Genomic DNA, 133209 nt, shown 5'->3' on the forward strand with positions numbered 1-133209 from the left:
TTGAAGATTAGAATCCACTGTAAACAAACTAAAAAAAAAAAAGCAAAAATCTTCATCAAAGTGATTTTGCCATCATGGAAAAAAAAGTAAAGCATAACCAATAATTATAATAAAAAATAATAATAAATACTATGCACCCATTTGTAAGGAAGGTTTTAAATTAACTAATTACTCCAGCCAATGTTGTCACGTCACGTGACAAAAGAACGAACAACCCGAAGACCCGAAAGATGAACTAATCAGTTCTCTTTCCGGTTCAGATTGCATTGGGCTTAGCGTATATGGGTCTGTCACGTGATTAAGGAACGAGTCAGAAACCCGATAGACCCGAACTATGAACTAATCAATTCTCTTTCCGGGCTCAGACTGACACAGGTGAATTACTACTAGCAGAGCAGAACCTATAGAAAATTGCGCATGCGCGACTGAACGAATCACTCCCCGAGACGACTCGTTCTTCGCGAGTCACATTAAAGATTCATTCAAAATGAACCACGACACAAACACATCACTAGCTCCCTGATCTTTTGTGATTCGGCTGTAGAAAGGTTTGTTACTTTCTAAGCAATTAAATAGGTTTTTCTAAGCATTTCTGTTTGTTTTACAAGCGATTTAATATTTATTGGATGCAACATTGTAATATTTTGTCTGATGAAAGCGTTCGTCTCCTTTTGCGTTAAATCAGTTTATTGTTAACACTTGAAGGTTGCAAGAAAAGCAAAAATATATATTTTATTTTAAATCGTTTATTTGTCAAACCTTATAACAGATTTCATTGTGTCCATAGTGGTGTTAAAGGCTGTTTTTGGAGAGCCAGCCCCTGCAGAGTTTAGTTATAACATACTTTTGTGGAAGTTCATAGTAATTCAGATTTTAATTTATTTTATTTTATTAATGTTCTTATGTTAAAAATGATAGTGTGTCCAAACACACAGGGAAAAAAACCTACCGGTGAAGCAGCTGAGATCTACATGACATACAGTTATAAAGATGGAGTTTATTAAAGAGGAGAGTGAAGACTTGAGGATTGAAGAAGTGTTCAGTGTCAACAATGAAGAAGATGCTGAAGAAAAAAAAGGTTAGATTTCATTCTCAAAGCTCAAATCAATAACTTGGTCTTTAGTATGTTTTCTTTCATAGTAACTAATAATACTTTTGAAGTATGTCATATGAGTGGCTTAATTAAACCCAATATCAATTTCTGAACTAGAATGCAAACCATTCATTTCCCTTACTTAAAGGGCTCATATGCAAGTTTTCCTTTTTCTTTGGAGTGTTACAAGCTGTTCGTGAACGATGAGCTTCGTAAAAATCAATAATGTAGAGTATATTGACAATAATGTGCTTTTTGAACCTTAAACTATGTAAACATTGCATTACACCATCACTGTTATCTGTAGCATGGTCATATGATGCCTTTAAATATAAAACATTATCTAACAAAATTATTTATTTTGTACAAATAAGACTGGCTGATTGGAAATGCACATTCATTATCTGCCAGTAGTTAACTTCAAATTAATTTGTTGTAATGAAATTGCAGCTCTGTACTGATAGCTAGTTTGAAATTGGCAGCTCTCATATTTATCCAATGAAATTATAATATTCTTTTGAAGTTTAATTGGCACATCACATTGAGCCATATTAAGCATGGTTTCTAGTTTACATCCCTAAATTTAAGACCTCTTGGGAATTTAATCTATACCATTAAAGGTATTTAAGACTTTTTAAGGATCCGCAGAAACCCTGTAGTAAGCACTATCTTTCTGTTGTGCTCCCTCTGTTCCTACACTTAAGTGCTAATGCTCATTCAGAGACTCGCTTGCCGTTAGAATGAGCCTTTATCCAAAAATGAATTTTATTATTTTTATTTTTTGCATATAAAGAAATTGTTAAATGGTTGTGCATTGGGGAAAACATGTTTAAAAAGTATTAAACAACACACACGTGTCTTGACACCTGACAGGAAAGCATAGATCACATTTTATCTTTATTATTTTTTTTGTATAGTATCTTTAATATGATGCAGTTTCGTGTGAAGAGCAGTTTAGGTTGTGCACTTTCTCTACAGAAGTTCACTCCGTCTTTTAAAATGCATTATTCTCTTCTGTAAAGTGACGTGATTGTTGGATGTTTTTTCCATGTGCCAAGTGGACACCATTATTCAATAGCCAAATTGATCATAATTTCTGTCAGTTGTATTGATTAGTTAATGCAGTCCGAACATTAGCAATTCATTTTGCTAAGTTGGTGAAGCTATATGGCTAGTATAGCAAAACCATGGTTAATGTGGTTACTTTAGTTTAACTATCTTGATTTTTTTTTATTGTTTTGTAGTAAAACCATGTTTAATTTATGTAATTAAAACATGAACACGAGTAATCTTACCTGGTGCTGATATTGAAGTAGTCAGTCTTAACAGTTTACAGGTTCTGGCTCTTGATTTTATTATTGTTATTTTTTATTTCTTTGCCGGGAGGCAAACATATCAAACATGCATCTACGGTAGTTCCCGTTGGCCAAAACACACAAGGAAACCCATTGTCAAAAAAATATTGTTGGCAATCAAAGACATTCACATTCGGGCTGGTTTGGGTTTGCCGAAAAACAGTAAGTAATTTGCTCTTGAATTATTACAGAGGTTGTGTGAGAAAAACAGATTCAGACAGGATTTAAATTCGCCAAGTACGTCTGTGAAACACAAATTTCTTGAACAACCCCCTGTAAAACTAGTTCTGTCCAAATAGGACTTTATAGAAATTGTATGGATGTCAGGGCTCTATGAATACATTTCAGTAAATTTACCAGTATTATCATGCAATACAGTTTTGCGTGTGTTGAATGACTCCATATCCACTGAAAAAAATGCAAGTGATCACACTGGCGTCTCTGTCTTGAAGCGTCTTCATACAAACTATTGGATATAGTGCACATTTATCGGGGTCTAACGTTAAAATATTGTTATATGCTTGAACTGTTTTATATCTATAGATTTTATTTTAGGCAGGTTGTGATGATTTGAGAATGCTAATTGATCAAACTTAGGCTCACTGTATTAAACAAACTTATATTTAACAAACAAAAAATGCTCCAAACGTTTTTTTAAATTAATTAAAAAACAAACAAACAACGAAACAAAATATAATCTCTTTGCTATTACATAAAAAACTGAACTATTTTAATAGCTGAAACTGTAGTATAAACTGTTTAGGTACCATTTAGCTGTTCAGATCAGACACTAGAGCATCCCTTCATTCAGACACATTCAGAAGATCTGATAATTTTGCTGCTAGAGAAAGTGTGGCCAGCTGGTTTAGGCAAGGCCAAAGATCAAGAAGGTCAAACTACAGGAGCTGGCCATCCGAGGGGCATGTGACTGCAGTGGAGGATGGTCCATAAGACATTGAGCCATGAGATGTTAAATTTGAAGCCCTTAAAACGCTTAATTTTAGATTTTCTTTTAATGTAATTTATCTTGAGATGTTTTAAGTTTATTTTGAGCTCAGTGAAATACTTTAAGCACCAACACTTTTTCAGTAAGTTATCTTTCTTGCAGAATTTTGCTTCAAATAAGAACTTTGTTGACCAGATTGTTAGTTAATCATTTAGGCTACAAGTCAATATTTCCTGTATGGACAGCGATGGGGAGCACCTAACTTTTGTAAATGCAACAAGTTAGTCTAGAGCCCTGATAATTTTTTTCACAAACATGCAGAACATTCATGTTTAAATGGTCTATTTGCAGTTTAATATTCGTAGACAGTCTATATATACGTGTGTGTGTGTGTGTGTGTGTGTACAGTTGCTGGTCATATAATTAGAATATCATAAAAAAGTGGTTTATTTCGCTAATTCCATTCAAAAAGTGAAATTTGTATATTCATTCATTACACACAGACTGATATATTTCAAATGTTTATTTCTTTTAATTTTGATGTTTATAACTGACAACTAAGGAAAATCCCAAATTCAGTATCTCAGAAAATTTGAATATTGTGAAAAGGTTCAATATTGAAGACACCTGGTGCCACACTCTAATCAGCTAATTAACTCAAAACACCTGCAAATCCTTTAAATGGTCTCTCAGTCTAGTTCTGTAGGCTACACAATCATGGGGAAAACTGTTGTCCAAAAGACGAACATTGATGCCTTGCACAAGGTGGGCAAGGCACAAAAGGTCATTGCAAAAGAGCCTGGCTGTTCACAGAGCTCTGTGTCCAAGCACATTAATAGAGAGGCGAAGGGAAGGAAAGGATGAGGTAGAAAAAGTGTACAAGCAATAGCGATAACCACACCCTGGAGAGGATTGTGAAACAAAACCCATTCAAAAATGTGGGGGAGATTCACAAAGAGTGGACTGCAGCTGGAGTCAGTGCTTCAATAACCACTACACACAGACGTATGCAAGACGTGGGTTTCAGCTGTCGCATTCTTTCTGTCAAGACACTCTTGAACAACAGACGGTGTCAGAAATGTCTAAAGACAAAAAGGACTGGACTGCTGCTGAGTGATCCACAGTTATGTTCTCTGATGAAAGTAAATTTTGCATTTCCTTTGGAAGTCAGGGTCCCAGAGTCTGGAGGAGGAGAGAAGAGGCACATAATCCACGTTGCTTGATGTCCAGTGTAAAGTTGACAGTGATGATTTGGGATTTTCCTTAGTTGTCAGTTTTAATCATCAAAATTAAAACAAATAAACATTTGAAATATATCATTCTGTGTGTAATGAATGAATATGATATACAAGTTTCACTTTTTTAATGGAATTAGTGAAATCAACATTTTTGATTATATTTTAATTATATGACCAGCACCTGTATGTGTGTGTGTATATATATATATATATATATATATATATATATATATATATATAAAAAACGGAAATATAGACCCATTTCCCTGGAGGTGAGGGGTTGGCCTTCTAAAGCTCTTGGTGTCATCTTGGAGATGTAATGCAATACGGAGGGCTTGTTCGGACAGTTTGGTCATAGACACAGTGATATTTTGTTCTCGAAGCTGAAATATACATAAAATGGTAAATATTAAGTAAATTATTATTATTTATTTATATCCAATGTTTCATCAAACCACTGTTGTATTAAACAGAAAAGAAGTGTAGATAAAACAACAACATTGGGACATCTCTCAAAAAATATATATTTCTGAATCGTTTTAGATAAGCAAGAAAAGGGGATACATGAATTCTACAGCTACTGTGCGAACAATAATCAATAATGCTGCCAAATAACATGTTTGTACTATAAAAGTTTGTTGTATCACAGTAAATGTAATGAACTATTAAGAACAAAACACAATTGAATAATTCCATCATTTTGAGTGTCTAGTTGGTGATGGGAGTACAATAGCATGCCTGTTGAGACTGAGACACACAAACACACCACACTCCTTTCTCTCCGTTCCAGATGCTACTTCTATGGCTGTAAAACAAAAACAAAATATTAATTCGCAAATGGATCTTGCTGAGGTACTTTAAATAGCATTGAACATGTATCCCAAGAAAAGAACTTGGAACATAAATGACATTTCACTTCCTCCTTATCTATGACTTCAGTTAAATTAAGCCAAGTGTTTCACTGCATCGCACATTCAGCATTCCTAGCAAACAACCAACTGACCAAATGAGGAATGAAGCAAGAAAGGGTGTAAGGACAGCCTGCATGATAGAAGGACAATCTGCGATGTGTGATAACATTGATATATTGAGATGACGATATGACTTGCCATACATAAACAAACACTAAGGTGTGCATATAAGCTCCGTGGTTGTTTTTAAATTCAGAATAGAACTAGAATTTCATATTTTATTTATAACGTATAAAGTTTACAATAGAAAAGTCACTATACAAACTCTATATCTGACATCACAATACTGGCCAACATTTGCAAAAGGATGAAGAACTCGGGCATCAGTCCTTCCTCCTCCTCTCTCTCTCTGCTGTTATTTCCTGCCTGCAGGTAACATTAGCTGGTCGAGAGCAGCGGCCGGTTTGTCTCAGCCAGCAGCTGCGTTTACAGAGTTGTGCCAAATGTACAAGATTTCAACAGAATAAGACAGTGTGAGTAACAGGAGTTTGTGTAATGACCTTTAAATCTTCAAGGATTCTGGAAGTCACTCGGGTCCGACAGGAATCGAAGCAGTTTTGGTGGAATGTTGTATTGTTTTGTGCCCTTTTTTCTGCTTCAAACCCACATTCTGCAGGCTTCTGTGGCAACACAAAAGATGTATCATGTCACTTTGACATGGCATTGCAAAACTAAGTATACTATAAAATTGGCAAAGAACCTTGTCAAAACATAGGCCTACCTCTGGATATATTCCAGAGTCCGGGTTGCTCCCTTGGGGAACATGATGTTCAGCACGTATAAGACTGATAAGGCTGAACACATAGCTGACAGCAACCAGAGAACAGCTGATGATTTACTGTGACTTCATCCACTGTTATTTTGTTTCCTTCATCTGCAAAAAAAAAAATTAATCAATGAAACAAATAAACAGCACTTTCAAATATTTAAGAGCTGACATGAATATCCTTACCCACAACTATGATGCACTGGTTGCTTAGCAGTTCTGCTAAGGCATCCTAAAAGAGAGGTGAAGACACGGACATATCTGAATCACAAAATGTTGTTTTTCTGTGGAATTTCCCTGCAATGCTCAGGACTCTGTATTGACAGTGGTAACATTGTTATCAGTGTGTCACTACATTCCCTACCTACTAAACCAAATTACAATAAAATGATCAGTTTTCTTATGCTGTGTGCTTACTTCCTAATTTAGCAGCAGCACCTTTGGCTCCTCCTCAAAGTACTCCATCAGGAGGAGTTTTATTGGATCTGTAGTATCTCCTCTGTTTCCCATATATCGTTCTGCAAAATAATCAACAAATATGTATTCTTGAGTCTTAGACCTTTCCAACAATATATAGTTTGCCATGATTAGATTAGGATTTCGCAGTAAAATATTGAAGTAAACTTACAGTTAAACGGTTAAAAGACACACACAGAAAAGACAGACCAGCCTACAGCAAGCAACAGTTAATTTAACCTTACTAACGAACGTGAATGATGGATTAAGTTAGCGTTTTTCGCTCACTCAAAATGGCCCATAATTACATTAAAAAAGAACCTTCATTTAACGTTCAGCCCCCGAAAACACGTTGACTTTTCTGTCTTAACCACGACCAAACATTTAACAGTTAACGTTTGCAGCTTACAATACCAAGAAAACACTAATGTTAACTTCTATGACATTTCAAAATTATCTTTTACACACAAAGTGGAGCCAAAGATGAAGATTTTGCACGTTCACAGCCGGTTTGTTAACACCATAGACATCTAAATACCTAGACGCCTCATTTGCCGCTTTTAGCAGTTGCCGCGATACGTCAACGCATCCGCCATGTTAGTGAGGGCAAGACTGCCTTAAAAACAAATGAAAGTATACGGGGGAGCTGCGTTTTTCTGAATAAAAACACGTTAACGTTTACATTAATCAACCGATTTCAGAGGTTTGTGATCTACGTGGAGGTAAAAAAAAACTTTGCCTCCAGTTATTAAGTTAGGTTTGGAAAATTATAAATTTTCGTAAGGAATTGTGAAAGCTCACATTTGTCTCACTTGTTGATTTCGTAGATTTTTTCGGTATACAATTCTAATGTGAATTTAGTATAACTGTGAAATATGCATGTAATGTAATTTGAATGTACATTAAATTAAATGTAGTTGTTTTATTGCTTTCTCTGTGTTCAATCCCAACATTTTTCTTTCTTTTTTTTCTCTCTTTCTTGTGTCTCAGGTCAGGACACAGCTAATACATCTTTAAACGCTAATAATTTACTATTGTTGAGAAAATTGAATAAAACAAGTAAATACATATCAAAAAGTGACACACTTGTAGTCTGCTTTTCATTTTGATAGCGCTATAGCCTACAGATGAACTCCACAACAAATAATAACACATGTACAGTAACTGATGAGGCTTTATGGATCCAGTGAAATATGCACTGATACAGTGCACAGTAGAAATATAGTAAAAGTGATATGTTATATTAAAAAGTTTATGTAGTATAACTTAAAGTAAAGTGAATAATATGAAAAGCGAGTAAAAGTTTCCTTTAGGACGTCTAACACCCCCCGGTGCTGGCGTTCATAAAGAAGCTCGAAGGGGGAAAACCCCATGGAGGCTTGGGGGACCTCGCGCACAGCAAATAAGAGGGGTTCTAGCCATCGGTCCCAATTTTTCGCGTCTTCTTGTACAAACTTACGAATCATGGTTTTCAATGTGCGATTAAACCGTTCGACCAGTCAGTCCGTTTCTGGGTGATAGATGCTGGTACTTACCACTTTAATGCCCAACAATTCGTACAATTCGCTTAAAACGCTGGCCAGTTGGTTCCCAAAATTAGCGGATTCCCCAAAATTAGCAGATGCCGGAGGCGCAGACTAACGGCCAACTTTTGGCCCCTAAATTGGATGGCTATGGCCTTTATGGGGTATTCCACTATATCCCCGTGCACACAGCTCACCTTAACCATGCAATGAATGGTTAATGCAAGTATGCAATGCCCCAGCTTGTATCAGGCTTTGATGGATGAAGGTCTGAACCACCAAGGCCTGATAGGAACCCCCCCCCCCTAATACTTACAGGTATTTGGTACAACCCGGCTTGATCAGGGGCAGCCTGTGGGTCGTCCCGGATCTGGACCAACATCCCCACCTCCATGACCAGGCACCGATCCACGAGATGGCCCAGATCCCCGCAACGCCAGCAGGCCGCTCTAGTGGCAGGAAGTGGGTTAGGTGATTGGCGTGTGGAAGCAGCAGGAGGATTCTTGAACCCCTTTTGGCTCTGCGATCCCCTTCCCCGGGTCGGGCCTCGTGCCCCAGCTGCTGGCTCCGTCCCGACCTCCAGCAGGGGGCGGCCCTCGGTGGCCCAGCCCAACAGGAGCTAGGGAGAGGGATGGGTTTCGGGGCAGGGGAAGAGGGAGAGACAGGGAAAAAGAGAGAGAGAGAGATAGATGGCAGGGGCTCGCCGACCCCGGAGCTTGCCGCCAGCTGATCCTCTGCCAGTTGGATGGCCAGATCCAGCGATGGCATCGCTCGGCATCGCTTCCTTCAGCCAACAGCCATTTGCGGCAAGAGTCCCGGAGCTGCTGTGCCAAGACAAAGGGTCAGCCTGTTTCAGTCAGTTCCAGCGACCGGAAGCGCTGACGGTGTTGTTCGGGGCTGAGGCCGACCTTCTGGAGAATGGCTCTTTTTAAACCGGCATACACCAGGAGGTTCGGGACGGGCAGTTTTTGGGCAGCCTTCTGGGCCTACCCCGACAGCAATGGGATGACGTGGACCGGCCAGCTGTCTGTCGGCCACCCACATGCCTCAACTGTCTTTTTGAACAGATGGAGGAATGCCTCTGGGTAATCTGTTGGCCCAAACTTCATGAGAGGCACTTAAAAATATTTCTCTACTTCACACTACTGTAGTCTTCATCTCTGGGGTAACTCCCACGAGTCTCCAGCTCTCTCTGATCTTGCCTGTCCCCACGATCTCTGATCTTGCCTGTCCCCACGCCAATCACTTCAACGAGAGCCAGGTGTTAATCGTTTTTCACTTGCCCCATTTACCACTGCTATATATATATATATATATATATATATATATATATATATATATATATATATATATATATATATTTATATATATATATACAGTGCAGACCATAAGTTTGGACACACCTTCTCATTCAAAGATTTTTCTTTATTTTCATGACTATGAAAATTGTAGATTCACACTGAAGGCATCAAAACTATGAATTAACACATGTGGAATTATATACATAACAAAAAAGTGTGAAACAACTGAAAATATGTCATATTGTAGGTTCTTCAAAGTAGCCACCTTTTGCTTTGATTACTGCTTTGCACGCTCTTGGCATTCTCTTGATGAGCTTCAACACGGTGACGAAACTCTCTCAAAACCAACCCACCTTCTTGAGTCTGGAAACTCAAACTAAACACGAACTTGACTGAAACCGGCATCATGCTACAGGCCTCTGATGAGTTTGTGTTGCTATGAACAACGGTTCTTCTTATTTTGGAGCTGGTGCATAGAATTTGAAGTTTAATGTTGTGGTGAGGTTGAATTGTAAATGGATCTTGTTGGATTGTGATACTGGGCTGAATTAACAAAACTGACAATGTCAGGGAATAGGTGTTTCTGCAGTCTGCCACTTTGGGAAAATAAAATGTTTCTCTGAGAACATTTCTTGGATTTTGTGTCCTTTGCCTGTTACATGCCTGATTAAACTGCATTCTTTTTTGTTGATTTTTTTTTCTGAGATGTTATTTTAGAGATCTTTAAACTTTCAACCTTTGTAGCACCAGCGCTATGCAAAAAATGTACAGCCCTGGTCTATGTTATCAAAAGATCTAATATCACTAAAAAAAGAGATTTAACTGTAACAAGCACAGTTTCTATGTTACAATGGGTTTAAAAAATATAGTTTCTCGTACTAAAAAGTTAAATTTAAATCTTGTTTTAGTTTGATAATTGACAAGCAGCCTTTTGGGCTGCAGGTATTTCATTAATTCCTAAAATTAACAATACTGAAAAGTTCTGAGATTTCAGTTTCTTTGAAATGTTGATTTTGATGCTTTATGGTGGTTTTGATGCTTTAGCGCTTATTTGTATTTGTCTTTTTTTTCTTCACTTTAGACTTGATGGCTTTGAAAGAGGAGAGACCAGAATCAAATGAAAAAGAAGAGAAAGACCATTGTGAAAAACAACATGATTCCATAAATGGAGAAAAATCTTTTAGTTGCACACATACATCTTCACAAAAAAAAGTTCAAATGAATAGAAGTAATTTCACCTGCTTCCAGTGTGGAAAAAGTTTCACTCGAAAAGGAAACCTTAAAGCCCACATGAAAATTCACGCCAGTGAGAAGCCATACACATGCTCCCAGTGCGGAAACAGTTTTACATGTAAAGGAACCCTTAATAACCACATGAGAACTCACACTGGAGAGAGACCTTACACCTGCAAACAGTGTGGGAACAGCTTCTCGCGAAAAGGAAGTCTTAATATCCACATGAGACTTCACACTGGAGAAAAACCTTATACATGCCCTCAGTGTGGAAACAGTTTTACATGTAAAGGATCCCTTAAAACCCACATGAGAATTCACACTGGAGAGAAGCCTTACAACTGCAAACTGTGTGGGCACACTTTTTCTCGAAAAGAAAGTCTTAAGACTCACATGAGAATTCACACCAAAGAAAAACCTTATACATGCCCTCAGTGTGGAAAGAGTTTCACACGTAAAGGAACCCTTAATGGCCACATAAGATGTCACACAGGACCTCACTTCTCACAAACGGAAGGTCTTAAGACTCCCATCAAAAATCACACTGGAGAGAAACCAAGGAGTTCAACAAACAGGAAACGCCTTAAGAATCATGTAGAAACTGACACTAGAAAGAAGCCTTTTATCTGCCATCACTGTGGAAAGAGTTTCACACTTAATGGGAACCTCAAGGTTCACATGAGGATTCACACTGGAGAGAAGCCTTACACGTGTGATCAGTGTGGAAAGAGTTTCAGACATAACGTAACGCTTAATTACCACATGAGGATTCACTCGAGAGAGAACAGTTTTCAGTGTCGTCAGTGTGGAAAGAGTTTCACAGACAGTAAAGAACTAAAGACTCATGTAATTGCTCACCATAAAAACCCTGGAGCAGATACTTTCATTTGCAGTTACTGTGGAAAGCCTTGCATAAACACAGCAAACCTTGAGATTCACATCCGAGTTCACACTGGAGAGAAGCCTTTTAAATGCATCCAGTGTGGAAAGTGTTTCTCACTTAAAGGAAACCTTCACACTCACATGAGGGTTCACACTGGAGAGAAACCATTCAAGTGTCTTCAGTGTGAGAAGAGTTTCAGATATCAAAGAGGCTTGAAATGTCATTTGAAAACTCACTCTAGAAAGAAATTGCAGAGTTCTGAGAGTGACAAGAAGTTTCGAAAAAGAAGCGATTTAAAAAATCACCTGCACATTCGCTCTAGAGGAAAGGGATTTAATTCTGCTCAGTGCAACAAAAAAATTCTATTGCCGTCACACTTACTGATGCATCTGAAAAGTCATGCTTATATGAGACCCTATTGGTGTTCTACATGTGGAAAGAGTTTTAAATGGCTCAGCAATTTAAAATGGCACGAGAAAATATGTATTAAGCTATATTTCAAATGTTTCAAACGTCACTCATTCATATGATTGAGTTTAAAACATCCAAAATTTTAATTCTTAGTTTAATTAAATTTATTAACAATTAACATTGTAAAATATCATTCAAAGTTGTAGATTGCTGTGAAATGCCACAGTGTAATGAAAATGATCAATCATAAATGAAAAGACATAAATGGAATGAAATAATACAAATTGTATTATCTGGTTCAATTTGTGTTTTAAACGTTTTCGTTTAACCTGAATTTGGCTACTGTTGGGGTCCCTGTGATGACATCTTGAAGCTGGTCCAAGTCGTGGGTTATCTTACAGCTAAACTCACACAATCTTATGTTGCAGCCTGATGCTAAAGTGATTTAAACCAAAAACTAGAAATACAAAGAAGGTTAACACATTGGCTTGTCCAGCCTGAAAGATAAGCTTTTTAAATTATATTCGAGCATAAGAAACAACATTCATGAGGCAGTTCATTTCCGATTTTGTTGCTGATTTGAAATATGCAAATTCATTGCAATTAATTGCAAATTCAGCGAAGAGTTTTTGAGATTTCAGGATTTTCTCATTCTTTTAGATAGGACTTGGTCTTGTTTGGGCTGCCCAGAGGCGTTGCAAAAATGGCCACAGGGTTAACAGACTTTCCTTGAAAGGGACTTTGTTTAAACAGCACCCCCCATAAAGCATTAAGGGACATGACCACAAACTCATTGTTAACTATTGTAAATAATTAATTCACAAAATTTACCATATGCATTCCATAATTTTTAATCACATTTGTCATTATAATTTTTACTAAAATAAAAATATATTGTCATTATCATTTTTACTAAAATAAAAATATCTTATCAAACGAGTCACTGCTCCGAATGTGTGTTTACAGTGTTGGTGTGTGTGTGTGCACTTTGGATGGGTTAAATGCAGAGCACGAACTTTTTACTTTACCATTCCATAGCACAAAGTCACGTGACTTTTTTGATGCACTTCTCCCGTTATTCGCATTAACCGTTTTTTGCACAAGTCAAAAATCACCTCAAGTGAGCATAAACTTTGGCAAAAGCTGTTTAATAATTTACTTGAGAGCAGATGTGACGGGCAGAGATGAAAATTAAAACATTTTCCTTTATCTTGTAGAGCTAGATAAGGGAACCACATCAGAGGCATTGTGTCAAGCTCTTTAAGTACACCCTTTTGACAGTAGGTTTGGATGAATGAATATTTAAAATCTCACCTGATCAGCATTGCCACAGATGGGGCATCAGTCATGACAGAAAGAGAGAGTGGACTGATTGCAAAGTTGAGAAAAGACTTCCCTTCATTGAAGAGTACTCATTGTCTTGCACACAAACTAGACGATGCATGCAAGTCTGTAACTGGATGTAACCACTTTGTATATATTTTACCACCAATCTCCAAAAAATGCCAGACTGCTCCATGGTGCTACCACTCATGTTATAATCCCACTGCTGAAGATTGGTAAAAAAAATTTATTGGATTATTGAGGAAACTCAGCAGCAAAGTTCTTGTTAATGACCTTGCACTGATGAAATATTTGCTGTGTCAGTTCCAAAACATTTTCCTGAAACTGCAGAATCAAAACACAATCTCTCAATGATGCCAGTCGGTGGACTCATTTGACTATGGAGGTCCTGGAGGCCAGGAAAGGTGTTATTTCCTTACTGGTTAGTTTGAGACAAAAAAAGCTTTAAAATGTCTTAAATTTGCTGTTGTAGGTCTTAAATATTTTTAAACAGGTCTTAGTTTCCGATGTCCATGTAGCGCTACCTCTAATGCTCATTTCTAAGTTTCTCTCTCTTTTTTTTTCAATGGTGTTGTAGTTCTTTCTTCCACTAGTCCAAATATAATTTGCTCTATTACAACTACAAATTTGTACAAAGTTTCTCTTGGAGTGCACCACAGACGTAAAACGGATTTACATTTTTAGCTATGGGGTTAGTTTAGTGTTTAGTCAAGTTTAGTGATACTTGCTTGAAAAAACTGAATTTAAGGGCTTGGTTAAGGCCAGCCAACAACATATTTGAAGTCTACTGCTTAGTATGCAAGAAATTAAACTGGGAACATTGGGTGTATGGGTGAGGGAGTCTCATGCAAAAAGTGAAAAATTATTTGTAGTAATAGTAATGAAGTATTAGGACAATTGTATAACAATTGTATAACAATGTTCAATTGTATTGAACATTATATAGGCTTTTATACATGGTTCATTGGGCATGGTAAAAAGTTTAGACATTGAATATATACACAATTAATAGAAAAAGGAAGGGGGTCATGGTTGGTAAACCATGATCTCTGGGTTTTGCACTTTGTGGTGAAGTCTGTGTGTTTCGCGTCTGTACTGATTAGTTTGTGGGCGTCTCCGTTAATTGTCATCAGCAGCAGCTGCCACTCATTACACACTGCCTATATATTGGCTTGTCTCACGTCTTGTGTTTGTGAGAACGTTGTTCAATGTCAGTACCTCTGTCTATTGCTTCTGTGTCGTTTGCGTTGGATGTCTGTGTTTTTCCCCGGAACCTCATCCACTCTCCGCACTATCACTCAGCATCTAGACTTACCTTCGGCTCTATTCCCCGCAGTTCCTGTGCCATTCTCTCCTGCTGCCTTCTCACCATCACCATCCGGATTCCTCACCGCATCACCGCCATCTTGGATATTCATCTTCCCTGCATTGTTTTTGTACTCTGTTTGTTTGTTTGTTTACTATTAAATTGTTAACTCGCACCTGTTTCCAGCCCCTCCTTCACCCAGTCGTCACAGAAGGTTCTTCCCCCATTGGAAGCAGCGAGCACCAACACTCTTACAGACTTTATGCACCACAGTGTTAAACGCATGGATCAGCAGCAGGAGAGCATCTCTACATTGGATGCGCTGTCCAAGCGCTGGTGGCACAGGTGTCCGAGCTCACCCATTAGATCCATCAGCTCACTTCTCCCACTGCGCCCATCGCACCGCCTGCGCCAGTCGCCTGCTCTTCCTCCGCATCGTCCCTACGACTGTGCCATAGATTTAGTGCCAGGTAAGTCTCCGCCTAAGGGCAAGTTATACTCTCTTTCTATTCCTGAGAGGGAGGCCATGGAGAAATACATTTCTGATTCCTTAACATCTGGGTTCGTCCGTCTTTCCTCTTCTCCAGCGGGGGCGGGACTCTTTTTTGTGGGTAAGAAGGATGGTTCTCTGCGACCTTGCATTGATTACCGAGAGCTGAACAACATTACGATAAAGAACACTTATCCATTACCACTCATGTCTTCAGCTTTTGAGAGGTTACAGGGAGCATCTGTATTCACAAAATTGGATTTACGTAATGCTTATCATTTGGTCTGCATCAGGAAGGGGGATGAATGGAAAACCGCCTTTAATACCCCTAGAGGGCACTTTGAATACTTGGTGATGCCATTCGGGCTCTCCAACTCGCCAGGGGTTTTCCAAGCACCCGTGAATGACGTGTTGAGAGATATGGTAGATCAGTTTATATATGTTTACCTGGATGGCATACTGATTATTTCTTCATCTCTCCAGGAACACGTTCAACACGTCAGACGAGTGCTCCAGAGGTTACTTGAGAATGGGCTTTTTGTCAAGGCGGAGAAATGCGTATTCCATGCACAGTCTGTTCCCTTCCTAGGGTATATCGTCTCGTCCGAAGGAATACGTATGGACCCTGACAAGGTTAAGGCTGTGATAGATTGGCCATCTCAGATTCCCGTAAGGCCCTACAGCAGTTTCTGGGGTTCGCCAATTTCTATCGCCGTTTCATTCGCAAAGTCAGCCAACTAGCCTCACCTCTGACAGCCTTGACCTCTCCCAGTACTCCGTTCAGGTGGTCGGACGCAGCTGAGTCTGCGTTAACTAACCTCAAAAACCGCTTCATTTCGGTTCCCATCCTTGTGGCCCCTGATCCCACATGGCAGTTCGTGGTGTAGGTCGACGCATCAGAGGTGTTGTCCCAATGTGCTGTTTCGGATGATAAGGTACATCCTTGCGCGTTTTTTTCTCATCGATTATCTCCTGCTGAACGCAATTATGACATTGGTAACAGAGAGTTGTTAAATCAAATTAGCTTTAGAGGAGTGGCGTCACTGGCTGGAAGGCTCAGGGGTACCTTTCATTGTTTGGACTGATCATAAAAATTTAGAGTACATTAGAACTGCCAAAAGACTCAATTCCAGGCAGACTCGGTGGTCACTTTGATTTTACTTTATCGTACCGCCCGGGTTCCAAAAATGTCAAACCTGACTCTTTGTCACGTCTTTTTGATCCCTACACCCGTCCGGTGACTCCCGAGTGTATTTTACCTGAGAAATTTGTTGTCTCAGCACTCGTATGGGAGGTCGTGTCGAAGGTTAAGATGGTCACCTAAACGTTTATTTGTGCCGGAGGAGTTAAGGTCCAAAGTCGTCCAGTGGGGTCATTGTTGTAACGTGGCTTGTCACCCAGGGATAAGTCGAACTAATGGGTTGGTTATACAACGATTCTGGTGGCCACGTATGGCTCGTGACATCCTTTTTTTTTTTTTTTGGCTTGTTCAGTTTGCGCCAGTGGTAAGTCATCTAACCGACCTCCTGATGGGCTCCTTCAACCGCTGTCTGTCTCTTCGAGACCCTGATCCCACATCGCACTAGATTTTGTTACCGCCCTCTAATGGCATGACAGTCGTTTTGACCGTAGTGGACCAGTTCTCGAAGGTGGCACATTTCATTCCCTTGCCAAAATTACCAACAGCCAAGGAGACAGTGGTCACTGCCTTAGATCACCTCTTTCGGCTTCATGGCCTCCCGGTAGACGTGGTTTCTGACAGGGGATCTCAATTTATATCCAAATTTTGGAAAGAGTTTTGTAAATTGCTAGGAGTGTCAGTTAGCTTGTCTTCTGGTTATCATCCCCAAAGTAACGGACAATCTGAGCGAGCCAACCAAGATTTAGAGAGGACGTTGCGATGTTTGGTCTCCAAGAATCCTTTTTCCTGGAGTCAACAACTCTCTATGGTGGAGTACACTCACAATTTGTTACCAGTGTCAGCTACGGGCCGTTTCAGTGAAGTTTAGGTTACCAGCCACCAGTCTTTCCCAGTCCGGAATCTGAAGTCGCTGTCCCCTCCGCTCATTTATTTGTACAGAGGTGCCACCGCACCTGGACCAGAGCCCGCGAGACTCTGCTCCAGATGAGGGAGCGCACTAAGGCCAAGGCCGATCGCCACCGGTCAAAGCCTCCTGTTTACGTCGTGGGTCAAAAAGTGTGGCTTTCTACCAGTAACATTCATCTGCGTTCCGTATCTAATAAATTAGCGCCTCAAACTACCTCCAACATACAGGAGGATACACTCCACCTTTTACGTGTCCAAAATTAAACCCGTGTTTTATGCACGTATTACTCCGCCTACTCCGGTTCCCCCGCCGCCGCGTCTCGTAGATGGGGAACCGACTTATTCGGTTAATCATATTCTGGACTTGAGACGGAGGGGACGAGGATTCCAGTACCTGGTGGACTGGGAAGGTTACGGACCGGAGGAGAGGAGTTGGGTACCTGCTTGGGACATACTGGATCACTCCCTTATTGATGGCTACAATCAGCAGGTAGGCCCTTCTGGGAACTCTTACCAACCTGTCACGGTTGGTAAACCGTGATCTCTGGGTTTTGCACTTTGTAGTGAAGTCTGTGTGTTTCGCGTCTGCACTGATTAGTTTGTGGACGTCTCCGTTAATTGTCATCATCAGCAGCTGTCACTCAGCTGTCACTGCCACTCTCCGCACTATCACTCAGCATCTAGACTTACCTTCGGCTCTATTCCCCACAGTTCCTGTGCCATCCTCTCCTGCTGCCTTCTCACCGTCACCATCCGGATTCCTCACCGCATCACCGCCATCTTGGATATTCATCTTCCCTGCATTGTTTTTGTACTCTTGTTTGTTTGTTTGTTTGTTTACTATTACATTGTTAACTCGCACCTGTTTCCAGCCCCTCCTTCACCCAGTCGTCATAAAGGGTGGCAGCATTCACAGTATAATGCATGCTACTTAATTTATTGGTTAATTTTGAACAACACCATAATGTGTGTAAATTAATATGAATTTAAGTGTTATGTTTTTTGTATTTGTTTTTCTTCAGGAGTGTGTAAACCCCCTTGACCTATGGAGACTGTTGTCCATTTCAATGGCTGAGTCCAATGTTCATTTTTTTTTTAATAAAAAAGAAAGAATGGTATGGAGGTTCTCAACTTGTTGGTGTGAGGAGCTGTGGACTCCACACATTTCATAATGCAGTCAAAACTGCCTTTTCCATACAGCAAGTGGAGAACCTGCTGAGAAGCATGCACACATTATGCCATAATGTGCCAACAAGGAGAGAAGACTACACTGCCGTGACCCAAGTGCACCATCTTCCCTTTATCTTTCTATGGTCATCGGTGGCTTGAAAACCAGCCTGTGATAGAGAGGGCTCTGGAAGTTTGCCCATCACTTACACAGTATATGGACAGCATCTTTTGACACAATGGAGGATGCCATGAAAGACACTCTCATCGTAGCAAGTTACACTTCTCCTTGACTGTTGCCAGGCTTTTCAGTCCCTTTTTGAAGAAGTCTACAACAGATGAGCCAGTGATGCCTTTCCTCAGCAATGACCTGGCTGAGCTGATCAAGGTACTGATTTATCAGCACATTACTATTGCCACTAATAATTAGGCTTAATATATTAGAAATGTGAGCACCAGATACTTCCATTTACTTCTGAGATAATTTTTTGCCAGAGTCTCCTGAGAGGCTGCATTAATAGGGAGGACCTCCAGGACATCACCACACTGAAGCTAACCAAACTAGATATAACTCCCACCAAAGGATATTGACATCGGCTTGGGTGCTGAGTCAGTACTCAAGGTAGTGTGCTCATTTAGAAAGCTATTTTTATGATTTTGAAATATGCAACAGTTAGGCAGATGGCATTTTCAGAGACCCAGAGTGCAAGTGGCAGATTAAATTATTTTGTTTAGACATTTCTGCAAAACAAGGAACTGACAGGAGGTGTTTCTGCTGATAGGAATAGTTGCAGAAGAGGCTTTTAACAAAAGTAACAGGTCTGCACAGATAGTGATTCTGATCGTTATAACCATTACATATTGTTGATTTATTGAAATGATTTATCCAATAAAAAATCACTATATTTGTCTTTTTTCACTAATTTTGTCTTACGAGATGTCATTCTCTAACAATGTTGATGCATTCCTGTCTGTTGAGTGCAGAAGTGAGGAGTTTCCCTCCTTCCCACCGATGCACAGAGGCTTGACCTCTTCTTGAGCAGATTCCTCAGTAACTACCAAGAGCTTTTTGTTTTTTGCCACAAGCTTCTGATTTTGTCTCATGGACAGGCCACTGTTGAAAGAGGCTTTTCTGTTAATAAAGAAACATAAACCTGCAACATGCAAGAGGACACCTGAGTAGCACAGAGGCTGGTATGTGACTGTCACTCGACACAGGGGTGTTGCCAAAGTTCCCCTGACAGATGAACTCTTTGAGTTCGGTGGCATCAGCCAGAACCAGGTACCGTCTCAACCTTGAGACAGAGAGAAAGAAAGAAGTAAGAATCTCTTACACAGGGCCAAAGGAGAAAGGCAGCAGGGGATTACAAAAAAAGAGGAACACCATACAAACAGTTACTGAAAGTCTTTCCAGAGATGTGGACACATTTGCAGAGGAGGCTGATGGCAAGGTTGGCAGTAAAATTTCTCATCTAATAACTAAGTCAAATACTTTGAGTAGAGGCAGCAAGGAGAAGTCAGCTGAGCTCAAGAACATTGAGGAGGAGATTTTGACCAAAGGAGAAGAGCTGGGATTATTGTAGCAAACACACATCTCCAAGATTTTTTTTTCTGTAGTTCAATAATTAATCTAACCTTTCTTCAGTACTGTTCAATTTGAATAAATTTACTTTGCCAGTAATTTTGCGGTTCTGCATTTTCCTTTTTGTGTGCGTGTTTTTACTTAATGGCCTTAAAAAGGTCTTACATTTGACTTGGTGAAACCTGCAGAAACCCTGTTACTTAAGTACATAAAAAAACAAGTGCTTTTGTACTTTCTCTCAAGTAAAATTAAAAACTGAGTATATTTACTTTTACTGGAGTAATATTTTATTATACAGATCTGTACTTTTACTCAAGTTCTTGATTTGTGTTCTTCGTCCACCACTATCAATAGTTGCTAAACTCGAGTAAGTAAGGCTGTTAATGGCTATATTATTCACTTAAACATTGGATGAAGTGATTATTTTCGCTTTAATACATACTGCCAATGTATGTTTCAATGAGTCCGCTATGTTATTAATAATAATGTTACTTGCTTGGCAGAAAGGCTTGCCAGGCATTTCGAGGGGAGTTCCCTGATAAAAATCTCACTTTGGGGGCCAAAATACTGTACACATTATTGGGGACGCTTCAACCGGCGGCGCGGACATGAAAAACAGCCTGTCGCATCAGTGAAAATGTAGCCCAGTTTCACAGAAAAAATTTAGACTTGGAAACATTGTGATGGATAGTAATGTCTATATGGACATGAGCTCTGTCATGGTGCGACCACAACAGCTTGACGTTGTCTAATTTGGCACGGTCTCTCTGCTTTACTAATAGTACTACGGCTTTCCTCTGTGTATACATATCCTTACAAGTACAATTTTAGCTGGATTATTTGTGTCCCCTTAAAAAATTGCTTTTGAGAAATTTTGTTTATTGTCCCCTGAACTGTTAGATGAAATTTATGCCCCTGCTTCACCACAATGGCATGAAACTTGGTTGCTGCACTGCTGATCATGGTTACGAGTATCAATACATAGCCCCTTTTAAATCAAACCATGAATGCGCAATTATCCCAGATAACTTAATCCAGCCATACTATTCATCAACAGGAAGTCAAGTCAATTCATCTTTATTTAAATAGCACTTTAAACAAAATACATTGCATCAAAGCAACTGAACAACATTCATTAGGAGAACAGTGTGTCAATAAATCAAATGATAGTTAAAGGCAGTTCATCATTGAATTCAGTGATGTCATCTCTGTTCAGTTTAAATAGTGTCTGTGCATTTAAAAAAAAAAAAAAAAAAGTGTCTGTGCATTTATTTGCAATCAAGTCAACGATATCGCTGTACATGAAGTGACCCCAACTAAGCAAGCCAGAGGCGACAGCAGCAAGGATCCGAAACTCCATCTGTGACAGAATGGAGAGAAAAACCTTGGGAGTATGCTAATATGTATTTTATTTAAAAACCTTGTTTGTTGTGTAATAGTTAAAATGAGATTTTTGCTATTTAAAAAAAAACCAGAATAAAGATTAATAGAAATTGTTATTGAAGAAAACAAAGGCTACAGACACCAGTTATAAATGCTTGCTGCACCCAAACATTTTAGATGTGCTACACACCCTTTATGCACAGTCATTTTCAACACTTGTTTATTTATATACACTTCTATGGACTTTTAGCGCGTAGATAGGATTTTTATTTTGGTGTAGACGTGTGACGTCACCGCTTTGCGCCGCGATCCTTAGTTTGTGATTCGGTTGAGCAAATGTTTTTTTGTTTAATTATTTAGTGATTAATACAATGCTAACTGTTTTGTTCGTTTCATAGAATAAACTGTTATTAAATGTAAGACCAGAATGCCTTAGCTATTAATGAACGTTATATTTGTAAATACAACAACACTTATCATAACAGGTGCGTCTCATTTCAGTTTGTCTGAAGTAAATATTAAGGGTTTCTATATTTTGTGCCCTTCCATTAATTTATAGTTACAGTTTTGAGTGTTTAAGGCTAATCGGGGCCATTGAATAACACTCAACAGGGACCTGATTGAGATAGGGATTTTATCAGTTAATTTTTCTAATTTTATAACGCTAACGTTACATGACAAATTGTCTAAACACAAGGGAAAACTCCTGGAGATGCGACTGAGCTCTCCATGTGACACAGCATTATAAAAATGGCGCTTATTAAAGAGGAGAGTGAAGACGTGAAGATTGAAGCAGCAGTCCGAGTGAAACATGAAGATATCGAGAGACAAACAGGTTAGTTTAACATGATCAACCATCCTAGTTTTTAGTGTTAAGAAATACATAAATTAAAAAAAAATCATACATTTTTAAATGGCATGGATGATTGAGCAACATTTTGTAGTTTCAACATAATTTATTTTTTCAGACAATCTTCCTAAAATACATAAAGTATTAGCTTTATACAAAGTGACCCACATTAATTTTCGTTAAAACATTTTTTTAACCATTAAAATTTTGTAAAATCAAACTTTTTTTTAAATATTTATTTATTTTTTTATACAAAAAATGCAATTCTGCATAATCAGCTTTGTTCATTCAGTAGACAGCGCAAGAATGCTGAATGCAAATAACTTTAATTTGTTTGTTTACGATCTTGGGTACTTTATTTATTGTTGAATATTGTTTTCTCTGTGTACAAAATGTATTGTAGCTTTGTAAAATTACAGTTGAAGCACTGACGTCACATGGACTATTTTACCAATGTCCTTGGTACATTTCTATGCGTTGATCGTGGGGATATCTTGCTCTCTATGGAGGGTCAGATCAGCTCTCAGATTTAATCAAAAATATCTTCATTTGTGTTCTGAAGATGATCGAAGCACTTACGGTTTTGGAACAATATGAGGGTAATGCGATTACAATTTTTACCTTCTCTTTGGATTGTTACAAGTTAGGGTTGTGCCGATAGACGATAGGATCGTGTATCGACGATAGTCAGAGATATCGACATAAGCAGATTTCTCTGTCAATAATCAAGACGATATTAGGCTCATTTTCCTATAAATGTATTGGATTATAATAATAACTATTATTTTTATTTTAATTAGGCTGATTATTATAATTCGGCTATCAAACTGCCCAGCAATTTCACTTCAGCACTGCATTTCTCTCTCACACACCCACACTCAGCGAGCGCAGGGGGATTAGAGCTTGTAGTCGCTTAAATTGTCTGCTTTGACTCGGATAACTCGTTAAATCCATGAAATTAAAGGGATAGAAAACAAGGAGTTGGTGTCCCATGGCTGCTACACGATAACGATAAGATTAACTTATTCATGCCTTACAAATAAAGTAAAGACAAAATAATAACAAAGCGACAGAGCGAACTTTTCATCGTCCTTCTCTTTAAAGACTGATCACTTAACGTATAACGCACACTATGTGGTGGCATAGAAGGACTACGTGAGAACCACTGTGGATAAGTTCGCTCTGCCACCTTTTTATTATTTTCATGCACACCGCACTATAATGTGAAGCATGCAAAATACAGAGTTTTGGCCGTTACAAAGTCTCCATCCACAAACAGATGTACATCGTCTGCAGATAGATATTTCATTGCACTTTAACAAGTAATCCGGTCTATACATGTGCAATATTTTAAACGAGCCCTCACCATCTGATTGTAATGCCACAGTTATGTTAGAATGCATCTCTTTCTTGTTTCTGTGGCGGTGCGTTGGTCTCGTCATGAGGCACGGTCCCGAGTGCTGTATGACAAATGCATCAGTACAATTGAACTTTACTAATAATATATGAACTTAGCTGTTTTGAATACTTTATATTTAACATGTTCGTTTATGTCCAATATTAGTGTTCAACTGCTGGGCTTTAAATGAAATCGACTATTGATTTTCACTGTTGACTGATTTTGCAGAACATTTAGACTGATAACTTCTGTGCGCAGATGCGGCAGATTTGTCACCGGATGCGCGATATGACATTTGCACCCGACAATATATGAACTAGCCATTTAAAATACAGTATTTTTATATTTAACATTAGTTTATCAGTATGTTTGAAAGTATATTTTTTCGATTACTGGTGATTCCATAGGCTCTCTCTCGCGCACCTGCTCGGTTTAAAACACCAAATAGTTATGCTATGACGAGAACAAAGAGTTTTCTTTTGCTCCACCCATGCACGATAATATTGTGTATCGTCAAATCTCATGGGCTGACGATATGACGATCTGAAAAATGACCATATCGCCCAACACTATTACAAGCTCTAGGTGCATAAAGAAGATCTGTAAAGTTGCAAAGACTAAAGTCTCAAATCCAAAGAGATATTCTTTATAAAAGTTAAGACTTGTCTACCCCCCCTAAAACGGCTCATTCTAACACGCCCCCATGTCTACGTCACTATGTGGGAAGATTTGCATAACGTTGCCCAAATGTTCAGGCAAAGAAAGAAGGTGTTACTTTTATTTCTTTCTGTTTCCGCTGCTGCCATGTCGTGGAGTTGCTGTGTGTTTCGTTGTGAAAGTGAAACTACTAGTTTGGTCTTCCAAAAGAGGATACGACTAAAATCAGTGGTTAAGTTGTATTTCAGCACTGTCACAGAACAGTCCAACCCAAATATTCAGATGTGTGCTACTCATTTTATGGAGGATGAGGACTGTTTCCTGAACCAGTAGCCTGCAATGCGTCTGTGGCACAATGACTGTTTCTATAAAGTTGAGCAGTTCAAACATTTCAAGGACAGTCTGGCACTTCTGACTCACAGCCTTTAGGTACAGTACATTATTTATATTTAAAATATTTGTCAATGATGATTCAAGCGCTAAAGCACTGTAGAGTAGACTTGTTTGTTGTTTCTCAGATCACAAATTAGGGCTGTGCGATATGGACAAAAGAAAAAAACTATCGCGATTTCTTTGATCAATTTTGCGATTTCTATTTTAATCATCGAGCTCAATGTAGCGGTGCCTCAGGTGTTGAAATAGATTTGTTATACATTTATAGAGGTTCACATTAGGGCTAGTAGTGTAGGGGAATTTAGTTAAAACCCAACGACCAGATATTTGGCAATGAAGACCAGGAGTCAGAGATTAGTTAAATTAATAATAATAATTTTACTTGTAGAAAATAGTTTGCAGTTTCATCAGCAGAAGTCAGCTTCAATACACTCAACGGAGTTCGTAGGCCGCCCCCTGTACAACTCAAAATCAACCCCAGTTATACCCTGACAGAGGATACTAATTGCGTCAATACATACAAAATTCTGATTGGTTCCAAAACCTAGATAAACTCTCCAAAGACGTAGATCTGATACGCTGGACACTGGCAGTTGATCGTTTGTCCTGGGACTGTCTGAGCTTCTCCCTGTACAGACAGATACTAACACACGTACACAGAGAACTTATCTAAAATTCAGGGCTTTCTAGCACTGGCGAGTGTCTTATCATTACGGTTGGATACACACACATAATATGTGGACATTAATCTTGAGGAAAAGAAATACAGGGTAGAACAGGATTCTTTAATATCTCATAAGCGCACATAAGGTTACAAATTTCACTCTTGCCATAACATGATTAATAGTCAAACAAAAAATTGTGTAATAATATAATATAATATCAGTATGAAGGATATGGCAACTCAGCATCCACTCCTTCAGTAGGTAATGGCATATGCTTAAATAAAAAAATGTATTATGCATTTAGCAGACGCTTTTATCCAAAGCGACTTACAGTGCATTCAGGCTATCAATTTTTACCTATCATGTGTTCCCGGGGAATCGAAAACCCCCAACCTTGATAGCGCATTCATTGCTCTACCAATTGAGCTACAGGAACAGGAATGTCTAATGTTTTCATTGGAAACTCCCCACCAGGTACAACATTCTTATTGCTTGCATTTGTTTTTAAGCCCATAAATAATAATGTACTTGTTATAATAAATTTATATTGTAATGTACTCATATTAATATATAAAAAAAATCTTAACATTGATGGTAGGTTATCATTCCACAAATTAATGCACTCTCTACTTTTTACAAATAAAATAAAGAGTTCTAAACTACTGTGCTGTCTTTCGTATCTTACGCACACACACGTGCACAGTCACTCACACAGATCACCCTTTGCATGCAGTCATACAAATAAACACTTGATGAATTACAATGTTCTGAGAATAGAATATTGAAGTGGAGATAGCTAAACTGCAAGCTAACAGGTGTTTTGGGGATAACCTCTCTTCATATCAGGCAACTCCGGTTTTGTTCCTTTGCGGCCAGATTAAACCTTTTTGTAGTCTATATATTAAGCTCTATTCATTATTTTTAAGAAACCTTGCACTTTTCTACTTGGTTTTAAACTGTGTTCTTGCGTTCAAATTAAGCACTGTCCACTGCTGTGCATGTATCAATACAGGGCCAGCTGTATCGATATTCGTATGATCAAATCTCTGTGACGATATATCGTCGTATCAAAATGTTGAACACAGCCCTAGTTCACTCGTACTCCATCTGCAGTGCGTATACAGTATGTGTATGCAGTGCAGAAGCAGCAGCGAGAGCGCATTATTGTAACGTGAAGGTGCATTAAAATAATGCGCGAGTGTGAATCTTTCCGCTCACACGCAGATTTCCTTTGCTCGGTCACAAAACCAGACATGCTGCTCTCGCCTGGAGAGAGTGCACGCACTTAAAACATGTCTCTCATCTCGCTCAAACTGTATCCTCCTGTGTTAGATATGAATAATTTTAGCACTTTTCTGTTTCTAACCTTCTCCGTTCACATCTTTCACATCTTTTACTGCGTGCAGTGTGAACGCTCTGATCTGTTAACATGGGCTCGGAAAAAAATACGCACCACAGACGGAGTGTGTGAACCTGGAGTAACGTAGGCATATGCCCAGTCTGTTCTGTCCTCATGCTCCATTTTGGCGTGCTGCATTCTTATTGGACCAGATAGGATCATACAGTATTGGATAGCATACTGTGGGAGGTCGGGCAGCGGAAAATCATGCTATAAACCGATTTAGAAATCGCGCACGCTCAAATTGTGATTTTTTTTTTTTGTTGATAATTTTGATTAATCGCACAGCCTTAATGCAAATGCAAACATTGTTTACGCAGCACAATACGCAACGCAGCACGTAAAAGGACAGCAAAAGTCATTATAATCCGTAATTAATCCACAATCCACAAATTACTTAAGTTATTTGGTTTATAAACGTGCCTTACACTCCCTCTGATGCAAGATAAACCAATATCCTGAGATACATTGACTGAACTGCTAAAAGAGAACTGATGATGGGATGTGCACGAGCAGAGCAGCTGTACTAAGTCTCGTGCTGCTGGCCTGAGAGACGGCACATGTTAAGGGGCGTAACATTTTCCCGACACGCTTGAGGCATTCAGCCAATCACAACAGGCCAATCAGAGCACATCTCGCTTTTTCAGATCGATTAACCTTTTAAAAATCTACATGTTTCAGAAGGTATGGAAGCAGCATCATATGAGCCCTTTACAATAAAAAAAAAAGTATCAGCTCAATACAGAATAAGGGTGTGACAAGATACTTATTCCACGAGACGAGACACGAGACAGGATTTATGAGATGAGACAAGATTTTAACACAAAATCCAAAAAATGTAGGAGCAGTTTGAAATTAACTTGTACATTATTAAAATAAACAGCCATTTTAATAAATTTCATGTAGTAATGTAGTAAACAACATGTAAACACTGCAAAATGTTTTGCCACAAACTCAACTGACAGCAACGTCTTCACACCCTTGGACAAGTGTGACGTCATATACCTCTGTAAATAATTACAATTTAAATTCATGTCTCACACACAAATACGTTCACCTCAAACAGAAATCATGACGGAAGATCCTGTGATAGCCACTTTGCAGGGCACTTACGGTCGAATAGAATAAACGTCTGAAGCGATAAGAGAAACATACAAAATGTGCAGAGCAGGGGGCGCGAGGACTGGAATTGAGAACCGCTGCCCTACACTGCTCAAAACTCATGTTTGAATCATCAATGGAAAATCCTTTACATACTGTATGTAAATGTACTTAGACTGTGAGTCAGAACAGTCGGTATTTTATACTTCTTTCCCAGGATCAGAAAACAGTTCTTCATAAAATGTGCTGCACACACTCAAATATTTGGGTTGAACTGTTCTGGAACAGTGCTGTTAATACAAATTAACCACTGATTTCTAGTTATATCCTCTTTTGGAAGGTTAAACAAAGTAGTTTCATTTTCTCAACGAAACAGCGATTCCACAGTATGGCGCTGGCAGCAACAGTGAGGATAAAAGTTTGCCCCTTCTTTTTTTGCGTGAACATTTGGGCCGCGTTATGCAAATCTTCCCACATTGTGACGTAGACACGTAGGTTTTTTTTATTCGAGGTGTTTTAAGAGGGAATGGTCAAGTCTTAACTTGTATTTTTTTAATTTATTTTTTTTATTATGCAAACAGACTATTACAATATTTACAAAAAACTAATTAAATGCAAAAAACAAATTCACAGACCAACATAACATACATATCAGTATGATTTGTGTGTGTGCGTGTGTGTGTGTTAGTGTAAATGGGTGAGGGAGTAGAAATATATGAATAAAGGGGGCTGTAGGGAAGTACAACAGACTTAACCAGAATTTTTTTGTTTTATATATACACACATAACAATAGCAACAGTACTAATAATATAATAATAATAATTATAAATACAATTAATAAGAATAGACAAATGGTAATAATAGTATTAGCAGTCGTAGTAATGATAAAAATATATTAACAAATATTTCTTCCAGAATGAGGGGGAGGTTAAAGGATCAGGAAAAGGACAAATAAAATAGTAGTAGGAGTCTTAACTTTTATAAAGAATATCTGTTTGGGTTTGAGACTTTAGTCTTGGCAACTTTACAGATGATCTTTATGCACCAAGAGCTTGTGGCACTTCAAATAGAAAGGAAAAATTTGAATCCCATCACATGATCCCCTTTAATCAAGCTGTAAAGTGAAACACCAGGCTTTTGGTTCCCTCAGCAGGTCTTTGTTTTAATACATATACCGTATTTTTAGGACTATAAGTCGCACCTGAGTATAAGTCGCGTCAGTCCAAAAGTACATCATGACGAGGAAAAAACATATATAAGTTGCACTGGACTATAAGTTGCATTTATATAGAACCAAGAACCAAGAGAAAACATGACCGTCTACAGCCGCGAGAGGGCAGGAGAACTGAGCAGCATCTCTGGCAGCATAGAGTGCCCGCTCGCGGCTGTAGACGGTCATGTTTTCTCTTGGTTCATTTCTCTCGGTTCATTTCAAATTAATTTTGATAAGTCGCAACTGACTATAAATCGCAGGACCAGCCAAACTATGAAAAAAAGTGCGACTTATAGTCCGGCAAATACGCTACTTTAATTTATGTTCTTTTTAGGTATAGGTATTTTACATTAAGTATTTTAACAGTGTTGTTTAATACAATCGTGTAATTTTTTGGTTTTGATATTTTACAGTTATTATTGCCTCATTGTTAGTTTATATATAAATAGTCATACTTAATGTATACTATTTGTGATCTTCCAGTAAGATGGAAGCATGACAGCAGCTTGCAGAGGCTCTTCCAGACCCAGAAGGTGCTATTTCTGTGTTTTTAGACAGTTCTGTGGACTTTATAGTTATCCTTGGTGTGAATGGGCCTTTAGCCTTGGATTATTGTTAACTTCTTTATGGGCAATGGTTGCTTATAGAATAAAGCTCAAATTAAAACCATTGGAAAAAAAACCTTAAAGCCGCGTTTCCACCACAGGAACTTTACCCAGGAACTAGGGACTTTAGGCCGGTACTCTGTGTGTACCCTCTTAAAGAAAGTGAAGAGTTAACATTGAGAAGAGGTTCTGAGATTGCTGGATGTGTATAGGATCTTGCATACATGCATGTGGTTTTGATTATTATTTTTATGTCTGTTGCTTTGTGTCATAAACTGGTGTTAACTTGTATTTTATTGTCTTTTTTTTTCAATTCAGACCCAATGGCTTTGAAAAAGGAAAGCCAAGAACTGAATAAAATGGAAGAGAATCAGTATGACAGAGATCAGGATTTTATAACTGGAGAAAAATCCACACAAAATGAAAAGACTTCCCCACAAAAAAGAGCTCAAAAGACTGAATCTACCAGTTGTTTCACATGCTGTCATTGTGAAAAGACTTACACTCAAAAACAAAACCTTGAAGTCCACATGAGAATTCACAATGGAGAAAAGCCTTTCACCTGCCAACAGTGTGGAAAGAGTTTCATTCAAAAACAATACCTTAAAATCCACATGAGGGTTCACACTGGTTATAAACCTTATACTTGCACTCAGTGTGAACAGAGTTTTACACAAAAAGGAAACCTTAATGCCCACATGAGAGGTCACACTGGAGAGAGTCCTTACACCTGTGGACTGTGTGAGAAGAGCTTTTCACGAAAAGAACGTCTTAAGACTCACATGCGAATTCACACTGGAGAGAAGCCGTTCATATGTGGTCAGTGTGGAAAGAGTTTCAGATGTAAAGAAAAGCTTAATTGCCACATGAGGATTCACTAGAGAGAGGACCGTTGTATATGTCATCAGTGTGGAAAGAGTTTTCCCGACAGGAACCACCTTAGAAATCATGTACAGTAGGTGGCCAGCCTATCAGGGCCTTACCGCCGCGCATACCGCCAGAGCCGCAGCGGTAACTGTAATTCAGTCGCGTGTTAAAATCATTCGCGAAAATACCGCCAGGTGGCGCAAAGGGACTGATTGCGAAATGACTTTAATTGTAAAATGAGATAAAAGGAAGTAAAACAACAATAACATTATGGTATAACATTGTAACATTTAGAAAAAAAACATAAAAAATTTACAATTTGTTAATTTTTAAAATGTAGGATAGTGTTAGGCTACAGTCTACTAAACCAAAATTAAAAGAAGACCTTTACACAAAGGATCATATGCATGCTATTTTAATAAACAGTACATAAATATAAGGCCTGTGTGTGTGTGTGTGTGTGTGTGTATATATGTATATCTATATATATATATATATATATATATATATATATATATATATATATATATATATATATATTAGCTTAATGTTTTAATTTCATTTTCATTTTGGTTCTTGGTTTTAAAAAAATCTTCAGGTTCCACATGCAGAGCGAAATGGGAACGGTTCAGCATTTAGCAATAGTTAGTATTAACTCTGTTATTATTCTTGATTTTTGAAACTACCAGCATCTTTGAATTATGCCTTATGTGTGACCAAAAATTAAGTATAATTTGTTTCAGCGGTTTGATTGCTGGTGCCTCACGCAAATATTCACTGGAAACAGCAGTCGTTCACCAGACATTCGGCGCAAGCACTTTGACATATTGTTAATTATGTGTTATTTTTTCATCGATACTGAAACACACACAGCCTATTTACCTCATGAAAAATAGTTAAGCTTCAAATGGGCAACATCACAAACATGGAAATGTTTGATTTCTCTCAATTGAGAAAGCCTTAACCTTACCTTATGCTTAGCTTTAAATTATTATAATTATTATTATTATTATTATTTTTATTTTTATTATTATTACTAAGCTTATATTATTATATACTGCAATTATATTTATCCATTAGAATTATATATTTTTAATTATTGTTTTTTTCTGATAAATTTGTTAAATTTAAAGGAATTGTTGTAAAATATTTTCTTATAGCCTATTTTCTTCCTCTCACAAACTGATTTTTTTTTTAGCGTGTTTTAAAAAAAAACATGCAGCAAACGAAAATAAGTAATTGATCCGTTAAAATGAAACATATACACCATTTATTCGGATCATTTTCAAAATATTACTGTTATTGTGTCATGAACTGTAATTTTAAAAGTATTTCAGTCGCGAATGTAGTTGTTTAAAACTCAAATCTGTGGTTTATTTATAAAGACAGAGCTTATTTAAAAATGTGTTTCACCAATTTCGGAGACGGTGAGCTTCACGCGATCAGCAGTAGCTCAGTAATCATGTATCCGCCGAGAGCAGCCTCACCTTGGCTAGACCTTCTGATGTGTGCCGCTGGCAGTGGTACTTGATATCCTATTTCGTTTTATTGTAAATATACAGAGAGGAAAATTGCACTAGTCAAGGCGAGCTGACTGAAGTTATCAAGTAGCTGCTGTTTGCAGAATTACCGGATTTGCGTCGTCGTGGACATCACACTCCTGAGTCGAATGAGCAAAGTCTGAACTACCGAGGATGCATCTCCAAAAACGCGTACTACAGTATTGAGAAACGCGCGCAAACCTACGTCACCAGTCTATTTGCTTAATTTTCCCGGTACTTTAGACCATGGTGGAAACGCAGAAAGTAACAGGTCTGGGGGAAAATAGTTCCTGGTACAAATGTTCCGGTTATTTTGGTGTAAACGCGGCATAAGATAACCTCTAGAAATAAACAAACACGCACACGACTTAAGCATGCAGAATAATGCAAATTAGATTATTTATTTATTTTTTGTAATTGAGACTTTGAACAGTTAGATAATTGTGGCATCCGTAATTGCGATCACGATTAGAAATTTGATTAATTGTGCAAACTTAAGATAATTATTTTTAAGCACAGTATTTCTGCTACAATGGGGCTTAATTTCTAAATGAAAACTAAACTACAAAACTGAACATAGTTGAGAGTATTAACTTTTTCCTATTATTTTAGACCTATCTGGTAGATATGGGATTTGTCTATAATAAAACAATTTTTCAGGGTCCAGTGATAAGGGGTTTGATAGCTGCCAGGTTTTATTTTTTATTTTATTAAAAAAAATTGTCTTTAAGAAAGTGAACAGTTAACATTGAGAAGAGGTTCTGAGATTGCTGGATGTTGTATAGGATCTTGCATGCATGCATGTGGTTTTGATTATTATTTTTATGTCTGTTGCTTTGTGTCATTATCTGGTGTTAACTTGTATTTTATTGTCTTTTTTTTTTCAATTCAGACCCAATGGCTTTGAAAAAGGAAAGCCAAGAACTGAATAAAATGGAAGAGAATCAGTATGACAGAGATCAGGATTTTATAACTGGAGAAAAATCCACACAAAATGAAAAGACTTCCCCACAAAAAAGAGCTCAAAAGACTGAATCTACCAGTTGTTTCACATGCCGTCTTTGTGGAAAGACTTTCAGTCCAAAACAAAACCTTGATGTCCACATGAGAATTCACAATGGAGAAAAGCCTTTCACCTGCCAACAGTGTGGAAAGAGTTTCACTCAAAAACAAAACCTTAAAGTCCACATGAGGGTTCACACTGGTGATAAACCTTATACTTGCACTCAGTGTGGACAGAGTTTTACACAAAAAGGAAACCTTAATACCCACATGAGAGGTCACACTGGAGAGAGTCCTTACACCTGTGGACTGTGTGAGAAGAGCTTGTCACGAAAAGAAAGTCTTAAGACTCACATGCGAATTCACACTGGAGAGAAGCCGTTCATATGTGGTCAGTGTGGAAAGAGTTTCAGATGTAAAGAAAAGCTTAACTGCCACATGAGGATTCACTAGAGAGAGAACAGTTTTATGTCATCAATGAGGAAACATATACACGACTCATATATTTTTTTCCCTCTGACAAACTGAATTTATTTTTTAGCGTGTTTAAAAAATAAAGGAAACATTCAACAAATGAAAATAGGCAAAAATAATTAATCCGTTAAAATTTGTTACTCTTGGTTAAGAGTAATTATAATTATTGTACTTCAGAACAGAGCATGGGACTAATCTAGGTTACCCAGGTTTTTTCTTTTCTTTCTCATTGCATCTGAAAATGACTTTGTTCATTACTTTCACTTCACGTGCTCTGGCGCAGATCAGCCTCCCGCAATGCTCAGCTGTGGACGATTTAAAAATGTTTGATATAAAGCAGTGGTTCTCAACCCGCGGCCCTTCACAAATTCAAATGCGGCCCGCACCACATGCTGAATAAAAAAAAATAAAAAAAACTTTTTTATAAAAAAAAAACAGTTTGTAAATTTGTATTTTTTACATGAATTAAAATAAAATATTATGCTACTAATGAAATATAAGCTATATTCTAATGTTTTTATGTGAATTTGCTTCTTCATATATTATTTTCAGACATGAGCACTGGCATAAGCATTTAACGAACACATACAAGTGCGCACTTTGGCAGAATTCAATTCAAATAGTCATCAACAGCCATTAGGTAAATTGCCTTTAAGGTAAAATTGCGCATCAGAATGGACAAAATAGTTTTTTAAGTGAGAAAAAAATGAAATTTAAAAAATACCAGCAAATGAACATGTACAAACTGTGAATAGTCGCAGTATCAGTATTGAAGGAGAAGTTCTGGATTTTCATTTTTTTTGCCCTGCAACTCGCTTGAAGAAGTTCAGGCAAATAGAAACACCACACACTAGCAATCCTTGATTGAAGAAATGTGGCAAAACATCTCTGGAGAGAACATTCAAAAATGCTTTCCATATTTGGATCAAATCGGCGTGACCGATTATCGGCGCCGATATTAAGCATTTTTATTGTTATCGGCATCGGCCATTTTCGAAACCGATTTGCCAATAAAACCATTTTATTTTGAAATGCGCAATCTGGCAATGATCCAGCCACCTCAGTCAGAGCGCACTGCTCTGTGGCCTAGACTAAGTCCCGCCCATCGTCCGTCCGTCGATTTGTTGGGAGTCACGAGCCTGGCCAATCAATATGGCTGGAGCGGCTGGAAAATGTTCATCTCTCACACCGAAAGCACGGGAGCTGCTTCAGTGATCATCATCACACATCAATAAGTTCTCTCTAAAATCTCTCGAAGGTAAGAATGCAGTAAACGTTCCTGAAGTTGCAATAAATCCCTACACTGAAGTTGCAAAACACCTAAATATCAATTTATGATGACAAGCCCCGTTCAGTTATTATCCTGTGAATTCCCGGTCAATGTCCGTCATTGCAGTGATATGCTTTAACGGATCATCACATCAGTGCTGAGATAGTGAAACTAAAACCTACTTCTCTCACCATTCGGCCAACTTAATGTTATATTGTGAATAGATTATCAACACGAATGAATTCACTCACGTCTGCCGTGTTTTTTTTTTTGTGTGTTGTTCACATAGCTTCACTGAACAGCGTCCGTTCCGTTAGGGCTCTTAGTCAAAACAATTGTGCATATTTGGGGAAATATTGCTTTATTCTAACATGATTGCAAAATAATTTATCATACAGATTCGGAATAACCATTATGCAATTTTGAAGAGCTGAAAGGGCATCAAGCGCGAGCTCTGATGCCCTGACGCGAGGCGAGATCCCTATTCCTGATTTAGTTATCTCTGCGGCCGAGCTCTCTCATTTGACTAATAACCCTATGCTAATAAAGGAAATTGTCAATAATGTCACATTGCACGTTTCTGGATGACGCTGTCCTGTATACTTCCTAGTTTGTATCGCTGTGATAAACAGTCAAACAAACATTTAACACATAAAAAAAAAAAAAAACACTATTACAATATGGGTTGTGTGTAGGGCTGCACGATATTGGGAAAAAACGACATTGCATATTTTATTTTTCTGCGATATATCCCAGACAGCAACATAGTGTTGGCCCAGATCCGGCCCACATCTGGCCCTCATGAAATCCATGTGGGTCAGACCTGGGCCAAAACTGCTTGCTGTCTGGGATATTGCAATATTTTTTCTGACAAACAAAAATTGGGTGAGCACACTTACGTTCTCATTTTAAATGATTTAAACATCGACACCAACTTGTCAATTGATTAATATGCGCGAGGGAGAGAGAACAAGACAGCGCTCGTGTTGTTTGAAGATGGATCGCTCTCTCTCTGTATCTCTCACACGCGCTCTCTATCTGTCTCTCTCTCTCTCTGTCTCGCGCTCTCTCTCTCTCTCTCTCTGCCCTGTTAAACTTGCATGTGTTTTTCAGTCCTGTCAATGATAAACTTTCACTCTATGATGGTTAAGATGTGCAATTAATCCGCGAATCACATTCGGATTAACTAAAAAAGCACACACACACACACACACCCTTACGAAAAATAACCATGGTTTTATTATAGTAAAACTGTAGAAACCCATGGTTTTTTGGCGTGTTGACTACCATTTGTATAACCACAGATTTACTACAAAAACCATGGTTATACTATGGTTAATTTAGCAAAACCATGGTTAATTTGTGGTTACCATGGATTAACTATAGTAACCATGGTTTTTTGGTTTTATTTGTAGTAAAACCATGGTTAATTTTCGTACGTATATATTTTATATATATAAATTTTTCAGAAATGTTGTGCATCAGGTCATGCAAGCCTGCATCTTAAAGCTAGGTAGGCGTGACTTAAAAATCGTCATTGGAGAGTGTGTTCCGAGGCTCTGAGCCATAGACAGTAAAAGAAATGGACACAGCGACCCCATTGGAACTCAATTGAGACAAATGAAGCCCAGTTTTAGCGTTTTTTAGCGCTTCCGTTTCTGACGCGCAGACTCAAACGAAGCTTGACGACATCAGCAACCTGTCTGACAGATGTAAATCTTCTAAGTGGCTGTGCGTGCAAACTGCCATCGTTAATCTTGCAGAGACGGCGAGCTTGAGCGGGGAGTTCTTTGTCGTGAGTGAACAGGAGTAAGTATTCTGATTAATTATTTTGTATAGTATTTTAAAATGTAACGCCAGTACGCCATATTAAGTTAATTGCCTGCGAGCTTCTCCTCCTGTCTGTACGGTAATGCGACAGAGAGACGAGTGGTTATGACGCAATCGTTAGCCTATTTTTTACAAAAACTGTTTATACGGGGCCATAATGTAACATAGAAGGTAATGGAGCCCTTTATACATTGTCGTGTATCTTTAGAAATAAATAATGGACAAACAGAGTCTTTAAACGCCTCAGATGTAAAGTAATCCGCTGTCAAAGTGACGCCAAAATGAATGGGAGTCAATGGGTATGCTAACGCAAGTGAAGTTCTGCTAAAAGATGGCAGCCCCCACCCGACTTCAACTTCCGGTCGAATTCCTTGCCCCTTGCTCTGAGCAGACGACCGCGCGGACAGGTGTGCATGGTCAGTAGGCTTCAAAAGCAAAATTGCACATGTGCAGGCCGAGTGAACAGGCTCATTGCTACTTGAACCTGTGCAATCCGTCAATAAAAGAATATAAAGACAGCGATGTGCAATAATTCTGGGCAATTGCAGAGCGGACCATCAGCCTGTGCATTCAGAAGTATAAATTGAAGAAGTCTGCATCCGCGCTGGCCGTGTACACTTCCGGATTGCTCATGCGGAAAGTATAACACAGGCGTTACAATCGCAACTTCTTTGTGCTGTTACTCCTTTCAAGCTGAATCTCACAAAATAAGCCAGCTCCCGACAGCATCAGGTGTTTTATTTATGGGGAGTAGAATTGTTTATTTCAATGAATGTAATAGATTATATATCATAATAGTTAGGCTATAATATTATAAATCAGGTTGGTTTGTATTGCTGACGTAATATGTAAATTGTATGCAACTTGCTCTTAGACCATAGTGCGGCCCGCTGGAAAAAAAGGTTGAGAACCACTAGGTTGCTGTCCCATTTTATACAGGAATTGTTCATTTAAATATAATCAAATTATATTGTTAACACAAGTTCATTTAGAACTTTTTTTACTTATAAACTCCTTGAGAATTTAAAGTTAGTTTAATAGTATTTAAATAAAATAAAAAATACGTGTTTATTCTTTAAGAAAACAAGGGAAAAAATAAGGGACAATCTGAATATTTGTTTTGCTTTACATATTTATGTAGGCTACAATTATTCAAAAAAATAAAATAAAAAATAATAAAATAATATCATTAAAAAATTGGCCTGAGTAATTTTGACCATTATAGAATTGTGACTTTAAAAATTAGTCACTTAGGTGGTAAAATACTGTGAAATTAATAATGGCACGGATTTTAGAGCATAACAACTGAAGGTTTATGAAACATTAGGCAATAAAGCATTTTTTTAAACAACGGAACTTAAATATTATTTCAACCATACAGCATGTGAATAAATAAAATGCATAGCCTACTTTTCATAACATTTCATTATTCATAAAATGCATAACGTTGGTGTTTGGATTTGTACTTCGATATAATGAGCTCCAAGTTTAAGAATAGCCCTAAACTAGTTTCTCTCTCTCTCTCTCTCTCTCTCTCTCTCTAACAGCATTAGCTCAATAAATTATGTCTTCCTTCAGGTAGAATGAATGTTTTCGTGCTTGCTAAATGTTGGGCTCATGATCAGTGGCGGAGCCAGAGGGCTAGTTGGGGGACGAAGTCCTTGCCACCCCTGTTGCCACCCCGCTGAAAACATTACACTGTTTGATTTTTACGAACATTTCTCAAATCTCCCAGTGGACGTGAATGCATCCTTACGCAGCACGCACAAGCGTGCAGCTGCTGCTACACTTTTCATTGGTTAAGCTGTAGAGCTGTAGTCAAGTCCGGCTTTGTCGAGTCCAAGTCAAGTCCAAGTCCAGGACTAGTCGAGACCGAGTCAAGACCGAGTCCAAAGAGGTTCGAGTCCAAGTCAAGTCCAAGTCCAAAAGTTTCGAGTCCAAGTCCAAGACCGAGTCCAAATGAGTGAAAAAAGGGTCCTATTCAAGACCACATACTTAACTACTGATAATGTTTGTGATGCGAGAGAAAGCATATCTCCTATTCTAAGAAAATCATTTTACATTATTATTTGTAATGATCAAAAAGCATGTGCAAAGTAACAACTCTGTAGGACAGGGGTCTCCAAACTACATCCTGGATGGCCAATGTCCTGAAAAGTTTAGCTCCAACTGGCCTTAAAACACCTGGAAGATTAGTGTGTCTAGTAAGAGCTTGATTGGGTTCAAGTGTGTATAATTAGGGTTAAAGCTAACAGGGGCGTTAAACAAGATCCTGGGCCCTATGCATAGGCAGTCCTGATGGGCCCCCATGCCCCCCACCCATGAAAATATCCAGGAAAAATAAAATATATTTCAGATTCATACTTTTCAAGGGCCCTCTCTTCCTTTGGGGCCTTGCTAATGAGTACTGGTTTTACCCCCAGTCCGACCCTGGGAGCTAAACTTGGATAAACAAACAAAGTTTGGAACTGTAAGGTCAAATAATTTTTATGTACTTTATTTTTTGTTGACATTATATCTGTGGTCAAAAATGTATATGACTATGCCTAATTGGCACAGTGCACAGACACACGCAAAGCTCGGGATATGACAAATGCACGCAGCAAGGCTAGAATGGATACGTTTAGCTCTACTGGACATGCGCACATAAATACAGCAATTTTTGTCATACTGTGCTAGTGTTTGCATATACTAGTCGAGCACTGTCGGAAACAATCGACTAGGCTACTCCAGCATGTATTAACCATAATGCATACAAAGTGTTTGCAAGTACGACGTGAATTTTAGAATTACAATATTGCGTGGAGCTGTTACTATATGACCTTATCTATGTTGCATGTAAAAATAAAATAGGCCTATGTAATGTAATAATTAGGGTTGTGCCTGAAGCCGAATACCTTATTCGGAATGGCACGGATAATGGCTTAAAAAACGAATAACGGACAAGGAATAATTCTGCCTGAATACTCGGCTGAAGCTGACAGAGTCTGGTGTTTGCTAAATAACAGGTGAGCCAGGGCATCAGCGCCAGAAGTCAATGAATGTAAACTTTATGAGTGAAAAGCGCGCAAATCAAACACCGCATTGTTGTCGCCTCTCTGTTTATCTCTCAGAAATCAGAGCGTTGCAAGAGTAATTTTACCTATAATAATACATCATAGCTACACGTTATATTATTTGTATATATTTAAAAGGCAAATATTGAAAGCTTAGGCTACCATGATACGAATGAATGGAATAAGCACAGCACGCTCACTAATCAAACAGCCGCGCTGCGCGTCTCAGTCTCTCAAAAACCAAATCAGTTCTCTCTCAAAAGTAGGCTAATAATCAACATAGATATGGATACATTGTCTACTTGTCCTACATGTTTGCATCTTTCCCAGATAGCAAATGACATGTGGCCCAGTTCTGGCCCACATCTCCCATATTCTTCTGGCCCACATACCGCGCGGAATGACGGCGATGACTCAACCTGAGTCTGGCTGACATATGTCAGCCACAACTGAACCAGATCTGGGCCACATCTCAGAAATGGTGTGGGTGACATCTGGGCCAGATTTGGCCCAGTTTTGTCTGACAGTAGTCAGCCACAACTGTACCAGATCCATGCCGCATCTCACAAATGGCATGGGTGACACCTGGCCCAGATGTCAACCATGCCATTTCTGAGATGTGGCCCAGATCCGTCCCAGTTGTGGCTGACTTCTGGGTTAGATATGGCCCATATTTACCCTTTCTAGACACAAAAGAATATGTAATTCATCCAGAATAAAGAAAACACTCATGTAGTCTAAACTGCTTTATTAAAATATAAAAATTAGACAAATAAATATACATACATGAATACAACTGCATGTATAGATATAAAACAAATACATTTACATTGTTGAAAAGTAAAAAATACAGATAAATATTTATAAATATAGTTAAATACACATTAACATTACATTTACATTTAGCAGACACTTTTATCCAAAGCAACTGACAAATGAGGACAATGGAAGCAATCAAAATCAACAAGAGAGCAATGATATACAGGTGCTGGTCATATAATTAGAATATCATCAAAAAGTTGATTTTTTTCTCTAATTCCATTCAAAAAGTGAAACTTGTATATTATATTTATTCATTACACACAGACTGATATATTTCAAATGTTTATTTCTTTTAATTTTGACGTTTTTAACTGACAGCTAAGGAAAATCCCAAATTCAGACGTGGCAGAGAGGAGTGAGTATGAGAAACATTCAGATACACAGGCTGATTCAGTCTTCTGAATTGGGAGTAGCGAACATGCATTATAAACTTTCAAATTAGAATCTGTTGGGGAGATAAAATGTGCAAGATAACGTATATGTACTAATAAAAACAAACAAAAAGCATCAAACAAAAAAAAAATGTATCTTTTACTCTCCAGTACTGAAAGCAGAACTGATAAGGGAGCCCTTGATACTGTGACACAGCTCTTTCAAATTAACATTACCTTTTTTGCAGTGGTGGTAGTTTGTATGTCCATCTATAGTTGCCATCATCTAAGGTCTTTTGAGTACTGGTATCATCTGAAGTCCTCACAAGTCCTGCAAGTCCTGTGCTGTGCAGTTTCTAATAACCCTGGCATGGACATTTGCAGAAACAGGAAGGCAAAGGGAGAATGATTAGCATAGCTGCTGTTCATATCATTTCAGGCAATGTGCACTTTTTACTATTTCATCAATGGAGTACATTGAGTACTATTTTTAATCTAGTAGCTTTAAACTGAAATATTTTTTCTAGATCCCTTAATAAACATATTATTTGTTGTCTGTTTTTGAGGAACAGACACAGTCTCTACAGAATGGACTGCATATGCCAGAGTTTAATACTTTTTAATAAAATTTAACTGGGAGGAACATCATAACTGTAATTTACACAACCATTCAAGAGTTTGGGGTCTGTAAGATATTTTATGCCTTTATAAAAAATCTCTTATGCTCACCACGGCTCCATTTATTGAATCAAATTACAGTAAAATAGTAACACTGTGACTATTACAATTCAAAAGAACTCTTTTCTATGTGAATATTATGTTAAAATGTCATTTATTCCTTTGATCAAAGCTGTATTTTCAGCATCATTACTCCAGTCTTCAGTGACACATCTTCAGAAATCATTCTAATATGATGATTTACTGCTCAAGAAACATTTCTGATTATGATCAATGTTAAAATACAGACGTGCTGAAATTCGTTGTTACATAGACTCCAAACATTTGAATGTTAGTGTTACACGCATCAAATTGTTCAAAATCATCTGTTTCAAATAAATGCAGGTCTTTTGAACTTTGTATTCATATGTGAATCCTGAAAATTAACGGTTTCCACAAAAAAAATGAAGCAGCACAAATGTTTCAATGCTGATAATAAGTTTCTTGAGCAGCAAATCAGCATTTCTGAGGGATCCATGTGACACTGAAGACTGTAGGAATGATACTGAAAATACAGCTGCACATCACAGGAATAAATTAGTTTATAATGTATTCACATAGAAAACAGCTATTTTGAATTGTACACAGAGCCAACGATATTACGTCTGCAGTTCCAGGTTTATTAGATGGAAACAAGCTGGAGCAGGTGAAATGCAAAAAATAAATAAATAAAATAACAGATTCATTGCGATATATGTTGTGAAAAAAAATGCATAGGTTACTTAACCTTTTCAGCGCTTCCTACATCTCTGTCAGCAGCTCCCTTCAGAAATATTGAAATCTTGGAAACTCCCTTCTGTTGTAGAAGGATTATTTTGTTATTCTTGAAATCGCAGAACAGTTTTATGTTTACCATAAAAGATTAAAACAACTTTAGTTTTCTGCCAATTTTCGCGCTCCTTGATAACGTGACGTCATCGATAAACAGTAAAGTGTAAATGTTAAGGTTAAATAAATTAAGCAATTTCCAATCAGCCATTGAAAGATTACCAACAAAACAGTCAAAAGCTATCATCTACAGATGAAGATTTGATTAAAAGCCCAAACTTTCATAAATAAGAGCACAATAGAGTTATCATACCTGACGATACGTCGTCTGAAAACGGTAGAAATGCTAACGGACTTTTTCGAAGACATTAAACCATTCCTATAAAGTAAATAAACAACAGAAGCGAGTCAAATACAAGTAAGAGAAGTGTCAACAACAGTTATAAGTAATATTTGTGTGATTTTATGGACTTAACTCACCTGAAAACAGTGTAATCAGCGAGAAACGCGGTGTTTCCTCGTGATATTTGCAGTGTTGCGCTCCGTTTCCATGGCAACTCCATCCGGTCCGCGCGCGGCGCACGCCCATGAAAGCACGTCACGAATTAAGTCACACGCTTACGTTACATAAATAAACATATGAATAAACATATGCCCCTTATTTTTTTTTCTGTAAGAGGGGGCGCGGCCATTTGTAAATTTAATGTGTCTGGCTTTCGGTGTCATTCCAGCTATATTAGCTGTACAAACAGCTTGTTTTGCTGTTTACTGTTGCAAACTGCTGTATCTTACCATGTTATTTTTAATGTATTGTGTTAATTATGAACGTACTGGTTTGTAGTGCAAACAGTTTTACCGTTTACTGCACTTTGTTCTTCTTGTTATTTCCCTATAACAATGACCATAAGTCTCACACATGCACACAATTGCTTGGTGGATAAAATTAGATCACTACATAATTCAAAATGTCATTCAATTATGATAGTGCTAATTTAAAATTCATCTTGTAGTTCTATAGCCCAGTGCAAAATGCCAGGCCTGCACATAATAGTGGGACAAAGTGGCACTTTTATAGTTGAAGATTTTGTATTGTTGCTTTTACGAACACTCATATATGTATGTAAGTGTGTGTGAATATATATAAATGTGTGTGTGTGTGTGTGTATAAGGTGCATCTTGAAGAAATGTGAATATCATGAAAACAGTTCATTTTTTGTAACTTTTTTTATTAAAAAGTGAAATTTTTATATATTCTAAAGAATCATAATTTTTTTTTTTTTTTGATGATTAGAGCTTAATTTAATGAATGTAATTATTGCATTTAAAAGTATAAAAAAGGAGTTAAACAAATATTATTTAATTCTTTAAAATGATTTTTAGAGAAACTTTGTCCTGTGGTGTGACAGTACAGGTGTCACAATGGAGGACTTTTTTTTTTTTTTATCACACCAAAGGACGTTTCAGCCTTTTCTGTCAATTAATGACCTTGCTATTCCAAGCTGACCTGTCATTAGTGGCAAGCAAGACACATTTGCAAAATATTCTAGGATTATGTAGCTTAACATGCACTTCTTAATAAAAAAAAAAAAAAAAATCATTTAGGGGTGTCATATTAATGCACAACAAAGCATAAAACATTTGTTGAGGTTCCAAAAAAGTTCAAAGGACATGGTGTCACACCAGAGGACATGGTACAAAAATGTAAAAAAATCAAATAACATTGCAGCTTCATAACAGGTCCGTGTGATCAAATAAATGTGTGTATGTATTTATATTACGTGTCCTGAAATATTATGGGCGTCCAGTACTCAAAATAGTTTTAGAACCACTGACTGGTAAAGTTAGGTGATCTGCCAGGACGTGTCTTCAGAAAATGGCACATCTGGTCACCTGGTATAGGCCATATCTGGCCCACATACAACAAGCCAGAACTCAACCTAAAACCGGTTTTTCACACACGGGCCAGATCTGGCCCACACACGGAAAGCCACGACTCAAAATGAAGCCGGTTTGTCCCACACGGGCCAGATCTGGCCCACACACAGCAAGCCACGACTCAAAATAAAGCCGGTTTGTCCCACACGGGCCAGATCTGGCCCACACACAGCAAGCCACGACTCAAAATAAAGCCGGTTTGTCGCACACGGGCCAGATATGGCCCACACACAGCAAGCCACGACTCAAAATAAAGCCGGTTTGTCCCACACGGGCCAGATCTGGCCCACACACTGCAAGCCACGACTCAAAATAAAGCCGGTTTGTCGCACACGGGCCAGATATGGCCCACACACAGCAAGCCACGACTCAAATTAAAGCCGGTTTGTTGCACACGGGCCAGATCTGGCCCACACACAGCAAGCCACGACTCAAACTAAAGCCAGTTTGTTGCACACGGGCCAGACCTGGCCCATAATCAGCATGCCACAACTCAAACTAAAACCGGCTTGATGTGTGTGGGCCAGAGATGGCCCATATAACCTCTGCCACTGCCAGAACTGAGCCAGATGTGCCATAGTTGGCCCAGATGAGGCCCGGATATGTTTGCTATCTGGGTTATGTTTTGCTGGTTTGCGCGGCACACACACATCTGTTTAGTGAAGTCGACTATACATTATAGACTCGCTCAAAGTGTTCTGCGTAATGAGAATGTGTGCATTGAATGGATTCAGTCGTGTTCAAATGATCACTATGACACGTTTGTCATGACATCTCTCTGCTTGCATGATAAATATTATTTTAGAAATTAATAATTAATTCAGTTTAACACGACATACTTGTTCAGTGATAACTACGAAAAAAAATATAAAAAGTCATAACAGTCTTATCAAGTAACTGTACGATGTTGTATCCGAATGCAGATAGGAAAAATTTTGTGATTGTTACAGATACAAGTACTGGCTGTTACATGAAAATGTAAATATGTAATGTCATATATAAAGTTTTTAAAATGTACATATTTAATTGTTGCATAAGGCTATACATTAATACGCGTTTATTGATTAAAAAAAAAACTGGTCATGCACATCCTTTCCCGGAACAATACTGAAAGCTAAGGCAAGATGGAGAAACAGATGATCATAGTTGTACAAGGATAGCCATTTTTTAAATTAATCTATTAGCAGAGCTACTGCAAGTGATTTTAAGTGTTGGAATTCCATTTATTCTTTGCTGAAACTTCTGCGTCATCATGGAGAGCGGGTCATGGTTGCCCAGCAACAGCAGACGCCACTGGAGCGCAAGCGCAGATTACAGAGAGCTTTGGAAATAAGGAGAGCGGCGCGCCTAGCGTTTTCCACACGTTTTCAGTCGCGACATCATGCAAATGTGGTTTTGTTTTGAAGGAGACATTTTTTTTTTTTTGCTGGACTCGGTCGAGACCAACTAGAAGACTTGGCGAGTCCAATGGCCAAGTCCGAGACAAGTCCGAGTGCAAATTCAACGAGTCCGAGACAAGTCCGAGACGACAGAAAAATGTCTCGAGTCCGGACTCGAGTCCAAGACCGGACTCGAGTACTACAGCCCTATTAAGCTGACACGCAGCTCCTTCGTGTTCCAAACGGCTCCAAAACAACGCAGCAGCACACACGGGATCGTTGAAGAGCGTTTTGCTGGTATGTACGGCTTTTATTGGTATTAAATTAAACGAAGTACTGTTTTAACGAGAAGTAAGGGAGATTAAGGCATTACCGTTACTAGCCTCGTGAAACTGACTGACTAACGTTAATACTGTGACGCCTGTGAAGATGCTTAAAACATGTCGTTAGCAAATGTTCAGCAACAATCACAGACATTAGGTAGGCTTATTCATATTGGCACGTGTAATGCAGCATATTGAACTAATCTTAATAAAACCACCTTGGAGATAAAGGGATGTATCTTTTCGGCGCCTCGCGCTTTTTCACGTCAGTTTGGGTGACTTGGGTCTGAGAGAGTCAGATTATAATTTCACAAAGTCATCTGAAGAAATTCCATAGCTTAATGTGAGGGATAGAAGTCTATTTACATCATTAAATTAAAGTTTACGGAAACTCGTTTTCCCTCCTCTTCGACTGTCAATCATTCAGTATTCAAACAGCGCGCGCACCTCGTCCGGTTACAGTAGGATACACGGTAAAACTGTCCAATATGATATTCACATTATAATGCTTGATCTGTAGATAAAAGGCTGTGGATTTGCATAAAATTACTTTATTGTGTGTATTTGTATTTCATATTTGAACAACACAACAACTGGAATTTAAAACTGTGAAGAAACAAATGATCAATAAAGTGTTGGACAGATATACACTCGGATTTGTGCACTCGACATTTCTTCACTTTGTGCCTTGAACTTCTAAATGCGCATTTGTGCAGCGCAGCACACTGTGACCCCATTTTGCTTTGAGCACATCATTCTGCACCCGCGATGCGCAGACGCGCTTTGTGCGCTCTGTTTTGAAGCGTTTCATATTATCATGGTTTTGCGCACTGAAAGATTATTAAAAGCCTATATTTTTTTAGACCTAGCCTACCCAATACATTTAAAATAAGCTTAATTTAATTGTATATTATTTATGTGTAATGTAGGCTATATAAATAAACTATATACTAATAGTAATTTGTTTTTATTAACATGATTAGATTTTATAAAGTTACTGTGCAGATTTTATCAAGAATTCTTTTTTGCTGCCCATTTATACACTCACTAAGGTTAATAAAAATACATAATACATTTATGTAATATTTAAAGGTGTTAACTGTAATCTTACAATGCAAAATGATAATTTACAAAGGATTAAATTCATCACAATTATGTAAGTATCTGGATATTTGCCACGGGGCGAGGGCTTCTATAACCTCTCTTTTTTTGACCATACATGTGTTTGCATCCCTGATAGTAGATGTGACTGTAGAAATGTACTGAAGTACTGAAGTACTGTGGTACATATTTGAATGTGTACAACTGCCTTGTCCTGCCTTGTTTTGACAGGTCCAAGTTTACCTCAGTTTTTGTTTATTACTGGACTTGATTAGTCCAAGGAGAACTTTGAATACTTGTTCTATTTTTGCTGTATACTTAATACATATATAATTGTGTACATTTTGGAAAATAAACAACTTTAATTTAATCTGTATACATTTTGTGGAAAATAATTTCTTTTTAGTGTAATTGAAAAATAATACCTTCCCACCCCTGTTTTAAAAGTCTAGCACCGCCACTGCTCATGATCAATAAGTTGTATTCGCCTCAATCTGATTGAGTAAAGTCAAACCGCTGACAGGGAAGCCTCAGGCGGGAACAGAGGATTCCGCTTGGTCCTAAAGCCTTCTGCAAGCATCCACGATCACAAATTACAATGATTTTCGTAAAATAATGATTAATTATTAATTGATGATTTGTTGTTATCGTTATTGTGTTGTGAAAATAATAATATGGGCTGCGAGAAAATAATGAATACAAACAGTAGTGCTGCTGAGTACAGGCATGTTTCAGCCCAGTAACACACCGTTCCTGAACACAAAACACAGACCGAATTCTGTTCAGCTGGAGGGGGTTGGGTATTGGATAGTTATTCATGGCTTGTGGGGATCGAGATAAAGGTGTGAATTGCTCTTTCATATGGACAGTGTCTTATGAGGCTTTCACTTGCTGAACCGGTTTATCAGTGGTGTCAAAAGTACACACTTTTGTCACTCAAGTAGAAGTATAGATACTGGTGTTTAAAAAGACTCTGGTAAAAGTGGAAGTATCAACTCAACCTCTTTACTCAAGTTAAAGTGAAAAAGTACAGGCTCTAAAACATACTTAAAGTAAAAAAGTATAAAGTAACCCTAAGAAAAAAAGGTGGGGGAGGGAAAGCTTAACACTTGGACCTCGTATCATTGACACAACTGTTAGAAATAGAAGCTTAATTTAACAACTGATTAGTGCTACATGGATCCCAAGACAGTGAAACCTATCAAACAAAAACGTAATGCTATCAAAGACAACAAACTCGATGGGCATGTTTTCCTCAAACTTTATTGGAATTCAAATAGACTTTCAAACTGAGGTAGTAATATTCAAGACATACCGTGGCCGGAAAAACTATCAGGACATTATTTTAGCAGCACATGACTGTGACTTGAGTGTCTGTGTATTAAGGAGTGTGCTTGTCAGTGCGTGTTAAGCAGAGAAATATACTGCATACATTTGAGTGTGGGTGGACAAAAAGAGAGACATAGACTTCAAACCTATGCAAATGAAACTCCTTCAAAACATGGAGTAACTCATATACTGTATACAGATAAACACTGCCAAAACAAAAGCATAGTTTTGCACATAGCACTAGGAGAGTAGGAGAGTGCAAGAATGTACATTTTTGTATGAGTGTTTTTGTGGCAGTTGTATACATCTTTGTTGTGCATTATTCCCTTAGTCCCATCAAAAACTTGGGAGTAACTTACTAAAGCATAACCTAGGTACATATCAAAACAGTCTCTGAAACCTGAAGTGCTTGACTTTGTGCAAGAACAGAAGTGCATGTCAGTCCATGTGGAACAAAAAGAAAGTGTCTGTTGGTGTGACTGTGTGTGTGATTGTGAGAGAGTGAGTGAGTGAGTGAGTGTGTGTGTGTGTGTGTGAGAGAGAGAGAGAGAGAGAGAGAGAGAAAGAATTATTGTAATTATGCCTGTGTGATGAACATGTCCATAATTCCCTTCAAAAACAGGCTATAAAAGTGGACAAATGCTACATATCAAAACAGTCTCTGTAGTCTGAAGTGCTTGACTTGGGCAAATGTGCATGTCAGTCTGTGTGGAACACAAAAAGAGTGTTTGTGTTGATTTTGTGTGTGTGCGTGTGCATGTGAGTGAGTGAAAGAGAGAGAGAAAAAGGGAGAGGGAGAGAGAAAAAGAGAGGGAGAGAAAGAATGAATGAAAGAAAGAAAGAGAGAGAGACAGAGAGAGAAAGAGAGAGCGAGAGTGTGTGTGTGTATGTCAGTATTCTTGTGTTTGTGTATGACAGAAAGAATACATTGACAAACCCTACACAATCACCAGAACCTTCTGTTTAGTTTCAAAAGAAGCTGGTTTTCAAAGTTCTTAGAATCAATTCGTGCCCTTTTTGGTCCAAAGATCAGTCCTGCTGAACTAAACAGTCTCTCGCAGGCTGCTGAGGCTGGTAGTGCTGTGTTAAGCCTCAACGACAGGTTGCATACTGGAGGGAAAGACTTAAGTATCTCTACTGTATCACCTGGGCATCCAAGGTAAGTCTCCAGCTGTTTAGCATTTTTCTTGGGAACGGGTCTGTTTGATTGCAGAAAAGAAGTCCTCCTCCTCTGAAGAATGGGAGCTCTCACCTTGATTCTCCACAGTTTGGTCTCTCAAGTAACTTTTGATATAGTCAAGGCCTTTGAAATAGAAAAACAAAATTAGGACCAAATTGAACCATAGAATTGGATTACAACAATGAAATTACAACACTGAAAGATGGCACAATGATTTTGATCAACTTCATACGACTTACATAAGGACACAGATTGCTATTTGGATTGTTTGGTATTTTAGAGATACTTCAAATGCAGAACTTTCCTCTGTTAATAGCATAAAGCAAACAGTACAACACTTACCAAGTTTTATGATTTGTTCATCACTTGTCCAGCACGTCTTGAATTTGGGGACTAGAATAGCCGCCGCTATCAGCTCCGGATCTTTAAGCATTTGTCCAAATCGTTTTTCAAGTCCTGCTAAAAGTGCATCAATCAATGGCCTACAGAACTTGGAAGAAATGTGAAGGTGCTGGAGCTTAGTCTTGAGTAGGGTTATTGTAGGGACAAACCATCCCATTTGCACATTGGCCTCTCCCTGAAGTACGTCAAGAGCCTTTGCAACTGGGCTCATAGTCTTTGCATATTCGGACAGAAAGGCAAGCTCTACAGGAGTAAACCTGTTAAAAAAAAAACATCACATTTATTTCATGGAACAGCTTCAATTGGAAGGGCCTAATTATTAGAAAAACAATCATTAGAGACTACTTTTAGGAAGTTGCACTTGTACTACAAATAAATAACATGTGTTTTACAGTTTTTCATATATAGAAATAAATAAATGTTGGCAACCAGATATAGTTCAGCTTTTAAAAAAAATAAAAAAGGGCAGGTACATACATGGGTATCTTCAGTGCACTGCAGACAGCTGCAATGGCTCGTTCTCCATGTTCTCTGGCAATTCTCACAATCCTTTCCACTGCTAAGAAAAGGGAGTTCCATCTTTTTGCATTTGGCCTCAAGAGCTGGAGTTTGCAAGTCTCCTCAATGATCTCTGCTGCTGTGGTGGATCTTGCACTTTTATTCCACAGACTCCAGCACTTTGAGAATGTTGAGCGTGAGACCCTTTTGTAAACTGTGTTATTATTTGCCTCCTCAACATCAGTTGTTGACACCAAGTTGAGAAGGTGGCAGGCGCAGCGATGGTGTTTTGGAAGCTGATATTCCAGGCAGTCGTCCTCATCCAGTATGGCTCCAGCTTCAACAAACTCCATGCTCTCAGTGCTATCCTTCTCTTCATCATCATATTCATCTTCAACACCGTCATCTACTTTACCACTCTCTGCTGCTAAATTGTTATTTTCATCAGTCTGACCATAAACCCTAAAAGCTTTTACGAAATTTGAGCCATTGTCAGTTGTGGTGCGGGTAATTTTTTCACGGATATTGAATTCACTGTGGATATCGTTCAGAGCACTGGCAAGAACAGTAAAAGTATGTGAACCTTTAAGCTGTCTGCAGGCTAGGGCAGCGCAACATCTCGTCATAGTCTGGGGGTCTATCCAGTGTGCTGTGACACCTATGAATCCACGCCTGTAAGCTGTCCAGCAATCAGTTGTAGTGGCAATGAACTGAAGTTCTTTTAGAGCGGTTTTTAGATTGTTTTTCATTTCCAAGGAAGCCTTCTCTACTTTGTTCACAACAGTGTTGCGTGAAATCACATTAATATTGGGCTGGAGAAGATGTACAAGATCTATGAAACCCTGCTGCTCAACTACATTAGGTGGGTGAAGGCCTTGTATGATAAAATGGAGGACTGATTTATCCAAACTGGCCTGGGACACTCTTCTGGTTTCCCATAACTTAGTTTGCTTGGATGGGGGGCTTTCATCTGGTTCTCTTTCTGGCTTTCTTCTTTGGGTGTTTGAAGTCAAAGTTTTGTATCTCTCCAGATGATTAGGGTGTTTTCTCTGTGGAAAAATATGCATCATTGAATCATTAAAAAAAAAAAAAAAAAAAAAAAAAAAAAAACACACATTATCAACCTGATATACTTTTTTGTATATCTGGCTACATTTCTCCCTGTGCTTTCCAATTATGATGGCCACCTTACCTCACACTTCTCATCTTGACTAAATTGTAAAAACTAAATAAAAAAATGCATTAAGTTGGGTGAAGAAAGAAAAGAATAGGGATGACCTCAAAGCATCGAATTTAAACAGCATTGAAACCAACAGGGTTTGTGACAAATGTGACAAAGGGCTGATATGAATAGCACCTAACTAACACATTTATTGTGGGTACCACTGATACATACTAGGGGTGGAAAGGTACACAGAAGTCACAGCTCGGTTCATACATCATTGTTTGGTACAATGGAAGGAAAAGCAAAACAAAAATGCAGAAAGCGTGTGCATGTCTCAGGCTGTACCACCAAAAGAAAATAAATTACTTAAGCCTTGTATTTTTTATTGTAATAAATAAATGTAAATGTAAATAATTAGTTTATTAATTAAATTAATAAAAAGACAAAAAGACCTTGAGATATGTATTTTGTACCGGAATTAATTGAAAATTAATTTGCTACATTTCAGATTAAGATTTGTTTTCCTTAAAATTAACTAACAGTAACAAACACTTGCAGTTTGAATGATGCACTGTATAAACAAAATGATTGAGTATGTTCTTATGTTTCCACTGTTTGATCGCGCTCGCGCCTCACACACACACACACACACACACACACACACTATAAGTAAACACCGTTCAATACGATAATACATGTATCGTTCCACCCCAATACATACTGAATATTAATAGCTTAGTATTACAGGGTTTCCCGCAGCTCTTTGCAGCAACACACGCCGGCATATTTTCAAACATGACCGAACTAATACAGGCTAACTGCTAACTTGGGACTCTTCAGTAGGCAACTGCTAGCCCCAAAGCATGTCTCGGCATGCTAGCCAAGCCAAAGCAAACATTGTAAATCGACCAATATTAACCTAGGCTTATTCTAAAATGAATTCATATAATAAGAAGAAAGAAAACAGCTTACCTCTACATGTTTTTTCAAATTGGAAGGCGAGTTCTTGAAAGCCAAAAGCACATGGATCTTTGGTTCACAAAGTTTGCAGTGCATTCTCCATAAGTCGTTTTTGCTCCCGACGATTTCGAACAATTCTTTGAGGTAAGGCCAGGGATGTGGAAGGTTTTGCTGGTCGCCATCACTAGAACTACTACCAAAGTTCTCGCCTTTGCTTTCAGACGCTTCGGACATTTCGCCAGACATCACGCTCTTGCCTACTGAACCTCTTTCTGACACATTTGCCGCAGTTTGAACTTGAATTTCGTTTCGTGCCATGTGCAGAAAAGATGGACAGCCCACACACCAATGACATCTCTGAATGTAATGAGTTTCTGTGCCTCATCCAATGACGCTCGAAATCAGTCGAGAGAGAAAAAAAAAACACCTAGAGTAACGAGCTTGTTTTTAAAATGTAAGGAGTAGAAAGTACAGATAATTACGTTTAAATGTAATTCGTAGAAGTAAAAAGTTGGCAAAAAAATAAATAGTAGAGTAAAGTAAAGATACCTAAAAATTCTACTTAAGTACAGTAACGAAGTATTTGTACTTCGTTACTTGACACCTCTGCGGTTTATATAGGACTGTTGTTTTGGTTATATTCGCAGTGCTGGCTCTCTCCGACGAAAGAAATGCAATATTCACAGATTACTCAATTCGTTTTCGTTTAAAAAACATTTCAAGCTTTCTGTAGATATATTTTTAATTTATGTGAGACACCACGATATTAAGTTAATTAAAAATTTATACATTCATTATCATGAAATAATTAAAGTGATGAGATGGCGCCTCCCTGTCATTAATACACATTAATAATTTTTGCACAAACACTTGAATATGAGGGTCGTGGTTTTCACTCGCTCCAAGAGCGCTCCATCACGAGTACAATTCATGCCAACAGCCCATAATATAACTGCATATTCAGCAAGAATTAATGTTAAACATATTTAGCTTGATCAGAAGGTTGACTGCAAGAGTCGAGCGGGATGTTGTTAGTCTGTATCTTTTACTGATTATTTTCGGGTTAAAGCATGATTTAAACATTCACACTCAATCGCTTTTGCAATAATGCGTTCAAACAAATTTAATCTTACAGTGCTACATTATCAGCATGCGATCTGATTTTGAAATCTTGAAGAAGTTAATCGATCTGTTTAGATAAAATAACTGACAAAAATATACTGTTATTTTCATCACAAACAAAATTTTCACAGCAGAAAGCAGCAATTAAAGATTAGTTTGGCATGTGATATAGGGAAAGAAGTTTACACATAGCTTAAGACACTTTGAAACTCTCCTGTTATTTTTTTATTATTATTTTATATGCTATGTTATGAACATAACATTTCAAACATATTGAAATCCTTTATTCACGGAGTGAAGGTGGAGCGTGTTTCTGGTATCAGTGCGTGGAGTGGAAGTTGTTTCTGCTCATATAGAGCTCGATTCACCCGACGAAATGAAGACGACCACGGGAACACAAGCACAGTACATCCGCCAAAAATCAACCTGCAGCAATGCTCCTTGATCGACTCGCTAAGCTTTACTTTTGTAGGTCGCATGGCAGTAAATAATTCGATAATATGACCATGCAGTCAATACAGATATTTAATAAAAACATTAAAACAAGCAGGGCTGTAAAAAAAAAAACAATAAAAAACGCACGCCAGATCTACACCGGACACAAGTGGAATGATCCAACAAAAGACAGCAGAACCCAGTGATGGATACACTGGACACGATCCCCATCAGTGAACTGATGCTCGTTCTGTTTATGATTAAATGTTCTGACACTGCGTTTAGATGATTTGACACTGTAGTGTGATGTCATAAAGTTTAGACACACTTTTCACTGTGGGGCACAGATGAAAACTTTCGCGTCCGGTGTAGACACACAGAAAGTCGCTGCTCTATTTACAAATAAATTCTAAAAAAAAAAAAAAAAATCTAAATCAGTGGCATAACGAGATGGAAATATAGACTAGGAAAAAATATTAACAGGTCCTCCGTCCATGACACTGACTCACTGCTGAGCTGCCAGTTTTAATCAGTTTTAATCACTCAAGCTGAGTGGATGGTTAAATGCATGATGGGCTAGTATTAAAAATATAATAATAATAATAATAATAAAAATAAATAGCATTTAGGTATAACAGTACTGTTTTTTTTTTAAATCTTCTTGTTGCAGTTATAAATTTGACTGCTAAATGAATGATAAAGAACTATGTTAAAACTTGTTTTGTAAAATTTCTTCGTCATTGAATATTGATTTAAAATCGGTTTAAATCATAAATCAGATTTTTTTTTCTAAAATAAAAAAAAAAAACTGGGATTTTTTTTAGGCCATATGATATTACCCTACTTTAAAAGCAAGTAAGAAGTTTCCCTTTAAAATCACTTAAGTTGTCAATTACTAAAGCTATTTTTTACATCGTGTGAATGTTGGTGATTATAATGAGAGAACTTGAGTTTAATCGTGAGGACGTTTTATTAATTCTTTAGAGTTTCAAAGATTTAATTGTGCCGGTTTAATTTTATTCGTTTCTTGTTTTAGGAAAATTAGGCCTAAATAATGGGAATGAAATTATACAGTGCTTCACATTTAAACATGCAACAATTTCTTAATCAGTTTACAGACAAATGTCTTTTTCCCAAAAGGTTATGTCAAAATAAAGGACAGGTAACGAATAACAAAAATGCATGTTGTTTTATTAAAGGAAAAACTATATTTAAAATATAAATTAAAATATAGGCAGTTGGGGGTTCGGAGCCTTGCTCAAGGGCACCTAAGTCGTGGTATTGAGAGTGGAGAGAGCACTGTACATGCACTCCCCCCAACTACAATTCCTGCCGGCCCGTGACTCGAACTCACAACCCTTTGATTGGGAGTCCGACTCTCTTAACCATTAGGCCACAACTTCCCCCTATTCATCAACAGCAATTCAAGTCACCTTCATTTATATAATGCTTTAAACAAAATACATTGCGTCAAAGCAACTGAACAACATTCATTTGGAAAAAGTGTCAATAATGCAAAATGATAGTTAAAGGCAGTTCATCATTGAATTCAGTGATGTCATCTCTGTTCAGTTAAATAGTGTCTGTGCATTTATTTGCAATCAAGTCAACGATATCGCTGTAGATGAAGTGACCCCAACCAAGCAAGCCAGAGGCGACAGCGGCAAGGAACCGAAACTCCATCGGTGACAGAATGGAGAAAAAAACCTTGGGAGAAACCAGGCACAGTTGGGGAGCCAGTTCTCCTCTGACCAGACGAATCCAGTAGTTCAAATCCAGGCTGCAGCAAAGTCAGATTGTGCAGAAGAATCATCTGTTTCCTGTGGTCTTGTCCCGGTGGTCCTCTGAGACAAGGTCTTTACAGGGGATCTATATCTGGGGCTCTAGTTGTCCTGGTCTCTGCTGTCTTTCAGGGCAGTAGAGGTCCTTTCTAGGTGCTGATCCACCATCTGGTCTGGATACGTACTGGATCCGGGCGACTGCTGTGACCCTCTGATCTGGATACAGACTGGATCTGGTGCCTACGGTGACCTCGGAATAAGAAAGAAACAGACAAATATTAGCGTAGATGCCATTCTTCTAATGATGTAGCAAGTACATCGGGTGTTATGTGAAGTGTTTCCAGTTCTGTTTTACCTAATTAATGCAGCCTAAAAATCCTTTAAAGGATTTGGAAATTAAATGCATATTAGTATGTTCAAATAATCGAATTAGCCAGATCCTGATTAGTGAGATGATATCATCTTGAATGTGACATTTCATCTCGGATGTAATAAGCAACATACGAAGAATGGGACCCAGGTCTGCCCTCGAATAAACATTTTTCTGGTTGACTAGAAGTCGTTCATTTTAAGCACTCAAGCGGACACATAAAGCTTGCCCCAGGACATCGGCAGAAGTAATGACAATCAACGTGTCAACAGAGGCCGAGATGGCAGAAAGTACATCGTGTTTGCTTTAATTATTTTACAAAAGCGCAATGTTGTTGTTGTTATAGTGACTGCACACAAATAAACATAGTCTTTACAGATTTGAAAGATGTGTTATTCTTATCTGTATGACCCAAAAGATAGTATTTTAAGAGCAAGGGGCCGCACTGGCACCTCCATCTGTCCTGCAGTGAGCGCTACTACTCCGTTTTCACACTCTGCACAGACACTTAAATAGCACATATTTTTCTAGATTAACATTAGCTTGAGCAGCCATGTAAATTTGCTACTACTTACTACATATTTCTGATTATAAGCCCTATTTGAGGTTGATGAATGATAGGCAAGCATTTGGATCTACAGTATTCCAACAAAATCCAGCATTAAACGATCTGTCTGTTACTGACTGTCTGAACGCACCACTTTCTGTGTTGTCTTTTTTTTTTCTGCGACTACACATCTTATAAAATTTTAGTTGACCAGGCCTCTTCAAGAGGTTAGCTGCTAACTTATCAAGTAAAGCCTATATGGTGTTTTGGTTGATTTCTGTAATAGTCATCACTTTTACTCAGGCCTTGTTTTGTAAGATTTAATCTTGTCTGATTTGTCAGTGGTCTGTACTGAACTGAAATTAAAATAAAATAAACTTCTAGTCATCATTCAGTTAATCTCATGTCGATTTATTTAATGTCAAGAAAGTCAAGGATATATATATGTACAGTATATGTATATCCCTGACTTTCTTGACATTAAATAAATCGACATTATATATATATATATATATATATATATATATATATATATATATGTGTGTGTGTGTGTGTGTGTGTGTGTGTGTGTGTGTGTGTGTGTGTGTGTGTGTGTGTGTGTGTGTGTGTGAGAGAGAGAGAGAGAGGGAGTATATAGTTGGGCCTAATATGTATTTTATTTAAAAACCTTGTTTGTTGTGTAATAGTTAAAAAGAGATTTTTGCTATTTAAAAAAAAAGACTAGAAATAAGATTAATAGAACTTGTTATTGAAGAAAACAAAGGCTACAGACACCAGTTATAAATGGTTGCTGCACCCAAACATGTTTTACCTTTTAGATGTGCTACACACCCTTTATGCACAGTCATTTTCAACACTTGTTTATTTATATACACTTCTATGGACTTTTAGCGCGTAGTCAGAACTTTTATTTTGGTGTAGACGTGTGACGTCACCGCTTTGCGCCGCGATCCTTAGTTTGTGATTCGGTTGAGCAAATGTTTTTTATTTTAATGATTTAGTGATTAATACAATGCTAACTGTTTTATTCGTTTCATAGAATAAACTGTTATTAAATGTAAGACCATAATGCTTTAGCTATTAATGAACGTTATTTTTGTAAATACAACCACACTTATCATAACAGGTGCGTCTAATTTCAGTTTGTCTGAAGAAAATATTAAGGGTTTCTACATTTTGTGCGCTTCTGTTAATTTATAGTTACAGTTTGAGTGTTTAAGGCTAATCGGGGCCATTGAATAACACTCAATTGGGACCTGATTGAGAATGGGATTTTATCAGTTAATTATTCTAATCTTATAACGTTACATGACAAATTGTCTAAACACACAGGGAAAACTCCTGGAGATGCGACTGAGCTCTCCATGTGACACAGCATTATAAAAATGGCGCTTATTAAAGAGGAGAGTGAAGACGTGAAGATTGAAGCAGCAGTCCGAGTGAAACATGAAGATATCGAGACACAAACAGGTTAGTTTTACATTATCAACCATCCTACGAAGGAGGAGTAACGTTCAAATAACATGTCAGATTGCATATGTACATTCATATAAAGACATTACATGGAGACGTTCTGTGTTAACACAACCAGAGTTCTCCGTCAAAAAAAATATTATTTAGTTTTTAGTGTTAAGAAATACATTAATTAAGAAAACATGAGACATTTTTAAATGGCATGGATGATTGAGCAACATTTTGTAGTTTCAACATAATTTATTTTTTCAGACAATCTTCCTAAAATACATAAAGTATTAGCTTTATACAAAGTGACCCAAATTTATTTTCGTTAAAACATTTTTTAACCATTAATTAATTAATTAATTAATTTTTACAAAACAATTCAATTCTGCATAATCAGCTTTGTTCATTCAGTAGACAGCGCAGGAATGCTGAACGCAAACAATTTTAATTTGTTTGTTTACAATCTTGGGTACTTTATTTATTGTTGAATATATTATTGTTTTCTCTGTGTACAAAATGTATTCTCGTAGCTTTGTAAAATTACGGTTGAAGCACTGATGTCACATGGACTATTTTACCGATGTCCTTGGTACATTTTTGTGCGTTGATCGTGGTGATATCTTGCTTTCTATGGAGGGTCAGAGAGCTCCCAGATTTCATCAAAAATATCTTCATTTGTGTTCTGAAGATGATCGAAGCACTTACGGTTTTGGAACAATATGAGGGTAATGCGATTATAATTTTTCCTTTCTCTTTGGAGTGTTACAAGCTCTAGGTGCATAAAGAAGATCTGTAAAGTTACTAAGACTAAAGTCTCAAATCCAAAGAGATATTCTTTATAAAAGTTAAGACTTGTCCACCACCCCCCCCCCCCAAAAAAAACGGCTAATTCTAACACGCCCCCACATGTCTATGTCACTATGTGGGAAGATTTGCATAACGTTGCCCAAATGTTCAGGCAAAAAGGTGTTACTTTTATTCTCTCTGTTTCCGCTGCTGCCATGTCGTGGAGTTGCTGTGTGTTTCGTTGTGAAAGTGAAACTACTAGTTTGGTCTTCCAAAAGAGGACATGACTAGAAATCAGTGGTTAAGTTGTATTTCAGCACTGTCACAGAACAGTCCAACCCAAATATTCAGATGTGTGCTGCTCATTTTATGGAGGATGAGGACTGTTTCCTGAACCAGTAGCCTGCAATGTGTCTGTGGCACAATGACTGTTTCTAAAAAGTTGAGCAGTTCAAACATTTTAAGGACAGTCTGGCTTGTAGGTATGTTATTTATATTTAAATTATTTGTCAATGATGATTCAAGCACCAAAGCACTGTAGAGTAGACTTGTTTGTTGTTTCTCAGATCACAAATTAGGACAAAAAAAAACCTATCAAGATTTCTTTGATCAATTTTGCGATTTCTATTTTAATCACGATTTTGACACACACAGACATGCTTTACAGTCATAAATGCATTTAGTATGATCTGAAAACACATTTCCAAAAGAAAACCAATTAGAGCTTTATCAAAACGTAGTAACATGTCTCTAGAACAGACTTAAGTCAAAATAATCACTAAGTGAAGCTTTGACAAAATGGCTAGACATATAGCAATAAATAAATCCCGTGTCCAGGGATTTTTTTTTTCTTTTTTGCCATGCATTGGTCATCGAGCTCAATGTAGCAGTGCCTCAGGTGTTGAAATAGATTTGTTATACATTTATAGAGGTTCACATTAGGGCTGTGTATCACCAGCAAAGTCACGATACGTATCACGATACAGGACAAAATTAAACGTATGCATTTAGCAGATGCTTTTATCCAAAGCAACGGAGTGCATTCAGGCTATCAATTTTTACCTACCATGTGTTCCCGGGGAATCGAAACCCCCAACCTTGCGCTTGATAAAGCAATGCTCTACCAATTTGAGCTACAGGAACAGGAATGTTTAATGTTTACATTGGGAACTCCCCACCAGGTACAACATTCTGATTGCTTGCATTTGTTTTTAAGCCCATAAATAATAATGTACTTTATCTAATAAATTTAAATTGTAATGTACTCATATTAATATATATTAAAAAAAATCTTAACATTGATGGTAGGTTATCAATTCCACAAATTAATGCACTCTACTTTTTACATATAAAATAAAGAGTTCTAAACTACTGTGCTGTCTTTCGTATCTTACGCACACACACAGGGGCGTAGCCATCTTTTCAGAAGTGAGGGGGACAGAAATTTTATATATATATATATATATATATAAGAAGTCTCTTCTGCTCACCAAGCCTGCATTTATTTGATCCAAAGTACAACAAAAACAGTAATATTGTGACATATTTTAATATTTAAAATAATTTTTTCCCTATTTGAATATATTTTAAACATCATTTTTTAAAAACAGTTTTTTTTTCAGTATTCTTTGATAAATATAAGGATCCAGCGATCAGCATTTATGTGAAATAAAAAGCTTTTGCAACATAATACACTATATCATTCAAAAGCTTAGAGTCAATGTATAATTTTAGTTTTTTGGAAAAAAAATTATAGAAATTAACACTTATATTTAGCAAGGACTCTTTTGTGGGTTCTAGTCTCAGGCCAGCAACACCACTCTCCCCGGGCACCACTGCTCCAGGTGTGTGTTCACTGTGTGTGCACTTTGGATGGGTTAAATGCAGAGCACGAATTCTGAGTATGGGTCACCATACTTGGCTGAATGTCACTTCACTTCACTTTGAATTGATCAAAAGTGATGATAAAGTAATAATCTTTCAAAAGATTTCTATTTCAAATTAATTGCTGTTCTTCTGAACTTTCTATTGATCAAAGACACCTGAAAAAAATCAACTGCGCTGGTTTCAACATTATCATAATGGGTCTCATTCATGAAACACGAGCAGAACTAATTTTTGTGTAAATCGTGTGTAAAGTGGTTCTGTCGTAAAATTTCGGATTCATTAAAATGTTCGTATTTTCCAAATGTTAGTTGGTACGAAAGAAATCTACACCTGCTCCCAGCTACGCGTAAATAGTGCGTTTAACATCTGAACATTTTGCTCATTAATACGGCTGCATTTTAATTCACCTTAATCGGGTACATATTTACACAGCATTTTGAAAAAAAAATATTATATAAAGTAATTACATACGGTTTTTCTTTTTACTTTTATTATGAGAGTAGCCTAGTAGTATGTAGATATGCTCGATGATGATGGTGGTCCTCCTCCAGTTTGAATACGATTTTTTCGAAGTGAACTAATGAAGCTGTCAAGCTTCATGCCGAACCATTTTCTTTTCACTTCTGGGACTGTTCTATTAACAGAAGAAACTCCATTAACAGCATCTGTAATATGCTGCCTAGCTTCCTTTTTTTAGGACCTGATAGTACGCCACTATGTACGCTTGAAAATAAAATGTGGCGTTTTGAATGAACTTCTGATAATAAAACTTCAATTTCTGCAGCTGAGAAATTGTTATTTTTCATTCGCTTTTGAGAAGAGACGTTGAAATCCTTCATTTGGTGTCATAATATGATGCTCATATATAGTTGTCTGTCGGATTTAATGGGCGGGATTTATGGTAATTGAGAATGAGCGTGCACGCGCGTCCCATTTACGACTGATTGGAATTCATTAACACACACACACATTTCACTATCACATCTGACGTTTACGAAGTATTTGTGAATCAGGAGAAGGGTTTTCGGGAAGGTCTCTTTACGCGCAAATCACTCCCATATTTACTCATATATTTACGAATGTTTCATGAATGAGACCCAATGTGTTTTTTTGTTGTTGTTGTTTTTCTTTTTTGAGAAGCAAATCAGAATATCAGAATTATTTAAATATTAAATATATCCAAATAGAAAACGGTTAATTTAAATAGGTTAATAAAAATATTTCACATTATTTTTTTTTTTATCACATATTAAGGCAGAATAGTTTCTATTCTGTAATAAATGCTATGTCAATTGGTACTGCATTGTTCATCCTTTATTTATCACCTGCTGGAGATTACTTGAAAAACCATATATTGTTGCAGTCGTATGTTTAATGTCTTTGTGTTTCCAAAAGTTTCTGGGCTTTTTTTTCTCTGTAAAAACTGATTTCATACAGCCATAGCTGGACGCTTTTGCCCATATTTGGATCTTCCTGAAATGACTTTCGCAGAGAGCGCCCTCCGGCTTAGAGTATGAATGAAACGCACACTGCAGGAGCGTTTGCGCTCTGTGATGTTCATCTCGCTGTATTCTGGGTCTGAATTAAATATCAAATCATATGCAGACTATCCCGTCTCTTTGAGTTTAAATCTATATTTATTCACAGCAGCTCTTGAAAACCTCTATGAGAAAAACTTGACAGAAAAAGTGCGGGGGACGAATTTCCATGATATTAAAAGTGGGGGGGGACACGTCCCCCGCGTAATCTACGCCCCTGTGTGCACACACGTGCACAGTCACTCACACAGATCACGCTTTGCATGCAATCATACAAATAAACACTTGATGAATTACAATGTTCTGAGAATAGAATATTGAAGTGGAGATAGCTAAACTGCAAACTAATAGGTGTTTTGGGGATAACATTTCTTCATATCAGGCAACCCCGGTTTTGTTCCTTTGCGGCCAGATTAAACCTTTTTGTAGTCTATATATTAAGCTCTATTCATTATTTTTAAGAAATCTTGCACTTTTCTACTTGGTTTTAAACTGTGTTCTTGCGTTCAAATTAAGCACTGTCCACTGCTGTGCATGTATCAATACAGGGCCAGCTGTATCGATATTCGTATGATCAAATCTCTGTGACGATATATCGTCGTATCAAAATGTTGAACACAGCCCTAGTTCACACATACTCCATCTGCAGTGCGTATACAGTATGTGTATGCAGTGCAGAAGCAGCAGCGAGAGCACATTATTGTAATGTGAAGGCGCATTAAAATAATGCGCGAGTGTGAACCTTTTTGGTTCACATCTTTTACTGCATGCAGTGTGAACGCTCTGATCTGTTAACATGGGCTCGGAAAAAAATACGCACCACAGAAGGAGGGTGTGAACCTGGAGTTACGTAGGCATATGCCCAGTCTGTTCTGTCCTCATGCTCCATTTTGGTGTGCTGCATTCTTATTGGATCAGATAGCATCATACAGTATTGGATAGCATACTGTGGGAGGTCGGGCCATGGAAAATCATGCTATAAAAGATTTTTTTGATGATTTTGATTAATCGCACAACCCTGTCACAAATTGAGACATTTTGTTTACGCAGCACAATACACAACGCAGCGCATAAAAAGACAGTAAAAGTAATTATAATCAGTAATTAATCCACAATCCACAAATTACTTAAATTATTTGGTTTATAAACGTGCCTTACACTCCCTCTGATGCAAGATAAACCAATATCCTGAGATACATTGACTGAACTGCTAAAAGAGAACTGATGATGGGATGTGCACGAGCAGAGCAGCTGTACTAAGTCTCGTGCTGCTGGCCTGAGAGACGGCACATGTTAAGGGGTGTAACATTTTCCCGACACGCTTGAGGCATTCAGCCAATCACAACAGGCCAATCAGAGCACATCTCTTTTTCAGATCGATGAACCTTTTAAAAATCTACATGTTTCAGAAGGTATGGAAGCAGCATCATATGAGCCCTTTACAATAAAAAAAGTATCAGCTCAACACAGAATAAGGGTGTGACAAGATATTTATTCCATGAGACGAGACACAAGACAGGATTAATGAGATGAGACAAGATTTTAACACAAAATCCCAAAAATGTAGAAATGTAGGAGCAGTTTGAAATTAACTTGTACATTATTAAAATAAACAGCCATTTTAATAAATTTCATGTTGTAATGTAGTAAACAACATTGTAACAATGTTTGTATGGCAGAGAAGGAAGGAGACCAGGGTCGGCGTACTGAGACTTGTGGGAACTTTATTTACTCAAAATCAAAAAGGAAAAGAAAACAAACTCGCACCACATGCGCATCAATAATCAACATTCACTTTGATGCTCTTGGCTTCTCTCTTTCCGACTGCTGCTTCCTCCCACGAGTCCTCAGGTCTCTCTCTCATTTCTAGATAGCGGCTGGCTTAAATACTGCTTCCCCACGCCCATCACTGAAATGAGAAGCAGATGTCACTTGTCTCTCACCTAACCCACTTACCACCGCTGATCTCTTCACCCTCTCTCCCGTCGCAGACCTCGCTAAACCACGCCTCCCCTGCCACATACCCCCACAGCCCGACTCCGCCATCCGACCTGCAGGACCGCGCCCAGCCCCTTGTCCGACGCGTCAGTCTTCAACAAAAAGGGAAGAGAAAAGTTAGGAGAGTGCAGGAGCGGTCCACCACACAGGGCAGCCATAACTCGGGTAAAGGCCTGTTGGCACCGCTCCGTCCATTGGACCGTATCTGGTACCTCCTTTTTAGTGAGGTCCGATTAACCAGGAATAAACCTTCTATAATATCCCGCCAGCCCCAGGAACTGCCTCACTTCCTTTTTGGTCTTGGGTCTGGGGCAAGTGGCAATCGTTGCCGTCTTGTCAATTTGGGGACGCACCTGCCCGTGACCCAAGTGGAAGCCCAGATAACTTGCCTCAACCCGCCCAACTGCGCACTTCTTCGTGTTGGCCGTTAGCCCTGCCCGTCTCAGCGCCTCGAGGACAGCCCTCACATGCTCCATATGCCGCCGCCAGTCCCCACTATAATATCATCCAGGTAGGCGGCGGCATATGCAGCATGAGTACGCAGCACTTGATCCATGAGACGCTGGAACGTAGCGGGGGCCCCGAACAAGCCGAACGGAAGTGTCACAAATTGGTGTAAACCAAACGGCGTGGCGAAGGCTGTTTTTTCTCTAGACATGGGAGATAAGGGGATCTGCCAATATCCTTTTGTCAAGTCCGATGTTGAATAAAAACGAGCCCTACCTAACCGATCGAGCAACTCGTCAATCCGTGGCATTGGATAAGCATGAAATTTTGACACTGCATTCACCCTGCGATAGTCCACACAAAACTGCACCGAGCCGTCCGTTTTAGGGACCAAAACAATCGGGCTCGCCCAATCACTGTGGGACTCCTGGATTACTCCTAACCCCAGCCTCGCTTCTAATTCTGTCTGAACCACTTTTTTCTTGTGTTCAGGTAATCTATATGGCCGGCTGCGAACTACCACGGCCGGCTCTGTCTCAATATGGTGCTGAATCAGATTAGTATGACCAGGTAGAGGCGAAAACACGTCTGCAAATTCGGACTGTAACTGCCCAATGTCAGTGAGCTGCGAGGGCGAGAGGTGATCCCCTCCCGGGGCCAGGGTGAGGGATTTTTCTTTATTGACCGCCTCTGGCCCAAGATCCTCCTCTCCGCTCACCGCCGTCGCTAGCAACACTGACTCCTCTTCGCTCCATTTTTTAAGGAGGTTGAGGTGGTAAATTTGCCTGGAGTCGCCTCTGTCTGTTCGTACTACTTCATAATTGAGATCGCCTATTTGCTGCGTGACCTCAAAGGGTCCTTGCCACTTGGATAATAATTTGGAGCTGGATGTCGGCAGTAATACGAGCACTTTATCTCCCGGTGCAAATTCTCAGAGCTTAGTTCCCCTGTTATACAGCTGGCTTTGTCTGCCCTGGGCCTGGAGCAAATTCTCCCGCCCCAGTGTATGGAGTTTTGGTCTCAGGTCCATGATATATTGAATTTCGTTTTTGCTATCCGAACGTCCGTCCTCCCAAGTTTCTTTCAGGACGTCCAACACCCCACGGGGCTGGCGTCCGTAAAGAAGCTCGAAGGGGGAAAACCCCTTGGGGGACCTCGCGCACAGCGAATAAGAGGGGCTCTAGCCATCTATCCCAATTTTTAGCGTCTTGTACGAATTTACGAATCATTGTTTTCAAAGTGCGATTAAATCATTCGACCAGTCCGTCCGTTTGTGGGTGATAGACGCTGGTCCATACCGCTTTAATGCCCAACAATTTGTATAATTCGCGAAACATGCGTGACATAAACGCGGTGCCCTGGTCCGTGAGAATCTCTTTTGGGATTCCCACGTGGGATATTAAACGAAACAGGGCGTTCACCACACTCTTCGCCGAGATGTTGCGGAGCGCCACTGCTTCGGGATATCATGTTGCGTAATCCACTATGACTAACACAAAACGCTGTCCTCGTGCGGATCGTTCTAATGGCCCGATGAGGTCCATACCAATTCGTTCGAAGGGGACCTGCACTAGAGGTATAGGGCGCAACGGTGCTTTTGGAGTGGCTGGTGGGTTCACCAACTGACATTCCCGACACGACGCGCACCATCTGCGGACGTTCTCGTGAATGCCCGGCCAAAAAAATCGGGTCATTAGACGATTTAGCGTGGCTGTCATACCTAAATGCCCTGCCATTGGATTACAATGTGCCATCTGGAAAAGCATTTCCCGACAGCTCTTAGGTACTAATAATTGGGTTGTATCTTCCTTTGTCTGAGCATCTTGGGTCACTTGATACAACCGGTCTTTAATAACGTCAAAATACGGATAAGAGAGTGGACGGTCAGGATGGAGGACCTGCCCATCGATGGAACGGACCTGCTCGAATGCATGTTTAAGGGTCTCATCCTGGGACTGCTCCAGAGGAAAGTCATCGCGACTGGAAAGGTTTAACCTTGCCAAATCGCTCGGTTCCCCTGAAGCTTCCCCACTGGGTCCTGGTACAGATTCTCCCACCTGAGCGCTTGCCCCTCCCTCCGGGCCTCTCTTCTTCCCAGAGGCATCCACTGTTAAGCACCCCAATAATTGTTCAAAAGCTGGCCAATTGGTCCCCAAGATTAGTGGATACCGGAGGCGCGGACTAACGGCCACCTCCACATAATGCTTTTGTCCCCTAAATTTGATGACTATGGTTTTTACAGGGTATTCCACTATATCCCCGTGCACACACCTCACCTTAACCATGCGGCCCCTATCCAATGCCCCGGATTGTATCAGGCTATGATGGATGGAGGTCTAGTTGCAACCTGAATCCACCAAAGCCTGATAGGTACCCCCCTTAATACTCACAGGTATTTGATACAACCCGGCTTGATCGGGGGCAGCCTGCGGGTCGTCTGGGATCCGGACCAACGTCCCCACCTCCATGACCGGGCAACGGTCCACGAAATGGCCCGGATCCCCGCAACGTCAGCAGGCCGGCCCAGGCCTTCCCACCACCCTAGTGGTTTGAAGAGGGTCAGGTGATTGACATGGGGAAACAGCAGGTAACTCAACCAGTCCATCCCCGTGCGGCGGCCCCATTCCTCTAGTAGGACCCCGTGACATAGCTGCCGACTCCGCCCCTGTTCTCCAGCGGGGTGCGGCCCTCGGTGGCCCCGCGAACCGAGACCTGGGTAGAGGGACAGGCAGAGGAATTATCCTGACCGGCCTCTGTCCTCTGGCCACCCACACGCCTCGGCCGTCCTCTCAAATAGATCAAGGAACGCTTCCGGATCATCCGTTGGCCCCATCTTCGCCAGAGGCATGTGGGCAGCAGGGCTGGAACTGGGGGAGGCTGACCTCATCCAAACCTCCCGGTCCAGCAAGCTCCGGAACAGCTCACGGTCCTCCCGCAGGACCTGCATCATTGCCTGAAACCGATGTTCGTGGTCGGCTCGCAGCTCCAGCAGGGCTTGATGTTGTTCCTGATAAAGGCCCGCGAGCGGTGTAATGAGCTCCGCAAACGGCATTGCCGATGATACTGATTCCTGATAGGGTTTGCATGGTGGCGTCGTTCTCCTTCCATCCCGGGTTTCGGCACCAGTGTAACATTGTTCGTATGGCAGAGAAGGAAGGAGACCAGGGTCAGCGTACTGAGACTCGTGGGAACTTTATTTACTCAAAATCAAAAAGGAAAAGAAAACAAACTCAACATTGACATTGATACTCTTGGCTTCTCTCGTTCCGACTGCTGCTTCCTCCCACGTGTCCTCAGGTCTCTCTCTCGTTTCTGGATAGCGGCTGGCTTAAATACTGCTTCCCCACGCCCATCACTGAAATGAGAAGCATGTGTTACTTGTCTCTCACTTAACCCACTTACCACCGCTGACCTCTTCACCCTCTCTCCCGTCGCAGACCTCGTTTACTGTATGTAAATGTACTTAGACTGTGAGTCAGAACAGCCGGAATTTTATACTTCTTTCCCAGGATCAGGAAACAGTCTTTCATAAAATGTGCTGCACACACTCAAATATTTGGGTTGAACTGTTCTGGAACAGTGCTGTAGATACAAATTAACCACTGATTTCTAGTTATATCCTCTTTTGGAAGGTTAAACAAAGTAGTGTCGTTATAGGTATAGGTATTTTACATTAAGTATTTTAACAGTGTTGAAAAAAACCTCAAAGCCGCGTTTCCACTGCAGGAACTTTACCCAGGAACTAGTAACTTTAGGCCAGTACTCTGTGTGTTTCCACTGGAAGAACCAGGAACTAGGTTCCAGGTAAAAAAATGTCCCTCAGAAAGTCTCTGCTGGCGAGGTAGTACTTTTTTAAAGTCCCGGAACTTTCGGGGGCGGGACTTGAGCGCTAAACATCCTGATTGGTTGAGTTCACACAGCAGTGATTTCAACCACCATTTATTCGGATCATTTTCAAAATATTACTGTTATTGTATCATGAAATGTAATTTTAAAAGTTTTTCAGGTGAGAATGTAGTTGTTTAAAACTCAAATCTATGGTTTCTTTATAAAGACAGCGCCTATTTAAAAATGTGTTTCGCCGATCTCGGAGACGGTGAGCTTCACGTGATCAGCGGTAGCTCAGTCCTCATGTATCCGCCGAGAGCAGCCTCACCTCGGTTAGTCCTTCTGATATGTGTCACTGGCTCTGATGTCTTTTTAGTGGTTAAACATAAAATATAATTCGATTTGGGTAAATCTAACAGGCCTGTATCTTTGGTCTGTATTCAATTTATCTATATGTTAAAATTAAAATAAAAAAGTCCAATTTATATAATATTTTGTTTCATTGTAATGGCTGTATATATATATATACAAGTATCCCTGAACTAAGTACATTTCTACAGCTGTTATTATGTTTAAATGAAAACGAAAGAAGGCAGTGGTACTTGATATCATATTTTGTTTTATTGTAAATATACAGTGAGGAAAACTGCAGTAGTCAAGGCGCGCTGACCGAGGTTATCAAGTACGCTGTTGTTTGCAGAATTACCGGATTTGCATTGTCGTGGACATCACACTCCTGAGTCGAATGAGCAAAGTCTGAACTACCGAGGATGCATCTCCAAAAACGCGTACTACAGTATTGAGAAACGCGCGCAAACCTACGTCACCAGTCTATTTGCCTAATCTTCCCGGTACTTTAGACCATGGTGGAAATGCAGAAAGCAACAGGTCTGGGGGGAAAATAGTTCCTGGTACAAATGTTCCGGTTATTTTGGTGTAAACGCGGCATAAGATAACCTCTAGAAATAAAAAAAACACGCACACGACTTAAGCATGCAGAATAATGCAAGTGAGATTATTTATTTATTTTTTGTAATTGAGACTTTGAACAGTTACATAATTGTGGCATCTGTAACTGCAATCACGATTAGAAATTTGATTAATTGTGCAAACTTAAGATAATTATTTTTAAGCACAGTATTTCTGCTACAATGGGGCTTAATTTCTAAATGAAAACTAAACTACAAAACTGAACATAGTTGAGAGTATTAACTTTTTCCTATTATTTTAGACATATCTGGTAGATATGGGATTTGTCTATAATAAAACAATTTTTCAGGGTCCAGTGATAAGGGGTTTGATAGCTGCCAGGTTTTATTTTTTATTTTTATTTTTTTTGTGTCTTTAAGAAAGTGAAGAGTTAACATTGAGAAGAGGTTCTGAGATTGCTGGATGTTGTATAGGATCTTGCATGAATGCATGTGGTTTTGATTATTATTTTGATGTCTGTTGCTTTGTGTCATTATCTGGTGTTAACTTGTATTTTATTGTCTTTTTTTTTCAATTCAGACCCAATGGCTTTGAAAAAGGAAAGCCAAGAACTGAATAAAATGGAAGAGAATCAGTATGACAGAGATCAGGATTTTATAACTGGAGAAAAATCCACACAAAATGAAAAGACTTCCCCACAAAAAAGAGCTCAAAAGACTGAATCTACCAGTTATTTCACATGCTGTCATTGTGGAAAGACTTTCAGTCAAAAACAAAACCTTGATGTCCACATGAGAATTCACAATGGAGAAAAGCCTTTCACCTGCCAACAGTGTGGAAAGAGTTTCACTCAAAAACAAAACCTTAAAGTCCACATGAGGGTTCACACTGGTGATAAACCTTATACTTGCACTCAGTGTGGACAGAGTTTTACACATAAAGGAAACCTTAATACCCACATGAGAGGTCACACTGGAGAGAGTCCTTACATCTGTGGACTGTGTGAGAAGAGCTTCTCACGAAAAGAAAGTCTTAAGACTCACATGCGAATTCACACTGGAGAGAAGCCGTTCATATGTGGTCAGTGTGGAAAGAGCTTCAGATGTAAAGAAAACCTTAACTGCCACATGAGGATTCACTCAAGAGAGAACAGTTGTATATGTCATCAGTGTGGAAAGAGTTTACCTGACAGGAACCACCTTAGAAATCATGTAACAGCTCACATTGGAGAGAAGCCTTTCATGTGCCATCACTGTGGAAAAACTTGCACAAACAAAGCAATCCTTGAGATTCATTTAAGAGTTCACACTGGAGAGAGGCCTTACACATGCCCTCAGTGTGGAAAGAGTTTCACAAATAAAGGAAATCTTAACATTCACACGAGGCTTCACACTGGAGAGAAGCCCATCACATGTCTTCAGTGTGGAAAGTGTTTCACATATCACACAGACCTGAAACGACATTTGCAAACTCATTCTTGAAAGAAATTGTAGTATTCCTCAATTTTACAAAACAGTTTCAAAACTCACCTGCACCTTCACTCCCCAAGTGAAAAAAGTGCACTTCCATAATGTACTTAAAGTGCACTTGTGAATGATAGTTGGGTTCAAGTGTACTACATGTGGTAACTAAATTTTTTTAATAGAACGATAGTATGTTAAAAGCACGTTTTAGTTCATATTAATAGTTTCTCAAAATAGCACAGTTGAGTACATTTATCTTAAGTATTTAAGATTAGTTTTTAGTGTATATAATGAACAAATTTTTGTGTAAACATAGCACCTTAAGTACATTATGGAAGTGCACTTTTTTCACCTGGTTTTAAAGAAGGACTGCTTTATGTTCTTTGTGTGAAAAATGTTTTAAATGGCTCAGAGGTTTAAAATGGCACCAGAAAAATATTGTAAATGTTTAAAGGTTTAACTTGTATATATTCAAATCAGTTTAATACGTCAGAATCACCACAATTATTATTATTATTCTTTTTTTGAAAATTCCACAATTTAATTAAAATACAAATGTAAAAAAAGGATATAAGCTAAAGAAGTTAGTTGCCATCTTATGTTTAAAAGCTTTAATTGTGGCACTAAAATAGTTGCAGAATGTGTATTTATGAAATATTAGTAACAACTGCATAAGCTATGACAGGAAAATAAAACACTAGACAGTGTTTGAAAAGCTATTCTGAACACCACTCTCTGAACTTGAAGTGGAGCAATCACATTTGACTCAGTTGCCCAGCAGAGGTTATACTTCCTTCACCAGGAATTTCAACCTGTTGATGCAGTTCTACACAGCTGTCATCGAGTCTGGCTTCTGCCCTTCTATAACAGTCTGGATTCGCTCAGCTGTCAAATCAGACTTCAGAAAGGCCACTTTGGGCTGCTGGGGGAAGTACTGGTGCTGCCCGGAACTGTATACATTCGGACTGAAGTAAAGAGAGCTTAGAAAAGCGCTAGGAATTCCTCACAACATCGTTGAACTTATGTTGTCTGGATGGCAGTTCAGAACATTGAACACTTTAACAGCCATAAGAAAAGCTATTTACCCCAGGCAATGAATAGTTCATATGGCCCATTTTCCCCACTGTGCAATAAAAACTCTGTGCAATATTATGTTTAGCAATACTCTACCTCTATGACACTAATTGTTTAGAGCACTTGTATATACAAGTATACCTTGTTAAATCATGTTCACCGCAAACAGTATATAATATGTCATTAAATACATAATCAGATTTACTTTCTAAGAATTAAAAATTCCCAAATGCTAAATACAAAGTACGTTTGCACTTTCCTGAATGTTTCTGCATGTACAATATTGAATGAGCATTTGCAAGTCATCATGTGTATATTTATTTGCTACTGTAAATTTGAGTAATTTTAATATATTTAAAGATATTTTATACTTGTACTTCATTACACGAGGCAAAGTTCGTATTTTTTTTTTCTCCACTACATTTAGTAGCTTTGGTTCCTACACAAGTTATTTTTCTCGTAACTGGTGGCATGGTGTTTGAATGGTTTTGCTATCTTTGTATGGACAGGGATATGACTGAGATTCTGGCATCTGTGTCTATAAATGTTTTGAGCAGTTGTCATCTAATGAAGTTTGGACACCATTAGGATATTTAAGTATCTTTAATAAATATGCCCTTAAAAAAAGAACATTAATTGTGTGCATCTTGAGACAAAACAATGCTCTAGGCGGGTTTCCATCCAAAGTTGTATTACTGTTGCACTGTTTTCCTAATTAATGTTGTTCAGTTGCTTTGACACAATCTTGTTTGTTTAAAGCGCTATATAAATAAAGGTGACTTAACTTTTTAATGCATTTCCATCTCGCATTAACACTTTTTCACCCAAGTAAAAAATCACCACAAACGAGCGTTAAAACTTTTTTGTGAATGAAGGCATAAGGCATTAAGGCATTTTATTCGAAATTCAGCTTACTACCACTCGATTATGATGCGATAATTTCAACATTCGCATAAAAGAAGGGTGATGGAAACTACATTTTAAGATCAGTCAAGCAAGTTTCTTTCAGTTAAAACAGCAGACATTTTAGGATTTTAATAATGCCTAGAACATCCAGAGCAGTTTGACCAATAACATATGCAGGTATTGTACATAATCGACCAATCGTGGGGCTGCGTGTGAGAAGGTGAGATTGAGAGGGAACGATCAAAGTGATGCAAATATGTGCACGTGTTGACAACAGGCAATGAGCACTACTCTTTAGCTAGGGTGGCCATATGCGCCATTCATACGGGACACGTCCCAGACAGGATTTTAATATTGCCTAAAATATCCAGATTTTGGCTATTTGCACTGTGCAGATTGATCGCTTTGTAACATTCATGAGAGCTATAAAGAGCAGAGCTGACGGCTCCTTATACATTCGAAACGCTTTCAAGTGTTTGTTGATTCATTTGACTTTGAAGCGTAGTTTAAACTAGTCCCATTCAAGGAAAGTCTGTTCACTCAACATGTACAGTACAGACCAAAAGTTTGGACACACCTTCTCATTCAAAGAGTTTCCTTTATTTTCATGACTATGAAAAGTGTAGATTCACACTGAAGGCATCAAAACTATGAATTAACACATGTGGAATTATATACACAACAAAAAAGTGTGAAACAACTGAAAATATGTCATATTGCAGGTTCTTCAAAGTAGCCACCTTTTGCTTTGATTACTGCTTTGCACACTCTTGGCATTTTCTTGATGATCTTCAAGAGGTAGTCACCTGAAATGGTCTTCCAACAGTCTTGAAGGAGTTCCCCGACAGATGCTTAGCACTTGTTGGCCCTTTTGCCTTCTGTCTGCGGTCCAGCTCACCCCTAAACCATCTCGATTGGGTTCAGGTCCGGTGACTGTGGGGGCCAGGTCATCTGGCGCAGCACCCCATCACTCTCCTTCTTGGTCAAATAGCCCTTGATGCCTTCAGTGTGAATCTACAATTTTCATAGTCATAAAAATAAAGAAAATTCTTTGAATGAGAAGGTGTGTCCAAACTTTTGGTCTGTACTGTATATTTGCAATGGCTCTAGGCAGCAGCTATTTCAGGCATCCAAGATCAGACATCGGAAAGAACTAACAGAGTTACTGGAAAATGAATTTCTTAAAAAATGTGTGAGCCAGATATGTCCTCTAGTTGCCACATTTAGGAGGACAAAAAAGATCATGTTCATAGTTTTGAGATTAGTTTTGAATTTGGATAATGGGTCTGAATTACAGATGTAAGCTGGGAAAGAATTTCAAATGGCGAGGAGCAGCACTACTAAAGGCTCTATGGGTCAGGTGGTTAAATGAGCCAGTGGTATATGGAGGAGACTTAATGAAGAGGAGCGGAGAGTTTGAGATAAAAAAAGTTGAAGGAAATTGAGAGAGAACGAAACGTTTATTTCTGAAGACAGTAAAACAGACAAGTAGAAGAATGGAATCAGTCTTTGTAGATACATAAAGCTGTGTATTTTATATATTATGCATATATGTACATATAATATAGGAAAATAGCCAATTTTATGCATGTCACATGTATTAAAAACCTGGGTGGACTTTTCTTTACTGGAGTGTCAAACCTCAGAGTTCGTGCAAACAACAATATATACATATATATATATATATATATATATATATATATATATATATATATATATATATATATATATATATATATATATATATGTGATTTTTATTCTTTAGCTACACCTGATTTTTCCTATGCTTTATCTTTCTTTTTTTAATCTAATTGTTAGCACTGGTTATGCTTATCTTAGGTAGCATCATTGAAGGCATCTTAAGTAAAACGGTTTTTAAAGACTATTTAAATTATTAGTTTAGTTATCATTTATGCCATAAATACTTTGCTTAATTATATCAATTATATATAATTACAATTATATCAATTATATATCAGGTTTAGGGGGGGGGGGGGGGGGGGTAAAATGTTTTCCCACCGAGATTTAAAATAAGAATACATTCTATATATGTTTTATTATATGTGTATATGTGTGTTTCCAATCTGTGCATAATGTCTCTTCACCTGTGTAATTTTAGACAGCAGCGTGTGAAATGTACTTTTATTTTGGGTGACGATGTGACGTCATAAGTCATCGCCGCTCTTCTGCATCTGTTGTGATCAGGTTGGAAAAGGTGGGTGTTTTAAAACATCTAAAGAGCTTAAATCGTTACAATTCATTAAAACACCTTTTACCAGCAAAGTAAGTGCGTTATTTAGTTAACATGGTAGTGCGTTATCTAACATTACAAAACGTTATTTTTATGAGTAAAGCCTGTCCGCACATGAGCAACAGAAAAGGTGCGTCATATTTCGTTCCCAATATCATCAATCAGTGTATTGTAAATGCAAACTCTATCACTGGCAAGCAATGTTGGGAGAAATAGATCTTTTCGGAACTCCGAGTCAATTGAATCAATTGCTTCGCTAAATGATTCACTGAATCGAAGCGTTCGAATCACCGCTTCAATCTAATCGCTGTTGGTCAGAACAGTGTAAAGGCAACAACAACACAAACATGATCATTAAATATATACAAATATAAATCACAATCAAATATGAAGTGCATGTGTAAATTTTGTTCTTTTATTAATTTACAGTTAAGTTTTGTGGCTAATCAGGCCATTTAAGACAACTCGTCACTGTTGACTACTGAACTAATGAGCTGATTAAGAAATTTAGTTTCGGTTTTATTTCTGTCCGATTTTATTAGCATCTTAATCATGATAATGTGTGAAAACACAGAAAACACCTGATGAAGCACCTGAGATCCATGTGAAATACTGTTATGGAGTTTATTAAAGAGGAGAGTGAAGACATGAGGATTGAAGAAGCAATGGAAGTCAAACAAGAAGATACTGAGGAACAAACAGGTTGGTTTCCATTCTCAAAGATGAATACTGATGCATATTAAACTCTCTTGAAATAAACATATAATGTTGTGTAATGTCATATATGTGCTAACTAAAAGCTGTTTAATGTGAGCACATGCCCAGTCAAATACCAGTGCTACCTTAAAATGCACCTAAACACATAAAAATATAAAATAAGAATAGAACTGCAATTTAGAATCTACTTCTAAATTTAAAACCATAAAAATAATTAATTTCTGTCACATAATTATGCAACAATATCCAACAAAAATCTTAATTTTTTTATACAGAAAAACTGTAAGAGGTGAATTAATCAACGTCACGCTTGTTTTCTATTAGTAAGATTTTATTAATTGTCAAAAATGCTCACTATATCAAACCAGATACTTTTAAGCACAGTTGTAATTCCAGATGGACATCTGTGCCCTTTACTTCTGAAATTAAGTGAAGTGAGTGATTAAGTGAAGTGACATTCAGCCAAGTATGGTGACCCATACTCAGAATTTGTGCTCTGCATTTAACCCATCCGAAATGCACACACACAGAGCAGTGAACACACACACACACACTGTGAGCACACACCCGGAGCAGTGGGCAGCCATTTATGCTGCAGCGCCCGGGGAGCAGTTGGGGTTAGATGCCTTGCTCAAGGGCAGCTAAGTCGTGGTATTGAAGGTGGAGAGAGAGCTGTTCATGCACTACCCCCACCCACAATTCCGTCCGGCCCAAGACTAGAACTCACAACCCTTCGATTGGGAGTCCAACCCTCTAACCATTAGGCCACGACTTCCCCAAAAAAGTACATTGCTGAAAGTACTAACGTTTAAAAGGAAATAAACTGTGTAATTGTCTTTTTTGTCATAGATCTGATGGTGCTGAAAGAGGAGACAAGAGTACTACATAAAATTGAAGAGAAAGACCAATATTTCACAAATGGAGAAAAATCAATTAGCTGCTTACAGACTGGAAAGACTTCCTCTCAAAAAGGAACTCAAAAGACAGAAACTAAAAGTTTCACCTGCCAACAATGTGGGAAAAGTTTCAACCGAAAAGGAAACCTTAATTACCACACGAGAATTCACACTGGAGAGAAGCCTTACACGTGTCCTCAATGCGGGATACGTTTTATTCAAGGAGTAATGCTTAAAAGGCACATTAGGACTCACACTGGAGAGAAGCCTTTCACCTGCAAACAGTGTGGAAAGAGTTTCATTCGAAAAGGATGCCTTAAAAGTCACATGAGAACTCATACTGGAGAGCAGCCTTACACTTGCTCTCAGTGTGAAAGGACTTTTGCACATAAACAGACTCTTAATGCCCACATTAGGATTCACAGTGGGGAGAGACCTTACACCTGCCAACAGTGTGGAAAGAGTTTCTCTGAAAGTGGAAACCTTAAAGTCCACATGAGGATTCACACTGGAGAGAAGCCTTTCAGCTGCCAACAGTGTGGAAAGAGTTTCAATCAAAAAGGAAACTTTAAAGTCCACATGAGAGTTCACAATGTGGAAAAGCCTGAAAACTGTGTGGAAAGAGCTTCACAGCAGAAGTAAACATTACATTGCGTTCACACCGCTGCAGGCGAGAGCGTCAAATGCCCCTTTCACACTGCCATTCCGGCAAATACACGGGTAAAGTGTTCCAGCAATTGTTCTCGGGTCGCTAGATCTTGCACTTTCACACTGCCAGTGATTACCCGGTATATGTGCGTGCTTTCACACATTCCGTAAAGGTCCCATAACGACACGTGACATCAGCGCGTGACGTGTAATGTACGAGTCGACAACGCTAGACACGTTATACTTTCACTGAAGCAAGTGAACGATCTCGGCGTCAGTGCGGAAAGTGAGGAACTAACTGATATCTGCTTCATTACAGTTTGCACATATTTTTTCGTTGCGAACGTTGATCTTCCTTCAAAACAGCTGGTAAAAGAGTCGCGCGATAATGTGCGTCATCACTACGACATGGTATTAGATCTGGCTTTTGTTCACACAGCGCTCGTCCCGGGTCGAACCCGTCAATGTTACTAGGTCCCCGACCCGGGTTCAGTGCCGGGATCAATCCTGGGATGTGTTTGCCTTCACACAGAAGGCGACCTGGCAATGTTCCGGCAATTTGCAGGGTCCGACTTGCAGTGTGAAAGGGGCTAAAGTGGATTGGAAGTCATTCATTATCATTAGGGCCTTTTGCACTGCAGGAACATTTTCGTAGTTCCAGAACTAATTGTGGAACTACCCACTTTTGGGCGTTTTCACACCGTAGGAACTAGGTACAATTTTAGTACCACCTTTTTTAGACATTTATTCGCAAGATGTGTTTGAAAACGGCCCCAGTGTATGTGACTGAGTGCTGGTGTCCCATTATGGTGCATGTAGCTTGTATACTACCACTAGATGGTTTGCATTGTGCAGTCCAAAAGAAAAACTACTCCAAAAGCAGAGAAGGAGCTGTTACAATTCCCAGATGATATGACAGCACCCCAGACAACAGTTGCACGCTATCTGAAAAAAGTACATTGCTGAAATTGATCTGAACACCCTTTAACTTTTCCTTCGGTTCTGTACTGGTTCAGATATAATAGAGAAGCCTATTACAATTGAATTTATTGAAACAATGATTTGTTTCTAATCATTTAAGATCCTCACAAGCTCTGGATATTGGGCTATGGATATTATTTAGGTCCACAAGCACAATTAAACCATCCATGTGAAGAAATCAAGAAACATGACCGGGCTAAACAGAAATTTGTACACTAATTCAATTGAAAGTGAATTAACCCAACATTTGGCGCGAGGATAATAAAACTGTTTTCAGGATTGTTGCTGTTTTACAAAATCAGTTCAAGTTAAGTTGCTAACTTTCTAGAGTTGTTTGAGTCCACCCAGATATTATGTTCAGATATGTTGCTTGTGAACATTTGTGAACTTTTTTTCAGAGATTTAGGAATTAAACTGAATTTTGTTGGTGTGTTCTGATCTTTGAGAGTTTTGAGTGCGATGTTTCAAAATGGTTTTGGTGATGGTCTTCAGGCCACAGACTAATTTTAGCATTAAATGAAGACATAATATCTTAGCTCAATTGGTAGAGCACTGCGATATCAAGCACAAGGTGGGGGGTTTGATTCCCCGGGAACACATGATAGGTAAAAATAGATAGCCTGAATGCACTGCAAGTCGCTTTGGATAAAAGCGTCAGCTAAATGCATAAATTTAATTTTAAATTTACTTATCTGTGTCTTTACACTGTCCATGGCGAACAATAAGAAATTTGAAAGGTGAATACAAAATCTAAATTCTTGACAATCATCCGGTTTCTGACTGTAAATATGACCCTACAGACAAATTCATTGATTTATCACAAATGTAGTGTAGTTACAGATAATCAAATAAAAAAAAAACAATGTACAATTTATAAGAGACAATAATATGAATTTAAATACGAATTCATAGTAACATTTATTTTCACAGTTTACAGTACTGAATAATAACAGCCTTAAAATGCATGCAATTAAGGCAAAAATGCAGTCAATGTATGAGTGTTGGCAATTTAATTGTCCTGTCCTCTTATCTGTGGCACAACATCACTTAAATGTAAATCTAGGTTAAGTGCTTGTGTTCCTGTAGAGGGAAACTGCAAGCCTAATTCCTTCATTATAATTGTGCAAAAATCAAACACATCCACATCACATGGCACAGTACTTAAGATTTTGCCGTTTTCTTAACAAGTAGTTAATTCATCAGTCAGTGGAACAACATGGTCTTCCACTCCCCACAATACATACCATATTGGTGGGACAATGGTGTTTTTAGACGGCCTTATGCGGTGAGCGTTCCAAGCATCTTTTATCTCATTTCATTTCTATAAAAGAAAAAAAAAACAATGCCTAAATTTCCAGAATAGAATAGTTTTGGCCTATAGCCTACATCTTATACACTGATTTCAAAGTGAATTGGGGTCCCAGGGGACTGATCTCTGTCCAGTGCTGAAATAAATACATGCAAACATATGAAGAGTGTGCAATAGTATTTCTCAGATTAAGGACATGAAAAAGAATTGTGATAGAGCTCTGTCCAAAACATCACCGGTGAAAAACCCTTCATCCTTGAGGTGTCCTGGAAGTGTGATCAAGTATTCTGTTCACTCCTTTCTCATCACTCCCCACCAGCTTTCAATTCGCTGGTTTGCAGTGTTTCTCCCTGTAATTTAACTGTGTTCTGCTGCTCGTTCGTCCTCACCGTTTCTCTGCAAATACTGCTGAATATCTCTCACCACCGCATTCTCCGGGCCAATGTCAGTCCGCACAAGCTTGGGACACCCTCCAAAGCGCTCAACTGTTTCAACAAAGAAGCCACCAATAACTTTAGCCACATAATTTTACGTGAAAATCCGTCCATGTTGCCATTAATGCATATTCCATAGGGCTTCAGTTTATCATTTGAGTCTTTATGCCATATAAAGTTGTGTCCTTGTGCAATAAACTGTCTTCGTCTCAAGCATCGAGTCTGGCGAGCCTGGGAGTAAACAGGGCCAAGTATAGAGAGAATGATTCTTACTTCTTTTCTGATACGAATTCCTTGTTGCAAACACTTTGTATACATCCAACGATATCCATGATCTTTTTTTGGAGCCTTGCGGCTGATCAACAATGAAGTCAATACAAGACCCTAAGTCATCGTAACGTCACCGGTAGAGTCCTTCATTTCTTAGTATGTGATGTAGATGCAAGGCTTTTGAGAATGTCTTTATAAATCATTCCCATAAAATAAAACCCTATTAAAGCGTATCTTCACAACATAACATGACATAGCATAGCAGCAACATATTTTTATGAGGAATTATTATATTGAGTGCGTGATTTACTTAAACCGAGGGAACTATTTATTAAATCGTGTGCACAATCTAGTAAATTACAGAAAATGTGTCTTAAATTGTGTTCCGAAGACAAACTAAGCTTTTACAGGTTTGAAACAACATGAGGGTAAAGTGATTAATGACAAAATATCATTTATTATCTTAATGAGTGCTGTCTCTATGCTGTGATGCGATCGGAAACCAGATCGAAAACCAGATTGTCAGTCTTTCAACAGTGGCAAAAAGAGTGCAAGTGTTGTTTAAGTTACTGTTTATAAGGTTTGAGAAAATCCTCTGTCAAGCTGTGGCTAGTTACACATTGAAAGCACCTCACCTCTTTCACACTAGTGCTATTTATGCATTAAACATACACTGCTTTGGTTATGACATGAAAATGTTTTATTTTTTTTACATTTTCATAATTTACAAAGAATATATAAAATAAAAATTTTAACTTACTTTTTTTTTAAAGAATCAAAAAGATAATGTTTAAAAACTTCAATGAAAAAAATATTTAAATATTATTTTCATAAATTGAAATTTAGGGGTTAGATTCCAGACAGCCACCTCCCAGATGAAAGTACCCAATAAATGATGATTCTATATATAAATTAAGCTTAGTAATGTTTTACATATTATTATGGGTTTAAACAGATAATAGAAGGATCTTAGTAAACATATAAGATTTGAATAATTAAAACATTTTTTAATGTTTTTAAGTTTTGGACAGCAGTTTGGACCAATTCTGTAGAATGGCTCATATAGAGACAGGTGTGTTTGATCAGGGTTGAAAGTGAACTCTGCAGGTTGATAGAACTCCAGGAACAGGTTTGGTCACCCCTGAGCTAGGCCATTCAAAGCTTTGTGTGTAGTTGGCATCATTTTAAAATTGATAGGAAACCGTTAATCTGTGTAGAGCTAATTTATTGACCCTGCAATATTTTAAAGGTGGAAGAAGATTGTTTTTATAAATGTTGTAAATGTTAATATCAAAGGACCGACTGCTGCAACACAACACCTAAGTTCACATCTATAAAAACCTTACCACAATACAAACATCAAGGTCTAGATTATCATTTGTTGTGGCATTTGTATTAATTTGTTATTAATATTTAATACCTCATTTCGAATTAAAACACTGCCAACGTGAAGTGTTATAAGTATCATTGACATAACAGTTAAGTCTAATAATATTTTCCCTCAAGGAGAAAAGCACAGGACCTAATACTGAGCCCTGTGGTACTCCATATTTGCGTATGATAAGGCATCTAGCATACCTGTTGTTGCTCCTAAGTGTAAATGTTTGGATGTATGTTGTTTTATGTCATTAAACTCAGGTTATCAATAATCAATTTTTTTTGGCTATAGACCTGGTGGTTCTGAAAGAAGAGAGTCAAGAACTGAATCAAAAGGAAGATAGAAATCAGTATGAGAAAAAATATGATTTCATGATTGGAGAAAAATCTTTAAGTTGCTCACAAACTGAAAAGAATGGAAAAAGAGCTCAAATGACTACAGTTAGATATAAGTTCACCTTCCAACAGTGTGGGAAGAGTTATGCTCATCTTAGAAACCTTATAGTCCACATGAAAATTCACACTGGAGAGAAGCCTTATACTTGCCAGCATTGTGAAAGGAGTTTCATTCAAAAACAAAACCTTGAAGTTCACATGAGAGTTCACACTGGAGAATGCCCCTTCACCTGCCAACAGTGTGGAAATGTTTCAGTCTAAATGGAAACCTGAAAGTCCATATGAGAGTTCACACTGGAGAATGCCCCTTCACCTGCCAACAGTGTGGAAATGTTTCAGTCTAAATGGAAACCTGAAAGTCCATATGAGAGTTCACACTGGAGAAAGCCCATTCACCTGCAAACAGTGTGGAAAATGTTTCACTCAAAAAGAAAGCTTAAAAGTCCACATGAGAATTTATACTGGAGAGACGCCTTTCACATGCCAACAGTGTGGAAAGAGATTTAAACATAAAGGAAACCTTAATGACCACAAGGAAACTCACACCAGAGAGAAGCCATTTGTTTGTGGCCAGTGTGGAAAGACTTTTAAATTGACCAGAGCCCTTATAGAACACACAAGGATTCACTCAAAAGAGACCTGTTTTATATGTCATCAGTGGAAGTAGTTTCACAGATAAGAAGCATTTGAAGAATCATGTAAAAATTCACATTGGAGAAAAGCCTTTCATGTGCCATGAGTGTGGAAAGAACTGCAAAAATAAAGGAAACCTTGAGGCTCATTTTAGAGTTCACACTGGAGAGAAGCCTTTTACATGCCTTCAGTATGGAAAGTGTTTCACACTAAAAGGTAACCTTAACATTCACTTGAGGCTTCACACTGGAGAGAAGCCTTTCTCTTGCCTTCAGTGTGAAAAAAGAAATCTTGCGTTAATCTTGAGGCTCACATGAGGCTTCACACTGGGGAGAGGCCTTATAAATGTCTTCAGTGTGAAAAGAGGTTTACAAATAACAGAGACCTGAAAGGTCATTCGCAAACTCATTCTGGACAAAAAACTAAAATGTTCTGAGTTTGACGAGATGTTTACGAAAAGGAGCAATTTAAAAAATCACCAGCAACTTCACTCTGTAGGAAGGTTTTTTAATTGTGATCAGAGTAACAAAAAATTATTTTGCCATCACACTTGCAGATACATATGAAATGTCAAGTATTAATGAGAACCTAATCTACTTTTTTGTGGAGAGATTTAAATGGCTCAGCAATTTCAAGTGGGAACAGAAAATATGTATCTGTATGAAATCAAAACTACATTCACACCACAGGTGAATATGGCCCAAAGTTCTTTTTTTTCTGGTATATATACGTCATATATTTTTTGGTTGGGCTGTTTACATGACCATGTAATTGTGTCCCATACTCATCTGAACAGGTGACATTTCTTCAAGACTCCATCCTCTTCATCACAAGTAATAAGTAATTTTATGTCCATTCTTCATCTCAGTGTAATTAAACCCTAAACCAACTTTTTTTAGTTAATGATCTGTAAGAATGGGGCTTTATTAGTGATGTTCATTGATTTGAGTAACTTTTTTGACATATGAGTATAAAGTGTTTTAATTCTACAATTTATGGTGTAAAAACGTCTGAGTGCTGCTCTCTTCAGGTTGAACGGTGGCTACTGCAGTTGATATTTCCTATTGGATGTTTGCGGTGGCAGATGACGTAAGTGGTGGCAGGTGACGTATGCTGTTTCCAGCTCACCACGCCCATTGGTACGAGCTATCACCTTGTTCTGTCAAAATCACTGTAGTGAGTCAGGAGTTGGAATTGCGAGTATTGAAAACGACCAGGATAGACTTATCTATTTAGCATAGCATTTATATAGTTATTTAAATTATTTTGTGAAGCCTATGTAGTTAATTAGCATAGTTGTTAGTGTAATGTTAGTATTGTTAGAAGCATAGTTAGTAGCATAGTATTGTATCAGTTAGGATAGTGTCAAGTTAGCATAGATTTATCTGTATTTAGTACAGTGGTCAGGATGGTACGTAGGTGTAGTGTTGCTGGTTGGAACCATAGAGAGTAAAAGAAATGGACACAGCGACCCCATTGGAACTCAATTGAGACTCAAGTGAAGCCCATTTTTAGAATTTTTTAGCACTTCCGTTTCTGACGTGCAGACTCAAACTAAGCTTGATGACGTCAGCAACCTGTCTGACAGATGTAAATCTTCTAGTAGCTGTGCGTGCAAACTGCCATCGTTAATCTTGCAGAGACGGCGAGCTTGAGCGGGGAGTTCTTTGTCGTGAGTGAGCATGAGTAAGTATTCTGATTAATTATCTCCCATGACTTTTTATACCTCCATGTCCCCCCAATAGCCTCATAGACAGTAAAAGATTGCCTGCGAGCTTCTCCTCCTGTCCATACGGTAATTTATCTACTGTGCGACAGAGAGTCGTTGGTTATGATGCAATCGTTAGCCTATTTTTTTACAAAAACTGCTTCTACGGGAACATAAAGTAAGATACAAGGTAATGGAGCCTTTTATACATTGTCGTGTATCTTTAGAAATAATTAATAGACAAATGGAGTCTTTAAACGCCTCAGATGTAAAGTTATTCACTGTCAAAGTGACGCCAAAATGAATGGGAGTCAATGGGATGCTAACGCAAGTGGAGTTCTGCTACAAGATGGCGGCACGCGGCCGACTTCAACTTCCGGTTGACTTCCTTGCTGCCTGGTTGCAACAGCACGGCACGGGATTGCTTCTACAACGCAATGGAGGTGGAAATGGGCTTCTCCACACAGCTCGTGTGAACAGCGACGCGGTGCGGGAGTTAAGACCACAGTTTGAGCCAGCGGCTGGAATTGATAAGGCTCAGGGCACAGACACCTCGACATCTTCCACTTCAGGCGAAGGTGGGGGAGAAAAGTCCTCTACTTCAAATGCACGCTCTGTTGCTAAGCTACTTGCATCACTACAGTCACTCTCCATTTTAGTGACTCTGACAGCAGCTGTCAATCAATCCGTCACTGCGTGTCTCAGGTTCACGCCCCACCTGCTCAGCCCCACCCTAGGTTCGTCCCCTCTATCTCCACTGTGCTCTGCCAGTACAGTTAGTATGTTTGGGAAAAAGCTTCTCACAAAAAGGAAACCTTCAGACTCACATAAGTATTCACACTGGAGCGAAGCTATACAGATGTCATCAGTGTGAAAAGAGTTTCACATATCACAAGGACCTTAAACATCATTTGAAAAGTCATTCTGTTTAGAAATTGTGAGCATTTGTACTCTGGAGGAAGCCAATTAAATATTGGAACCAGAAAATATGTACTGTGGAGAACAATTTATGAATTGTTTTTTGGGAAATATTGATGATAATCATTGCTCAAAATTTGAAGGAATCTCTTTTCCATAATGACCAACACAATATGCCAAGCGCAGTGCAAATTAGCGCAAGGATATGTTCGGATTCTGATAATGTGTTCTTCTAGCATTCCAAAATAAAAATAATTTAAAACGAGCTTTTTTGGTCATTAAATAATGGTGCAAATACCAGCAATTTGATGAGCTTAAACGTTATTAAATCATGTTTCATGTGTTGTTATTTTAATTCTCCACCCATACATTTTGCCTCTGAAAGGGAAACTCCTACAAATGCATATTCAATGAGGCCAGGCGCAAAAAAAACTGTCCATGCCTTTTAAGTGCTCAATTTTCAATGCACATCTTTAGTCAATCCTGACAGTACTATTTTAACATCAAAAGAAGGTTTGCGTTGGTGCAAGCTGTTAGTAAATTGGTCCATAATGTACGCAAAGCCTTAACATCATATCCGGTTGAGTCAGTAAATTTGAGTCAAACCACAGGCTTATCCTGTGTGAATGTTCCACATGAAATTCAGATGTGTGTTGGGGTAATTTCTAAATTACATGAGGTCCTCTGATAATACTGATCCCATACGAATAAGGCTTTACTTAAATGACCAGCTTTTTTGGTTTGATTGAATAGATAAGTGTCATTGTAAAGCTGCAGTAATCAAGTAACCACAGAATAGGCTCTTGCAGTAACTGAAATGGTCATCCCTTCGGCCTCTATATGGACAACCTGCCTTGTTGCAATCTCAGTGAAAATGAAAGGAATGGTGCCAGTTACAAAGGGTTTGTCATATAATTAAGGAAATTAGCACTAGCTGCCAGATTAACGGTGCCATGGTGAGCTAATGACATAAACACCAACAAACAAAAAAATAAATAAATAAAGACTATCGCATCAAGCCTATTCAATACATTCCATATATTGATACCTCTGAATCAAAATATTGTTTAAACTTCTGTCTTGTTTTGAAATGAGATACCGACTCACTGGTGCTTTGCTTTCTAGAACTGGTGCTTTGTTCCTGTGGCTCAAGTGGTAGAGGATTGCGTTAGCAGCGCAAGGTTGTGGGTTCGATTCCCAGGGAACACGTTAGGTAAAAAAAAAGTGCCTTAATGCACTGTAAGTTCCTTTGGATAAAGGGGTCTGCTAAATGCATAAATGTAATGTAAATGCAGAACAGGGTTTCTATCCTGTCCTGGAAGACCCCCAGCTCTATATGGTGTATGTCTTCCTCATTAGACACAACCATTTCAGGTCTTGCACTCTTTAATAATGTGTTGATGAGTTGAATTTGGTGTGTTAGATAAGAAAGACATACAAAATGTGCAGTACTAGGGGTCCACCAAGACAGATTTGAAGGCATTAAATAACACAAACCTAGCATCTCATTTCCATAATCAACAGTACAATCTACAAAGAACGGTGCAAATTCCACCTACTTTAAGACAGCTTTTTTCAGCATGAAGTAATGGTGCAAATACCAGTGAATTGATAACCGCAAATTTTTTGTAAATATCATTGCATGATTCATTTAAATACTCTTTCCATAAATTTACAGATCGAAAGGCACACAAATCATATTCAATAAGGGGAGTCGAAAAAATAAATATCCACGACTTTTCAGCATTAATTTCCCATTGCGTGTCTTTAGTAAAACCTGACAGTAATTTTTTAATGCCAAATGAGGGTTTGTGAGCAAGCTGATAATAAATCTGGCCCTGGATCTTCAATAAACAATTTTTAATTAGTCCAAAATAAAGCAGGCAGATAGTGCTGTCCCACAGTTTCAGCAAACATCCTTGTATTTAGATCAAAAGGGTGAAAGTTACAGAAAAACAGTTAAAAGAAGGAAACATCCAAAATAATCTTATAAATGTTGACTTTCAAAAAAAGACTTTCCAAAAGAACACTTAATAACCAAATTATATGAGTCCATTTAATTCAGTACTGATGTGCACATTGCACGATACATATGTAAAATAATAATAATAATAATAATTTACAATGTTTTATGTCTACAGTGCAAAACCAAAAGATACTACAAGTCAATACCAATCAGGACAACACGGAGATGGCAAAAGACACAATAGCTGCCGCATTAAACTGACTGCATATAGATACTACATTGACCAATCCAAAATTACACCATAAAATACAACTGAAAAATAAAAACATTATTTTAATTTGGTAGAAAAACAAAGTGTTGAACATATTATTGGTGCATATTATTGGTGACATTTATTTTGTACAACATTTGCAACTGCATTTATTTACTCAATTAGAAGCACCACAATGACATTTTGTCATGTTATAAAACATATCATAGATGTTTAGAAGATTTTAAAATGCAAAGTATTTAACACACACACACACACACACACATATATATAATTGATTTCCCCTGACCTAATTTACAGCGGCAGCAGCATGTGAACATGACTTTTATTCTGGCCTGGTAATATGACGTCAAAAGACGGCGCCGCATTCATTTATCTTTTGTGATTTGTCTGAAGAAAGGTTTGTATTCTTAATGATTTAAACTGTTTAAGTCTATTCAAACCGTTTAATGTCAACTGTTTTTTTTTAATTTGATGATGTATTTGTCATTGATGTAAAATTAATGATCCATTGAAGGTAATATTGTAGTGCTTTCTCTGACATGAGTTAAAGTTTTCGTGAATAAAGCACAAACATTAGAATCAGAAAACGTGCGTATCATTTTGCTTTCTATATCGTGAATCAGTTCATTATAAACCAATTCGGTCACTGGTAAGTAGTGAAGAGAGAAACAGCTTTTCAAAACTATGAATCAATTGCTTCACGAAATGATTCAGTGATGTGAATCGCTCGATTTACCGCAGAGACAATGTAAATATAATGAATCACAAACTTGAAATTACTTTAATAAACATACAGTTTTATTTAGGTGTAATCTATTAAATTTAATCTACAAATAATTAAATACCAAATAAATATCAGAAATACTTAAGTCTGTATAATTTGTGTTCCTTTCGAATTAGTAGTTTCGAGTTTTGTTTTTAATGTCTATCAATTTAAGACCACTGATTAACGCTCTGCTTGACATCCTCACCAGTGCTGATAACTGAACTAGGCAGCTGATTGACATGCGCCCAGTGTTTTAGTTTGGATTGATTGTTCAAAAAGCTGATTCATTCAATAAGTAAACACTGTCCATTACTCAGAGATGCAAAACAGTGCTGTGATCTTTGTTTGAAACTATTTTCGTTAGCAAAATTGAGCAGAAACAAGCAATTTTATGTCTAAAATGTAAGTCACTTATTGTTTTCTGAACTTGTATCAAATGGTTATTAAATGTGTTCATGCATCTGCAGAAAAACAGTATTCTTTGTCTGATATAGCTTAAGTTAACTAGGCCTAGATTAAATAATATAAATATAAAAAGCATACAGAAGCATTTTTGCAGTCTACAATTTAAAATGCCTGGAATATTGAGTTTTAATAGACTAATAAATCAATGTGCGTGCACTCTGCATAATTTGGTGATATAGCCTACTTGCGCATACTTGTCAGATTGCACATCATTACAACAACACTTACCATATTATCTCAGACATGCTGTATTGCACACCCCAGACTAGACTTGAGTGGAAAATGAAATCATTCGCAGTTGTTTGCTCATGAGCAAAGGTGTTTTTAGAAGTCTAACTAACTCTAACTCAAGTCTAAGTCTTGCAAATGCCAGACCGCTGATTCGTCAAACCTGCTTTCATGCAGTTAGTGTTCTTCTGACTATTTTGTAGTAAGTAACGAAGATACTTATGGCAAATGTATCAGAGTCAAAATTTTTATATTAATATAATTAAGGCTGTCACCTTGACTGGCACAGCTCTACTAGGCTACACTATATATACAAATTATATAAATAAATAAATTATATATATATATATATATATATTCTCATTTCTGTATATATACTATATCGTTCTCCATTGTCTAAAGTGATAAAATATAAACTAAATTCCCACCATATATCCAATATTATCTATCAACCTAATCTGACCGTTCGCTATAAATTTTAAATCGCGATTGCAGCGCATTAGTCGGTTAGCTTGTCATTCATGTTTCCGTTCGTGACTACACAATCACTGATTATACCTACATAGATGTGCAGAAACCTGGCTAAAACCTGATGATTACATTATTTTAAATGAGTTCACCCCTCAAGATTACTGTTATAAACATAAGCCGCGTCCAAAAGTTAAAGGGAAGGGTGTTGCTACAATTTATAACAATGTTTTCAGTATTTCTCAGAGGGCAGGCTTCAAGTATAACTCGTTTGAAGTAATGGTGCTTCATATAACATTATCCAGAGAAAGAAATGTTAATGATAAATCCCCTGTTATGATTGTACTGGCTACTGTATACAGGCCACCAGGCCAGCATACAGACTTTGACATGACATTACTTATATTTTATACGAGTTAATACTGCCTGCAGATAGACTTTTGTTGGTTATTTTTAATATCCATGTTGATAATGAAATAGGTGCATTTGGTATTCCTAGACAGCATTCCTAGACATTTTGAACTCTGTTAGGGTTAGATAACAAGTGTCAGGACCTACAAATTGTCAAAATCATTCACTAGATTTAATACTTTCACATGTAAATTATGTTGATGGTTTTAAAATTATGTAGCTAAGCAATGATATCTCAGATCATTATCTAGTCTTGTGCAAACTTTATATAGCTAAAACTGTAAATTCTACTTCTTGTTACAAGTATGGTAGAACCATCACTTCTACCACAAAAAACTCCTTTGTAAGTAATCTTTCTGATTTATCTCAGTTCCTTAGCATATCCAAAACCCCAGAACAACTTGATGATGTAACAGTAACTATGGACTCTCTCTTTTCCAGCATTTTAGATACAATTGCTACTTTATGGTTAAAGAAGATTAACGAAAACAGTCTGAATTTGCACTCTATAGAGAGCAGCACGGAAAATGGAGCGCAGTTGGAGGAAAACAAAACTAGAGGTATTTTTTATTGCTTGGCAGGAAAGTATGATATCCTACAGAAAAGCATTAAAAACTGCTAGATCTGATTATTTTTAGTCTCTTTTTAGAAAAAAACAAACATAATCCATGTATTTATTCAATACAGTGGCTAAATATATGAAAATAAATCATCAACAGGTGTTGACATTTCCCAACATCACAGCAGTAATGACTTTATGAACTACTTCCCAGATTGATACTATTAGAGATAAAATTGTAACCATTCAGCCGTCAGCTACAGTGTCGCTTCAGACAGTGCACTAAAGATTCCCTGAGGAAGTGAATGAAGAGGTATCATATCATCACAAGTGCAGTATGCAGTACCTCAAGGCTCAGTACTAGGGCCGTTAACTCTTCACGCTTTACATGTTACCCTTGAGAGATATCATCAGGAAACATGGTGTTAGCTTTCACTGTTATGCTGATGATACTCAGCTCTATATAACTTTGCAGCCCCATGAAACATACCAATTTGAAAGAACTAATAGAATGCATAGTCAGTATAAAAACTGGATGACGAGTAATTTCTTTCTGATAAATTCAGAAAAAACAGAGGTGTTAATTTATCAGACCTAAAACCTATGCATGTAATAACCTAGAACACTGTCTAAGATGTGATGGCTGCTCTGTCAATTCTTCGTCATCAGTTAGGAACCTAAGTGTGCTATTTGATAGAAATCTTTCCTTTGAAAGCCACGTTTCTAGCATTTGTAAAACTGCACTTTTTTATCTCAAAAATATATCTAAATTACGACCTATGTTCTCAATGTTGAATCCAGAAATGTTAATTCATGCATTTATGACCTCAAGGTTAGACTATTGTAATGCTTTATTGGGTGGTTGTTCAGCAATCTTAGTAAACGAACTACAGTTATTCCAAAATGCAGTAGCTAGAGTTCTTACTAGGACCAGGAAGTATCAGCATATTAGCCCGGTCCTGTCAACACTGAACCGGCTACCTATTAAACTATTTATTGATTTTAAAATCTTGCTTATTACTTATAAAGCCCTGAATGGTTTAGCACCTCAGTATTTGAATGAGCTCTTGTTACATTATAGTCCTACACGTCCGCTGCGTTCTCAATACTCAGGCAATTTGATAATACCTAGAATATCAAAATCAACTGTGGGCATCAGATCATTTTCCTATTTGGCGCCAAACCTACCTAACATTGTTTGGGAGGCAGACACACTCTGTCATTTTAAGTCTAGATTAAAGACCCATTCCTGTAAACTGGCTTAAACATAACACACTGTAACCAGGGTTGGGGAGTAACGGAATACATGTAATGGCGTTACGTAATCAGATACAAAAATCCTGTAACTGTAATCCGTTACAGTTACAGTTGTTAATCAGATTATAGTTACATTTTGAAAAAAAGGGGGAATACTTTCAGGATTACAATGGTTTCATCTAAATCTAAATAAATCAGTATTTTGGCATAATGACACTATATTAAGCGCAGCTTGATTAATGAATCACGCGATTCAAGTGTGCCACCCGCTGGTGCATGCGCAAATAACAGCTGTGTACCATCTCCTCAGACACAGATTGAATCACTGCTGCAAAAACGCGTTAATTTAATGGAAATTCCGCTGCTATTTTGTTTAAAAATAAGAAATTGCAAACAATGTTTAACAGTACAAACTGTGCCTTCCAGCAAAGAAAACACTTTCTTCATCGAAGGATTCGACATCCAACCTAAAGGAGCATTTGTACTTTAAAAAATTTGTTTTATATTTGCAAGGATAAAAAAAAAAAAATTATTCTCTATTTTCCTGTTGAAGAAACATTTTCCATTGTCAAAAAATTGTGTTATTATTATATTTGCTTGGAAAAAAAATTAATTTGTATTCTCTATTTTCCTGTTGAAGAAACATTTCCTTAAAATTCTTTCTTATTATATTTTCTTCAAAATAAAACTAAATAATCTGTAATACTAATACCATGCACTATATGTCTGTATAGTCCTTTACATATATATCAATTCAGGGCTGTGAAATTCTTAATTAATAAATGTTGTTGTTTTAAGAAAATAATATTTGACCTTGAAGTAATCCAGAAGTAATCCAAAAGTAATCAGTTACATTACTTTCTTATTGTGGTACTTGGATTACGTTACTGAATCCTTTTTTTATGAAGTAATTAGTAACTGTAACGGAATACATTTTTAAAGTAACCCTCCCAAGCCTGACTGTTAACACATTAAAAACTTCATAATCACGGGAAGAAGGAGGTGGGAACCTGCAAACATTCAAGTGAAACATTAATAATAAAATAAACACAAAACAGAAACAAAACCAAAACACAAAATAAAGCCCAGGCCTGGTCCTCTATCATCCTTCACGGTTGTCGCTCCTCTTTTGTATCCTTCCGATCTCCTCCATGGGACTCGAGACTGGTGAGTGGAGCAGATGTCGCTCATTTCCAAATCACTCCACCGGCCTCACTCCATTGCCACAGCTCTCGGGCCCCGCCCCACTCGTCACACACACGAACACATTTCTAATATTCAAATCCGTTAAAAGATTTTTAGGCTGCATTAATTAGTTAATCCGGAACCGGGAACACTTCCAATAACACACAATGTACTTGCTATATTTAAGGACAAGAACTCCAAGGCACTCGAATTGTAGTGAAAAGTTAAAAAGCCTTTATTGCATCACTGGCTTTATATGTTAAAACTCTTTTGGTGAGCGGTACATTTCATATACTTGCTACATTGTTAGAAGAATGGCATCTACGCTAATATTAGTCTGTTTCTCTCTTATTCTGAGGTCACTGTAGCCACCAGATTCAGTACGTATCCAGACCAGATGGTGGATCGGCACCTAGAAAGGACCTCTACAGCCCTGAAAGACAGCGGAGACCAGGACAACTAGAGCCCCAGATAGAGATCCCCTGTAAAGACCTTTGTCTCAGAGGAGCACCAGGACAAGACCACAGGAAACAGATGATTCTTCTGCACAATCTGACTTTGCTGCAACCTGGAATTGAACTACTGGTTTCGTCTGGTCAGAGGAGAACTGGCCCCCCAACTGAGCTTGGTTTCTCCCAAGGTTTTTTCTCCATTTTGTCACCGATGATTCACAGGGAACTGAGCTGGATGATGACATCACTGAAATCAATGATGAACTGCCTTTAACTGAAAATTTAGTGTTTAATATTGTCATTTTGCATTATTAACACACTATTTTCCTATTTAATACTGTAAAGTGCTTTGATACAATCTGTATTGCTTAAAGCACTATATAAAATGTAAAAAAGGTGCACCGGTATGATCACCTGTGCCAAAGGGTTAAAATGATAATGGTACAATTAACCTTTAGCACATCAAATAAAATAGTTTGTTGATGCTAAGTTGTATTAAATTGTATAGGGGAAGTCGTGGCCTAATGGTTAGAGGGTTAGACTCCCAATCGAAGGGTTGTGAGTTCTAGTCTCGGGTCGGCAGGAATTGTAGGTGGGGGGAGTGCATGAACAGCTCTCTCTCCACCTTCAATACAACGACTTAGGTGCCCTTGAGCAAGGCATCGAACCCCCAACTGCTCCCCGGGCGCCGGGTGTGCTCCGGGTGTGTGCTCACAGTGTGTGTGTGTGTGTTCACTGCTCTGTGTGTGTGCATTTCGGATGGGTTAAATGCAGAGCACAAATTCTGAGAATGGGTCACCATACTTGGCTGAATGTCAATTCACTTTTCTTTGAAGTCCCTATTGAGCAGTTTTATGAAAAAACCTTTCTGAAGGTCATGCTGCAATACATTTACCTTTCTTCTACATTAAATGCTGTTGTCAGTAATAATTCAATAATAATTATTCTCTTTGCAGTACATAAATTGAGATCTATCCACTTATGTTTAGAGATTTTTGGTCCAATAATTAATACTTTTGTTTGGCATTACTTGGTAGAAGAACGTTACTATCCCTATCATAGTTTTGTTATATGATATATTTCAATAATACAAACAAAAAAAGCTTTAGCATTTTGTTCGAAGCAATAATTAAAGAACACATTTTCATTAAAATTTTGCCTTAAATCTAATTTTGTTTTTAAAAAAATACACAAGAAAATCATATTATGAAATCAGTATTGTGAATCGAATCTCGCTTTGAATTTAGTGAATTGTTACATCCCTATTAAACCTTATAAAAATATTATAGATTCTGAGAATTTGTCTTTTAGTCGCTAATTGCATAGGATCTGTGTGTTGGCTTTGATGTTGTTTTGTTCTTTTTTTTTTTTTTTACTTTAATGTAATTTTTTCTACTTTAGGGCTGATGGCACTGAAAGAGGAAAGTCTGAGAGAAGAACTGAATGAAATGGAAGAGAAAATCAGGATGAGAAACGTCAAGATTTCAAAAGAGGATAAAAATCCTTAAAGACAGAAAAGACTTCCTCACAAAAAGGAACCTTCAGACTCACAAAAGTATTAATACTGGAGAGAAGCCTTTTAAGTGTCTTCAGTGCAATAATAGTTTAACATATAAAAGAGACTTGACACATCATTTGTAAACTCATTCTGTAAAGAAACTGTGATCGTCCACGTTTATGACCACTTATTGTATTTTCAGTGTTCACCTCTTTATACTTTACCTTGGGCCTTTTTCTTTTCTTTTGTCATGTACATATGAACTGTTTTTCACACTAGAGGCATTGTTCGATTACATATATTGTTAATCAGAATAAAATTATTGGTGAAAAAGCTGTGAAATGCCACAATGTTAAAGAAAGATTATATAAATAAAAGCACACAACTGGTATATAAATAATGAACACTGCATTATTTGATTCATGGGACAGTTAACAGGTAAATGTGTTGCTACTGCTGGGGCTCATGTGGGGCGGGGCAGAGAGGCGTGGGAACGAGGAGTGAGGCCAGGTGTAGTAATTGGAGATGAGCTACACCTGCGCCCCACCGCCGGTATCGAGTCCCACGTAGGAGATGGAAGGATATAAAACTGGAGCGACTATAGTGAAGGAAGAGAGACGACCAGGCCTGGACCATATTTTATGTTTTGGCTTTTATTTGCGCGCACCAGTCGTCCGTGAGGGGCTGGTGCGCTGTTTTGTGTTTATTTTTGAATTATTAAAATGGTTTGATTGTCCGCCGGTTCCTGCCTCCTTCTTCCCGATGAATAGGAAGTTTTTATCATTATAGTGGTGCCGAAGCCCAGGAGAAGGAGGTTACGCGCTGCTGAAGATCCCTCGCCGCTGTGGTGAATCCGCGGTGCCCTCGAGCAGGCGAGGTATGTGCCGCCAGGGACGCTCGAGGTGGTGGGCTGGAGCGAGTTGCCTGGGACGGGCGAGCTCGCTGCCGGCCGCCCACGATATGGAGGGGCGGCTGCCGTCCGTCAGGGAGGGGAGGAGTCGGCGCCGTTCGCCAGGGGGCCGGAGTCGGCGCCGTTCGCCAGGGGGCCGGAGCCTGCTGCCCAAAACCGGAGGAGCCGTCGCCGTCCACCGGGCGGCGAGGGCCATCCAGTGCCACCGTCGGGTACCGCGGAGGAGATCACCCAGCTGGTGGAGGGCCGAGCAGCAGTGCGTCTGGGAACCGGAATTTATTTATTTATTTTTCCTCTCTCCCCTCTCTTGTCCCTGTTGCTCCTCCTTCCATCTCCTTTTCTCTCGCCTCGTCTGTCCTACCCCCAGGTTCCCGCAGGTCCCCGTGAGCGGTCCCCCCCGGCCTGCGAGGGGCGATGGGGGTATGTGGCGAGTGGGGCGGGGCCGAGAGGCGTGGGAACGAGGAGTGAGGCCAGGTGTAGTGATTGGAGATGAGCTACACCTGCGCCCCACCGCTGGTATTGAGTCCCACGTAGGAGATGGAAGGATATAAAACTGGGCCGACTATAGTGAAGGACGAGAGAGGACCAGGCCTGGACCATATTTTATGTTTTGGCTTTTATTTGCGCGCACCAGTCGTCCGTGAGGGGCTGGTGCGCTGTTTTGTGTTTATTTTTGAATTATTAAAATGGTTTGATTGTCCGCCGGTTCCCGCCTCCTTCTTCCCAATGAATAGGAAGTTTTTATCATTACAGATATTTAGTCATGTTTGGTGTCATTTGAATTGTCTCAGGGCGACTGGTACAATGGTCTCAATTTTACAAGAAGTAGACTAAAAGGTGATAAAGATTCTAAGAGGTTAAGAGATATTTTGCTCACTGTAGAGGGTGTGCCATTTCCCAGTGTCTTTCATCCAAAAAGAGGTGATAACTCTACATGATCAATGCAAATACCAATTTTTAAATCCTGTCTCTATCTCTGGGGATATTTGTCTTGGGAATATCAGGGCAATTCTGTAGCCAGAAAACCTGTAGTGTTGATGTGTGTCTCTTCACTTCATTCTATGTGTTTTCTAAGGACAGGTATTCATATTTTAAGTTTAGATTAATCTTTGAGCATTTGATGCTTTATATTGATATGATTTGATATTTTTTAATTGGATATCTAATTAACCCCAAAGGACTACAATAACCGGTTAATTTGATTGTTCCACTTAAAGGGGTCATATGATGGGATTTAAATTTTTTCTTTCTCTTTGGAGTGTTACAAGCTCTTGGTACATAAAGAAGGTTTTAAAGTCTCAAATCCAAAGAGATATTCTTTATAAAAGTTAATAGTCAGCCACACCTCCCTAAAATGGCTTGTTCAAACATGCCCCTACATCTACGTCATTATGTGGGAAGATTTGCATAACGCCGCCCAGATGTTCACTCTAAGAAATAAGTTGTAACTTTTATTCTTGCTATTGCCGCCTCCGCCATGTTGTGGAGAAGCTGTGTCTTTAGTTATGAAAGTGAAACTACTTTCTTTGGGCTTTCAAAAGAGGTCGATATCCACCTGATCATGCCCAGAGCTGATCTGTGCTGGTCGCTGAAGAAATACATCAACTTGGGGCTGTGGATCACTGGAATGGCCAGGTGCTGCTTCCTGACAACAGCTTTCAACAGCTTCCTGACAGACAGGCAGCAGCTAGTGAGGCTGGGAAAATACACATCCAACACAATCAGCACTGGAGCTCCCCAGGGCCATGTTCTCTCAGTGTGTGGATGATCACTAACTGAGCATCAGATGTCACTTCCTGTTTTTGATGCAGTGTGTATTGCGTTTGAGCTCTGTCATGTTATTTTTATTGACTATTTTTATCTTAAAAATCTATTTATACACCATAATTTTCATTTCAATAATGTGTTAATATATCCTCTATCGTATTTTACAACAAAAACAATCAGAGTGCGTCTTTATCACTAGTTTTATTTTGATTTCCCTGGTCCACTATTTGGCTTATAGCCAGTTAGCATCACCAGCGTGGTAGCCGCTAAACCCGCTTGCATTGCTAATACTCTATTCACACACATTACCATTGCTTTACTCACTTTTACTTGCTTTAATGGGGGATGTATGTCTACCTTTGATTGCAGGTGAGGACATGAGGACATGAGGACAGATTCGCGACCTGGAGGTGAGACAGAGCAGAGAGCCGCGCTGGAAACCTCCCGGGCTGACGCTCACAAGTCCGAGGTAAGTATACAGCGTACTGCTAACAGTCCCACCACGTCTATTCCGTGTGTTTCTCTGCACAGGCCCGGTGCACCCAGGACGCGATCTTTCCAGATTTCCTTCACTCCGGCGCTAGGACACCATGGACCCTGGGTGCATCCACAACGGAGGACGCCTCCTGTCTTCAAGATCTCCACCCGGAACCGCTTCATTCACCTCCGTGAGACAGGACGCGACACTGGTGATCATCAGAGATTCCATCGTCCGACACGTCTGTGCTACGTTAGCCGAAGGTAAAGTGCACACTCATTGTTTCCCTGGTGCTCGTGTTCTCGATGTTTCTGCGCAGACACCTGCGATCCTAAAGGCCGACGAGAGCCCCAGAGCAGCCGTGCTTCACGCCGGAGTTAACGACACCATGCTGCGGCAGACGGAGACGCTGAAGAGGGACTTCAGCAGCCTGATCGAGGGGGTTCGCAGCACGTGTTAGGACCACTGCCCACGTATCAACGAGGACACGAAAGGTTCAGTAGACTTTTTGCTTTAAATGAATGGTTGTTGTCATGGTGTAAAGAACAGAAACTGCTATTTGTTAATAACTGGAATCTTTTCTGGGAGCGTCCTAGGCTGTTTCGCGCTGATGGATTGCACCCCAGTAGAGTCGGAGTGGAGCTGCTTTCTGACAACATCTCCAGGACACTTTGCTCCATGTGACTAGTAAGCCAATTCTCAAATAACTATTATGATGACTTTTGTTCCACCCGCTTAAATAATAAGTACTTTTGCTGTCCAATCTATTAAGACTGTTTCTGTTCCCCAAATAGTGAGGTCAAAATATAAATTTAATGTAAGATCTAGGAAAAATCTTATCATGATTAGCCCGAAAAACGTAAAATAAATATTTAAAAGGAATTTTTTAAGTTTGGGCTCATAAACATGTCAGAATGGGTGTTGGGGTAAAACTATAGATGGCAACAATATATAGTGATATTCTCAATGTTACCCAGGAAACAAGATACAGGTTTAACTCATTTGAAATGCTTCTGTTTAATGTTACACTGTCAGACATGCAAAATAAATATATTGTTTATTTTGCCCTGGCTACTGTGTATAGACCACCAGGGCCATATACAGAATTCTTTAAAGAATTTGCAGATTTCCTCTCAGACTTTCTGGTTACAGTTGATAAAGCACTAATCATCAGAGATTTTAATATTCATGTTAATAATACAAATGATGCATTAGGACTTGCGTTTAATGACCTAATAAACTCTTTTGGAGTCAAGCAAAATGTCACCGGACCCACTCATTGCTTTAATCATACACTAGATTTAATTATATCGCATGGAATCAATCTTACTGATATAGATATCATACCTCAAAGTGACCGACCATTTCCTTGTATCGTGCACGTATACACGTGTACTTATTTGCCTGAATATAGTGTTTGTGATGAGAAGCTTGAACTTTGCACATTATTTTGTGTATTTGGTGTAATGAAATGTGTTTATGTGGTTTGAGGTTCAAAAAACACATTATTTTACACATAATGTAAATGAATGTTTCTCCTCTGTCCCCTGCCTTCTGAAACGCTTCATTTTTTACAAAGCTCATCATTCTGAAAAGTGAGGTGTGCTCTGATTGGCCAGCTATCCAGTGCATTGTGATTAGAATGCTTTCACAGTCTTATTACACGTTGCTTTGCGTATATACTCACTATTGAATTATCTGTGGCAAATCCTTTACATATGTAAACGTACTTACTGTGAAACAGAAGTGACAGACTGTACTTGCAAATTCGAAATTTGCTCACATATTTGGGTTGAACTGTTCCAGAACAGTGGTGGTAATACAACTTATCCACTGATTTCTAGTTGTGTCCTCTTTTGGAAGGCCAAACAAAGTAGTTTTGCTTTCACAACAAAAAACACAGTGGCGGCAACAGCAAGATTAAAAGTTGCGCCTTCTTTCTTTGCAGGAACGTTTGGGTGGTGTAATGCAAATTTTTGCCACATAGTGATGTAGACGTGGGGGTGTGTTAGAACAAGCTGTTTTAGTGGGGTGTGGTTGACTCTTATAAAGAACATCTCTTTGGATTTGAGACTTTAATCTTTGCAACTTTACAGATCTTTTTTTATGCACCAAGAGCTTTTAACACTCCAAATGGAAAGGAAAACTTGAAATTGCATCATATGACCCCTTAAAGACATTTTTGCCTCCCTGAAGGTGTTGTTTTCTGAGTGACATACACAAAATTAATGACCCACAACTCAAAAACCATAGCATGGAGAGTTAAAAGGTAAACATCATTTGATAGAAATCTTTCTATATTTAAAAATTAATTAATTTGGACATTCTCATGCAGAGAAATAGGTGATGAAATGTAAGAAAACTTAGTGTGCTCAAGGGAATATTTTCAGTTTTTGGCATTCAATTTCAATATCTATAAAAAGGAGAAATTTTTTTTTAGACGATATCCGTGATGTCATGAAGTAATATAAAGTTACAGCATATGGAATCAAGGTAGCCTTTTTCTTGGGCCTCGACAGTTTTGAAATTGTTTGAGTGAGATAAACGAAAATAATGCCTCACACAAGTTTTGTCAAATCCCAAAACAAGTCAAAATTAAGTCTTTAATTGTTCTTTTAATTGTGATGATTTCGGTTCACATTTAACAAAAACCTCAGCAAATTAGAATATGGTGACATGCCAATCAGCTAATCAACACAAAACACCTGCAAAGGTTTCCTGAGCCTTCAAAATGGTCTCTCAGTTTGGTTCAAACTAGTTCACTAGGCTACACAGTCATGGGGAAGACTGCTGATCTGAGAGTTGTCCAGAAGACAATCATTGACACTCTTCACAAAGGGGTTAAGCCACAAACATTCATTGCCAAAGAGTGCTGTATCAATGCATGTTAACAGACAGTTGACTGGAAAAAAACGCAGCCTTATGAGGACTGTCAAGCAAAATTGATTCAAGATTTTGAGCAAACTTCAAAAGGAATGGACTGAGGCTGGGGTCAAGGCATCAAGAGCCACCACACACAGAAGTGTCAAGGAATTTGGCTACAATTGTCATATTCCTCTTGTTAGCCCACTCCTGAACCGCAGACAACATCAGAGGCATCTTACCTGGGCTAAGGAGAAAAAGAACTGGACTGTTGCAGAGTGGTCCAAAGTCCTCTTTTCATTTGGAAACCAAGGTCTTAGAATCTGAAGGAAGGGTGAAGAAGCTCATAGCCCAAGTTGCTTTAAGTCCAGTGTTAAATTTCCACAGTCTTTGATGATTTGGGCTGCGGTGTCATCTGCTGGTGTTGGTCCATTGTGTTTTTTTAAAACCAAAGTCACTGCACCCGTTTACCAAGAGATTTTTGAGCACTTCATGCAAAACTTATTGATATGCACATGTATACGTGTTCCATTCTACTACTATGTGATACCTTTTAAATGTCATATGACCTAAATATACACTCATCTAAAGGAATATTCGGAACATCTGTTCAATTTATCATTAATGCAATTATCTAATCAACCAATCACATGGCATTTGCTTCAATGCATTTAGGGGTGTGGTCCTGGTCAAGACAATCTCCTGAACTCCAAACTGAATGTCAGAATGGCAAAGAAAGGTGATTTAAGCAATTTTGAGCGTGGCATGGTTGTTGGTGCCAGACGGGCTGGTCTGAGTATTCATATCTTCTCAGTTACTGGGATTTTCATGCACAACCATTTCTAGGGTTTACAAAGAATGGTGTGAAAAGGGAAAAACATCCAGTATGTGGCAGTACTGTGGGTGAAAATGCCATGTTGATGCTAGAGGTCAGAGGGGAATGGGCTGACTGATTCAAGCTGATAGAAGAGCAACTTTGACTGAAATAACCACTCGTTACAACCGAGGTATGCAGCAAAGCATTTGTGAAGCAACAACACACACAACCTTGAGGCGGATGGGCTACAACAGCAGAAGACCCCACCGGGTACCACTCATCTCTACTACTATTTGGAAAAAGAGGCTACAATTTGCACGAGCTCACCAAAATTGGACAGTTGAAGACTGGAAAAATGTTGCCTGGTCTGATGAGTCTCAATTTCTGTTGAGACATTCAGATGGTAGAGTCAGAATTTGGTGTAAACAGAATGAGAACATGGATCCATCATTCCTTGTTACCACTGTGCAGGATGGTGGTGGTGGTGTAATGGTGTGGGGGATGTTTTCTTGTCACACTTTAGGCCCCTTAGTGCCAATTGGGCATCGTTTAAATGCCATGGCCTACCTGAGCATTGTTTCTGAACATGTCCATCCCTTTATGACCACCATGTACCCATCCTCTGATGGCTACTTCCAGCAGGATAATGCACCATGTCACAAAGCTCAAATCATTTCAAATTGGTTTCTTAAACATGAAAATGAGTTCACTGTACTAAAATGGCCCCCACAGTCACCAGATCTCAACCCAATAAAGCATCTTTGGGATGTGGTGGAATGGGAGCTTCGTGCCCTGGATGTGCATCCCACTAATCCCCATCAACTGCAAGATGCTATCCTATCATATGGGCCAACATTTCTAAAGAATGCTTTCAGCACCCTGTTGAATCAATGCCACGTAGAATTAAGGCAGTTCTGAAGGCAAAAGGGGGTCAAACACAGTATTAGTATGGTGTTCCTAATACTCCTTTAGGTGAGTGTATATACAGGTGCTTCTCAATATGTGAATGTGAAAATGTGAGCCAAAATCATCACAATTAAAAGAACCAAAAATTTAACCTACTTCAGTCTGTGTGCATTGAATATATTTAATACATGAGTTTCACAATTTGAGTTGAATTACTGGAATTAACTTTTACTACTCAGTTATCATTAAGAGTTGATCAAAATAGTTCATACATTCATGAATACATTTAAATACATTCATTAAAAAGCTGTCAATCTAATGATCCCTATTTTGTGTTATTCCATTTAATTGTTGCTTAGTAATTTGATTATAATTTTTCTAATCGATGAAAGCAATATCAGCCAGATCTATGATCATGGGGTCTATATGAAGCCTTCTACTTATCATATACCATTTATAAAATAATTTTTTAGACAACAATGTATATTAATGACAAAAGTATCATGAATTGACAGGCAATCTGTGCAAACTTCCCTTAAAAGAAACTCTCTTGGAGACACAACTTAAACCATAGAACAGCTTGGAGTTTTAAACAATTTACTTCAACAAGCTGGCTCAATGTATCTTCATATCTCTTGAGATGTCAAGAAATGCAGCCAACACTACCAGACCCACAACTGCACTACCGTGATGGCTTTTATATAATGAGTCAAAGATAAACTCTGGCATTTTGCTTTTTGTTCTGGAAAGCTAAGGCAGATTTTGTGGGATTCTAAAGGGAGAGGAATAGAAAAGTGTGGGGTACAGAAAGAAAGGGGTGTAAGAGATTAGTACATTCATATCTCTCAAAGCTTACTTATTAAGCATCAATTGTTGCATACATTTTGTTTCTCTTCTCACCTATATTCCCTGATGTCACGATCTAGGCAAGCAGCTTTTATTTTCCTGTCAGAAAACAAGAGGCTGTCTGGTTAGTGGGGTAACTGACTCTGAAAGGTAGAGGTTCTGATAGGGTGCGATGATGTTAACCTGCTGATGTCACCTGCCACCATGTTCCCAATCCTTATCCAACATCTCAGCAGACATAGCAGGTAAAGAACTAATTTTGGGAATTTCTAATTGGGGGTTAAGAGCCGCTTGCTGCCAAACTCATCTCACCATCCTGCTGCTCCAGTCCAATAGCCAGACCATCAGAAAGCATTCCATATATGTCAGTCTTGCTTGTGGTGGACAATATATGCCTTTATACCTCTGTATTAGGGATCCAAGCACTAAAGATGCCAGAACTGTATTTGTATCAGTTTTCTTCTTTGATGAGTCCTAGAAACACCAAATTTGTCAGGAGGATCCCAAATCTCCCCCACTTCTCGGGTGCAAACACACACCTATAGTTGGTGCCATAATGAGTACTTTTATATTTTTGCTTCTAATTCTTCATCCATATAACAGGTTGCAATATATACAGGTGCTGTTCACATAATTAGAATATCATCAAAAAGTTGATTTATTTCACTAATTCCATTCAAAAAGTGAAACTTGTATATTATATTCATTCATTACACAAAGACTGATATATTTCAAATGTTTATTTCTTTTAATTTTGATGATTATAACTGACAACTAAGGAAAATACCAAAATCAGTATCTCAGAAAATTGGAATATTACTTAAGACCAATACAAAGAAAGGATGTTTAGAAATCTTGGCTAAATGAAAAGTATGAACATGAAAAGTTTGAGCATGTACAGCACTCAATACTTAGTTGGGGCTCCTTTTCCCTGGATTAAGGCAGCAATGCGGCGTGGCATGGAGTCATCAGTCTGTGGCACTGCTCAGGTGTTTTAAGAGCCCAGGTTGCTCTGATAGTGGCCTTCAGTTCTTCTGCATTCTAGGGTCTGGCATATCACACCTTCCTTCACATTAAGGCCAGGTGAGTTTGCTGGCCAATTAATAACAGGGATACCATGGTCCTTAAACCAGATACTGGTAGCTTTGGCACTGTGTGCAGGGGTCAAGTCCTGTAGGAAAATGAAATCTGCATCTCTATAGAGTTGGTCAGCAGCAGGAAGCATGAAGTGCTCTAAAACTTCCTGTTATACGGCTGCGTTGACCTTGGACCTCAGAAAACACAGTGGACCAACACTAACAGATGACATGGCACCCCAAACCATCACTGACTGTGGAAACTTTAAACTGGACCTCAGGCAACATGGATTTTGTGCCTCTGCTCTCTTCTTCCAGACTCTGGGACCCTGATTTCCAAAGGAAATGCAAAAATTACTTTCATCGGAGAACATAACTGTGGACCACTCAGCAGCAGTCCAGACCTTTTTGTCTTTGGCCCAGGCGAGACGCTTCTGAAGCTGTCTGTTGTTCTTGAAGCACTGACTCCAGCTGCAGTCCGCTCTTTGTGAATCTCTTCAATATTGAACCTTTTCACAATATTCTAATTTTCTGAGATACTGAATTTGGGTTTTTCCTTAGTTGTCAGTTATAATCATCAAAATTAAAATAAATAAACATTTTAAATATTTCAGTCTGTGTATAATGAATGAATATAATATACAAGTTTCACTATTGAATGGAATTAGTGAAATAAACTTTTTGATGATATTCTAATTATACAGGTGCTGGTCATATAATTAGAATATCATGAAAAAGTTGATTTCACTAATTCCAGCTAAACATATCTTATTTCTGTTTTAAAATTATTATTTTTTTTAGCTTTTTTGTAAACCTATATTTTTTATTTCCTCCTAGACCTATTGTCCAGGCAAATTTGTATTGGGAAATTTGTATGTCATCTAGAGACCCTGATGACAAAAACTTTGGATTTTGGATTCATCAAATGGTTTAGAAGAGCCAGTTTAACAAGTGTTTATTAAGTGTATGGAGCCTTATATATGCTAAAAGATTGGAATAATTGAAATTATTTTGATAACTTTGGCATAAGTGTCAATACACGTTACATGCAACATTTTGTGTGAATCAGTTAAGTGGTTTAAGAAGAGATCGAAAAGTTTTAACTACAACGCATTGATCAAATGTTGTCCACTAGAAGGAGCCACAGAAATTGAGTTTTTTCCCCATCAGTTTTCATCACTCTAAATAACAAATACATTTTACTTAAGTAAACGTTTACAGCGGTAATAAAAGAATCATGTGCTTCATATACTTATGTATATTTGTGTTTTCCTTTACATTTAAATGTACTAAGTTATGTCTTTGGTTCACATTTTTAATGTTTTAATTTATAGAAGAATTTGCTGACATTAACAGTGACTTGCTGCCGCCTGCTGGCGGTTTAAATTTCACATTTAAAGTTTCAAATATTTAAATCAGTATTCAACTTTTAGGTTTTTTCAAATATTAAAATATTGTTTATGCATGTGTAACTGCAGATTAAATGCATAAATGTCTTGCATTAATCAGTGTCTAAATGCCATTTCAGATGCAGGGTCTTTTTTTCTCTGCATTGCAAAGATTAATTTAGCTTGATAACAGCCCAAATGTCTTATTATAATTGACCAATTAAATATAAAAAATGGCTTTAAGGTACATGATCATAAAAGGTCAAAATAAATGTAAAGTTAGTGGAAAAGTTTCAATTCTTTCACTGCTGTGAACTGACCACCACACAGAATATGAAGAATATAAAACATTTTAGAACTCAAGATATAAGAACAGTAACATTTAGTCAAGTTGTTGTTATCGATAAAATTCAAGAAAATAGATATAATTTTTTGTCAATTTCGCACACCTCTAGCTGCCAACCTTTCATGCAATTGGCAGAGCTGAATGTAAAATTTAACACCAAATACACCATCCTATTTCACAACAAATAAGAGTTTAACTTCAGGTTGTTTACAAAAGAAATCTATAATATTATATCTACAATATTATTTGTCCATTGCAATATAGTACAAAAAATAATAATACTTCCACATAAAGACCCTTAAATACTGATCATATATTTGAAAAGAGACATGGCTACTGTAAGATAACTGCATACTCTACACAAGGTGATTGTGCTTGCAACCTAATGATCGCCACTTTGCGCTGTATTTGACAAGAAAAACAAAACATTAATGAATTTGTTTTAATTCAGTTTAATTTAATGTGAATTTATCAACACTTTATTAATACCTGAGGGGAAATTGAGTGAGCTGTTCCATTTTAGAAAGGACACATGTAACAGCACAGAAATATTATAATAATAATAAAAAATAAAATAGCGAATAAGGCATTTTCTGACTCTTAATGCATTTTGTAGGTTATGCTTGGCTCTTGTTTTGATTAGACATAGCCTTGGCCTAATATAATTCCTCAAATTTTCATTTTTCGGTTGCAGATGTTGCAGTAGCCAGGAGTTATAGACCCACCTCTCCTGCATTGGTGTCCACACTTCACACGCATGTGCTCGTCAGTGACCCTGTAAAATTATCTCCTCCTCTTCTTCTTCCGATTCAAACATGGTTTAGTTTAAACAATATTCCCATGTGCCAATGTATTGCCTTTACTACAGTTCAGTTATTGGATCAGGAGGCCATTGCTAGTGTGACCGAGTGGAGGCGGGGCTAATTTGTGCATTCATAGATTTGTGTATAGTAAATTAGTCAAGGGTGTAGAGTTACATTCAATCTACTTTTAGACATGAGAAAATTATTTTCACAAGAAACAACATTTAAATATGTAATTTTGATGATGAAGTTTTAGGGGATAAAACATTTTGTCTACAGGGTGACTTTAATGAGTGCAACTTAATTCTCACTCTAATCATTTATAACTCAGAACTCAGAAATTATAAAATAATCTTTGTGCTTTAATGTGATGTTCAGAATTGGTCCACATTCAGCTGTGATATGAACGCACTCTTAATTTTACACAGATTCATACTTTCTGTTGCCATTTTAAATTGCTGAGCCATTTGAACCGCTTTCTACACAAAGAACAAGAATAGGGTCTCGCACCTGTATGACTTTTCAGGTGTATCTGTAAGTGTGATGACAAAATATTTTTTTTATTACACTGACAATTAAATGGCCCTCCTCCAGAGTGGAAGCTTTTGTAAGACTGATGATTTCTTTTTTGTGAAAAGCTCTTTCCACACAGTTGGCCGCTGTGAAGGCTCTGTCCAGTGTGAACTCTCATGTGAGTCTTTAGGTTTTTTGTTCCCCGAAAACTCTTTCCACACTGGTAACATTTGAATGGTTTCCCTCCAGAGTGAATTATTGTGTGCTTATTTAAGTGTGTTATGTCTGGGAAGTTCATTCCACACTGATTACATGTGAAAGGCTTCTCTCCGGTGTGAATGTTCATGTGTCTTTTAAGGTTTCATTTTTGAGTGAAACACTGTCCACACTGTTGGCAGGAAAAAGGGACTTCTCCGTTGTGAATTCTCATGTGGACTCTAAGGTTTTGTTTTTGATTGAAACTCTTTCCACATTCCTTGCAAGAGTAAGGCTTCTCTCCGGTGTGAATTCGTATGTGGGCATTAAGAGCTGGTTTGTGTGTAAAGCTCTTTCCACATTGTTTGCAGGTGTAAGGCTTCTCTCCGGTGTGAATTCTCATGTGGCTTTTAAGGCTCTCTTTTTGGACAAAATATTTTCCACACAGTTTGCAGTTGAAAGGGTTCACTCCAGTGTGAATACTCATGTGCCTGTTAAGGTTTCCTATTTGAGTGAAGCTTAATCCACATTTAGGGCATGTGTAAGGCTTTTCTCCAGTGTGAATTCTCATGTGGGAATTAAGGTTTCCTATTCTGTTAAATTGTTTTCCACACTGAGGGCAGATGAAAAACGTCTTTTCAGAGTGAACTCTCATGTGGACTTGAAGGTTTGCTTTTTTGTTGAAATGTTTTCCACACTGATGACAGATAAAAGAGCTGACTTCTGTGTGAGTCTTCATGTGGGTCTTAAGGTTACCTTTTTGAGTGAAACTCTTTCCACACTGCTGGCAGGAGTAAGGCTTCTCTCCAGTGTGAGTTCTCATGTGGGTCTTAAGGTTTCCATGTTGACTGAAAATCTTTCCACACTGAAAGCAGGATAAATAATTTCGAATTTCAGTATTTTGAGCTCTTTGTTGTGAGGAAGTCTTTTCAGTCTGTGGGCAACTGATTTTTTCTCCAGTTATGAAATCATGATGTTTCTCATTCTGTTCTTTCACTTCCATTTCACTCAGTACTTCACACTCCTCTTTCAGCTGCATTGGGTCTAGAGTGAAAAGAGACAAACTGTTAACGGTGTTAAAAAAGTTAACTCGTTTAATTGCTTTAAGTTGCATTTATACGTGTAAATCATAAGTGTCAAACTCAGTTCTTGGAGGGTATATTATAGACTGTCATATGCCATTTACGAACAGTTAAACCCTATTATAATACAGAACCTTTGCTTATTAAAGTTAACTACGATTTCTTTATTAGCTTTAAAGGTCCTCTTCTTTGTAATTCCATGTTTTAAACTTTAGTAAGTGTGTAATGTTCTTGTTAGAGTATAAATAATATCTGTAAAATTCTAAAGCTCAAAGTTCAATTCCAAGCGAGATATTTCATTTAACACAATTCGCCTACAAAAAACTAACCATTTGGACTACATCCCTCTAGTTCCTGCAGTAATGACGTCACTAATGATGTCACTAGTTTTTTGACTAACCTCCGCCCACAGGAATACAGAAAAAGGGGGCGTGGCCTTGTTGCGCTCCGACGGAGAGGAGGAAGAGCTGTGTTTGTTTTAGTTGCCATGTCGTTTGAAACTCTGTTATTTTCATCTCCAATCATATTTGTGTGGGCTTCCCAGGGACACTATACTTGGAGATTTACAATTTATGTTTAACTCGGTTCTGGAAAATTATAATCCACATATAAAACTATGTGCAGCATATTTTACTGAGGACAACTTTCTCAATCAGTTTAATGCCGGATTTGCACAAAGATTATTCTTGAAAGATGGAGCAGTTCCCTCTTTGTCTGGAGAAGGCGTTGTTTATGGGCCACAACCGGTAAATGTATTTTATTATTTAAGTTGGAGCGTTTAACAGTTTCTGTAACTTATTACACAAAGGGCAACGCTGTTTAGCTTTGTTAACTAGATGGTAGGTCTGTGCAAAAAAACAAATGCGAATTTCATGTGCATCTCGTCAGTTAAAACGCTCCTGTGACTATAAATGCATCTCTAGCACATGCTCCTGCCCACTTGCTTCTCAAAACGACTCCCAAACTAGTCCAATCGCGTTTGCAGGAGGGCAGCCTGCTCTAAGCTGCTGTCGAATCACAACACAGGAACCGCTGGCCCAATCAGAACCCGTTACGTATTTCTGAAGGAGGGACTTTATAGAACAAGGAAGTCATCAGCCAGTTTTTATGACAGTGAAAACAGCGGTATACAGATTGGTGAATTGTGTGAAAAATACTGTGTTTTTTTACACACGAAACATGAACACATGTTATATTACACACTGTAAACACAATCAAAGCTTCAAAAAAGCACGTAAAACAGGACCTTTAAAATTGCGTTGACATTTCTGGATATAGAAAAAGTCAAAGTACACACATCCAAAGCGTCTTGTTATCTACGGTGCTCGGAAGCTGACGTTTAATTCACTTAGATTTGTTGTGGCCACAAGATATTAATGGTTTAGTTCACCGAAAAATGAAAATTATGTCAATTAATGACTCACCCTTACACTCCAAACCCGTAAGACCTCCGTTCATCTTTGAAACACAGTTTAAGTTATTTTAGATTTAGTCCGAGAGCTCTCAGTCCCTCCATTGAAACTGTGTGTACGGTCTACTGTCCATGTCCAGAAAGGTAATAAAAACATCTTCAAAGTAGTCCATGTGACATCAGAGGGTCCATTAGAATTTATTGAAGCATCGAAAATACATTTTGGTCCAAAAATAGCAAAAACTACGACATTATTCAGCATTGTCTTCTCTTCCGTGTCTCTTGTGAGCGCGTTCACTGCAGTTTAGTGATATCCGGTTCGTGAACGAATCATTCGATGTAACCAGATCTTCTTGAACCAGTTCACCAAATCGAACTGAATCGTTTTAAACAGTTCGCGTCTCCAATAAGCATTAATCCACAAATGACTTAAGCTGTTAACCTTTTTAATGTGGCTGACACTCCTTGAGTTAAAACAAACCAATATCCCGGAGTAATTTATTTACTCAAACAGTACACTGACTGAACTGCTTTGAAGAGAGACCTGAAGATGAACACCGAGCCGAGCCAGATAACGAACAATAGAGTGACTCTCAGACTAAATCTAAAATATCTTAAACTGTGTTCTGAATATGAACGGAGGTCTCACTGGTTTGAAACGACATGAGGGTGAGTTATTAATGACATAATTTTAATTTTTGGGTGAACTAACCCTTTTAACTTGTGGGAATGTGCTATTAACTTGTGGGATTGTGATATCATGTCATGTCCATGAGATAATTTTGTCGAGGTAACAACATCCTAATTTAGTGACCTCAAGATGTTATGTTGAGGGAAAGCCATATTTTTCTCGAATGCAAATAAACAATCCTGTGTGACCACAGCAACCCAGGATTATAAGAGATGGAATCATTGATTATTTTTTTAAATTAAGAAATTATTATTATTATTATAGAAATGATATTAACCACATGCCTTGGCTATACCAGACTGTATTAAGTGATAGTCGGCATTTAAATGAAGTACATCATGAATAAATGTAATAGTGCATAATGTAAAATAGGCCTTCAAGAAAACACTTTTATCTGTCCCACAGTCTTAAGTCCATTAATTGATTGTCTTTTAACCATAATATTTGTATATTATTATTTTTATTATCAACATATTATTATGGGTTATATTTTTATATTCATTTTTTCATTTCCCTTCATTTTGATATTTTTTTACTTAACTTTCTGAATACTTTTGTAAATAATAGCCAACTGTAAATGCTCAACATGCCAATAAAGCTTTGATTATGGTGACTGGAATTTATAATAGACAGCAGTTTACATTTCACATGTTAAATTGTATTTTGGCTAATTAATAGACCATAATTATTAATACTATAGCATTTTATCAAAGAATTAATCGTTCACGTAGCTTAATTTGTAAATAAAAACAATATGCTCATTTATCATCACACACATGCATAAATACAATAAAAAAAAAAATCCAAACCTTTTTGGCATAATTATCAGGCGTTTAATTTGCAAAATATATGGTAGTCTAGCAAATACTAGCATGATTATACAAAACCTTAACTAGGTAAAGCAATACACAAATTGAAAGGGGAAATAAGCATATATAACAATAAATATAATATAAAATAACAACTCGAGGTCATGACATATGGATGTCATTACCTCATCAAAATGATCTTGTGGCCACAACATATCACGTTCCCTTGGGTTATGTTGTGGCCATGCCAAAACTAAGTGAACTGAACATGTCATATCCTGAGCACCGTAATTATCCATTTATTTAAAAAAAAAAGTTAAAGTGGAAACATTTTGGTCAGTGTGTGCCTGACGAAGGAGTATGCAGTGTGTATTTTTTGTACTATTTGACATTTGTGGACAAACATTAGCACACACACACACATATATATATATATATCAACTTTAAAGTTTGTGAGCCTTCCAGACATGATCAGGTTTTGTGTAACTGTACAAATTGTGAATAAAAACAGAAAGCAATGATGTGGAAGTTTCAAATTTCAATATTTTATTCAGAATACAACATAGATGAAAAATGTTTAAACTGAGAAAATGTATCATTTTAAGGGAAAAATAGGTGATTTTAAATTTTTTGGCATCAACACATCTCAAAAAATTCATTATTCCTTTTACAAGGAGCAGATAAAAGGTCCGGAGTTAATTTCAAATGTGATATTTGCATTTGGAATCTGTTGCTATTAACTCTCAATATGAGATCCAAAGAGCTGTCACTATCAGTGAAGCAATCCATCATTAGGCTGAAGAAACCAAACAAACCCATCAGAGAGAAAGCAAAAACATTAGGTGTGGCCAAATCAACTGTTTGGAACATTCTTAAAAAGAAAGAATGCACCGGTGAGCTCAGCAACACCAAACGACCCGGAAGACCATGGAAAACAACTGTGGTGGATGACGGAAGAATTATTTCCCTGGTGAAGAAAACACCCTTCACAACAGTTGGCCAGATCAAGAACACTCTCCAGGAGGTAGGTGTATGTGTGTCAAAGTCAACAATCAAGAGAAGACTTCACCAGAGTGAATACAGAGGGTACACCACAAGATGTAAACCCTTGGTGAGCCTCAAAAACAGGAAGGCCAGATTAGAGTTTGCCAAACCACATCTAAAAAAGCCTTCACAGTTCTGGAACAGCATCCTATGGACAGATGAGACAAAGATCATCTTGTACCAGAGTGATGGGAAGAGAAGAGTATGGAGAAGGAAAGGAACTGCTCGTGATCCAAAGCATACCACCTCATCAGTCATGGTGGTGGTAGTGTCATTGCGTGGGCATGTATGGCTGCCAATGGAACTGGTTATCTTGTATTTATTGATGATGTGACTGGTGACAATAGCAGCAGGGTGAATTCTGAAGTGTTTCGGGCAATATTATCTGCTCATATTCAGCCAAATGCTTCAGAAATCATTGGTCAGCGCTTCACAGTGCAGATGGACAATGACCCGAAGCATACTGCGAAAGCAACCAAAGAGATTTTTAAGGGAAAGAAGTGGAATGTTATGCAATGGCCAAGTCAATCACCTGACCTAAATCCGATTGAGCATGCATTTCACTTGCTGAAGACAAAACTGAAGGGAAAATGCCCCAAGAACAAGCAGGAACTGAAGACCGTTGCAGTAGAGGCCTGGCAGAGCATCACCAGGGATGAGACCCAGCGTACGCTGATGTCTAATTGATCTCCAGACTTCAGGCTGTAATTGACTGCAAAGGATTTGCAATCAAGTATTAAAAAGTGAAAGTTTGATTTATGATTGTTAATCTTTCCCATTACTTTTGGTCCCTTAAAAAGTGGGAGGCACATATTCAAACTGTTGTAATTCATACACTGTTCACCTGATTTGGATGTAAATACCCTCAAATTAAAGCTGAAAGTCTGCAGTTAAAGCACATCTTGTTCGTTTAATTTATGTGTTAAAATATGTGTATTGTATATATATATACAATTAAACTAGAGGGGGAAAAAGTATCAATTGTGATATGGTTGATCATGGTGTTGTATTTATCAAAAAGAAAGGTTAGACAAGTCATTCTTCTGAAATATCATTAATTTCTGTAAATGTTGACAATTTTAATGTAGATCAAATGAATTAAGCTTTGAGAATAAAAAAACAACAACCTGTTTGTTCCTCAGTCACTTCTTGTTTGACTCTGAATGTTTCTTCAATTCTCATGTCTTTACTTTCCTCTTTAATAAATGCCATCTTGATAATGGTATGTCACATGAATCCCAGTCGCTTCATCTGGAGTTTTTTCTGTGCGTTTAAGATGAGAACAATTAGCTGAAATAATAGCTTATAAATGCAAACTAAATATCTCTGTGTGTTTCCGTCTGCACCCAGTGCTCTGGCAAGAAGGGATGCGTTTCCCAAAAGCAAGTATGGTTTAAAGTTCTGTCATTACTAATACAGTTCAATGCATCTTGTAATAATACTTGGGAAACGATGCTTTTGGGAACACAGATTGAAAGTTTTGGTATATAGTCTTCGCGATAAATGTCTGATTAGCCAAAACACATGCAAAACTAGAACTGCAAATTATTAAAAGGACACAAATTAAGTTACATATTTAAATATTTATTAATTAAGAATTTGTGTTATGTATGCATTTAATTTATAATTGTTGTTATAATTATTATTATATATTAAAAAAAACAGGTTGGTTGTTTCATTCAATACAATAGTATTTGAAACCTCGAAACAGTGAATAATTTTGCTGAGCTCGGAGTTTCCAACAGCGTTTGACAGTGTGACCAAATTCATATTTACAATAAAGTGATATAACGTTAACGTTAGTGAGCAAAACTAGACGCGCCTTTTCTGTTAGTCATGTGTTGGTGTGCTTTATTTACAGCATAACGTTCCTAAATGTAAGGTAAATAATTTTAATGTCACATTCAATATTTTGTCATTCATGTTAAATTGCCTGTAAAAAGCTTAAAAACACCAACCTTTCTTCAGCCGAATCCCAGCGTGGCGCATCCTTAAGACGTCACACCGTCAGATCAAAATAAAAGTCCCAGATAGTGCACTTCTGTCAGATATAAAAATAAATTAAAAAAATAAAAATGTACGAACTTATTTATAAGAAGCATTTTCATTAATAGACTTAACCCATTTCGACTCATCATATGTTTCTTTTTTTAATTATATATTTTGATTCAAATGAATTAAAAGAGATAAGAATGAGCTACCTTTGTTTTCCAATTTCCCCAAAAGTAAAATAGCTTCCATTTAAATTCATTGATGTGTATCCATCGAAAAAATTATTTAGATCAAGATTTGATATTGATGAAATGCTTGTCAAGTTTGAGAAATTGATATCTAAAGCGAAAGTGACATACAAGAGACAAATAATGTCCCAGCATTGTATTTTTAAAGAGCACCTATCATGGAATTTTGAAATTTACCTTTCATGTAGTGTGTAACATAGATCTAAGTGAACAAAAACATCCTGCAAAGTTTGAAATATGACAGTGCACCGTATATAAAGTTATTGTCTTTCAAAAGTAAGAGTCGACTCGGAGTCATTTTTATGAATCGTTAGAAGACCGAAGCTTTTTCTCTGACTAGATGACGTCAACTTGTCAAGTTATTTGAATACGACACGCCCACTTATTGCGCTCCAAGAGACCAGTGATAACTAGAAAACATCATGGCGACGAGACGCTGTGTTCTGAAGTGCGACTCAAAAGCAAACTTTTTTCATCTGCCCAAGGATGAGCATTTGAAGACTAAGTGGCTACAATTCATATATACAACTGTACCACAGAAGTGTAGTTCGAGCCTTGTGCTTTGTTCACGCCATTTTGAAGACGATTGCTTTACCAACTTAAATGCAATCAAACTTGGATTCGCGAGCCGGCTGATATTGAAGGAAGGTTCAGTTCCAAGTGTATTTGCATCAGCTTCCTCCTCCGTATCACAACCTGTAAGTGTTATTAATAATTGTTGCTTTTATGTTTTATGTAGCATGCTTAATAATTGTTTGGTTTGTTGTGTAAGCACTGTTTAGCTTCTAGGTCTTCAATGACAATTGTATTGAGATATATGAATTGTTTGTCGTTGTTTTCGGAGTTTTCTTTAAGAATAGAGTCATACCTCGTAGTAATGTAACGTTACTGCATTTTTTTTTTTTTTTTTGTAAAAACGTTATGTTTATGCATAGAGTTAACGCAAAAAAAGACTGATTGTGCTTTGCGCTAACATACCATTAAATTCCTTATCTTATTTTTAATTTTTTACTATAGACTACAAAGCAATGGACTGTTATCATTATTATAACACTATGCAATTTATAAAAGCATCATTGTACTCCGTGTTAAACAATAAGTATTATCTCTGTAAACACTGCTAACATTTTACTTATATACAGACATTGGATACAATATGTGCACCAATGTTTTAATAAACTTATATGTTGTTTTTTGTAATTTTTACGTAAATTATGTGTGTTTATTTCTTTTTATGCACCAACATTTCCTTAACAATTAAATTATTTGCTTTTATTCTTTCAGAGTACATCATATCAGAGCAGTCAAAGGAGAGTTTTACAATCGGATGTGGCTTCTCAGACTGACTGTCCACAAACTGTTTCTGTGATGACGCAAACAGATGAATTTCAGAAAAAATCTGTTGGAACCCAACTGTCCTCTAGTACAATGAAGAACATTCACATTCGGAGTACAGGTATACGTTTCATAAATATTTTATTTATTTTTAAAGAGTTTAATATCACTTTTTAAATGTCTTTTTTTATACATAAAAAATTTAATGTAATTTTATGTTATTTTTAAGGTTCAACAACCACATCAACCACCTATGATTTACCATTTGCACCAACACCAGTAAAGTCTGGTTTCAGAGCACCAAAAATCCCTCTGCTGTTGGAGGAAGAGGGGGGAGAGGAGGAGGAGTCAGACATACAAATTCCAACAGAACCTCATGATTCAACTTTTAACCCCACTGATGACACAACAATTTCACAGAAATCTGAAATGTGGTAAAAAACATCTATAAGTTCACTTTGTCACTGATACATGTTTTTTTTTAATTACACTTATTTACTTATTTATCAGGTTTGGGCAAAGCTCCACATATGCAGACACAAAATACATTGTGTTTGAAACATGTTTGTGTGAGTTGTTCTCCACGTGTCCAATTTGCAATTCGCAATCTGATATGAAGCTACAACGAACAGGCACTTATGTTGCAATCAGGCAGCTTTGCCCCAAGTGTTTGTACAACCGTAAGTGGCAGAGCCAACCAATAATTGGAAGTACACCAATGGGCAACCTCCTGTTATCAGCTGCAACTCATTTTACTGGGGGATCATTCATCCAACTACGAAAGGTAGGCATGCAATCAGTATTACAACAATGAAACGTATGTTTATTTTGCGTGAAATTATAAATGTTAATATTATTTACAAATGTAATTTGTGGTCATTTCGAAACGATAGATTTTCAAGGCCATGGAATTAAAAATTCACCAGTACGTCACATTCAGGAGACATTGCAGGAGTTTTTTGGAACCAGCAATTGTACACAAGTGGAGAAGTGAGCAACGAAAAATTATACAAAAGTTACAAGAGGGAGGAAAGATTGCATTGTCTGGAGATATGCGTGCAGATTCCCCAGGTAATCCATACGTTTGTCTTTTATTAATAGCTCAAAATTAAGTTTACAAATTGTGTATATGTGAGCATTAAATCATATGTTTAAACAATTGTTTTATTTGTAATTTATGTAGGACATTCTGCTAAATATGGCAGCTATACTCTTATGCACATGCATAGCAATACTATTGTTGACCTACAGCTTGTTCAGGTGTGTAACCTTTTTACAATAGAGTACATGATTGACTGTTAAAATTAAATAAGTAATTTTAGTTAATATATGTTATGATGCTTACTTAGAGCAGTGAGGTCGGTGGTAGCTATCACATGGAGAAGGAAGGCCTAAAGAGATGTCTGGACCTGCTGGAGTCTAACGATTTAGAAGTGGATTACATCGTCACTGACCGTCATCCACAGATCCAGAAGTATCTCAGGGAGCGTGACATAACACAGTTCTATGATGTGTGCCACTTTGAGAAAGGTTAGGGTATGACTTTTTAACCATATACTTATTTTAATTTTGATGCATTACTTATTCTTTCATTTCTGTATATCAGGTTTGTCTAAGAAATTAGATAAACTGGCAAAAAAAAAGGACTGTGAATTGTTGAGGCCGTGGCTGCGTAGCATCAGAAATCATGTTTACTGGTGCGCCACTTCCTCGACATCAGGACCAGAGAAGGTGGCTAAGTGGACTTCACTGGTCAACCACCTCCAGAATGTGCACACACATGACAATCCTATCTTTCCCAAGTGCCAACATCCACTCGTAGCTTCAAATAATCAAAAGAAATGGTTTCAACAAGGTAAGTCTTAATATTGTCTATGATATATTTTATTAATAATAAAAAAATTGTTACATATGCAAAAATTATTTATTACTGTGAAATAATTAATGGAGTGGTAATGTATTACTATCATTTGGGTATTACTGACACTTTTCTAATAATGCAGGATCGCTGGCTGTCCACAAAGTCGAACAAATACTTTACAACAAAAGGGTGCTCAAAGATGTGGAGAAGCTCAGTCACAGTTTCCAGACATCTTCCCTTGAGGCTTTCCACAGCTTAATTCTGCGTTTTGCACCGAAAAATGTAGTGTTCCCTTTCATCGGAATGTTGTGCAGGTAATATGACTATTAACAAAAAAATTAGAAACGTATTGTAGAGAAGCTGGCCTTAACTGTCTATTGTTATTGCAGACTGTATCTTGCTGCGCTTCATCATAATGAAAACGCCAACAGAGAACAAGCCACAACCAAGGCAGGACAGGCGGTGTACCGATTGGTGTTCCCGAAATCAAAAAAAGGGCGGCCATTAAAAAAAGAGTCAACATATAGTAAGTAACAAAACATTTTATTAAAAATTGAATTTTTTTTTAAATAATATATTATAAATGTGTAATAAGGAATGTAACATTTAAATTACAAACACCAACTAAAACCAACTAAAATATGAAATAAGTAATAAAAAAATGTAATGTTTTTATTACAGCTTATGTTGATGAGCTACTGAAGCTCGTATTTGAAGAAGTGGTCATGGACCCCTCTACATTTGTGGAAGAACTGAAATCAATCCCCATTCCAAAGCCACTTCGTGCAGAGTTTGTCAGACCATCAAAGGTGGAAGCAATTGCCAGCCATGTTTCAAGATTCAGTCAAGCGGAGGTCGAAAGCCGGTGTACTCTCCAGTCGGATCTGGAAACTCCTGGCGTATCCGGTTCACAACACGGCTCGGAAGGACAACACGGACACTCCGACCCAAGTAGCCCCAGCACCAGCTAACAAAGCTGCGGTATGCCACATGGCGGAACTTTCTAAAAATAAAAGACATGTTTTTTTCTATGTGACCAAATAAGATGATTACATATTGTTTTTTAATAAATAAAGATTAATGAAAATAAAAACATTATTTCGATTTCGTCATTTACGTGTTCAACTTATACAATAAAAATATAAGAATGTTATTATATAGATTTGATTATTTGTAGTAATATCAAACTATACTTACTCCTCTGTGTTTCTTCGCCTTAGATGGCCATAGTCACATCTGTATAACATAGATGTCCTGCATTTTCAGACAATTCGGATCAAAGCCTGGATGATGCAGCATGCATGTTGGTGGGACTGGAACTTCGTTCATTTTTTTTACAACCTATATTGGGGAAAAAAAAGGTTTATCATCAAAGAAAAAGTATAAGTCTATATATATGTGTGTGTGTGTGTTTATCAAATTAAAACAATTAATTTCAGGAACTTAAAATTTGAAAATAAATCATAGGCTCATTACAAGCAAAGTGATATATTTCAAGCCTTTATTTGTTATAATTTATGATTATGGCTTACAGCTTGTGAAAACCACAATATTATAATCTCAGAAAATTAAAATATTGCATGAAATCACACAGTAGTTTAGTTTACGGACATTTAGAGCACTTAATTTCTCCCTATATAGAATGTGTTCACTTCACGTAAAGATTGTGATTTTAATCTATAGTGCTATGTAACATGTACTAGTTTCGAAAGCACAAGTATTGAATAAACAATAGATCAGCATTACCTGTCGTATTTCTTTGCAGCAAACATTTCTGTCTCGCTTGGCATTTTAATGCAGTTTCCGCACGTGCACCTAAAAAAATCGCCAATTAATTCATCTGTTACTTACGTTACACTTAATGACAGCAAAATTATTTAACATTAATACTCATATTAAGCGTGCTCCATTGGCCTGAAGTGACAAAAACTAAGGTAATGTTACAATTGATGCTTAACATTGAGTTTGTTGATCATTCGCATCTCCAGACGTTTTCCCCTTCATATTCAGGCTCGAATTGATAGGGTAAAATTTATGCCATGTTTGTTCACACACTTTATACGTGTTTAAACTTGTTATACCGAAAACCATTTAGGGTGATGGGCGTTCCGTTTCCGAAAATATCTGCACAGACTATACCAATCACAACTGACTGGGTCATCGGACCAATCACCGCAGATTAGCGTCACGTAAAGGCGGGGTTTTGAAAAGTGAATCACTAAACAAATCATTTGAGAATCACTGTCAAAACAGGTAAAAATAAATGCATATTATAAGAAAACTAAAGTCTTTTTTGTCATTGCATTCATGCAAAACTGTTGTTGGAGACTTCTAAAACAATATTTGGAACATTTTAAATGCCATAATAGGTGCTCTTTAATGCATACATTATAATGATATACCTTCCAATTTCTTTCTTCACTGTTTACTTTACTTTCACTTAAGACATAGACAGTTTTTTCGAACCTGCTTTCCAAGACTGGAATTTTGTATGTATTTGTCAGTACAAAAGCAAAGAGAGGCAAATTCGGTGTTGAAGCGTTTTGAGATGCCTCCCTGCGTGAGCCCTGAACACTAGAACACTGCGGTGCTGTATTGGGCTCTTTCACATCCTTTTGTTTGTTTAAACTATGATTTTGTATTTGTTCGTTCAGCTGCAGGACATGAGGAACTTCGAGGAGAACTTCGCAAAGGAGGGGACATAGCTCTCTGCGTGCGCACCGAACACAGCGAGAGAGTAATCAGCTACTCAGTTGAGCTTTTCCATGTCTTGTGTTTAAATACTTTAAACGCTTTTGAATGTTTAAATTGGTAAGTGACAAGGCTTAAAAACCTGTGAAAATGATAAGCCTTCCTTACAACACACAGCAGTGGCCTGTTGACTGTCGTGATCATCTTTTTTGGTTGGCCTCAGGCAAACAGTTGACATAATCGGGTGGGGGGATGGGGGTTTGGGGGACCCATTATCAGCCGTGGTCCCCATAATCGTCGTCACCTTTCACCCCACTAGCAATGGCCTGCCTAGGAGCATGAGCTCTTGGGTTTTCAATACAAAACTCACTCAATTACTAACGTATTTTTCGGACTATAAGTCGCACCTGAGTATAAGTCACATCAGACCAAAAATACGTCATGATGAGGAAAAAAACATATAAGTCGCACTGGACTAAAAGATGCGTTTATTTAGAACCAAGAACCAAGAGAAAACATTACCATCTACAGCCGCGAGAAAGCGCACTATGTTTTCAGTGTAGACTACAGGAGCACTGAGCAGCATAGAGCGGCTGGAGACAGCAATGTTTTCTCTTGGTTCATGTCAAATTAATTTTGATAAACAAGTCGCACCTGACTATAAGTCTCAGGACCAGCCAAACTATGAAAAAAAGTGTGACTTATAGTCCGGAAAATACGGTATAAAAAATATATATATATTTGGTAAAATTGGTAAAAATCTTATTCGTACATGGGATTCGTACACTCTAGTGAAATTTGAATTTTAGGGGCTAAATATCATGTTATTGGGGTTGCTTAAACCTGCATGAAAACCTCAGACTTGGCAACACTAATCAGCAATAATCTGAAAAGGGAGGCGGTATTATGCAAATATTTCCACATAGTGTTGTAGACGTGGTGATGTGTTTGAATGAGCCGTTTTAGGGGTGTGTGGCAGAGTCTTTTCATAAATAAAAAATAAAAAAATCTTTGGTTTTGAGACTTTAGTCTTTGCAACTTCAGGGATCTTATGTCTGCACAGTCAGCTTGTAATACTCCAAAAAGAAAGGAAAACTTGAAATCGCATCTTGTGACCCCTTTAATGTTTTTAATTTTAATGTTGTTGTTGTCATTTGAACCGGCGTGAAGTTTTCTGTAGAAAACTGTCTTTGTTTATTTTCTATTCGATTTCGATCCTAATATTTAATTTACCATTAAATCTTTTGAACAAAACAATTTTGTGTTCTAGATTGTAGTTCATCGTGTACCATGTCAAGGACAAAGCTAACCAGCAAAACCTGATATCAAACGCATCATGTTACATGTGTCCGGACCACCTTTCTTTATTATTGCGGTTTCAAATATCCCTCCATAATTTGTAGTCTGAGCCGGTCAAGGGCTAATGGCGAACTAATGTTACTAGTTAGTTTCAAGGAACATAATTTCATTTTTTTTTGTTTGCCAAATAACCCTGTGTATGTGTCTGCCCCTGCAACCCCCAGGAATTTTTTTTTTTTTTTTTTTTTGCTTTAACCCTGCTGTATTTTTGAGGCTCTGAACACATGTTCGTCTTCTGACGGAGGAGCTTGTCCTCTTTTAAGAAGCCACCTTTCCATTTTATCTCAACCTCTCCTAACCTACACCATTTCTCATGCAGACACTGCTCCTGACACCGGATCCAGTTCTCAATAACTCCAATAAACTTAAATGTATGACTTCATTTTTAATGCACCTCTTTGTAGTCCTAATTTCATATAAAAATACAATTGCCAATTTTCATGATTTATTCCGAAATGTCCACTTTCTCTCAGATACCCTTTGCATTCCCCAGTTTGAGAACCACTGAATTAGAGGGTCAAATAAGGAGAGAAGAGATGTGTTTTCAGTCATTACTTGAAGATGGCTAAGAACTCAGCTGCTCAGATTTGTCACGTTTGTGTTCTGTTTGTTTAGGTTTCCTTGAGTTTCTGTTCTTCCTGCCAGGGACAAACCAACCTCTCTCACTCTCATGCCAAAATGTGCCATCTTTTATTTATTTCATTCTATTCATTTATTTTATTTCTTGATGTTGATTTAATGAAACCGTTTACAGACTTTAACTCAGACAGCAATATAGTGTTGGCCCAGATCCGGCCCGCGTGAAATCGATTCGGGCCAGATCTGGGCCACACTGCTTGCTGTCTGGGATATTTATCCAATCCTAATGACTTGACTTGCCTAATAAACATTTTCTTGAATGCTTCAAAAGCAATCAACAGTTGTGAACCATGGTACCTTTTTTTTTTTAATAAAAAAAATCCAAAACCTAAAAGATTTCTGCCTCTACTTCTGGCTTACGAATGTCCTTTTGTTTGCACCGACTAGCTTCCTGTTTTGGGACTTTTGTTCTGGGCTGGTTGTGTGACGTCACAAGGCGGCGCCGCGCTGCTGCGTTTCGACTGAAGAGAGGTTTGTGTTTTTAACCATTTGAAAGTTTTTTTTAAATACATGCAAACTGTTCAGTCTGTTTTATAGTTTCTTTCACAGGCGACATAAACCAAGCAAGCTTTATTAAATATAACAATGTTATTCTGTATCTAACATTACTGCTCGTTATTTACTTTGTGAAGCGCATGCATTCACGAGTAACAGAAAAGATGCGTCTCATTTTGTGAATCAGTTTAAAGTAAACACGAATTCAGCGCTAGGACATGGGTTTGTCGAGAATTCGAGTCATTTGAACCAAATGCTTCGCGAAATGATTCAGTTTTGCGCTCGAGTCCCTGCACGCGAGGACACCTGGTCGAGAGAGTGACATGCTTTCACAAACAAATGGAAATCGTTTTAATAACAATGCAGTCTGTCTCTTAAAGTGTAATCTCTTCTTATCTTCAGATTATTAAATACAAATATAAACCATAACTAACCATGAAGCGTAGGTAAAATTTTTGGTTTTTATTATTTATTAGAATTGCTTGTTTTGAGTGTTGTTGTTATTGTTTTTGTGTAAGTTAATCGGGCTTCACCAGTGCGCTAACTACTAAACTAGGGAGCTGACCGAAGCACACACAGAGATTTAGTTTGGGTTCATGTCTGTTCCTCTTATTGATGCTTATCTTAAACTTGGTTATGTTTCCAAACACACAGAGAAGCGAATGAGATCCATGTGACACACTGTTGTAAAGATGGCGGTTTTTAAAGTGGAGAGTGAAGACATGAGGATTGAGGAATCGTTCAGAGTCAAACACGAGGAGGCCGAGGAACAAACAGGTTGGTTTTCTATCTCAGAGCTGAACTCAAGTCAGTTTTTGATCATTATTAAAATGTTGTGTTGTACAGATATTTTATTTTTGAAGAATGTCAAATGAGGGTCCTAAATAAATCTGATTTATTTGATATTGAGTGTGGACATACATGTTGTTTTTCAAAATAATATGAAAGTAGTTTAAAACGTTTGTTAGCTTAAAGTAAATAACTACCCAGTGGCATTTTGTATAAATCTGATGTGTGACTTAACTTTTTTTTTGTCTTCAAGTTTGTCTTTCAATATATTTACTGAATTAAGGCTTTAAAATCCAGTGATCAGCAACCTAATATATGGTTTGAATCAAACTGCTTGATTGTTAGCATCACAGAGTTCAAATAAAAGGCATGAATTAGCCTGTAAAGAAAACATCTGTTGTGACTTTCACTTCTTATAAAACCCTCAGTATCTGACGTTGATCTAGGATTAGTGCTAAGACCAAAACTGAAATGGTATTAGAAACAAACGGTCTCTTAAAGGTACAGGTTGTAGGACCTGCCACGAGAGGGCGCTCTACCAAAACAATAACAATCGCGTGGTTTGATGATGCTAAGAAAGGAGCGTGGAATGATGGGATTTGTTGTCTTCTACCCAACCTCTGACGGCCATCAATCAGACGGAAAGATAAATTATGGATTTAACGCGATTTCAACGATTTGCTTGAGTAGATTAACGTTACATACAAAGTCAATGCAAAGACGCGATCAGACTGCGAATTAGACGCGTCCTCGCGCGGGTCTGGAGACGCGATGCCCCGCGTTTGGTGTTTATGCTCCATAATACTAATCTTGTTGATCGTTATAATAGAATACGTTTTCTGTAAAGATACGAATCAAAACAACTCACCTGTCGAGTAAAACACAAGCAAGATCGGCATCTCTTTCTAGTTGAAGTTTTTCGCAAAGCTACTTCCGCATTTGTCCACGACACTGTTGTCATGTGGTTTGTCAGTAAAGGCGGTAACAAAGGGAAACTAACGTCATTGCCCCGTGTCACTGTTTATAATGGGAATTATCTCATGATTTACAAGTAGTTGAAAACATTAGAGATGTTAGTAATCAGCTGGACTAAATATATAACACTAGCCTAGTGGTTTTTGGATATTTTACTGCATATGTCTTACAAATTGTACCTTTAAGTCACAGGTTTCACAGAGAGACTGAGACTAGCTCTTACATGATGCTGTGACTGAGCACTGTTTATTACTTATATATAACTGTAAGTAATATAAATACTGTTTACTGGCTTATAAGTAAAATTTTGGTTTTCAGTTAACTCTCTGTTTGCAGGAAAGCATTTTTTATTGAACTGTACTGTTTTTTATGTAAACAGACAATAGTTTAATTCAGAGGTGTGTTTAACTGGTTTATTTAAATATGCATCACCTGAATGTATTTTATAATGTTTGTCTAGTGTAGATCTGAAATGTCTTTTATAACGTTTTCTTATTTGTATATTTAGTGTAATATATAATTAAGAATATATTATATTTTTTTTATATATCGGCCAATACTTGTCTTTTTTCAAATAATGGCATCGGCTGATAAATTTTTCTGCTTGGTTGATGTGTTCGAGACATTTATTTTGATGGCGCAGAGCAGTGCCTGAGTGCGCACAGTGCTCCTCCCTCTTGTTAAAATAAAAAATATATGTCTATATATTTATATTAAAAAAATAAAATAAAAAAGTCAGTCGACCACTAATATAATTTTTCTGGGCCTTTATCGTTATATAGCTTTTGTGTGGACTTTGCCTATTCTTTTTTTTATTGAAAAAAAAAAATTTCAACTGTATCTTTATGGTTATTGTCCTTAGTGTGAATTGGCCTTTAAGGGATAATTCACCCACAAATATGTTTTAGTTGTGATTCCCATCCACTTGCATCATAAGAGTGATAGACTGCAACAGTTTGAGTTTAAAGTCTTTGTTTCTTCAGTAGAACACAAACTAAGTCACCTACATCCTGGATGCCCTGGGGGTAAGCAGATAGTCATTTTCTTTTTCGGGTGAACTATCCATTTAATAGTCTGCGATATTGGCTTGCTGGTTGTTTATCCCTTTTTTATTTATTTTTTGCATTTGCATTGTCATGCATTGGTAAGTCTACATGAATTTTAATGCTTGAAGTTTGAAGTGGACAAGGGACGTTTATATGGAAAGAGATTCATCCCCTTTATTTTCTGTAACTCACACTGATGTGGTTTCTCTTACAGAAGCTCCAAAGTCTTGTCCAGCCAAACTTCGTATCATTCTTCAAGACCATGACATTCGCAAACTGGACTTGCCTCAGGGAATCCCTGAGACTGTGAGTGAACTCGAGTCTATTGTGAGGAAGACATTTGTCCTCAATGGGAACTTTACTTTGCATTATAAGGATGCTGATTTCGGGGAGGAATATTTCTCTCTTACCTCAACAAGTGACATTAAAGACAAGGACACAATTAAGGTGATTCACATTGTTGAACCTCCCACACTTACTTTGACTTTTACTGATGTGGAGAATTCCTTTAAAAGTGCATCAAAGACCTGCATCCAAACCTCTGTCCACACCTCAGTGACCGACATCTATCCTTCTATCAGCAGTTCCTTTTCTGAATCGCAGGATACACTGATACTTCCATCACCTGAACACAAGACTCAGCGTTCACAACGTTGGCCTACTGAATTCTCAGTACCTCGCTTTGCCTATGATACAGAACTTGTGCTTGCCGCAGGAAGTGAGGCTTTCAGGAAGGATGGAACCCAACTCAACTTTACACCAATCCTTCCAGACATCCTAGAGAAATTAGCTGAAAACATCTTTCAGTATGTGGCCTACCCAACAAGCGCGCAGTTATCTGATGTTGCTGAGGCTCTGGTTCAGAAATATCCCTGCCTTAAAGAACCGGGCTCATATAATGGATGCTATGGATGGCGACAGAGACTAAAATATAAAATGGGCAACTATAGAGCAAAACTGAGAGGCCTTGGATGCCCCGAGCTCGATGTTAACTCTCTCAAAAAGAAGCGAGCACATGAAAGAGCACCTGCAAAAAATATTAAAAAGCCAAGAAAGGCAGAGGTGAACTTTTTACCCCCTCACCCACATGGAGAAACTGAAGAAAGCTTGGAAAATGAAAGGGTCGAGCTCCTTAATGAAATTATTAGGGGTGTGGACCATCAAATAATCAGTGAAAAAATGGCAAAGACATTCTCTATTCGCAGGCAGGAAATTGTCAGTCAAGCAAGACCATTAAATGACTTGAAATACAGATGGCCTGCACTTTTTGATCCAGCACAGGTAAATATATTGTCATAAAAGTTTTTTAGATTGCATTCAGTTTTCTACATTTAACAATCTGTGCCTTATTTTTTACAGATAAACGAAGAATTCAGAAGGATCACCACTGTTGACCTGGAGGCAACGTTCATGGCAAAACTGGACCAGTACTCTCCTAAATTAATGTCCTTGGTGTTCTCAAGGGGACGGTCTTCAAAAATCAGTATTCAGCATATTAAGAACATGCTACTAGAGGTATGAATAAATGTAACGTTTACAAGTAGAAACCTCACTACAAACACAAAAAAGAGACAAACAAACATCATCTTTCAGAGCCTGTTAGCTACAAACACTGTCCTTCAAAGCACATTGAAATACCTCTAAATTTGTACTTTTCCACCTGCACGTAAACAGAATTAAGAGTGCCAAAGATTGTAAATACTAATCATAATGAAACATTTTTATAATGTGTGAGAATGTTGAAATCACTGCTTTATCTACTAGATCCTACAGAAAAACTGAATTATTGTCGCTAAAGTGTGAATATTGGAATATTTGATGGGTGACCAGAAATACAATTTCAAATGAATAATAGTTATTATTATTATTTTAATGACCAGTTAATTGTGATTTTAAACTGGTAGAAATTAGGGCTGAAACGATTCCTCGAGTAACTAGATTAGATTACAAAAAAATGATTGAGGCAAATTCCTCTGCCTCGAAGCTTCTTTTAATTTATTTTAAATCTCACGTCAGGTTCTTGCGCAATGATTTTTTTAATGTGACACAGCGCGTTTACATTACCCATAAAGCAGAAGGAGACACAAGCGCTGCGTCCGAAATCGCATAATGCAAGGAGTCAGCAGTGTTTTGATTTGAGGACGCAGGGAAACGTAAAGAGAACATCGAGGCATATGTTCATTGCAAGATAGGGTTTGCATACCACGAATGGGGCCCTATGATTTCCGCGATGCAGAAAACGCGGAGGGAATCGCAGAATCCAGTCATAAAAACAGAATTTACAGTTTAACACGGAATGGCATGGAATTTGCCAAATTGTTAATGAATCAATAAAAAATTGGTCATTGCACTTACATCAAATCACGATATGGACTAATATCTGTAAATATTAAGCCGGAACAGTCAATTTAAATATGAATCCTGCATGTTCTGTGTGTCTCTGTTAATGAATGGAGCAGAAGCTGGACTTCCTTTATCACACACACTGAAGCGCATGTGACGCTCACAGTGATTTCAGCGTCTTTCCTCTCACTCAAAGACGTGAACACATGAACAACATCTCCAGAACTGCTGTGACGGTTACTTCATGAGCATTTGACCGTTTGATTTGAGTAAAACGAGCGTCACATCACATACACAGAACTGTAAAGACACATCAACCCATCAAAATAAAAGTCCAGTTAAAGACTGTTGTTCAGCAGAATGTACATAGCCTACCACTAAAAAGAAATCAAGCTTTTTTTTAAGGTTTAATCACACTACATTTCTTCCATGTTTTATTTTTAATAGTAAATACCCTTTTATTTACCAAAAAGTTGTTAATTTTCAATAATTAAACGATAAATTAATGTTTTATGTGTTTAATGTGCATCTCAGAAAAAGCTTTATTTAAAACCCCAACTGAATGGCACTTAATTCATCTTTCAACTTTGTCATTGTTCACGGTACAAGTACAGACAGAGAAACAATGGGTAATAATTAAATGTTTATTTTTCATGTATGCATTTAAAAAATAAAAATAAAAATTTTCTAAAAAAGGGAACGTAGTCTTATTTTCTCCTGCATAATTAATATTGCACTTTAAGCAAAAACACATTTTATCCGATTAATCGATGGAATTTTTGGTAGAATACTTGATTACTAAAATATTTGATAGCTACAGCCCTAGTAGAAATCAATAATTGGTACAGTTTAGTCATAAACCTCATCTTTAATTAGTCTTTTTTTATTTTATTTAATATTTTTTATAAGAGTTGTGTATTTAAAAGCCCATTTCGAATGGACAAGCAGTATAACCTTTTTTCATTTACAGGATTATTCTTTGGAAAGAAGGAGAGAGGCTGCTATCCGTTCCTTAGTGGTGTATTTCAGAGAAAACGAGGAAGAGCTGTTTAAAGAACATTCGGTAAGTCAGACATAGTTAATCTGATTTCCAAATATGTTCTAACTTAAACCAACATTGATTTGGACCTTTTTAGGATTACGGGGATATTTCCAATGAAGTGATGAAGATTATTATAACTAGAGGTTCCACGATATCAGAACCAGCCACTGCAAGAATTGTGATTGAGGGAACAGTAGTCCAGCAAGACCTGGACGTACCCAGGGCCTGTGCATTGCTAATGGGACTAATATATGCACTCAACCTCAGCTACCCAAAAGAACTGAAAAACACCTTTGAGGCATTTCAAAAGATCTTTCTCGAGCTGGATGATATGAAATCTTGCCCAAAGGTAATATCTCTAAAAAACAAATTGTTGTACTAAAAGTGTGAGAAATTAGGCTGTTGTCATCAAATTTAAATTTGATGTGAAGAAGTTAAGTTGTGCATACAATTACAGCATCTGTGCTCTTGACAGTTGGCAGTTTAAAAAAAAACTTGTGTACTGAAAAACTTGGGCTGAAAACAACAGCCCAAGCAAGAATGGCGTTAGTGTTAGCTAGGATGTACACAAGTGAACTGCCAATGAGTGTTGTTGAAATTTCTCATGTTTTCTTTGTTCTTTTTGAAAGTAAAACCACATTTACTTAGAAAATAACTTTGAAAAACATCTTTTATTTCATGATTGCTTTTGGCAACACTAAATCTGTGGATACTCCTTTTCATCTAAATTGTGAAGCGCTGTATGCAGTCCTCCAAAATCCACCATCAGAAAACTCCTGCTAAGAGCCTGCAAAACTTTGATGATTACCAAATTATTTGGACCAAAAAAAAGTTGCCACTACTTTTATATTAAACAGTTGTTAATACTGGAATTGTAATGTCTTATTTGTTTCTACTGAAGTGAAATAAATAAGCAGTACTCAAAAAATAATGTAACAGTTTGCATGGACATGACTGAGTCAAATCTAAAACTGTATACACGCATCCTGAAAAATTGGTTGCTCTCTACAAGAACAGGTCATAATTTTTTCCCAACAAAGATCATGTCATTTTAGTTTTTATCACAAAATGGTAGAAGACCGTAACTCTGGGAGAAGAATTGAGTGAATTGTTTTCTTTGTACACAAAAGTATTCTTATAGTTTCAGAAAATTACAGTTGAACCACTGATGTCACATGTCTTTGCTATGTTTCTGGACCTGGGAACATTGTGGTTGCTGTCTATGAAGGGACCGAGAGCTCTCAGATTTTATACAATAAAAAAATATATATATATTTATGTTCTGAAGAGATTTACTCTTCAGTCAGTACAATATCCACATTTATCTGTCAACACTTGACCTAATGTCAGTCAACCTCCTGAAGTCCTTTAACATCAGCCCTTAGTTTTCACATTTACTGAATGTGGAGTTTATTACACATCACACCGTTTTCACCGTTTGTAAAATGAGGCACCGTAAAATCAAGCTTCCATGTTCACCATATTTATTGACCTCTATGTATATGTGTTGCTCTTTTGTTTGGATGTAAATAAAACCACCACTTCGAGAGGAAGTGAGAACCTTGTAACTGTTAAGCAATGTTGGAACAATTGTGTTTTGGGAATAACCTAACCTATAACAAGTTTTGAGCAATACATTTTTTCTTCCATGTGTGCTGCTATAAGTCATCCATAGTCTGTCTCATGAAACCAACAGTAGACAATAGTAACTAACAACTACTAATGAACACTATGAATAGATAAAGTGCAATAAAATGAAGAATTAACGTGAAAACAGAGACTTGTTTCTATGAGACGAATAAGGTAAACCTTAGTCTGAACTCAACAAAGAATTAAAGTAATTAACTGACTACACAATCAGCTCAAATCTAATGCAAAACTTTAGAGAATCATATACTGACAATACGCACTAAGGTGTTTGAAGAGGTCTGGTAAAGTGACATTAGGCGCCTTCACATCACACAGTACTAGGAACTATTCATCACAACGGTTCCTGAGGAACTAATTTCCCCCCAGGGCCATTTTCCTGGTTGCATTCGGACCACCAACAGGAACACTGAAGTAACTTCAGCCGGCGACTGCAGTCAATTTAGCACAGAGGAATGGAGGATGCCATGATTGGAGCTGTGTTTGTGATATGTAAGTTCGGGAATGAGTTCAGCTTCCTGACAGCCTGGTGGATGAAGCTGTCCTTCAGTCTGCTGGTCCTGGCCTGGAGCCTCCGCAGTCTCCTCCCTGATAACTGCTGGCTGAAGAAGCTGTGTGATGGGTGGGTGGGATCACCTGCGATGCAGAGGGGTTTACAGGTGAGACGGGTTCCGTAAATGTCCTGGAGGGAGGGGAGAGAGACACCAATGATCTTCAAAGTGATCAGTGCATCAAGACCACTCATACACGAATTCATATTAATCCCCTATGTTACGCCTGCCTGTTTGCCCCCTGCTGGCTCTGCTACACAGTGCACATGTTAATTGGGCAACAGGTGTATTCAATCATTGAGTAACTCACCAGAGTATAAGGCCGGTGACTTGGAGTGAGAGGTGGTTTGCTTCGCCCTCACTTCTCCCAACTTTGTCATTTGTACATTTTTATTTTCTTATTAATCATCCCTTTGCTATATTTGTTTATTTAATAACCACACGCGTGTGTCCTATTTTTTTCCCCCTAGACGTCGTTTCTTTTGAATTGTTTATTTGGTTTGATAATAAATTACTTTATTGTTAAAGAATTTGTTGTTTGCCTCTTATGTTGCGGTTTATGAGTCAGCCGTAACATTAAAATGGGGCCTCGTTCGAGATTTATTTTTAACTTTTTCTGAGGGAGTATTTTTATTGTCTCTTCAGAATTTCTGTAAGCGTCAGTTTTCACTCCGGTTAGTCTGTGAGTGAGTGGTCCTTCCATCGGAACACTGTTTTTTTTTTTTTTTTTTTTCTCGAGTTTTCTGAAGGAAATCCTGGCTGGGGGTACGCTTCTCGCTCAGCTGAACTTACTTGGAGTATGGTTGTTAAGAGGTTCAGCGTTTCAAGTCGCCTCGAGCCCATA

General features: G+C 37.9%; 7 protein-coding genes, 1 long non-coding RNA gene and 1 pseudogene across 16 annotated transcripts; 6 read left to right on the forward strand and 3 right to left on the reverse strand.

Annotated features, from left to right (window-relative positions):
• Nucleotides 1-487: 487 nt before the first annotated feature.
• On the forward strand, nt 488-12454 carry LOC113057367 (gastrula zinc finger protein XlCGF57.1-like). Of its 2 annotated transcripts, none has more exons than XM_026224741.1 (3): nt 488-548; nt 936-1078; nt 10731-12454. In XM_026224741.1, the coding sequence occupies exons 2-3, from the start codon at nt 991-993 to the stop codon at nt 12293-12295; spliced, it is 1653 nt and encodes a 550-aa protein (XP_026080526.1). In that variant the 5' UTR covers nt 488-548; nt 936-990; the 3' UTR covers nt 12296-12454. The 2 variants fall into 2 exon arrangements, with proteins under 2 accessions (XP_026080526.1, XP_026080536.1); XM_026224751.1 differs by having other exon boundaries at nt 494-548; nt 919-1078.
• On the reverse strand, nt 5177-6869 carry LOC113057378 (uncharacterized). Its single transcript, XR_003277810.1, has 3 exons — nt 6325-6869; nt 6104-6223; nt 5177-5437 (listed from the first exon to the last, which is right to left on the reverse strand). It is a non-coding gene; the product is annotated as an uncharacterized LOC113057378 (long non-coding RNA).
• Nucleotides 12455-21784: 9330 nt separating the features above from the next.
• On the forward strand, nt 21785-73169 carry LOC113057383 (gastrula zinc finger protein XlCGF7.1-like). 2 transcript variants are annotated; one of them, XM_026224768.1, is made up of 5 exons: nt 21785-21980; nt 22193-22330; nt 30097-30597; nt 33079-33579; nt 70478-73169. In XM_026224768.1, exons 2-5 carry the CDS (start codon nt 22246-22248, stop codon nt 71377-71379), a joined length of 1989 nt encoding a protein of 662 aa, XP_026080553.1. In that variant the 5' UTR covers nt 21785-21980; nt 22193-22245; the 3' UTR covers nt 71380-73169. The 2 variants fall into 2 exon arrangements, with proteins under 2 accessions (XP_026080553.1, XP_026080559.1); XM_026224774.1 differs by lacking the exons at nt 21785-21980; nt 22193-22330; nt 30097-30597; nt 33079-33579 and adding exons at nt 57824-58149; nt 58356-58493.
• LOC113057401 (uncharacterized) lies at nt 48854-51686 on the reverse strand. The gene is made up of 3 exons (XM_026224783.1): nt 50623-51686; nt 50086-50402; nt 48854-49866 (listed from the first exon to the last, which is right to left on the reverse strand). The coding sequence occupies exons 1-3, from the start codon at nt 51390-51392 to the stop codon at nt 49739-49741; spliced, it is 1215 nt and encodes a 404-aa protein (XP_026080568.1). The 5' UTR covers nt 51393-51686; the 3' UTR covers nt 48854-49738.
• A 2348-nt stretch (nt 73170-75517) lies between the features above and the next one.
• LOC113057412 (gastrula zinc finger protein XlCGF49.1-like) lies at nt 75518-78080 on the forward strand. Of its 2 annotated transcripts, XM_026224803.1 has the most exons (3): nt 75518-75556; nt 76167-76294; nt 77159-78080. In XM_026224803.1, the coding sequence occupies exons 2-3, from the start codon at nt 76210-76212 to the stop codon at nt 77845-77847; spliced, it is 774 nt and encodes a 257-aa protein (XP_026080588.1). In that variant the 5' UTR covers nt 75518-75556; nt 76167-76209; the 3' UTR covers nt 77848-78080. The 2 variants fall into 2 exon arrangements, with proteins under 2 accessions (XP_026080588.1, XP_026080579.1); XM_026224794.1 differs by lacking the exon at nt 75518-75556 and having other exon boundaries at nt 75585-76294.
• A 4453-nt stretch (nt 78081-82533) lies between these two features.
• On the forward strand, nt 82534-83390 carry LOC113057419 (gastrula zinc finger protein XlCGF49.1-like). The gene is made up of 2 exons (XM_026224819.1): nt 82534-82861; nt 82944-83390. The coding sequence occupies exons 1-2, from the start codon at nt 82597-82599 to the stop codon at nt 83285-83287; spliced, it is 609 nt and encodes a 202-aa protein (XP_026080604.1). The 5' UTR covers nt 82534-82596; the 3' UTR covers nt 83288-83390.
• Nucleotides 83391-107240: 23850 nt separating this feature from the next.
• LOC113057572 (gastrula zinc finger protein XlCGF57.1-like) lies at nt 107241-115361 on the reverse strand (annotated as a pseudogene).
• A 646-nt stretch (nt 115362-116007) lies between these two features.
• LOC113057435 (uncharacterized) lies at nt 116008-120426 on the forward strand. 3 transcript variants are annotated; one of them, XM_026224872.1, is made up of 12 exons: nt 116008-116290; nt 116877-117048; nt 117157-117361; nt 117438-117711; nt 117821-117998; nt 118111-118187; nt 118277-118457; nt 118534-118782; nt 118931-119102; nt 119178-119314; nt 119470-119769; nt 120055-120426. In XM_026224872.1, the coding sequence occupies exons 1-11, from the start codon at nt 116015-116017 to the stop codon at nt 119757-119759; spliced, it is 2211 nt and encodes a 736-aa protein (XP_026080657.1). In that variant the 5' UTR covers nt 116008-116014; the 3' UTR covers nt 119760-119769; nt 120055-120426. The 3 variants fall into 3 exon arrangements, with proteins under 3 accessions (XP_026080657.1, XP_026080650.1, XP_026080665.1); XM_026224865.1 differs by lacking the exon at nt 120055-120426 and having other exon boundaries at nt 119470-120017; XM_026224880.1 differs by lacking the exon at nt 120055-120426 and having other exon boundaries at nt 117157-117358; nt 119470-120017.
• A 3416-nt stretch (nt 120427-123842) lies between these two features.
• On the forward strand, nt 123843-132805 carry LOC113057485 (uncharacterized). Of its 4 annotated transcripts, none has more exons than XM_026224914.1 (8): nt 123843-123948; nt 124627-124749; nt 126720-126761; nt 126997-128063; nt 128142-128297; nt 130096-130188; nt 130262-130516; nt 132184-132805. In XM_026224914.1, the coding sequence occupies exons 2-8, from the start codon at nt 124665-124667 to the stop codon at nt 132283-132285; spliced, it is 1800 nt and encodes a 599-aa protein (XP_026080699.1). In that variant the 5' UTR covers nt 123843-123948; nt 124627-124664; the 3' UTR covers nt 132286-132805. The 4 variants fall into 4 exon arrangements, with proteins under 4 accessions (XP_026080699.1, XP_026080709.1, XP_026080715.1 ...); XM_026224924.1 differs by having other exon boundaries at nt 126723-126761; XM_026224918.1 differs by lacking the exon at nt 123843-123948 and adding an exon at nt 124006-124353.
• Nucleotides 132806-133209: the final 404 nt, after the last annotated feature.

Source organism: Carassius auratus, chromosome 4, assembly GCF_003368295.1.
Source record: "Carassius auratus strain Wakin chromosome 4, ASM336829v1, whole genome shotgun sequence".
Taxonomy (NCBI): Eukaryota; Metazoa; Chordata; class Actinopteri; order Cypriniformes; family Cyprinidae; genus Carassius; species Carassius auratus.

Excerpts from the sequence above, each read along its gene's own strand:
- LOC113057367 (XM_026224741.1), top strand. The coding sequence starts at position 991 with ATGGAGTTTATTAAAGAGGAGAGTGAAGACTTGAGGATTGAAGAAGTG. Across the intron at positions 1,079-10,730 it reads AGATGCTGAAGAAAAAAAAG|ACTTGATGGCTTTGAAAGAG; the intron begins GTTAGATTTCAT and ends TCTTCACTTTAG.
- LOC113057383 (XM_026224768.1), top strand. The coding sequence starts at position 22,246 with ATGGCGCTTATTAAAGAGGAGAGTGAAGACGTGAAGATTGAAGCAGCA. Across the intron at positions 22,331-30,096 it reads AGATATCGAGAGACAAACAG|ACCCAATGGCTTTGAAAAAG; the intron begins GTTAGTTTAACA and ends TTTTCAATTCAG. Across the intron at positions 30,598-33,078 it reads AGAGAAGCCGTTCATATGTG|ACCCAATGGCTTTGAAAAAG; the intron begins GTCAGTGTGGAA and ends TTTTCAATTCAG.
- LOC113057401 (XM_026224783.1), bottom strand. The coding sequence starts at position 51,392 with ATGAAAAACAATCTAAAAACCGCTCTAAAAGAACTTCAGTTCATTGCC. Across the intron at positions 50,403-50,622 it reads AGTGCACTGAAGATACCCAT|GTTTACTCCTGTAGAGCTTG; the intron begins GTATGTACCTGC and ends TTTTTTTAACAG. Across the intron at positions 49,867-50,085 it reads TGAACAAATCATAAAACTTG|GCCTTGACTATATCAAAAGT; the intron begins GTAAGTGTTGTA and ends TCTATTTCAAAG.
- LOC113057412 (XM_026224803.1), top strand. The coding sequence starts at position 76,210 with ATGGAGTTTATTAAAGAGGAGAGTGAAGACATGAGGATTGAAGAAGCA. Across the intron at positions 76,295-77,158 it reads AGATACTGAGGAACAAACAG|ATCTGATGGTGCTGAAAGAG; the intron begins GTTGGTTTCCAT and ends TTTTTGTCATAG.
- LOC113057419 (XM_026224819.1), top strand. The coding sequence starts at position 82,597 with ATGATTGGAGAAAAATCTTTAAGTTGCTCACAAACTGAAAAGAATGGA. Across the intron at positions 82,862-82,943 it reads CCCCTTCACCTGCCAACAGT|TGTGGAAATGTTTCAGTCTA; the intron begins GTGGAAATGTTT and ends ACCTGCCAACAG.
- LOC113057435 (XM_026224872.1), top strand. The coding sequence starts at position 116,015 with ATGGCGACGAGACGCTGTGTTCTGAAGTGCGACTCAAAAGCAAACTTT. Across the intron at positions 117,712-117,820 it reads CATTCATCCAACTACGAAAG|ATTTTCAAGGCCATGGAATT; the intron begins GTAGGCATGCAA and ends TCGAAACGATAG. Across the intron at positions 118,783-118,930 it reads AAAGAAATGGTTTCAACAAG|GATCGCTGGCTGTCCACAAA; the intron begins GTAAGTCTTAAT and ends CTAATAATGCAG.
- LOC113057485 (XM_026224914.1), top strand. The coding sequence starts at position 124,665 with ATGGCGGTTTTTAAAGTGGAGAGTGAAGACATGAGGATTGAGGAATCG. Across the intron at positions 128,298-130,095 it reads TTAAGAACATGCTACTAGAG|GATTATTCTTTGGAAAGAAG; the intron begins GTATGAATAAAT and ends TTTCATTTACAG. Across the intron at positions 130,189-130,261 it reads AGCTGTTTAAAGAACATTCG|GATTACGGGGATATTTCCAA; the intron begins GTAAGTCAGACA and ends GGACCTTTTTAG.